This window comes from Papaver somniferum, chromosome 3 (genome assembly GCF_003573695.1).
Source record: "Papaver somniferum cultivar HN1 chromosome 3, ASM357369v1, whole genome shotgun sequence".
Taxonomy (NCBI): Eukaryota; Viridiplantae; Streptophyta; class Magnoliopsida; order Ranunculales; family Papaveraceae; genus Papaver; species Papaver somniferum.
In genome coordinates, this window is record NC_039360.1 from 222,139,123 (window position 1) to 222,283,301 (window position 144,179).

At 36.8% G+C, this 144,179-nt stretch overlaps 3 protein-coding genes and 3 pseudogenes across 8 annotated transcripts in view; 3 read left to right on the forward strand and 3 right to left on the reverse strand.

The window, feature by feature from the left end:
- The first annotated feature begins 56,312 nt into the window (after window positions 1-56,312).
- Window positions 56,313-58,616, forward strand: LOC113358753 (pyruvate decarboxylase 1-like). The gene is made up of 3 exons (XM_026602413.1): window positions 56,313-57,042; window positions 57,159-57,809; window positions 57,904-58,616. The coding sequence occupies exons 1-3, from the start codon at window positions 56,360-56,362 to the stop codon at window positions 58,379-58,381; spliced, it is 1,812 nt and encodes a 603-aa protein (XP_026458198.1). The 5' UTR covers window positions 56,313-56,359; the 3' UTR covers window positions 58,382-58,616.
- On the reverse strand, window positions 58,440-59,627 carry LOC113360699 (annotated as a pseudogene).
- Window positions 59,628-62,144: 2,517 nt separating this feature from the next.
- LOC113360700 lies at window positions 62,145-85,206 on the reverse strand (annotated as a pseudogene).
- A 1,035-nt stretch (window positions 85,207-86,241) lies between these two features.
- Window positions 86,242-86,934, forward strand: LOC113360701. Its single transcript, XM_026604175.1, has one exon. It carries the CDS (start codon window positions 86,242-86,244, stop codon window positions 86,932-86,934), a length of 693 nt encoding a protein of 230 aa, XP_026459960.1.
- A 5,486-nt stretch (window positions 86,935-92,420) lies between these two features.
- On the reverse strand, window positions 92,421-95,499 carry LOC113360702 (annotated as a pseudogene).
- A 45,450-nt stretch (window positions 95,500-140,949) lies between these two features.
- Window positions 140,950-144,179, forward strand: part of LOC113358754 — a 7,314-nt gene continuing 4,084 nt past the window's right edge. For 5 of the 6 annotated variants that reach the window (XM_026602416.1, XM_026602417.1, XM_026602414.1 and 2 more), the window contains exons 1-2: window positions 140,950-141,160; window positions 143,366-143,961. In XM_026602416.1, coding sequence (XP_026458201.1) covers window positions 143,421-143,961 — 541 coding nt within the window. In that variant the 5' untranslated portion in view covers window positions 140,950-141,160; window positions 143,366-143,420. Of the gene's footprint in view, window positions 141,161-142,142; window positions 142,519-143,365; window positions 143,962-144,179 lie in introns of those variants that run through there. The other variant, XM_026602415.1, reaches the window with a different exon arrangement.

The following is a 144,179-nucleotide window of genomic DNA, read 5'->3' on the forward strand; positions in this document are numbered from 1 at the left end:
CCATGTATCAACTCTATAAATACCCTTTTTCACCAAGAGAAAAGGGGTGGACCAATTCTTAGTAAACATAGGAGAGAGAGAAACAGGAAGAGTAAGTATGAATTCCCTTTCCCCTTCTAACTTCGTATTTCAGATAAAGTCATTTGACTATCTTTGTAACTCCAAACTACATAGTGAAACAACAACCCCCGTGGATGTAGGCCTTAGTGTTGAACCACGTAAATCACCGTCTCATTTACATTCAGCACTTTATATTATGTCTTTATGTTTATGCTTCGACTTATTATTTATTCTACCATGCGATTATCTATTTCATTACCATATGACTAGACAAGGACGAGCCCGATGGCTCTGAATCGATGAGTCATCGCCCCTTTGTAACTTTACGCATAATAGTTTCAGTTTTAGAATGAATGATTGTATGCGAACATTGTTTGTGAACACGTGGATGCCATCGTGATTTATGTGTTCATAATGATCTATGAATTTTTGGGAATGTTTTAGATAGAGTTGAACCGTTCGTTAGAAGGTTCATACATGAAGATCCATGGGGTACTATTACTAAGAGTACTATCACTCTCACTGTTAAAGATTTTGTTGATGAAAGATGGACCAGATGATAATAGAGAATTGCATAACTTTGATACACACCTGAGTATTAATGTTGGAAGATGGGAGAAGATATCGTATACTGTCATTGGAAAATCAACACCTTTACCCATGCTTGATGATGAACTTGTTGTTGATGAGATACTTGTTCAAGAAGACTAATTACACAAGAAGAACCGCACACAAGAAGAATCGCGAGTCTCCGATAGGATGAATTGGTGATTTAAACCATGGAACAAACTAGATATTTATATACAGAACAGGGATCAGGAAATAAGGAAACTTAAGTTGTTTCCGAAATAAGAAAACTTAAGTTGTTTCCTAAATAAAACTTGCTAGATTGCTAAATATCGGACCTTCCAACCCTGTCTTAAGACTCGGTTTGGTTTTAACCCGGCCAAGTAGGTGACCGATTTAACGGTTGGTTCTACATAACCGCTAGCCAAAGGAAAATTGGTTTCTATATAACAACACATTTTTAGTTCTTTTGTTCTCAAATTCCAGCAAGATCAGATTCTCAAATCATATAAGTTCACATATTGTATGTAAATACACGTGTACTAATTTTAAGAAAATCACAGGCGTTAGCGATTTGAATTAATTGAGAAATAGGTAGATCTAAAATAGATTTAGGCTTTACAATTTTATTTTATTTTTTCTAGGAAATAAGAGTTTCATTCATTAACGAGGGATTACAGTATTTTGGAGAAAGTAAGGGAAGTTGAATTCATCCCATTCTCCTGTAACATTCCCAATGCTACTATGTTTGGCAGCTAAGTCTGCAACACTATTAAGTTCTCTCTTGAGATGTTTAAATCTAAGAGTATGAATATCTTTTAAAAGAAATAGGTAGTCATCTAGAACATAGCAAGAAGTACAACTAGTTTGGCCTTTGTAGTTATTAAGATAAGACATAACATTTTTGGCATCACTAATTAAGACAAGATTCTAAAGGTTATTAGCTTTAATCCATGAAGCAAATTCTAGGATTGCCATGCTCTCAGCACCTTCAGCACTAGAAGCCCTTCCTGAGACTAGTTTGCATCCTTTGAAGTCACCTGTAGTGTTCATAGCCAGAATTCCCACACCAGAATTGTTAGTGTTTTTATCAAAAGAGGCATCACAATATATAAGAAGGCTATCTTGGTGAACATAATTAAGGAAATTATTATCAGGAGCTGAAACTGTAAAGCTAGCATTTGGAATTGAGGCAGAAGCAAGAGAATTAGCAGTTTCCTCAGTGATTCTTAGAGCAATACTAACAGTAAGTCTGAGATTTAAAGACTTGTTATCAAAAACTCTGGAGCATCTGTCTTTCCAGATGCACCAGGCAGTGGTCAAAACAGTAGCAGATTTCTCTTGTAAATTCTTTGCAGTAAGCCATTTTGTAATCCAATCCTTGATGCTGATATCACCATCCAAATCCTGCGAAACAAGTTGACTAACAACAGGTATAATGGACCAAACATTCTTGGAAAAAGTACATTGAAGAATCATATGTTATGGAGTTTCACTAGCTCCAGTGTTACACATTTTGCACCTATCATCATGATTACTGTTAAAACTAGCTAACTTGCTACCCGCGGGAAGAATTTTTTCAACAAACTTCCAAAGGAACAACTGAGTTTTAGGCAATAGATGAGCCTTCCAAAGAGCCTTGTGAGTATCCAAGTTAGGGTTGGGAGGAGAATTATGTGATAATTCATTAGCTAGGAGATTATACACTGATTTGACTATTAGAGCACCATCTTGTTATGTGGACAAATCAGGGTGTCACTGCCAGAAATAGGTATTCTCATCCTACAAATTTTTAGACTATTTTTTCTAGTGAAGGAAGCCTGAACCAAAGCAACATTACAGGTTTTGGTATCATGGTTTATGAAGTCTAAAACTTTGTAATTAGGATTTGGCATACCAAGACACAAAGGCATAAAAAGATTATCAATCCAATTATCAGAAAAAGCAGCAATGTTAGAACCATTTCTGAAATCCCAGAAAGCATGCTCTTTTAAGATATTTAAACCATGACAAATACTGGACCAAACCCAAGACTGACTCCAACGTTTTCTATAATGCAAAGGATGGCAATTTTTCAAATACTTACACCTTAGGATTTTAACCCACAGATCATTGGGAGAGTGGACTGAAAGCCAAGCAGTTTTAGCAAAAATGGCTAAATTCATCTTTTTCAGATTCCTAAAACCTAATCCCCCCTGTAACTTATGAGAACAATTTTTTTCCCATTTCCTGAAATAGTAACCTTTGTGACCATTTTTACCCCACCAGAAGTCCCTCAGGGACTGTTCCATTCTATTAATGATGGAATCTGGTAAAAGAAAAGAGTTCATGTGGTAATTTGAAGAGGACTTTAAAGTATGCTGAACAAGAATGGATCTACCAGCTTGGGCCAGATGTTTGCCTTTCCAGTTGGAAACTCTAGAGTTATGATGAGTACTTAAATGTGACATGCTCTCAGTTCTATTCCTAGTGATAAAGAGAGGAATACCAAGATACTTTTCATTAAGCTCAACTTTCTTAACATTCATAGCTCTAATAAGGGACACACAGTGACCAGGCTGAATATTTTTGATGAAAAAACAGGCAGATTTTTCAAAGTTTATCATTTGACCAGAAATACTACTAAAATCCTTAATCAAAGACATGAGATTGCTAGTTTCAGAGTGAGTTGCTTTGGTAAAAATCAAACATTCATCCGCAAAAAGCAGGTGACTTATACTAGGAGCCTCAATGGTGACTTTAAGACCATGTATAAGATTGTTATGTTCAGCGTGGATCAGATATCTTGAAAATTTATTAGGTCCAATCGTGATATCAAACCGTTATAAACTAACAAGAAACTAAATACACTTGAGTTAACAAGTAAAGCACCAGGGAAGAATAATATATCAAGTACTTCTACTGTCAAAACTTCTGAGCAGCAAAAGGTTAGCAAAATTGTCTCTGTTAAATACAATTTTAGGAAAAATCCTGGAAATACAAAAAACCCCAATCCAATCAATGAAAAACATAAGGGGACTTAGGAGACCAAGGGCCCAAGATAAGTTATGGTCTTTTGTAAAACAATTTAGTCCTGCACTAGTATGGATAGCTGAACCAAAAGTTTTTTGTAATGCTTCATTTTGCAAAAAGTTAAATATGCCATGTATGCAGAGTATGGTGATTCATAATTCTACTTCTTCAAATTCAAAAGGAAACATATGGTTATTTTGGAATAAAAATATTTCAACTCCTCAAGTTATCTCAATTTCAAGTCAAATGATCACAGTAAGTGTGGGGGATGTTCTAGTTTCTCGATTTCATGCACATGTTGGAGTTACACAAATAATTTTTTTTTGGTCTGAGATGGAAATGATTAGTGATCTGCATAAGCCATGGATTGTTCTTGGTGATTTTAATGCTATAACTTCTATAACAGAGAAAGTTGGTGGCAGAGTTCCAAATAAAAATGCTATGTTGGATTTTACAAATTTTCTGAATAATTGTGAACTTATTCAAGCTCCTAAGACAGGTTTAGAACATTCCTGGTATAATTGTCAACATGGAATAAATAGAATATTGTGCAATCTAGATAGAGTGGTGTTTAACCAAAAATGGCTACAAATTTATGGTGATTGGGGATACAAAGTAGGGTTAACAATGGTTTCAGATCATGCACCTTTATTTGGAGGTTGTGCTAGTGTTCCAAAGCCAAAAAATGCACCTAAAAAGTTTTAAAAGATGTGGATACAACATCCAAATTTTCTGCAAGTAGGTAATGATAGTTGGTTGAATGAAGTTAAGGGTGATCCTGCTTTTGTATTCATGAGAAAAATGAAAAATCTTAAACAAGTTTTGAATGACTGGAATTGGAATGTTTTTGGTCATGTTACTGTTAAAATACAAGAAGCTGAAGTTAAAGTCAAAGCTACAATGAAAAAATCAGATGATGATCCTTTTAATGAAGATGCTCTAAAGTCATTGGTGGAAGCTCAAAATGAATTATCAAGTAGAGAAGTTCAACAAAATACCTTACTGAAGCAACAATCAAGAATTAAATGGGTTAAAGAAGGATCAACCAATACAATTTTTTTCACACAAACATGAAGATAAAACAATCCATCAATCAAATAAGTGAATTAGAAGATTTAAATGGCAATATCATTGTTGATCAAGAAAAAATCTCATCTGAACTTGTAAGCTTTTTTGAGAAAAGATTCCAATTCAAGGAAGTGAACATAACGGAGAAAATACTTGATATTATTCCTCAGTTAATCACTTTTGAAGATCAACATATGCTTGACTCTACTCCCACAACTGAAGAAATAAAAGAAACAGTTTTTTCAATAGATTCAGACAGCTCTTCTGGTCCAGATGGCTATTCTGGAATCTTTTACAAAACTTGTTGGGACATCATTCATAAAGATCTTGTAGCTGCAATTCAATTTTGCTGGAACAGAAAATTTATACCTAAAGGTTTAAATTCCAGCTTTTTAATTCTTCTCTCGAAGTGTCAAGTTGCAAAACTGCTGCTCAATTCAGGCCCATTGGTTTAAGCAATGTCAGCTTCAAGATTATCACCAAGCTAATTACTTCAAGAATGAGTACTTTAATTGGACAGCTTGTATCTCCTCAACAAACTGCCTACATTAAAGGGAGAAACATACAAGAACAAGTTCTATTAGCATCTGATATGGTGAATGAAATGAAGAAAAAGAAGAGAGAAGGAAATGTAGGCTTAGAGCTAGATATTTCACAGGCATATGATGCAGTTAGCTGGGAATTTCTCACAAAAGTTTTACTTAAATATGGTTTTTCTCTTCTTGGTGTCAATGGTCACTAACTATTCTTAATTCTGCAAGAATTTCTGTAATGGTCAATGGTGGACCTTGTGGATTTTTTCCAGTTGGAAGGGGCTTAAGGCAAGGTGATCCACTTTCACCTTTAATATTATTCGTTCTAATGGAAGATGTGCTTAGCAGAAACATCTCACAATTGGTTCATAAAGAAAAATCATTCCTATGGTGGTCAAAAAAGGTATTCATCCAACTCACTTGTTCTTTGTTGATGATGTATTTATATTTTGTAATGGAGTTAAAAAAATTCTACAAAATCTTATGGAGATACTTGACCAATACCAATCTAGTTCAGGGCAATGTATCAATAGAGTAAAAAGTAAGTGTTTCATTGATGGTGTAAGCAATGAACAAAAGCAGATCATTGGTGGAAGCCTCAAAATGGATGTAGATAAATTTCCTGATAAATATCTTGGAGTAACGCTTGCTCCTGGTAGAGTTACAGTATCCATGGTATGGTCTATGGTATAAATGCTTCAAGACAAATTAGCTGTGCGGAAGGGAAAAATGTTATCTTTTCAAGACAGGTTGGTCTTAATCAAATCAGTTTTGAGTAGTGTTCCATTATATAAAATGGCAATTTACAAATGGCCAGTTTCAGTAACCAAAGTATGTGAAAGAATCATTAGGAATTTCTTATGGTCTGGAGATGGTGGTGTAAGAAAATTCAAGACATTGTCATGGAAAAAAATGTGCACTCCATTCAATGAATGAGGTCTAGGCATAAGAAGACTGGAGACAGTGAATAAGGCTTTAGTAATGAAAATGATGTGGAGGATTCTTAATTCAAAAGAGGAATGGGATATGTTCTTTATTGCAAAATATACTGATAAAAATGGCCAATGGAACACAAACTGGAAGCAATCCTCTGTTTGGCCTGGACTCAAATGGGATTGGTCTTCACTGCAGGAAGATGTTAGATGGTGCATTGGTGATGGTTCAAAAATATCAGTATGGGTTGATATCTGGCTAGGTGAGAAGCCACTGATAAATGACATTGGCTTTAATGATTTTGTTAAAAGTAATATTGACATGAAAATCAGTGATTTGCTTAATGGAAAAAATTGGAACATTCCTGGTGAACTGCTAAACTATTTTAACTATGTTACTCTTCCTGAAGTTAGTGGTGGTTTGGATACTATAGTGTGGAGTGGTGACTTAAAAGGTAAAATTTCAACATCTGCAGTTGTGGAAAAAATAAGATCAAAGGAACCTAAAGTAAGTTGGCCTGCTTATATATGGAAAACATTTCTAGACCCAGCTATTACAAGTAATATATGGAAGCTTCAACACCAAATTTATGTGGATGATGAAGTGATGATGAAAAATGGCTTTGAAATGGTTTTCAGGTGCTGCATATGCAAAACAGAGCAAGACTGCATGGATCATACATTTATGGAAATGTACATTCGGTTTGGAAGCATGGTCTTGGAATTGTTCAATTTTTGGTTTTAAGACTCTTCAATCTTTCAATGATATCTGCAAATTAGCTCAGCACAAAAGTCCTTTAATCAAGGAAATATGGATGGCAACTGCATGCACAATCATGAAGGAACTATGGTTTCAAAAAAAAAAGAAGCTCTTTGAAGAAAAATCTCCTCAATTCAATGAATTTAAAAGAAAAATATGGCAATTTGTGCATGAGGGTGGTTTCAGAATGAAGGGCACAAAATGGGGACAAAGTTATGATCAGAATATTATTGATCTTTTCTAACTGGGTGTTAGGCACATCAAATACTGTTACATCACAGAATGCTATTGGGAAGCTCCAGATTATGGTTTTGCGGTTTTCTGTTGTGATGGCTCTTCATTTGGTAATCCAGGTGCAGCTGGTTTTGGTATTATTGCCAGAAAATTTTCATGTGAAGTTATTGGAACAATGTCAGGGGGAGTAGGCATTGCAACAATTACATTGCAGAAATTCTTGCTGTAATTTGTGCACTTGAATGGGCCTTTATATTGAAAGTCCATAAGGTAATAATCAGATCAGATTCAAAAGCTGCTATTAGTGATTTCTGCAATGACTGCATTCCTTGGATGTTCAGAGCAAGATGGCTTAATGAAAAACAAAGTCTTCAATGCATTAAGTTTCAACACAGCTTTCGTGAAGTAAATTTTTCAGCGGATGACTTAGCCAAAAGAGGTGCAGGCTGAGAGCTGGTGAAAGAGTAATTCACAGTGGAAGGCCCAGCTTTTTGAAAAGAATTGAAATGCCCAATGTTGTCTATCATAGGCTTTGTTAGTAAGTTCCTTTTGATTTAATTGTTGATTTTAATTTCTGATGTAAAAATTACATTGTATTTTGGCTTTTCATTTAATAAAATGTGATTAAGCAAAAAAAAAGTTAACAAGTAAAGCAACAGTTGACGTAGTATTTTCGATTAGCAAACTAACTAATTGAGATTAGGGAGATATTTTATTTGTATCTTGTTTATATTGCTTCATTCAAGTTCAAAAAAATTACATGTTCTTAAGATTTCAATCGACCGGTAATAGAGGAAGAGAGCCTATGGGGTACAACGAGAAATTCAGGTAGGGAGAGAAATTATAGGAATAACTCGAATTCGGTCTGAAAGAGGGCCAACAGTTTGGAATCCGACAATTAATCGGAACAGCGTGCATATGGGTGTAATTCGTTTTATAGATATGAATTTGCACACAAAATTTGGCATATATCAGACGATGAGACAAGATATCTTTGGTACACAGATGTATGGGAATCTAATTTTATTTTTTAAATGTAGTCCAATGGTTCAGTTTCTAGTGGTGTAAGGTTTGAACACAGTTATCTGTTTTTACAATTGTCAAAGGTTCAACTCTATCTCTTTTTTCAACGAAAAAAATTAAAGAAAAAGGTAAATAATATCCTCGCGTTTTTAGGGCCACCCGAAAGGATTTAGGGGCCATCAATTTATACCTAGCCAAAGACTCTAGTTAAGGGGTACCCTATATGATATTAAAGTTACATAAATGCCCTTCTGGTAAAACTGTATAAAAACCAAATCAAAAAAAATTCTACTCATTTCAACTCTTCTTCTTCCAGTTTCATATTATCTTCCGATTATGGAAGAAAAAAAAACTTTCCCTCGTTCTTGTGTTCAACCGAAACATCGTCGCGAATCGTAAAATCAAAACATCGTCGATTCGTTTATAAAACAATGGATAAGGGAAATGAAACTCACAGACCTAGAACCAAAAACGTTGCTCGGGGTATCGATCCAAAGATTGGGATTTTAGCAAGAAATAAAGAAATTGTTGCTGCAAATGAAGAAGAACGCGAAGAACGCGAAGAAGAAGTACCCGTCGATGTGGTCGGTGGTTGCGATTCCGATAGTCAAACACTTCGTCAACTTCAAATGGCCCCAATTAGGTAAGAATCTATCATTTTTGGGGTTTATTTCGCTTTAATTCGACGAATCGAGAAAATTTTTTTCTAGGGTTTTCGGTTATTTATCCAGATTCGGGCGATATTCATGCTTATTTACTTCTGAATGTAGTCGTGTTCTTCATTTCTCAAGAACATCGACAGTATTCGGGAGAAATATTTGATGGTTATCGGCCGAATATTGTTGGCCATATCTTCCTGGATACAAACTGGTAATAATCGGTAGTTTAATGAATTTTTTGGCTCCCGAATATATTTAAGTAGACACACAGTATTCGGAAGTACACTCACTACCGAATATATATATTGAAAAAATCTCAAAATTTCTGATATAGGAAAAATCCCATTTTGGGGCCAGTATTTATTCGGAAGGCAATATAATGTTTTATACCTCCGATTGTGTAGGATAAAATTTTAGAGTTTCTGAACTCCAGTTGATGAATATTCGGTTGTAAACATGTTTAGTTATATTCCGATTGTTTTTCATTCGGGAAAATTATGTGTCTTCTTACTTCCGAATTTGTTCATTCGGGTTATAATTGTGTACTTTTTCTTCTGATTGTGTAGGATGAAAAATTTAGAGCTTCTGAACTCCAATTGATGCATATTCGGTTGTAAATATGTTTCGTTAGCTTTCGATTGTTTTGTATTCGGGAACAATATGTGTCTTCTTACGTCCGAATGTGTACATTCGGGATATATTTCCATACTTTGTGTTCCGATTGTATAGTTTGAAAATATTGTTCCTTTCTTTGTTGTTTAGACAAAGTCGAGAAAGGAGGAAGAAAGTGACAGCTAGTGCTAGGAGGGAAAGGAGTGCCAAAGATAATTCAAGTGCTCAACAAAGCTTACAAGAACAAAGCAGTCAACAAGGAGTGCAACCAACTGCTGAACAAAGTGTAGAACAAAAAGGCAGTGAACAAGGGGTGCAACCAAGTGTTGAACAAGCCGCTCAACAAAGTGCAGAACCAACTGCTCCACAAGTTACACCCCACCATGAAATTGAACCAGTTGATCCAGTGCCAAGAGTAGAAGAAGAAGGACAACCAAGTGGTACCCAAAAAGCCAAAAAAGGAAAAGGTGGTGTAAAGAAGGATATTGCTAAGAAAGCATCACATATTGTCCCTCAGCACTTGAAGAAGAAGGGTATTCCAGCAGGCACAATCCTTGGGCTACCGGCGGATGGAGGAAAATTGCTATTTGGATACAAAGACTCATGGCCAGAGAAATATACGAAACCGAGGTAATAAAATTACTATTTTTTATTAATGTATTGTCTATGTGTTATATCGTAATATTTGTATTAAGGATTTTTTTATGTAATTTAATAGGAACATCAAGATGTGGTCCGTCTACTCAAACCTACCACCGCACCAACAAAAATGCTTGCGTGGCCCTTATCCGGTGAATGTGAAAGGTTCAAGTCAATTGTTTCCAACTCGGGGTTAGCTAATGCCGCCGAGAATTCATTGTTGGAACATGATCGTGTGGTCATATCGGCGTTCGTGGAGAGAATGTATCCTGAGACCGATACTTTCCATATGCCGTTTGGGGAGATGATGATTACCCCGGATGATGTTGTGCAGATTCTTAACCTTCCCGACCAAGGCACAGCTGTGAAGTTTAACTACACAAAGCAGTTAAGTTGGGCACAACTTTATGCTCTAACTAAAAAGTGCTTAGGTTGGGATGAAGAGACAACAACAGCAGAGTTTAGGAGGCATGCAAGTTACAGAACAAGACAGATCAACATTACAGCTTTGATGAATATGTTCCGAGGAACCTTGGAGAATGAAAAGAATGGAACGTTAACTGATGAGCAAGTGAACCACGCTGCCACCACATATCTCCTTTGTGTATTGGGATGTGTCATATTCCCCAATACTTCTGGCAACCGGATCGACGCCAACCTTATACAACTTTTGGATCCTCTCCATGAAGTCGGTGACTATTCTTGGGGCACGACATGCCTAGCATTCTTGATGGAAAAGTTGAGAAAGGCTTCGAGGCTAGGAACCTGCCAAGTTGCCGGGAACGTGGCTCTATTGCAGGTTTTTTCTTTAACTCTATAACCCACTCTATAGTTATTCGGTAGATAATACATATGATGCATATTCATAACTCCAAACTATGCATATTCGGGAACATGTTACTTAGTTTTACTTCCGATTGTTTAGAATCGGAGTTTAGTCTTGGGGAGTTACTGCCGAATATATAGGCCAAAGTATTATAGGTTATTGAACTCCAAATGACGCATATTCGGTAGGAAATGATCCATCTCTTTTTCCGAATATTGGTTATTCGGTGGCTAGGTACTTATTTTGTTTTCCGATTATATATAATCGGAAATATTCTTTTGATATTAGAACCGAATATACAGGCCAGAAAAACTATAGGTTACTGAACTTCAAATGACGCATATTCGTTAGGAAATGATCCATATCTTTTCCGAATGTTGGTTATTCGGTGGATAGGTACTTAGTTTTATTTCCGATTATATATATAATCGGAAATAATGTTTGGAAATTACTACTGAATATACACAATCTATTTACTAAAACTTGCTTTCTTATGTATATATGCATGGATCTATGACCATTTCCCTATCATGAAGTTAGCCGGAGAGAACCCGGGGTGGTGCAAAGATACTCCTAGAGGAACAAAGTATATATTTGAAGACAACCGTTCTAGGACAAAAGAGAAGCAGTTGATTCGCATGAGGGAGATTTTGGACCAATTGAAGGCCTCAGACGTATTCTTTGATCCATAAAAGGAAGATCGATCCAGTGGGCATATAAATGTTCGGTCGTACTTGTCCCTTTATTTTGGACCATTGTGGCACCCCACATGATATGTGATGTATAACCCCTCTAGGTTGATGCGACAACACGGGTATATACAACGTCAACCTGTGGAGGAAATGGGGGATTACTACATATTGGAGTTGGAGTTGTGCTCTTCTAGTGGTGAAAATCTCACGATTGTTCACAGAGGCCCACCTACTGTTCTTGATAACTGGGATAAGAGGAATGACTTCATTATCGACACTGGTAGACGAACCACCCGAGGTGATGAAAATTCTCCAGACTATATGAGTTGGTATAACAACGTATCACATCCTTTGGTTATCCGTGAAATCAAATCCAACACTACAGCGGCGGGTTCAAGTTATAATTGTATCATCAAAGACAAACCAGCTGATTATGATAGACTGGTGCGTGTCCTTATATTTTTGTTCATTTTATATTATTCCTATAAATCTTAGGTAATTACCGTTTGATGTTATGTCATTACGTATAAAAAACAGGTGAATAGGTTCAAGCGTGTTTCCAAAATGTTAACTGCATGCCTGAAGAGCGGAGATCCCATGCCAGCTGAGAAGATCAAAGAGGCTAGAGACCTAGTTGATAATATGGATAACGAAGATTATGCTGCCCAGTTTGGGGAGAAAGTCACGAAGAGGCATCCGCCCAAGGTGGCAGTATCAAAGAAGGGTAAGATAACTCGAGCTTCATCGAGCGCTGAAGGTGCTCCAACTAAAGCTGCTCCAACTGAAGGTGCTCAAACCCATGGTCGTGCAGGACTGGGAGGTAGTCACGGTCGTAAAGTAAAGAAGAGCAGATAAATGACAATGATTTGTGTTGTACATTCGGGACTTTACAAGGGCCAATATAGAAGTTTAGACAACCTATATTCGGAAGTTTGGGTAACTGAGTTGACTTCCGATTATTGCAAGTTCAAAATTTGAAAAGTATCAGTTTTTCCCAAATTCTGATTTTTGGGCCATCGTACATTCGGGACTTTACAAAAAAAATTATCCTCCGAATATTACAAGTTCAAAACAAACCATGCCATGGCTCTAGGTGGTTCCAAGGGACAATATAGAAGGTTAGACAACCCATATTCGGAAGTTTGGGTAACTGAGTTGACTTCCGATTATTGCAAGTTCAAAATTTGAAAAGTATCAGTTTTTCCCAAATTCTGATTTTTGGGCCATCGTACATTCAGGACTTTACAAAAACAAAATAGCCTCCGAATATTACAAGTTCAAAACAAACCATGCCATGGCTCTAGGTGGTTCCAAGGGCCAATATAGAAGGTTAGACAACCCATATTCGGAAGTTTGGGTAACTGAGTTGACTTCCGATTATTGCAAGTTCAAAATTTGAAAAGTATCAGTTTTTCCCAAATTATGATTTTTGGGCCATCGTACATTCGGGAGTTTAGAAAAAAAAATTATCCTCCGAATATTACAAGTTCAAAACAAACCATGCCATGGCTCTAGGTGGTTCCAAGGGCCAATATAGAAGGTTAGACAACCCATATTCGGAAGTTTGGGTAACTGAGTTGACTTCCGATTATTGCAAGTTCAAAATTTGAAAAGTATCAGTTTTTCCCAAATTCTGATTTTTGGTCCATCGTACATTCGGGACTTTACAAAAAAAAATTAGCCTCCGAATATTACAAGTTCAAAACAAACCATGCCATGGCTCTAGGTGGTTCCAAGGGCCAGTATAGAAGGTTAGACAACCCATATTCGGAAGTTTGGGTAACTGAGTTGACTTCCGATTATTGCAAATTCAAAATTTGAAAAGTATCAGTTTTTCCCAAATTCTTATTTTTGGGCCATCGTACATTCGGAACTTTACAAAAAAAAATTAGCCCCCGAATATTACAAGTTCAAAACAAACCATGCCATGGATCTAGGTGGTTCCAAGGGGCAATATAGAAGGTTAGACAACCCATATTCGGAAGTTCGGGTAACTAAGTTGACTTCCGATTATTCCAAGTTCAAAATTTGAAAAGTATCAGTTTTTCCCAAATTCTGATTTTTGGGCCATCGAACATTCAGGACTTTACAAAAAAAATTAGCCTCCGAATAATATAGTCGTGTTTAGAAATACCAACCTAATCGGTAGATAAAAATTTAAGTTCGCTACTGAATGTCGTATTCGGAGGAAATAGGTGTATCGTTAGCAACCGATTGTAGTGCATCATTGATACGAAACCTCAACGGCCATATTTTCAGAAACCTCAACGGCCATATTTTCAAAAATTAGAGCCGTTGGAACTCTAATCTATATAAGGAGGGTAACCCCTCTCAGTTATTATTGAGTAAAAAATCAGAATGAAAAACCTTTTCAATGGCAAGTCTATCATCAATCGACAACATACTTCGAAGATGCAAGCGAACAACTACATCAATTGCAGCAATGGAAGAAGAAATACAAAAAAGGAACAAACAACCCAAAAAAATTAAACCATCGTTAGTGGCAACGAAGGAGGAGGAAGAGGAAATCAAGGCTAAGAAGCAAGGTCAAGAACAATTCCATCAAAGAGAAAGATTAAACCAAGTTGAGGAAGAGACCGAATGGATAAAAAATTATTACATTGTGAAAGATCTACCCAAAGAACAGCAGGACGATCGTATATTTTGGATTAACGTTTCATTGGGTCCTTTTGTTGGTAAGTACAAGAAGCCACGCCACAATTATGAACCATCCCATGTTTCTTCAAGGGTGCACCATGTTATAAAATTGTGCACCGAGTACAACCGTATTCTTGCTAGGCACAGAGACGACAGGTTTGCGGCACAAGATGCTTATTCCAAGTGGAGAGGAGAGTTGTTTCTACATTTCAAAGCCGCGTTGATTGTTGCATCTCGGACTGGGAAAATGAATAACATGTGATGTTTGAGTGCTGTAAATTCAAATTTTTAATATTAATCGGCGGTTTGATAAAATGGAATTCCCGAATATGATTAATCGGATTGAAGTGTTATAATACTGTTGTTCCGATTACATAGTTTCAAAAAAAATTATAGCCGTGCCTCGAAATACCCACCAAATCGGTAGATAGATATTTAAGAGTTCTACCGATTATAATATTCAGAATCAAAATGTGTATCATTACCAACCGATTATAATATTCGGAATCAAAACGTGTATCAAAGAGCCCGATTCCTACATTCGGGAGACAACATTGTATTTTTTGCGACCGATTAAATCATATATCTTCACAAAAAAGTTTCCATAAAACTTGTACAAATTACATGTTCGAAAAAAAAACGATCAAACATCGTCATCATCCGAGGGGATCAATTCGAGTAACTCAGCGGGAAAGTTGTTGTCCATAACGCGATCCCAATCAACCATGTTGGACTCATATTGTTTCACCCAATCTTGAAATGGTTCTTCGGGAAGTAATCGTGCCACTTACTCAACGGAGGTAACATACAATCTTTCTTTACTCTTAAACCGATAAAATGCATTTCATTCACAAATTCCATTACGATTCTTCTATCTTTAACCGACTCGTCGCAAGCCGTTCTTGTGGGTGCAACCGTCATGCTAAGTTTTATATAACTTCAATTGTTTCATCATGCGATTTATTGCCCATCTTGAAACTTTATGAACAACTCCCCTTAGAAGCAATTTTTCCTTAATATGTTCCATCGGGAACTGGTGTACACTAAATTGCATACATTTCCTAATCTTTACGAGATCACGATTGGTGAATTCATGGATTGCTTCTTGGATCGACACAACTCCATTTTGATTACCAATTAGTATTTTCTTTAGTCGACCATGAGACCCCTCCGCAATGCTTGTCGCCTCGTTCTTGAAGTTACGATATTCATATATCCATGCAAACACAAACCTCTCCTTAATCGTTAACCATTATTTTTTACAATACTCAACCGGTTTTGGGTAGTCCGTGTCATATTCATCCTCAAATTTCTTCAAGTTACATTCGTAAATTTCCTCGGTCATCAACCAAACGATTTTGTCCCATGCTTTCATGAACATTTTCCAAATAATTCCATCCTCCTTCCACTTTTCTTCAAATAACCTATCCTCTTCCTTACGTTCTTCCACGGTTATTTTACTAATGCGCTCATCCTCTTCCTTTGACCTCTTGGTACCCTTCCTTGGTCTTTTAGCTTGGAAATGATGATGGCAATTGGTTTTGAGATTGCATTGAATGTGCCACGTACATTGCAAGTTTTGGGCTTCCGGAAACACTACCGCTATTGCATGCATTAAGGCTTGATCGTTATCCGTTACAATAACCCTTGGAAAATTATCACCGTTATAAATGGACCTCAACGTCTCCAACATCCAAATGAAACTCACATTGTTCTCATGATCCATTAAACCCCATGCAATCGGAAACGTGTTTTTGTCCGAAGTATGGCAAGCAATGTTCAACAACGGCATGTTATACTTGTTTGTCTTATAAGTAGCATCTATCAACAAAATTTGATGAAAGCATTGATCCAATTGGATCATTTCGGGATGTGCCAAGAAAATACGAACCACTATACCATCCTTTTCTTCCCTTCTCAAGGTGTAGCCGTGTAACTCCGCTAACCACTCCGATTGTTGCATGACCGTTCTACCATCCCATTCATTCCTTTTGATCGTACCTAGGGCCGACTTAATTGTAGACAAAGAATACAAGTTGTCGGGGTCGTCCGCCTTTATTTTACTTAAGATCGCACTCGCTTTTTGGATCCGCATACACCTCACCGTCTGCATTTGATGTGGTTTTAACTTGGCAACCATTACATGTCCAATTAAATCCAACGGATCATCATGGTTGTGACAACCGCTATAAACTTTATACATTTTATACTCTTTACCTTTAATACAATCGAGCTTATAGAAGACAATATTAAATGGGCATCCTATCTTCTTGGTATTGCTTCGGTATTTCCTATTCGTCTTCCGTACGTACTTACTATTCTTTCCCTCGTGACTCTTTCGCGTCCCACCTCGCTCACAAATCATTTCAAATCGAGGGTCACTAACATGATTATTTTGAACTACCACGCACATGTTATCTTTTGCCTTGTTCATAAGCCATTCCTTTGCCTCCTTCTTACTTCCAAATGTCTAAACGTGCATAAAACAAAACAAATCTAATAAGCATAACCATTTAACATATAAATTTTGAAAAAAAGAAGAAGTAGTAATGAGTATACCAAATCGTTTGCATAGTATAGGGAAGTGTCGGGCCTCAAATAGAAATCATCAACAAACTCTTCAACGGCCTGCATATGAAAGCAACAAATTATTATACAATAATCGGAGGTTATTAAATAAGTCAAACTGCCGAATATACTATATTTGGAATCCTATCGGTTAGCCAAAACACCCGATTTATGCAAATGAATGTACACATTTTACTGAGTGCAAAAAATGATATAATCGGAAGCTAAAATATATAGTAAAACAGCCGAATATAAATAACCAGGAGATGACTTTAATCGATAAACATCCGATTTTCAAGTTTTCGGAAATTTTATTTTGAGGCCACTGTTATATTCGGCAGTCAAATAATGTTAAACTATTACCGATTGTAAAGGATAAGAATACTGAGTTTTGAAATTTTTTGAGGAATTCGTTTTTGGGGCCATTCGGGGGTAAATAACTCTACATAACTACCGAATGTAAAATTTTTTGGAAAACCAGTTTGGGGTTTTTTATCATATTCGGCAGTAAACTACTATCTTGGAACTACCGAATATACATATTTGGTACTCTGTGTGTTATATTCGTAAGTTTATTCGAGAAATTATCTACCGAATCTGGGTAGTTAATGGCATTCAATGCATGCAATAATCGGTTTTTCTTGTTTACAAAAGCACACAAACGCATGCAAATCGAGTATTTGAGTTTCTTAACACAATACCTGTGTTTTACATGCATCGTTAGCTTCAATATCAGGCGATTCTCCATTTTCTTCCATGAAAGGGTCGTCTAGGTTTTCCTCTCCACAAAAGTTTGGATCATTCAACATATACCCAAAATCGTCTTCTCTAAACGGTCGTGAACCCTCAACATTTTGTTCTTCGCCATGATTCTCATCTTCTTCTTCATATCCATCCATTTTTGTAGTGATAAAATGGGTTTTCCCTTTTTTCCTTCACCTTCTTCTCTATAACTCTAACAACTCAAAAATGAAAAAGAAATGGAAAAAATGAAACTGAAATCATTCTAATACTGCACCGACTACAATCGGAAGTCTGGGTAATATTTTGGCTTTCGATTGCAATCGGAGGATAAAAATGTTATCATATCCTCCGAATATATAAGGGTAATTTTGCCATTACGAATTACGCGAGATAAGGGCTGGCTACATTTTCCCTTTGGGTGATCTTTTTTGTTTTATTGTTGGCTCCTAAATCCTTTTGAGTGGCCCCTAAAAACACGAGGAATAATATCCTTTTATTTTGTTTTTACAAAATCAAAGGTTTGATTCTAGTTATCTGTTTTTACAAAAATTCAAAAAAAGAAAGGAAATAATGTTGATCGGTGTTGACTCGTCCACTCACTCTAATATGATATTGAGTTTTTCTGTGTACAAGAGACCTAGAGGAGAGTTGTACGGAGTAGTACCTTCATGCCTTAATTATTTGGATTTAGGATGAGCTTAAAAGAAGAAAAATTAACGGTCTTAAAAAATGGACTAATTCATACCGTCGATTTTTTTCGCATCACATTGTTAAACATGAATTAAATAAATCAACTTGTGGTGTAGGATAAGCATTTCAAGTTCATTAATTGTGTGGACACCTTTGTTTATAAAGGATACCAATCTGAATAAAGATCCTATTACTTAAAATAAAGAGAAATTAAGGGTGCGAAATTGTGGTTTGCATCATCCCACCATGTTGATACATCTACGATGCACTTTTACCATGGAATGTTGTTGGGAAAATGGGCTAAACTAGATGGATGAAAAGAACAAGAGAATGTTGTAGCACTGATTTGCGATAACTACCTTTTACTTTATCAACATTATTTATTGCCCGATCATCATTTATTCTTTCATCAAATCAACACGAGGATTATATCTTGGAATTGTTAAATGAAAAAGAAAATTGCTATTCCCTCCGTCTTTTTTTTATCGGTTCGTTTTAACTAAAACAAAATATTAAGGAGACCGGATGAAATGCCATGATTGTTCTTATTAAGTATTAGGTTATTACTAAAATTAAAACTAACATGTGTAATATATATAAAAGAAAATATCCGGTATTTTTATTATTTTTGGAAATTTTTAAAGGAAGATAAAAACAAACATATTCCCACTAATTTTGGTTATATTATTGAGAAGAACGAAAGCGTGATGCATTTTAACACATAAATACATTAGTTATGACTCATTATTTCTCTAATAAATTTGTTTTGAGTCTTTTTTAGGAAATAAACATTTTTGGAAAATTCGGCTCAAAAAGTTGATATAGACACCCGGAGGACATGATATTCGGACTCGTAGTTTTGGATAATGAGGTAACCTATTACTATGGGGCACTCCACTGGCTAAGGGGCATCCCTGATTTGCTATATACACCCCCACTGCTATGGGCACCCTTCTTCATCATCGTTTGGGATTGAAAATGGCGGAAAAATATGTGTGCAACATCGAATTCTTTTGGATGATTTTTGGGTCAGTTTAAGTTGGATTTTTGGTTTGAACTTGATTGGAAATACCCTATTACGCTAAACAGGGATGGTAATCCGGTTGGTTTTGAAGAAAAAGGAAGGTTACGTTCAAACAAGGACGTATATTCACTTGATATATTATTGGGTTTCTCATGCACTTGTTCTGTGAAGATTTCTGGAGTTATTTGGCGAGATTCTTGGCTTGAATTGGGTTGGTATCATCCTGTTTCAACAAAACAGGGATGCTAACGTGTTTTGTTTCGATAAAAAAGGGAAGTTACGTGGATTTCTCACTGGTTAGAAGAAACATAGGATGAAGAGATTTCAGAGATTCCGTGGAAGATATTGTTGGGGATGTGCAAGGGATTCAGATGAGGAGTTTTAGCTTACCTTTTACATAAGTCGTCCACGTGATTGGAGATGGGAGACTCTGTTATATTTGCTGCAGAGCGTGTGAAAATCATCAGCAGAGAAGAAAAGGGAATAAAATCTCGAGAAGTTATGGCAGCATTTTTGAGAGTTAATACGAAGATTTCCTTGAGGCTGGTGAGTATATAAACGATTCTAGGGGGCTATAGGAGGGAATGGAGAGTTAGGGGGCGAAATAGGGTGAGAAATCAGAGTTGCATAGCTTGTCTCTGCTGCTGTCATTGAAGGAGAGACGAAGAACATGAGACCCTTAAAAGCAGTCGTTGTGCTACAGTGACTGCGACAATTTCTTTCTATCGTTCACTGTAATAGTATTTGTAACAATTATAAGTGTTACAAAATCCGGTTTTATTGTTTTTCTCCCATTTCATTATTGTGAACACCCTTTGAGCAATAAAGATGAATTTTGAGCGTGTCTACAATATGAGGAGCTAAAACCCAAACAGTACTGAGACATCGGAGGAAGCAAGTTTTCATGATTGTGGTAAATTAATTAATTCTTTTATTGACTTTTTGCATAGATTTAATTTATTTATGATTTCTATTAATTACTTGTTATTTTGTCTGATGTCGCATGCTTAGTTTCAATCACTTTTGATGCGTCATGCTTACAACTTACAACTAATGTTTTATGAAATCTATTTTTGGCAAAGAATTAGAGTCGCAACTTCTTTTGTTTGAGCTATATTATCTAGAGTTAATGACTGAACCACAAGAATATGAAAAGTAGTGAAGTCCTACGTCTCAGTGCCTCTTCATCCCGTGACCATTTTTTTTTGTATATATATTTTCTTATTTTTAGTATGTTTTATATTTAAGCCTAAAATCAATCTCAACAAAGTCCGAGTGAACGACAATCTTATTTACCACTATCTAAAATTCGATCAATTTTTGGCGCCGCGGACTTGTTTATATATTTTTTCTTTAGGTTTATTTTTATTTTTATTATTTTTTGTTCTTTTTTACGCATTTTGGTATTTTCTGTTTGCTTTTAGATTTGGTGTGGAGTTAATAGAAAAAGAGAAAGTGCTGAAAAGAAAAGTGAAGCCAAAGAAGGAAAGAAAAGAGAGATCCAAAGGAGTAAAGAAGAAGATTTTTGTATATAGTTAATTTATTTTTTTTGTAGATTTTATTTTTTACATTTTATTATTATTTTATTTTTGGATTTTATTTCTTTTATTTTTAGAAACTGTAATTAGGGTTTTATTTTTGTAATCTTTTAATTTTGGACTTTTTGAACTTTATTTTTTTGGGACTTTTAGACATTATTATTTTTAAACCCTAAGGATTAATTTAAATAAAACTGCTGCAGGGAAGGACGACAGTCACGGTACTGTCTCGGACCCTCAGGTTCGTACACTGACATAGGAGTCGGTGGCCTGAGTCGAATTCAACGGTTCATCGCCCGTTTGGTACGGGAGGTAAGACTCTATCCACCCACGAATCCCCTGTCAGTGGGTTTTATTTTGTGTTGAGACTCTGGATGTCAAACTGGTATAACAATAGCCAATACAATGATTATCCAACTGAACAATATGGACATCACTCTTTTTATGACCATAATGTGAATAGTGGTTGGGAACGCCAAACTTTTGAAGGTTATGGCCCATACCATGGTGATCCCAATTACTATCCACATCCCCATCGGTCATACGAGCAAAATTCTTATAATTCCTTGACTCTAGATGAGGCACGTAAGATACTTGAGTCAACGCGTAAGTTAGTTGAGTCGACACATAAGTTAGCGGACCCAAATGACTTAGTTATGGACGAAAGAACTATAACAATGAGTGAAACTTCCTTAGAAGATAACCTCAGGAAGTTAGCTGAATCAACATGTGAGTTAAATGATTCAACACGTGATTTTTCTGATTCAACACGTAGGTTTGAATTAGAGACGGAATAAAGAATTGGACGGAATAAAGAATTGCTCGAATTACTCTAGATTGCCAATAGATTCTTTCCAATATCACCCGTGAAAATGAGGAAAATTTTTATAATCAAGATAACGAGATTAGAATTGGTAACACTACTTGTTTAGATGAGGTTCAATCATTTTCATGTTATTATAATGATGATTGTGATGAGGAGAGTATTGATGAAGAATATGAAATATATAGGCATAGTGATTAGGAATTTATTACTCCGTTTGAGCTTTGTAATGATAATGTTATTTCTAGTACAAATACAAATAATTTTAATAATTATTCACCTATTCAAAAGGACAAGGATTTGACTAGAAATACCCCCGTTTTATACAATGTAGTATTTCCTTTTTACGAAGCCAACGATGGTTTAGAGGAACGAGTTTATTTTGAGTCTAGTGATTTAGAAAAAACAATCTTCGGTAAAGAAAATGAACTCGTAGACATGAGAGAGGATGAACTTGACTTAGAAGAATCAATTGACCATTTTCAGGAATCTGATGACCTAGAAATTAGGGAAGTTGTTACTAGTCTTTCTAGAGACACTGAAAACTCTAAGTCTGGGGGTGATTATTATTCTCCATGTGTTTTAATGATAGGTGTATAAAACACCTTGATATTTATCTATTGTTTATGCTTTCTTCGCGAGTTTTCTTGTAAATTAGGTATCTTATGTGTGTTTTTGAGTTATTCAGGTACATTGGAGTCATTTGGAGCGAAAGAAGAAGAAATTACTCAATTGGAGCTAAAACGGCAAAGAGGTTGATCCACAGACTAGTGATCCATGGAGCCAGCTGAGGTTATGCAGCAAAGAAGGTGAAGAATGAGTTGTCAATTCCTCGCAACTGACAGTTGAGTAAGAAAATAATGTACTTGTCAGTTCTCTGGAATCGACAAGCCATTCATGAGCTGGTTATCCCATATCAAGATGGTGGGGTGCCCATAGCAGTTCAAATTTTATTACAAGCCTAAATCGAGAGATTTCCTTCTCTCAAGTCATTCATTTCACTCGGTTCCCAGAAAATGAGAAGTAAAGCAGCCGTTGCTGTTGTTGTGTCGAGAACAGCTGAGAGATCAGATCGAGACATTCAAGGAAAGAAAGTGGAAGAGATTGAATGGGTGTTGAGTGTAAATCGATTCTGGTTTTTGGCGATTTGATGGAGAAATTGATGACGGAATTCAAGAATTAGGATTTCTGCTCTAGTGGAATCTGATGATGTTGTGACCAGTCGAGATGGCGAGATTAGGGATGATGCAAATGCAGTTTTGAAGGTAGCTGTTGGTAATGAATCTGAGTAATGAGTCTGTGTTGTTGTTAAGCTCAAGATGAGCTGGTGCTTGAACTAGTCAGATGGGAACTGCAGGATTGAGAAAGGTATTACTAGAAATAGGGTTTGTTACTGTGATTTGATAAAATTACAGTGAGAGGGAAACTGAGATTCAAGGTCTGTGAACAATGGGTTTAGATTTTCTAATCGAGAAGCTGCAAAAATGGGTTTTGGTGGATGAATTAGGTGGTGATTTTGTTGTTGGCTGATGCTGATTATATGTTGTTGCTGCTATGGGATATTGAAGTTGAAGACTGGTGGAACTGATGCTATAGAGCTAATGGGTACTGTGGAAGCTGTGTAGTTATGGATGATTAGAATTTTCGCAGTGCAGGTGAGTTAATGTTTCCGCTCAGATGGCAGGCGAACAAGAAGCTGCTAATGCATATGGTGGTTCTGCACAGGTTCAGTCTTTATTTGGCTTAAGTCTGGTAGGTATTGCTGGTGAAGGTTATGATGTTGGATAGAGATAATGGGACTGCAGGAGTGAAACTATGGCTTGAGTGGTTGTATGATGGATGCAAGTGGTTTGAGCTATTGAAGCAACAGAAATGGCAGAGAAATAAGTGGATGTGCAGGTTGGATATATTTAGATGAATGTTTAGGACAGGGTATGTGCAAATGAGATTTGAAGCAGGCAGTGATGCTGGAGCTGTTGTTTGAGTTGAGTTGTATGCAGTTGAGAACCGGAAATGCAATAGATGGAAAGAGAGCTGATGATTGTTTACTGTGATGAATGAATTGGCAGAAAGAAATGCTGGCCATGGGCAGATAAATATGTATTGCAGTGGTGAAGATGTTGGAGGACAAGATGGTCGAGCTATGGGGAGCTGAATTGCAGGAAGCGAGAAATGATGCAGATGATCATAATGTGCTGATGTTGCACCTGCAATCTGAGATAAGGAATTGTGCTGGTGAAGAAGTGAACTGGAAACTGACTTACTGCAGATGCAACAACAAAGGAGGAGTTTTTTCGTGATCTGGTGGTGGTTGGAAGTGACTGATGATTTGAGCTGAATTCAGTGGTGCAATGTGCTAAAAGTGATGCCACAATTGTTGTGTTTGGAACTGAATTTGGAGTGAGCTTGAAGCAGTGGTGTATGACCGGTAGTGGGAGGAACTGGTTGAGTAAGAAAATACGCTAGAAGCCTAGAACTGACAGACCACAAAGGCCAAATATTTAATGGGCTTAGCTTTGTTTGAGGCTCGAATGGTAATGGGCTGGACAATTTTGACCGAGAGTTTTGGGAATGCAGAAAATGTAAATAAAAGAAAGAATTCTACTATTCGATCAAAAATCTTCGTCTACTACTTTTTGCCTACGGTTTAGAACATGATGGCTTTTCTATTCCTTCTTGTTATGAACTCCATGAATATGAGTAGTTAATCTTATTTTTGGTTATGGATTAGTTGGATTTTACAAAGCATGTTTCTTATTCAATAAATTAGTTTTGTCTCAATTTTATCGATTATGATTCACTAGAAATATCGCCATGTATGATTGATTGTTAGTTTTGTCAAGTTGCAAATTGGTAGAACTCGTAATCATATTTATTGCTAGTTTAGGGTTTATTATACGCAAACGTGATACACCTTGAATACAAGTAGCATAATTGTGATTATTGCTTGTAGTGATACATCCTAGTAGTCACAAGTGAGTCATAACCTTTGTTAAATCGGATTAGTGGTTTCACACGTTCGATTGCTTTGATTGCCTGATTTCATAGAACTTAATGCATCTAGGGAATTAAACTTGATTAGTGTTTTACACGTTAGGTTGTTCTCTAAGGTAGAATTCATACTTGCATCTTTTAATGTGTTTGTTGATGAAAATAGGAGATTTGCGGGATATACTTGCGATCAACGTATCTTAGGACCTTTGATAAAGTAGAGATTAAATATCAATTCTAGTTATTATGACAAGAGCATGTTAGTGAATGAAAACGAATCCTTAACCAATATCTTTATATCCTTTATTTGCTTGTTTATTTCTTTGTTTGATTTTATTTTATTTTAGTATATAAAAATAAGAAAACCCCTCATTGTTTTTTATAGGAAACCGAAACAATTTGACAACCTTAGTCCTCTCTGTGGGAACGATCCTTTCTTTCCCTTGCTATATTTTATATTTTGAGCAAGGAGAAAGTAATTTATTTTTAACGCCTACGACAACAATCAAATTTTGGCGTCGTTGCCGGGGAGGCAGCGGTGGTCACTTGTTTTTGGTATCTTATTTTTGTTTTTAGTTTTGTTTCTTCTTTTTGTTTTCTTATTTTCTGATTTTGAGATAGTTTTGAGAACTCATGTTTCAGGTACCAATTTCTATGGATGGAGCATATTGGAACAATGGGTACGGCTATCAACCTCAACAACATTATGACAACAATCACCCTTATGGGGAATACAATCAAAACCAATCGTTTGGTTATGGTCAATATTTCACGTACCCTTTGAGTTATTCTCATACATACCAACCTTCTTACGGTAGGTATGTAAGTGAGCAACCACTAGGAGGGGAGACTAGTTGTACTCCTATTAATATTTCCTCTAGTTTGGTAGATGAAATGCAACAATTTATGGTCAGCATGGAGTCAGTTTGTAGAAAACCAAGCATGGAACCAATTCCGTCGATCGAATATGCTAATAATATGTTTGGCCCAATTTCTGATCGTAGTTATGATCATTCACCCATTCAAAGGGAAGATAATTGACCTAGCAATATTGAAGTAAGTGATTCTACTTTTTCCTTGTCGAATGAGCTTTACCAAAAAATGGAGCACTATTTTCAAAATTTGGATGGATCACTCCAAGAGCTTCAAAAAGGTGTTTCCGTTTTAAGACAAGGCATTGAAGAATACAAAGAGGACATGCAAAATTCTGCGAAAGACCAATCTTTGGGAAGTGGTAGCCAATCTTATGTCAACTATGATAGTGACGATGACTATTAAAGTACAACGCTTGAATCAATTTATGGTGACATCCTCGAGGAATGTAAAATGGAGTCTTTTTGCGATCAAGGTGAAGATGAAAAGGAATATGATGACACTAGTGCAGCTTACTCAAGCATTGATCTTAATAATGATTAAGAACCTATTCAAAAGGTAAAGCTTGAGGATGATGCAATGCGTGTTCTTAAAAAGTTCCTTATGGAGAGACTTGAATCCGCAGTAGCATATGTGCCTTACAATAAAGAAGAGTGTGTTGAGAATGAAACTGATATGACCAATATTGTGGAAGACTCAATTGAGCTTGCAAAGGATTGTAATGATTATGTTTATGTCGAGACTTTGGTTAAGGCAGAAATGAACGAAAAATGGTTGCAAGGTTTGATAGAGGACCATGATATAAAAGAGGTGAATAACTCATTTGAGTTTTTCAAGGATGAAGAGGATTCCGTAATACAAGAGATTTTGCAAGGTTTGTCTAATCCTTTGCATATTGTTTCTTATCCTTTATCTCTTATTGGTTTGAATTTATGTGCTTCGAAAACATTGTTGAATGACTTTGTTTCTCGATATCCGCCATTGGAAATATTTGATTTTCATGCTATGCAGGTTTGTGATCAAGAAACCATGAAAATTCCCGAATTCTATATTTTATATCCAATTCCAAGTGTGTACAATAATAAGTGTGGGGGAAACTTTTATCGGTTAATAGCTTCGTTTCTGTTTTATATTACTAATATGTGTGCGAAGCTAATGTTCGCAAAACAGGTTCTATGGAAGGATCCTCAACTTTTCCGATTACTGGTGTATGGAGAATTCGTCTTGCAAGTCGGGATGACGACTTTAAACCAAGCGCTAAACGGGAGGCAACCCACTGGTTTTGTGTATCTATCTCTATCTTTTTATTTCTCAAGTCTTTTATCTTTATTTTCTTATTTTGGATATTTGCGTATCAAAACTCCAACTTTTAGAGATTTTTGAACAATTTAGAATAAACACTAGCCTTTCTAAGTAGATGGAATTTTTTTCTTGACGATGAGGTATATATATTGGCTGAGTTGGGATGAGACGCTAACTAAATAACTTGTTTAGTGGTTATCCTCTATTGTTCAGAAGTAGCTATGAGTTGGAGTACTCGTGTTTTTTTTTGTTACGCATATTATCTTCTTATTTTGTATATCATGTTATAAATTTCTCATCTTAAATTTTACTTTGGATGATTTAATTTACATTGAGGACAATGTAAAGTTTAAGTGTGGGGGAGTGTTCTCATATAGAGTTTTTAGCCTGTTAGTTTTCCCTTGTGTTTATAAAAAAAAGAGTAGAAAAACTAAAAAAAAAGATGATAAACTCCTAAGTCTAGAAACTTGTGCCTTACACTAATGGAAACATCGTGGTTGTAGGAGTTGAGGAACCCATTAGTAGAATCTATTCATATAAAAATAAATAAAATATAAAAACAAATAACATGATAGTTGTCACCATATCTCGGAGTCTTCACCATATCACGTTCTATTTTTATTTATTTTTCATATTTATCTATTGTTTCTCTAAGTGATTTGGTGGGGCACCAACATCGAATTGTTATCACTACTAGGATGAAATAGAGTGATTGAGTTACTATAAAAAAAAGAGACCATACCAATTTGACCAAACGGTGTAAAAAAAAAATAGACACTTGGATAGCAATATGTGTGTGTTCTCCCTGTCTCCGTCACCTAAGCAAGCGTGGAACGCAGGATCCACGGGAATTACCATGTAATCTGCTGACAAGAAGCATGCGCCTGGATCCAAAAGATCTAATCATGTTGTCAATTCGAAAAAAAAAAAGGTGAAAAAAGAAAAAAAGAAAAGAAAAAGAAAATATTATTACTATTGTGTTGAATAAAATCGATCACTGGTTCCCTTGTATATGCCAGTGAATTGATCTAGAATTAAGTTTTTCGACTGCTGGTTCTCTTGTATATGTCAGTCGTGTTGATATTAGTATTCAGACCAGTAGCTCAATCCAATAGGATTTTTAGGTTTGTTTTGGCAGTGACCTTCAGACAGATATGGGAAACACCGTTCACCTTAGTCAACAGTCCGCCACCATCTACTTTCTATATCCATCTTCTTAATCTTTTCATGTAATTGTGGATGATTAGATTCCGAGTATTGTGATTGTGTTCAACTTTCAGAATGAAGCTATATCACTAATTTATGAATTGGATTTGAAAGTGGGTACTTCCTCTTGTAATCATTGATAGTATGCCAAGTAATAAAAATATTTAGTGCCATTCTTCTTAAATTTTCACAGGTGGCTGGAGTTTGGAAGTATAGGTTTTGTAGGTACACCTCTTGTAAGCCTTCACGAGACTATAACTCGTCCACTAGGGACACCTAGGGGTTTAAAGGCTTGTTATACGTGCTAAGTGTGACCGTAGCCTCGTCGACACAAAGTTGTATGTATGTTTTTATAATTGTTTTGTTTGATTTGCTCGAGGACTAGCAAAGTCTAAGTATGGGGAAATTTGATAGGTGTCTAAAATACTTTGATGTTTATCTATTGTTTATGCTTTCTTCTCGAGTTTTCTTGTAAATTAGGTATCTTATGTGTGTTTTTGAGTTTTATTATTTATGCAAAATCTCGAATGGGTATGAAGCTTGGTGATTTTCGATCTCAAATAAATTTTTTGATGGCCTAAATGACAACTGATTTCCACTCAAGCTTAAGGAATAACTAAGTTTTTGGCAAGACAAAATCCAAAACTTGGATCTTGAAAATACGAACATAATCTATTGTATCAATTATGCGATAAAAGGAAATGGATTTTCTCTTTGATAAGTGATTTCTTCATTGGATTTTACTCCAAGAGCATTTTCTTTCGTCTGTTTACTCAACGGAACACCATTTTTGTTCTTTTCTTCAGAGACGTATTGTTTACCCACATAATGGGAGTTCACAATTTTTCAGAAGGGTTGCATTTAGTTATAGTGTAGGTTGTATTTGGTCACCGCTATTATCATTAGATCAAATCTAGTGGAAAATGGATCCAGTCTATTGTTAATTATTTAATATTGAATTACTGAAAATAAGTACAAGTTGGATGATAAACCCTTGACAAAAGGGAAATACAGAAGCAAAGAAAAAGTAAGGTCGCTCTTGTTGTTCTTTCGGGAATGACATTTTATGGGGGAGAGTTCTTAATTGAACTTGTGCTTAATTTCCAAATCTTTGTGGGGAGTGAGGCTGTGGAATATTGTAGGAGTTTTCTTGCATCTTTATAAACTCCTTGATGAACACACTAAGTTTCGACTATGTGAAAATATCGAAACAAAGTTGATATGTTCTCTTTCAGTCATGAAGTATCTTTATGATAATTTCATTATGATCCCACTAGTTTTCGTACCTTTGCCAATTTATATTGACAAAACGGAGGAGAATTAATGTGTAATTCACACTACAAATATATATGGTTTACAGATCATTATGTAAGGGGGAGTGGTTATCATGTGAGATGAAGTATTGACTAAGAGGGAGCGATACATATCACCATAGTATTGTTGTTAAAGTTGTGATACAATTGGACTTTGATGTTGTATAATAATACTATGACACTAGACAACAATGATTGAGAGCTATTTTTTTCTCATTGTTATATATACATATCTTCAACAACTATGATGCTGAGTTGAACACGTTCAGAATCACTGGAGTACTTGGAAGTGATGAATATTTCGAGTAATGTTGAAGAACCAAGGAAATCAAGCATTTAGATGAGAATCTACTAAGTTTATTTATTTTGTAATCCATATGTATTAATAGTTTTATCACTAAAATTGACAAATGGGGAGATTGTTAGAGCACTGCTTGGTCGAACTCGCAAGCGTTGCTATCTCAATCTTGTTTGTCAAGTTTAGTTTCCAAAACTATAAGTCTTGATTTCTAGTCTACTTATAGCTAAGTCTCGGATTAGGATCGTAAGTGTAGTTGAGCATTAGAGTTCACGGCGTTCATCGATTGAAGACGAAGAACTACTAAGGGGAACTTGTGGGACATCATCAACAAAAGGTATGTGGATACTTGAACTCATCTATCACTCAAAAGTCTATCTACTCTATCTCCTATTTGAGACAAAAGTCGTATAGCTGTAATAGACTTCGATTATACACATTTGATATTTCGAGCTGAGTTTAACTCGCATACATATTTCTCGAAATATGTGTTGGTAAGCTTTCGCTTTAACCAAGTTCATTTTATATTCTTGACGAAAGTCAAAATATGATCATGTGAAAATCGCCTTGTAACATCTTACATGATTTGTGTGACACAGTCATTTGATGTAAACTCAGAATGTTTCGTATTGATCATTCGATCACTTGAAAATTGCTTTGAAGCTAATAGTTTGTGTGAGACAGCTATTATCGTCTTCTAAAAATGTTTCAATTATTGAAATGGGAGTTTAGAAAAATTAACCATGATTAGATATAACAGAATATGCGTACTTGTATGCTAATTGTTACTAGTTATTCCAAGTCCGGGAACCCTAGTATGCATACCCGTATGCGTACTGGTTGGTTAATGAAAGTCCGGGAACTTAGTATGCATACTTGAGTAGGTTATGTTCTAAAATCGGTTTGTTCATGAAATGCAATCTTTTGCAAACCGTGGATATAATGTTCATGAATTGATTCGAGTCAATCAAAATCGATTTTGCTTCAATTGTATCTTGTATACTTCTATGAGAATATAAACAACTGAACAACTCTAGAACTAATTTCATTTGAGTCATTTGAACTAGTTATGGTTAATATGAATATGGTTGATATGAAAGTGTTCATATGGCTAACTTCGGTTAACTATTGTTGAGCCAACAAGGTGTACACGTTTAGGTACGGTTACTCATATATAAATGAAGTCACTTTTCATTTGTGTGTAACAAGCTAAGTTCGAGCTAACGGTTGAAAGATATTAGCTTGAGTCTAATCAGGTTTTCATCTAACAGTGAATATTGAATGCTTTGTTACCAAGGTAACATCGATTGCAATCCCTGATTTGAAGACTGTATAAGGGAGAACTCTAACAATTGGGAAACCTAATCCCCATATCTCCTGTGTGATACTAGTTAGAGCACTGCTCGATCGAACTAGAAAGCGTTGCTATCTCAAGCTTGTTTGTCAAGTTTAGTTTCCAAAACAATAAGTCTTGATTTCTAGTCTAATTATATGTAAGTCTCGGACTAGGATAACTAGTGTAGTTGAGCTCTAGACTCCACGGCGTTCATCATGCGAAGAAAAAGAACTACTCAAGGAACTTGTGGAACTTCATCGACAAAAATGTGTGTGGAGACTTGAACTTATTTATCACTCAAAAGTTTACCTATTCTATCACCTATCTTGAGACAAAAGTCGTATTGCTATATAGACTTCGATTATACACATTTGCTATTTCGAGCTGAGTTTATCTCGCTTATCTATTTATCGAAATATGTATTGGTAAGATTTCGCTTTGGCCAAGTTCATATTTTCTCTTGACGAAAGTCATGTTGATTATTTCAATAACTTGAAAATCATTTTGATGAAAAATAGTTTGTGAATAACAACTATATAACATCCTCTAAGAAAGTTTCAATGATTGAAATGAGAATTTAGAATATGTAACCATCTTTGGATATAAACATAGTGTGTTCTCACATTTGTGTAAAAGTCCAAAACCGGGAACCCAAAGTATGCGTATCCGTACGCGTACTGGCGGTTGTTGGAAATCCGGGTAAGTATGCGTACCTGTACGCATACTGGCGGAAAGTTCACGTCCGCGAATTTTTGCTGGAGTTTGAAAGTAAAAAACAAACTCAATCTGGTTACTTAAGTATGCGTACCCGTTTGCATACTAAGGTAGATTACTTTCTAAAATTGGTTTGTTCTTGAACTAAAACACTTATATAATAAGGAATGCAAACTTTGCAAACCGTAGCTATAATGTTCATGAATCGATTCGAGTGAATCAAGACCGATTTCGCTTCAATTGTGTCTTGTATACTTTTATAAGATCTAAGAAATTGAGCAACTCTCTAACTAGTTCATTTGAGTCATTTGAACTAGTTATGGTGAAGATGAATTAGGTTGATATGAAAGTGCTTATATGGCTAACTATTGGTTAATTATTGTTGAACCAACTAAGTGTACACGTTTAGGTACGTTTACTCAAACCTAAATGAAGTTATATTTCATTTGTGTATAACAAGCTAAGTTCGATCTAACGGTTGAAAGATATTAGCTTGAATCTAATTAGGTTTTCATCTAATGGTGAATACTGAATGCTTTGTTACCAAGATAACTTAGATTGCAAACCCTGATTTGGAGACTATATAAAGGAGAACTCTAGGTTAACGACTTGAAGACTTCATTGGGATTGTGAATCCAGGCCCAACTATTTTCTCTGTAGTTGCGTGATCTGATCTTGCTGTTTCTATCATGATTGAGTACAATCGTAAAATTAGCTTGAGATTTATATCTCTGATAGGCAAGATAGAGAAGTAGTCATAAACACCTTCGTCTCATCGTTTGTGATTCCACAATATCTTATTTCGTTAATCGATTAAGATTATTGTGAGGTGATTGATAATTCTAGGCTGTTCTTCGGGAATATAAGTCCGGGTGATCAATTGGTTCATGTTCACCTTGATTTATCAAAAGACGGAACAAAACTCGTAGGTATTTTTGTGGGAGACAGGTTTATCTATTCCGATAGACTTTTTTTGTGTGAGACATATTTGTTTATCAAGTCTTCTACTTTGGGTCGTAGTAACTCTTAGTTGTAGGTGAAATCATCTAAGGGAATCAAGTGCGTAGTATCCTGCTGGGATCAGAGACGTAAGTAATGCAACTGTACCTTGAATCAGTGTGAGATTCATTATGGTTCAACTACTGTCCATACCGAAGTTAGTTTGTAGTAGGCTAGTGACTGTAGAAGCTTAATACAGTATGGTGTTCAATCTGGACTATGTCCTGGGATTTTTCTGCATTTGCGGTTTCCTCGTTAACAAAACTCATGGTTTCTGTGTTATTTCTTTTCCGCATTATATTTTGTTATATAATTGAAATATCACAGGTTGTGCATTATACCGATCAATTGGTAAATCCAACCTTTGGTTGTTGATTGAAATTGATTGATCCTTGAACACTGGTCTTTGGTACCGTTCAAGTTATTTCTCTTGTATTCAATCAGGCTCACAGATTTCTATTTGTTTGAGTGCGGATTGAATCGAAAAATTGAGAAGTAACTCTTTGATATACTTTTTATTAAGAATAAGTCTGAATGTCTAGTTGATTCTCTTAAAAGTTATTGGATTTAGTCCATACAGATTGCTAAGAAAAATATTGGGTGAGGTTGTTAGACCCCCGCTTTTTCAATTGTATCAGAGAAGGAAAACACGTTAAAGACCTCATAAGTCTGTGTTTGTTGCAATCTGATTATGTTGGACGAGTATATCTCTAATAACGTACCATGTGAGAAATTACCAGATGATTTTCAAAGCTTGAATTCACCTGAGGGAACTGTCACATCTAAATCAATATCTAAACATTCTCTGAATGTAGAAACTATTGATTGGGATACACGCCTAGAAGAACAGTTGGATGAACTTTCTGATGAAGGTGATTCAGATTTTGATAGAGATGTTGATGAGGAAGTCTCAGAGTATTTTAAGTTTTTGGATTCGTTGAAACTAAAGAAGATTACAACATGTCACACCTCTTCTGAATCCTCTCTTTCGAGAAAACAAGAAATCGAAAAGGATTTACAGAGGTCTTTATGGTTGGAATCGCTCTTGCGAATCCATCCTCAAAAATTCCGAGGAAAACCTGAGTAGAAAGTCACTTGCATGTGATAATGTTTATCAAAAATACTTCTTGTTGGAAGAGAAATTAGCAGAAACTGAAACCTGTATTAACTCCCAGCAAGCAAGTTTTGATGACAGAGAAAGCGCTTATCTCGCTCGAGAAAAATGCCTTGGCTGATTTAGCTTCTGCTCTTGATAAAATCAAGATGTTGGAAGATGACTTGAAAAAGTTCAATACTAGTTCAAGAAAATTAACCACTATGCTAGGAGCAAGTAAAAATCATCGTGATACACGAGGATTGGGCTATAAGGGAATAGATGCTCCAAGTATTAACAAATAGGTAAAATTTGTCAAGGCTAGTGATTCTTCTCAACAAAAGGTTTCCACTGATGGCAAAAGTAAAATACCTTCACCGGCAGTTAAAGTTCGAAAGAGCAATGTATATCAACCTCCAAAGTCAGCACATATGGTTCGAGGTAAGAACATTCCTTATGTTTGCCACTATTGGAAATAAAGGTCACCTGGAAAGGAGATGTGTTTCCGTATAAAGAATGAGAAACTACATGATGTTCTCGTTTGGGCATCACAAGAAGTTGTGAAACCAAGATCATATGTTAAGACTAATCCCCTTAACGTTACAGGTGGTAACTGACCAACCTTTAGGCAAAGGAATCATTGCTGTGATAAACCTAGAGTTGCCTATAAACGTCATACGAAGCCTTTTCACGATCGTAATGGTTACCAAAAGGATAACTTCTTAAAGACGAAGACAAGATCTGATGTTCCCAATTGGAGAAATACTAACTTGCAAAAGAATAGTCAATCCAATTCTCTTTCGAGAAATATTGATGAGAGTAATGGGAACAAGGATCTGGTTGTTCCTAAACACACTCAGAAGTGGGTTCCAAAGAAAGTCAATGATTCTTTGAGTGTGAAAAGGAATGATCTCCCAGAAAATTCCATGACTATGGAGAAGGCAGTATCCATGATGTTGGAACTTAAAAAATTCTTTGGAAAGATGGATTTGGATGTGAAAGGTTTTAAAAGCCATCTCTTTCATGATAATCCAAAACTCACTTGTGGTGAGCAATGTCTCAACACAAATTGAGTGGTTTGTTAGTGCATCCTCACCAAGGAATTCCCTGCTTTGTATACGGTGAGGGAAGCACGAGAATTGGGGCAAACAGATTATGTTCGGTAAGGCTGTAGAATTCGATTGGATTCTTCTAAAAAGGTATGTCTATAAACTTGAGCAAGATTAGTTTTTTTATTTTTCTTAGAGTACTTATAATGATCCATGTACCTTGTTTATAGTTCATTTCTACATGAATTGATCTTTGTTTAAGGTTCTTAAATGTTTAGGTTTCAAAATAGTAGTTCGGGATGGTTGGACTTCATGGTACACATACCTGGTATGCATACCATCATTTAAAATCAAAATCCAGGGGTTTTAGTATGCATACCCATTTGCATACTGCTCCGGGACAGGAAAATTCATTTGCAAACCCGTATGCATACTGGCCCGTAGATGTCGTTTTTCGACAAACTTGTTCTGGCCATAACTTCTTCATAAGAACTCGTAATAACCTCATTCTTTTTGAATTCTCTTCCTCTTTAATTCTCTTCAAAATGGTGTTGAGAAATCCTAAAATTGGATGAGTTGAGCTTAGTCTCGTATCTTGTTTTTGAGTGTTTTGCTCCGTTTCGTCGCACTTGTTCTACTTCTGTTGGACTTGGGCACTTGGATTCTTGGAGTAATTCTCTTCTAAGCTCATTGTAGTTTTTAGAAGAATGATTTTGGTGAATCACAAAGAAGGAAGTTCAACAATGGGCAGTAGTACGCATTGCTATAGAATCTTGAATGTTCATAATCATCTTATGTTAACTATGATGCGGTATTTAATGACTTTGTATGTTCTTCTTTGTTAAGAAAATATTTTTATACGCCTTTGGTAAACACACTTGGTGAAAATCCGTGCAAAAAAGATTGATTCTACCTTCTAAGGGCAAAGATTGTTTTTGCAGTATTAATCTTTATGGTTTTACATATTGGAACTTGTTATGGGATATTTGTGTTTGCGTCCGTGAACTATGATTGTCCCATACATGGTTAAAAGTTAAGGCTTTCATATATCTTTATGCAAATATTGATAAAAGATTGAATGAACTTTTGACAAACAAAAGTTAAGCCTATTATGTCATTATGTAAATATTAATGGAAGAAATGATGAACTTTTGTTTATAAAGATTAAATCTATTATATGTCATCGTGAAAATAGTGATAAAAAATAGAATGAATCTTTGAATATTCCGCAGTATTGGTCTTTCCTTGATCCACATCTTTGTGTAAATACTGTGACTCCGTAAGCTTGCTTATGTGAGCATTTCCGATTAAATTAATCATGGGTTCTCTTGTGGTTAATTTAATTGAGTATTTTGGATACAAAATTCATGTTTCATGGGATTTGTTAATGTCCAAAGAAATCCTTCTTTTCTTGTAAAAGTAAGGTCGCCCTTGTTGTGACTTTTGGAATGACATTTTATGGGGGAGAGTTCTTAATTGAACTTGTGTTTAATTTCCAAATCTTTGTGGGGAGTGCGGTTGTGGAATATTATAGGGGTTATCTTGTATCTTTATAAACTCCTTGATGAATGCATTTACTTTCGGCTATATGATTGCATCTAAAAAGTTGATAGTTCTTTTCTTTTGGTCTTGAAGTATATCTATGGAAATTTCTTTAGGATCCCACTAATTTTCGTACCTTTGCCAATTTTATTGACAAAAAGAGGGAGAATTAATGTGTAGGTCACACTACAAATACATATGGTTTTCGAATCATAATGTAAGGGGGAGTGGCTTTCATGTAAGATGAAGTATTGACTAAGGGGGAGTGACACATATCACCATAGTATTGTTGTCGAAGTTGTGATACAATTGAACTTTGATGTTGTGTAATAATACTATGACACTGTATAACAATGATTTAGAGCTACTGTTTACTCATTATTATGGCTACGGATCTTCAACAACGATGATCCTGAATTGAATACCTTTGGAATCATTGGAGTACTTGGAAGTGACGAAGGTTTCGAGTAATGTTGAAGAACCAAGGAGATCAAGCATTTGGATGAGAAGCTACAAAGTTTATTTATTTTGTATTCCTATGTATTGATAGTTTTGTCACTAAAATTGACAAAAGGGGATATTTTTAGAGCACTACTCATTCGAACTCGCAAGCGTTGCTATCTCAAGCTTGTTTGTCAAGTTTAGTTGCCAAAACTATAAGTCTTGATTTCTAGTCCACTTATATCTAAGTCTCGGACTAGGATAGTAAGTGTAGTTGAGATCTAGACTCCACGGCGTTCATCATGCGAAGACGAAGAACTACTCAAGGAACTTGTGGAACTTCATCGACAAAAAGGTATGTGGAGACTTGAACTTATCTATCACTCAAAAGTATATCTATTATATCTCCTATCTTGAGACAAAAGTCGTATTGCTATATAGACTTCGATTATACACATTTGCTATTTAGAGCCGAGTTTATCTCGCTTATCTAATATATGTTGATAAGCTTTCGCTTTGGCCAAGTTCATCTTTACTTGTGACGAAAGTCATGTTGATTATTTCAATAACTTGAAAATCTCTTTGATGAAAAATAGTTTGTGAATAACAACTATATAACATCCTCTAAGAAAGTTTCAATGATTCAAATGAGAGTTTAGAATATGTAACCATCTTTGGATATCAACATAGTGTGTTCTCACATTTGTGTAAAAGTACAAAACCGGGAAACCAAAGCATGTGTACCCGTAAGCGTACTGTCGGTTGTTGGAAATCCTAGTAAGTATGTGTACCCGTACGCATACTGGCAGAAAATTCACGTCCGTGAATTTTTGCTGGAGTTTGAAGTAAAAACAAACTCAATCTGGTTACATAAGTACGCGTACCCGTTTGCCTACTTAGGTAGGTTACTTTATAAAATCGGTTTTTTCATGAACTAAAACATTTATATAATAAGGAATGAAATCTTTGCAAACCGTGGCTATAATGTTCATGAATCGATTCGAGTGAATCAAAACCTATTTTGCTTCAATTGTGTCTTGTATGCTTCTATAAGATCTGAGCAATTGAACAACTCTGTAACTAGTTCATTTGAGTCATTTGAACTAGTTATGGTGAAGATGAATTAGGTTGATATGAAAGTGCTCATATGGCTAACCATTGGTTAACTATTGTTGAACCAACTAAGTGTACACGTTTAGGTACGGTTACTCAAACCTAAATGAAGTTACATGTCATTTGTGTATAACAAGCTAAGTTCGATCTAATGGTTGAAAATTAGAGCTTGAATCTAATCATGTTTTCATCTAACGGTGAATACTGAATGCTTTAATACCAAGGTAACTTAGATTGCAAACCATGATTTGGAGACTATCGAAAGACTAATGAAGACTAGCAACTGGGAAACCTAATCCCCACACCTCATGTGTGATACTAGTTGCATTAACTAGAGTCGATTCTCTTTTAACCTTAGGTTTTTCACGAAACCCTGTAGATTAACGACTTGAAGACTTTATTGGGATTGTTAAGCCAGACCTGTAGCGCCCCCTAAGCTAGAAGCTGACTAATCCAAGAGATTAGCTAAATAAAGAGGCACTACAAATCTAATTCAAATATTTAAACATTCAATTAAGAAATGTGCTACAAAATTTATCACAAAACTAACCCCGCTCAGAATATATATATACATGAACTTCTCTCAAATGATACATATATAATAGTCAATTGGTTTACAAATACAATAAACAACATAATAAACATAGCGGAAGTTAACTAATTAACGGAGTCAACACTTGTGGCTTTCGCTGCGCAACTCTGATCTGTCTCTGAAAACTGAAAGTGGGAATAATTAACATTTAACCTCTAAGTAATCATAAACAAGATTAAGAAAAACAATAATGTTCTTCCCGGACATTAAATAGTGACCAAGTCACTGAGATACACAAACACGAATATGGACAAGATATTTCTTCAAGCAATATATACTATGGTTGTGCAATTCTGAACTCGCAAACCCACACCTAATCGTAAATATGGATGTCGACAATTCCGAACTCGCAAACTGCCGACCGATATAAGCATAAAATCTGAATTCATGTAGATATAAATGCGAAAGAGCATATCCTCACAGAAGTAAACAAACATGTATATGGACAAACTCCTTCTTCAAACAATGTATACTATGGTTGTGTAATTCCGAACTCGCAAATCCACACCTAATCGTAAATATGGATGTCGACAATTCCGAACTCGCAAACTGTCGACCGATATAAGCATAAAAGCTGAATTCATGTAGGTATAAATGTGAAGGAGCGTACCCTATATACCACAAGTGGAAATTCTCATTTCCCATAACAATTCATAATGACAAACAAACATTACAAGTCCTTTCCAAACCATGGAAAGATTAACAAAATCAACAGAAGTATAGTAATGCAATTTAAACAAAACATGGAATGCACACTAGACAATGCATGAGTTTGTTAAGAATAAACTTTTGTAAAAGAAACAAAAATGGTTACAAAAGAGTCAAATGTATTCCCACCTCTTTTGATGACAAGCCACGCCTACCTCGAGATCCACGATCCACCGGTTCATCCTTTGAATCGATCGTTGTTAAATATAAACTAATTGTTAATCACACAAGAAGTCTAAGAATCTAGCCAAAAGGCTCACACAAGAATCATACAAGTATTTCTAATGATTCTAGGCCCATTTAAGGTTCTACATCTTTTATTTATCTATCTTTAGCATAGCTAAGGTTTACTAATTGAATTAGGTTGTTTCTATAGTCCATTAGTTATGTCTTATGAGTATCTACAACTTTGTAGAAAGAATCAAAGGTTAAATCAGACCATAAGGGTCCAACATGTCTAATTAAGAAAGACTATTCCTAAGCCCAAGTCACTAAAACCCATTAACTAGGGTCCAGCCCATCTGAGTCAACTACAGTCAAACTAACGGTCACAGGTCAACTAACAATCTACGTCCAGTCAAGGTCAAGTCCCGGGTTAAATGGTCAAGTCAGCCGATCCAACTCGGTCAAGGTCAGGTGAACTGGTCAATTCAAGTCAAAAGAGAAACTCAGTGAGTTAACATCGATTCAACTCAGTCAGATACTGAGTCAGACAATAACAAACCCGAGTCAGACTGAATAAACTCAGTCAGACATGCCAAGATTTTTCCTCACACAGCTGAGGCTCTAACTCTAGAACTCTACTCAAGTGTAACTTCAATCTACAGATTACATCAATTAATTCATTCAAATTAAACTTCAAATTTCAATTACAATCAAAGATTAAGCCTACCTGCAGTTGCAGCTTAAAGCAAGCCTACAATGAAATCACCATTCCAACCTATCTTCATTTCACCAACTCATTAACTGAACTACAATAATCTCACTTGGCTACAGATTCAACTTTACACTCTGCACCACCACTTGCAATCATCCTCAAGACCAAACATTCAATACTTCATATTTAACAATACTTCCCATTCAAAAGATCTAGTTCTATGACTCCAATTCTGGATACATTTCCACAGAAAATTCCTCTAACTCATTCCTTATAGCAGCACCTACTACACACCCCTTTTAAACTTCATCCTCCCACAGACTAACACCAACACATGCATCTCAGAATAACCCAACAGCTCAAACCAACAACACACAACCACCTTCATACACATTAGTCCCAGCTCATATCAAGCATAAACCGAAATAACCCATTTCAGTTCATCACCATCACTCACAATTCAAATTCTATAACCATAACCATACACAACAACAACACCTCTTATTCTTCACCACCAGCACCATTAGCCCAATTCCATCATCTAGGCTTCAACTACAATCAAAAACCAACAACATCCACCAATTCAGTACATGTAATCTCCATTTCTACAAATTTTACACAGACAACACCACCATCCTTGGATACCACCTGCAATTAGCCTAACATTCATCTAAACTTAATTCAATCAAGAGAACCTCCCCTTCATATTATATCTTCAACGGAAAAAAAACATCAGTTCAATTCTATTACCTCCAAGTACAATTCAACTCTATCACCAGTTGAACAACTCCACTGCAAACTCAATCTGTCTTCCCCTATCATCTCCCAATACCTCAACAACAACAGTTCATCCACTATTTTCTCAAGGATCATATCATCATCACGCCTGAATTTCAGTTTCATTAATAACGACTTAATCTCAGCAATTTGAACAATCTAATATGAAATCTCAAAAGTAGAATAATTAGAAGCTTGCCCAAGCATTAACGTCCTCTGAATTGCTATTTCCCCAATTCATCTCCACTGAACCCTAGAATTATCATCTCAAATCTTGAAATCGATCACCACCGTAAATTTCTTCACTTGAAACTTGACTTCATCAGCAATTCTAACCTAATTCATTCAACCTACTCAATACGCATCCATAATAAGCAACTGCATCACTTAGAACATGATATTTGGTGAATATCTTCCACAATAATCTTGTAGAGATATGGTTCTTATTTATATTAGGAATCCAACAGATTTGTTACAAATTTTGAATATTTCCTAACAAACAAAGAAGAGTTGAAAACAACTTAAAAGACCTAATTTCTATCCTATAGACTAGAGTTGTTGAGAGTCTCTGGGAAGACTGGAGATTGGCAGTTGTGCTAACACCACCCCTCAAGTTGTGCTGTAGTTTACGGATGTGCAACTTGGACCGAAGAATTTGAAACCTTGAGAAGTCTGTTTCATGGCCCCTTAAATTCCCTTAACTGTTGTATGAGAAAATTGGTGTTTCTCTTCAAATTCATAGTGTGAGATAGGCAAAATACCTCTTCAAATGGTTGTGTAAGATATTCGAAATACCTCTCCATTTGGTAGTATTGATCTGTGTTGGTTAACAAATAAAATTGGTAATGGTATTAATTTGTTAGGGTATTGTTGTTGCAAGGTGTTTAAAATTGGTTGAAAGGTATTGAAATTTGTTTAGTTGAAGTTGAACTGTTTTACCACCATCATCTTTGTGATTTGTGACAAAATTATTATCTCCAAACAGATGATTATAACCTTCTTCAGCTTCATAAATAGTTTTCGCAACAACAGTCCCATGGGCGTTACTCCTCGTCGTCCCATTAAATCCATCAGCCAGGTAGTCTCGACAGGGCGGATCTCCCTGACTTGAGCACGATCAACATGAGCATTATTTGACAAATTGTCTTCATCATTCCCATGAGGGAAGAAATCCTTCCTCCACTTGTTACTAACTGGGGAAAGATCCATCACATCTCCATTAGCCTGGTTTGGTGGTGATGGTGTATTTTCTGTTTTCTTTTTATTTCTTTTTTTTTTTGCTTATTGAAGGGTGTGCTCCAGAGAGAGATGATGTAGAGTTCAAAACTCTTTGGATGTTTTTTTTTTTGAAACTAAAATCAGATGGTGAAGATCACAGCGGAAGAGTGAGGGATCGAACCCTCCTGATACCAACTTAGAACATGATATTTGGTGAATATCTTCCACAATAATCTTGTAGAGATATGGTTCTTATTTATATTAGGAATCCAACAGATTTGTTACAGATTTTGAATATTTCCTAACAAACAAAGAAGAGTTGAAAACAACTTAAAAGACCTAATTTCTAGCCTATAGACTAGAGTTGTTGAGAGTCTCTGGGAAGACTGGAGATTGGCAGTTGTGCTAACAGCATCATCTAAAACAACCATTCCTCTCGATCTGTGATTAACTCAAAAATAGCAGAAACCCTAGTCTTCAAATTCGTAATCCTATTAACACCAAAACATCAATTAAATGAGAACCCCTTTGTTCTTCATCTATCATCACTCGATTTACTATCAATTTCATTCAGTTCCCAACTCCAATCTAAAAACCCTAATTAACTGAGTAACAACATCATCTTCTTCCTTCCCGAACTCGATAAACATCAACACCACCACCAACCATCAATCCTTAACATAACCCCTATGATGGTCGATCTCAGAACCTCGATTTCTCTCAAACTCGCAGAGAAGAAGAAGAAGAAGAAAAGAGAAGAAGAAACACAGAGAAAGAAAGAATGAGAAGAAAGGAGAAGAAGAAAAGAGAATGACTTCTCTTCGATTCGGTCGAGGGAATAAGGCCCAAAGGAAACACTAGGACACACACTTGCTTTGATAAGGGGAGCACGACGTGTTTGTATTGCAGCAAAAGCATTTATCCGGAAATGACAACTTTGCCCTTCGCACTGATCCAGTGATAGCTTTTTCGTCTGATGTTCGAATGACATGTTCGAGTAGTCCATTTTGCGTAACTTTTCGAGATCTAACCGATGGTACTAATTTTGTAACTAGATCGTTGTTAGATTAATTCTTATTAATTAACGTTCGTGTTAAACTAATTATCGGCTAATACGTCTCTTGACTGGTCTAATAGCGTTGACTCCCTTGAGGGTCCTTACATTCTCCCCACCTTGTTTCATTTTCGTCCTCGAAAATCAAACTATTCTTCTGGCTTCAAAAACTCCCCACCTTATAGAATAACCGCATTTCTTATCTAAGCGCAATCAACATAAACAAAGCACAAACCTATATGGCTCTATAACTAAAATCTAAAATTTGTAGCTCTAAGTTCAATTACATTGAGTTAAGTTCTATCAAATACGGAAATCTAAGTTTCTTACACTAATTTCTATCTTATAAAATACTTGTCTCTAATTACAAGGGAGATTTCTACGAATTTATTTCTAAGTGAAATAATATCTATCGGTTTCCTAAAGAATAATACTAAGCTTCTATGATCGGTCATCTCTGAATGAAGTTTCCCTGTCAAGGTTGGCCAAGCCCAACAATGCATTCCTACGAACAGAGAAAACACAACCTTCACTATTCTCAAGTGCTGGATTAACTAATTATTAATTTATTAAGATTAATTAGTCTTTAACTTCTATCTTAACTGGTGTAATTCCTGATAAATTTACTTCGTAATTTATTTACATATTTCACAACATTTTAAGCAATGTAGTTATCTAAATTATTTATTATTCAATGCATATATTCCAAATTCGATTCCGCATCAATTTTATAATATCTGATATTATTTAATATGTTAGCATTGTTGTACTACCGTTATATTGATTATTCAAATATTACTATTATTATTTCCAATGTATCTATTTGTTTATTTCAATATGTGACTCGCTATAAATAAGTAATCGCTAACAATTTTTTCATAGTTATTTGGTATTAATGCTTTATTATTATTATAATATTTATTTCTTATTTCTTAGGCCGATAATAGTTAATCTTAATTAATCATAATGCCACGTTCAAGTTTTATTATTAATACTAAATATGATTTGATCTAACGTGATTTCCTTAAATTTATATTATGTCTAAGTAATCCTTAAGATCTACTATTAATAAATTACATTTTGCTATTATTATCCTAGCAGATAATTATTATCCAAATGATATTTAAAATAATTCTAAATTTTATTATAATTAGTATTAGACAGTATTATAATATACTTATTTTATCGAAAATTATTCTTTTAATTATATTATCATTTTCATTATTGTTTTATAAAATTTTCCCATTTGATTACTAGCGCAACTAAAATACGGCCGGAATAATTCTTTAATAATGGTACTTAGTTTAATCTTATTAAGCCTTAATCTTGTAAGTATAACTCCACTTTCATGGAAAGATTGATATAACAGATTTTATTTATTCAGATTGAATCCGTATACTATATCTTGTTAAATATTGGCGTTGCTAATTTAATATGATTCAAATTTGAGTATGTATAAAATTATAATATATATCACTAGTCTTTAGATTTTGGTATTAATAATAAGTATCTTATTCACAAGCAAATTTATTCTCCTTTAAGTTTAAGTTCAATTATTATAAATATCACTTCATGTGTAAAATTTAGCGATCTAGTGAATCATTTATTGGACTAAAGATAATCCGGGTATAAGGCCGTTAACAAATTTAGTCTTTATTGTATGCATCATATGACCTCGCGAAATTAACCCTACCTAATAACTCTTATATTATCCATCTGGTTCGAACGCATACAGATAATTCTAATTTATTATTAGTTAACTTTGCAAAACTTAATCGTACATAGGCACTAATAATTTCCATAACTATTTAATCCTAATCATTATTTTATCGCTATATATTTGTTATTGAGATTTTAAATTAATTTATGCTCAATATAATACTAGTCTAAATTCTAACAGTTTAAATTCGTCACACTAATTTTCCATTTCAATAGATGATTGAATCTATTTACGAAGAAGGATCCTATTCATATGCGAATTTATTTTCTTTTAATTCTAATATTACACTAAGTATCCGAATACTATTATTACTACTTCATGTGTATGTGTTTCATTTTAAAAGTTTACTAGATCATTTGTTAGACTAAAGATAATTTCGGTACATTTTTTTTCCACCCTTTTACGTCCCTAACAAGTGTCATATTAACCGTCTAGTTTAAACGCAAAACATATATTCTTAATTTGTCATTAGTTTAATTTACAAAATTTAACCGTAGATAAGCGTTATTATTAATCATAATTATTATTTTATCGTTATATATCTTTGATGAAATTTTGGTTAAATTAAGTTCAATATGACACTAATTGACAAATGTTAATATTACTTATTAAAATTATAACTACTATTGTCATCATCTATAAGTACGATTATAATATTTTTATTACTAACGGTGATGGTCAAACTATTATCCTAACTACTCTTAGAAATATTATTGAGTCTCAAAAATATTATTAACATTTATGTGATTATAAATTATTGACCCTACGTATAAGTCAAGGTGCTTAATAAGTTTATACGTGACTTCCAAGATTTATAAATAATACTAATCTCACAAAATTTTTTTTTATAGTATTAGATTGTCTACGTGTTCATACTATTTAGATCAATTATTCTCAAATCCATATCAACCAAATCTATTGGTGTACCCTACAATTTTTACTTCATTACAAACAAACAAATCAATCAATCAAATAATTCCTTTAATTATTGGTAGCTTTTAGTTATTAAGATTTATCTCACAACCCAATCCAATTCTAAACTAATCTAGTTCACTAACTGGCACTGGCTATTCATATAGTCACCCATATAAGATCTAATAGTGAGCTCTGATACCAACACTGTAGCGCCCCCTAAGCTAGCAGTTGAGTAATCCAAGAGATTAGCTAAATAAAGAGGCACTACGAATCTAATTCAAATATTTAAACATTCAATTAAGAAATCTGCTATAAAATTTATCCCAAAACTAACCCCGCTCAGAATATATATATACATGAACTTCTCTCAAATGATACATATATAATAGTCAATTGGTTTACAGATAGAATAAATAACATAACCCCTACGATGGTCGATCTCAGAACCTCGATTTCTCTCAAACTCGCAGAGAAGAAGAAGAAGAAGAAGAAACACAGAGAAAGAAAGAATGAGAAGAAAGGAGAAGAAGAAAAGAGAATGACTTCTCTTCGATTCGGTCGAGGGAATAAGGACCAAAGGAAACACTAGGACACACTTGCTTTGATAAGGGGAGCACGACGTGTTTGTGTTGTAGCAAAAACATTTATCCGAGAAATGACAACTTTTCCCTTCGCACTGATCCAGTGATAGCTTTTTCGTCTGATGTCCGAATGACACGTTCGAGTAGTCCATTTTGCGTAACTTTTCGAGATCTAACTGATGGTACTAATTTTGTAACTAGATCGTTGTTAGATTAATCCCTATTAATCAGCGTTCATGTTAAACTAATTATCGGCTAATGCGTCTCTTGACTGGTCTAATAGCGTTGACGCCCTTGAGGGTCCTTACAAGACCCAACTATTTTCTCTGCAGTTGCGTGATATGATCTTGTTGTTCCTATCGTGATTGAGTACAATCGTAAGATTGTATTGAGATTTATATCTCCGATAGGCAAGATAAAAAAGTACTCACAAACACCTTCGTCTCATCGTTTGTGATTCCACAATATCTTGTGTCGTTAATCGATTAAGATTATTGTGAGGTGATTGATAATTTTAGGTTGTTCTTCGGGAATATAAGTCCGGGTTATCAATTAGTTCCTGTTCACCTTGATTTATCAAAAGACGGAACAAAACTCGTAGGTATTTCTATGGGAGACAGATTTATCTATTCATGTAGAATTTTTTGTGTGAGAAAGATTTGTTTATCAAGTCTTCGACTTTGGGTCATAACAACTCTTAGTTGTGGGTGAGATCAGCTAAGGGAATCAAGTGCGTAGTATCCTGTTGGGATCAGAGATATAAGGAACGCAAGTGTACCTTGAATCAATGTGAGATTGATTAGGGTTCAACAACAGTCCAGACCGAAGTTAGTTTGTAGTAGGCTAGTGTCTGTAGTGGATTAATACAGTGTGGTGTTCAATCTGGACTAGGTCCCGAGGTTTTTCTGCATTTGCGGTTTCCTCTTTAACAACACTTCTGGTGTCTGTGTTATTTATTTTCCGCGTTATATTTTGTTATATAATTGAAATATCACAGGTTGTGCGTTGTATCGATCAATTAGTAAATACAACCTTTGGTTGTTGATTGAAATTGATTGATCCTTGAACATTGGTCTTTGGTACCGTTCAAGTTATTTCTCTTGTGTTAAATCAGGCTCGCAAATTTCTATTTGTTTGAGTGCGGATTGAATCAAGAAATTGAGATATAACTCTTTGATATACTTTTTATTAAGATTGAGTATGACTATCTAGTTGATTCTCTTAAAAGTATATTGGAATTTGTCCATACAGATTGCTAAGCGAAATATTGGGTCAGGTTGTTAGACCCCCGCCTTTTCAGAGTGGATCATTTTTCTTTAGGTAGAAGAAGCAAGTATGGATTCCACGAGTGCTACGGTTTTTTGTATAAGTGTGGCCTGTTAAAAAGCCACTTACATACTCAAGTGATTTGATTAGATAGGTATAATATTTTTAAGCAAAGTGCAAACAAAGTGACGGTGTGTGGTAAACCATTACTTTTTCTCTTAAAGCATATGGAAATGGTTCAAACTGTCCCAATTAATGCAAATGTTTATTGTTATTAACATCGTTTCTCATTAGCGATATCTCATGTTTAAAACCAGCAGAAAAAAATCCAAGAGTCTTCCGTTAGTCGATTAACTTTCATAATCCTTTGCCTTTGCTCATCATCACTAGTGCCTATCAGGCCAATTAATTTGATTCAACAAAACCTTAATCAAATCAAAATACAAGTTAAAATATCTGATTCCGATATTTATGGTACCCTTTCTACAATTTTCCCCTAACCAACCAAATCTAATCTCTTCCAACCAGAAATGTTAATGAGCCATTGTTTCATAATAGTACATACAAGATTGGAGGGGAAAGTGGAAGTGATAGTGGTGTGGCCAATGACAATAGAACTGGTAAGGATACTACATCTAATGATGATTCTGGCTCTGCAACATCCGAAGGATCCCAAACACGGGATATGGATTGGCAAGTGTATGAAGGTTGGGTGGTGTATCCTACTCATCCCCTGGTTAGGGAATTCGTAATATATAAAGATGTTGTTCTTGTGAGTGATCCATATATTGTGGCCGGTGGTGAGCGATTGGGATTCAACGCAGTTATCATGCCTCCACATGTAAGAAGAGAAATTAGGAGAATTGCGGGCTTGCCTGTCCCTGCACATGGGATGCATATATTTTGTTGGACCTTCTGAGTCTCGTGGTTGGGAAGAATTCGGAAAATGTTGCTGCTATTGTGAATGCAGAGATGGTGTTATAAACCCCCGGCCAGCAGCAGCGACAGCTCATCAGACAACACCCGACGTATCCCAACAACGAGCAGCGACAGCGGCTCAGCAAACTGCAAATGCTGCACCTCACACCAATATGGAGTTGCGAGTATGTAATCTTATTATTAAGCCCGAGTTTATCCACCACCTTCGACCACGTACCAGAGGGCAGAGAGTTGATGATACTCGCATGACTAGAAGTGAACAGTCTTATTAACCCCACGGTCAACAGTGGATGTTACTACCGATTGAGTATTTTCATTAAGGTGCACATGAATTGACAAATTTTAACTGTTTTCATTATACTTGGAATTTTGGGTAACACTTTTTTTGATAGTATTTGTAGGAGAGTTTCTCCAATTTTTTCAGCACATTCCTTTTCATTATCCTTGTTTGGTTTCCGTTGAGTATCATCACTGAGTATGATGGTACTCCAAACACCAAACAAGGTAGTTAATTCATAGACATATCGGTTATTATTTTGATTTTGTGCAGCTGTATTTTATTCGGATAATTCTATTTTATGGTTATCCATTACTTCATGTAGTTGGATAACCTTTATATGATATTTCTCCAGATGTACTATATGTTCGTTATTCATTTCAAATACCTTGTTGAATTATGTTGTCCGTGTACATATGTTCAATACATAATTTGGAAACCTTTATAATTTAAATTATAGTCTTAATCTCTTCTACCATTGTCCCCACCCACTCCCTGTTAGGTAACAAACATTGTAATGCGTTAATATATTAAATCGGTTTGCATACAGACACCTAATTTTTGGTATGTATCTAAGCTTAATATTCTTGAAACAAAATGTTAAATTAACACGGTTCATCCATCAATAAGTCTCTTGAGTGCGAACAACTGCCTAAAAAATAAATACTGTCATGCCTGACATGTGTTCCCTCATACCAAACATCATAGTTTTGGAATTATTCTTAATTAATGGACCGAACCCAAAAAAAAAAAAAACTTCTGTTGTTATTCGTGTTCTCCAGCTTCTCTTCGTGTTCTTTTTTGGAAAATAACATGATTAGACTTGTTTTTATGACTCGCCCAAGAGCCGTGCTGTCACGCGAGCGTCTGCGTGACAACGGAAATGAACCCGCGGGTCCCCGCCGTTGGATTTACATCACCATTTTTGATGCAGCTATCATATTTTTTTCTTCTTATAATTCATTTGTTAAACACCCCTGAATTATATAAGGAACTATATAGAACTCGCTTCACAAGGAAGTTTCGGCGAAAAAGGTTATCCAAATAGGTTTAATTGAGGTGATCCTTTTGTTTCCATATGGATGGAAAAGCTTGTGATCATAGCATTAATATTTCTGATAATGGGGTTTATCAATGATATTTTTCCGCGAAAAAGACTCTTAAGGTCAGTAATGGATCTTTGAGAATCTTCTCTGTGGATGTTGTGTCCATGGGATAGTGAAAGTGATTTTCAACAAGATGAATTCGATCAGAAGAAATCTATTATTTTGTTATTTATTAGTTGTCATTGGGACATAAATTTCATAAATCTCAAATCTATTAGTCTCAATAACATGATCTCTTATTCCTGTAAGACAAAGAGAGAATGGAGTAATTTATCCCTTTAACATCTCAATTAAATGAAGAGGCTTGGTTGTTTTCTTGATTGGGATTCAATTGATGAAACTTATCAAAGAAACTGTACAATATCAATTGATTAACTCTCATAACAAATAAATTTTAATAAAAGTATACGATAGGCGGATCTGAGTGATAATGTGAATCGGACGGTGGGGACCACGCGGGTTCATTATTGTTATTGTAGCGCAGATGGTTAGCGCAGCGCAAATGATAAGAGGTAGCGAGGGGTAAAATTGGAAATAAAAAATATACGATTAAGGGAAAAATTCAAAGATTAAGGAATCATCCCCATAAATCCTGAAATAATCAATCTCATACCTACTACCATCACCAATACTGACAATACCATTCTAAACAGATCACTTGATTACAATGAAATCAAAGCTATCATGTTTAGTATGGCAAAAGACAAAGCTCCAGGGGCAGATGGTTTCCCACCAAACTTTTTCCAAGCCAACTGGGACATTGTTGGGGATGACATAGTAAATATGGTGCAACATTTCTTCTTATCTGGTCACTTACTCGAAGAGATGAACTCTACTTTCATTTCCCTGATCCCTAAGATAGACAACCCAATCTCCCCAAGCCACTTCAAACCCATAAGTCTATGCAACACTACCTACAAAATCATATCCAAGTTGTTATCACAAAGAATGAAGCCTTATCTAAACAAAATCATTTCACCCTACCAATCAGCTTTCATACTTGGAAGACAGATCTCTGACAATATTGCAATAACACATGATCTCATCCATTCTATGAGATCCAAAAGAGGTGTCAAAGGTGAAAAGAGAAGCATGGGAATAAAGATTGATATGGCCAAAACTTTTGACAGAGTAGATTGGAACTTACTCAATATAATTATGTCAAAGATGGTATTTAATACTTCATGGTGCCAAAAATTAATGCAATGCATATCTACCACCACCTCAGCTGTTCTTATTAATGGTTCCCCTGACTCTTTTTTTACTCCTTCTAGAGGTCTTAGACAAGGAGACCCGCTGTCCCCTTATCTGTTTCTGTTCTGCATGGAAGCTCTCTCAAGAACTCTTATTCATGCTGAAGATCTTGGTATAATCACTGGCATCAAGATATACAAGGGAGCACCCTCTATTAATCACCTCCTGTTTGCTGATGATTGCATGGTGTTCTGCAAAGACAATAAAACTGAAGCACAAAACCTCAAGAATATTCTCAATATGTTTGGAGATACTTCTGGACAACTAATAACTTTCAACAAATCTGGAGTGTTTTTCAGCAAAAATACTGATCCATCACTTATTCCTGTTATCAGCAACATAATGGGAGTTCAAACTCTACAGCTGGATGATAAGTATTTGGGATCTCCTTAGTTAACTCATAGAAGCAAGATAAAGTCATTCAGACCTGGAGTTGACAAGATGAAATTGAGACTTTCAAGTTGGAAAAACACTCCACTAATTCCTGTTGGCAGGGAGATTCTCATCAAAACTGTCACCTCAACAGCCAGTATCTATCAAATGAATTTCTTCAGAATTCCTAAACAAACTTGTCAAGACTTAAACAAGCTTCAAAGAGATTTATTTTGGGGAAAAAATCTGGAAAATCCCACTGGTTACTACCCAAAAGCCTGGACAGCTATTTGCAAACCAAAGGAACTTGGGGGGTTTAGGTTTCATGAACATGGAACTTTTCAACAACTCCATGATTACCAAAATAGGCTGGATATTGTAGCAAGACAAGGACTCTCTATGGTATCAACTAATGGATGAAAAATATCTACTAGGAAGAAATGTCCTAAACATGGACACAAAAGCCAAAGATGGAGATTCTTGGATCTGGAAAGGTGTTCTTGAAGGAATACAAAATATACAACAATTTTTCTCTTGGAAAATAGGCAAGGGGAACAGAATAAGAGTATAGGAGTATTTATGGATTCCTAACTCAAGAGACAAGCTCTTAAAGACATTCCATTGTCCACAGCATCTTGAGATGCTTTCTCAACTCATGACACCACAAGGAGAATGGAATGCTGAGCTAGTCCATCAGATCTTGTTTTCAAATACTGCTCAAATAATATTATCTTTGGAAACTCATCCAAGGGAAGAAGACGGCATGGACTGGAACTTAAACAATACTGGAAAATTCTTTATGAAATCCATGTATAAGGCAAAAGATGGACAATTTATACAAGAATGGTACCACAACAAGAAACTGGGAAGCCATTTGGAGGGTGAATGTTGATCCAGTCATAAAAATCTTCATTTGGAAATGTGTACATGAAATACTCCCTGCAAATGCAAAGGCAGTAAGTATTCTACAGTATACTGATCCTATATGCCAAATTTGCAAAAGTGGGGAGGAAAATGTGACACACATGTTTTTAAACTGTCCTGCAACTACTGAAGTATGGCATGAAATTCTTGGAGAATCCCATGGAAAGTTTGATAATACAACAAACTTCATGGACTGGTTCAATTCCTGGTTCATTCCTACAAGTAATTCTGAAAGCTATAACACTTATGCTACCATCTGTTGGTACATTTGGAAAGCTAGATGTGATCTAGTTTTCGAGAACGTAAAGCCTAATGCAAAGAAAACATCTCTTAGCATTAAACACCATCTATGTGACTTTAACAGAGTCCACAGATTAACATCGCATGCTCTCAACACTTTCTCTTTGAATGGTGCAGAACCTGAAAATCAGGAAGAACCGACAGTTCCATATAATATGAACCTTCAGAATCCACAGGAATATGGTTTCATAGTCAAAATATGTATAATACAGGATACTGTAAGCCTGAAGTATTTTTCTGCACTAACTATCTTGGACTTTGCAGGAAACTACATTGATAGCAGAGGATACTCAGGCCAATTGGGAGAAAGGGGAGCAGAACTAGCTTACAATTGGGCACAAGAACAGCAACACATGAACATTGCAATACAAGCTGAGTCTAATGAAATCCTGTTAAGATTCCAATCTCTCTACAATCAAGTCATCAAGGAAAAATTCAACCGAAGCTACTATGAAGAAAGGCAAAACACCAATGAAGACACCCCGTTAAAAATTAGTCAAGTTACTTTTTTTTTGACTAGTCTTAATCTCATACATAGATTACAAAATTTGCAATCTCTAAATATTGCTATTGCTTGTAAAAATTATGAAAATAGTACTGCCACCAGTTTGGGCAACTGTACTACTACCACTCTATCCGCTTATTAGGCTTTGCCTAAGTTTTTCTATTAAAAAAAAAGAAGAATTTACGCTACACTGATTTAGGTAGCGTAAACCATTCGTCTATAACAATTAAGTCTTCATTTTTGGGCTTGGACATTAATACCAGCCCAGTTCAAAAAAATAAATAATTTAGCACACCTATGTTTATCGGTGCTTTAATTAATTCCCGACTCCAACTAATCATATTTGTCTCAAGTTAACTAAAGTTTAGCTCAAATTAGCCATGCCTATTGCTAAACGGCCCTAAACCATAAAAAAAAAACCAACATAGTTATTACTAGATTTGCACCCCTGTTATGCACCAGACATTTTTTTTCTTTTACCTTGATGTGCGCGGAGCTTCCCTCGCCGCCCCGTGGAGATATATTTTTGATTTGGTGTGGTGAGACAAATATATTAAAAAGGTGGAGAATATGTGCAGATTTTATTTGTTTTTTCCTTTTATTTTCGCTGAAAATATGTGTGAAACATGTTGATTTTTTTCCATTTTTTTTAAAAAAGTCCTAATATAGTAGGTACTCGATTTCCAAATTGAATTTGGACTTCCATAAAATTCGAAACACGTTAAGTTAGGTTTTCCTTTTGAGTTTGTAATTTTTAAACCAATCATACATTGCCAAGTGTGCTCACCAAGATATTGTCATGTCATGAATTCCAAACTGAATCTTTTTTTTTTTTATCTTTTCCCTATTCTTTTTAAACCAATCATACATCGCCAAGTGTCCTCACCAAAACGCTCGCTTCAAAAAAACTCAAAAAATGCCTATTTAGGCCAATAGGAAGCAAGGGTTTCCTCACCGTTCAATGTGGGAACTTTATTTGTCTAAACCTTTAAGTCTTTAGATTCTCACGGATGGAATTCAATGGTCTCCGTAAAAAAAACACAAAACACAAAAAAAAACACAAATAATAACTCAGATTTGTTGCGTTTTTGTGCACTATTATTGTGTCCAGCTAGTCGGAACAAGTTTTTGTTGGATATTTTCAATATTATTTGTCGTTATCCGGGGGGGGGGGGGGGGGGGTCCGGGGGTGCATAACCCCTCCCGGGTGTGTTCTGGTTTTGAATTTTGAAAACCTATTTCGGTTTCCAGAAATTTCTAACGACTCGTCTCTTTCCAAAGGATTTTCTTCCCTAGAGAAACCATTAATGGATGCCCGTTGAAAGCGTCTGTTGGAGATGAAACGACACCTCCAAAAGGCATGAATTCCTCTTTAAATAGCGAAGGCTTTCTCCCATATCAATCATCAAAAACTTTTTCTCTCTAAGCATCTTCAGAATCAATTACAGTGTGTTCTTGGTTGGGTCAAGGGAGTACAACCTTTGAATCCAACAACGTTGTTAGGGCTTCATTGTATCCTGACAGCAATATTTCGCTGATCGATTGTACTCGCCAACTTATTGGGAAGGGTCGAAATAATTGCTGAAAAAAATCGCAAGGCCTTGAAGTTCGAGTGATACAACATTATTTTCGTTCTTTGTTTTCGTCCTCTATTATCCTGATTTTCCAACAGTTTTATGGTCCTCTGATCAAGGGTTGTTCCCTGAATTGTTTTGGAAGACTCGTGCCTTATGGCTCCAAACTTCGTTCTGAGCCGGCATTTTCCAAAGTGTCAAGTAACTTCCTGTCTGGAGTCTTTGGAGAGATGGTGAGATCTTACTGTTCTGGATGGAATGACCGGTCACATGCTGCTTTGAAATATAGTTGCCCATGAGATTTGATCCTCCAAGTCAATTTTCACCACAAATTCTGACGTGGTAACAATTTTGGCAAATTGATCATCTATGATCTATCCCACGATTCCCACCCATAAGACTTGCTCTGCCAACATTTGATCCAATATTAAGTTATGAAACTTTGAAACTTTAAATTTGAAACAGTATTTTTCCTCTTCTTAATAATTGTCAAGTACAAATCTGAAACAGTACTATCCTACAGATATACGCGTTACCAGGGGTTGCCGAAACTGCAACTACCACTAACTAAACTATGTCCACAACTGGTTTAGAGCAGACAACAAGGACAACTTAATTAGTACTGCTTGCCACTTGCAAATGCAAAAGCAAACAAGAGTCCTTTTTTCGCAGAAGCCGCACTAAGTAAGATTAACCTTTTTGATTCCAAAAAATTAATAGTTAATACGAAAAAGTACTACTGAAATGAAAACCATTTATTAGCCCACAATACTTAAAAGAGTAGGAAAAAAAACATTTCTTGGGTCATTTACTTGTGTATTATGACATGGCAAACTCGGAATTATTGAATTACGAGGATCTAAGACCTGCGGGTGATTGACACATTATCCTCCACGTCTTAAAATTTCAGCATCACCATCCCCGATCCTGAGAAACAAGCGAGTTGTCAAGCATGGTCATAGTCACTTTTCATTTAATTCTATGTCTATCTTAAAACGATAAAGACAGGTTTATCGAGAATTCTCCCGACTAAAACAAATTGTGGTGGGCCCCAACCCACCCCATATTTTCTCCGGCTGGCTGTGTCGCGACAATACTCGGTACGTCTAGCATCGCCCATCTTAAAATTTGAGTGCAACACTGCAACTCCAGCTAAAAATGTACTGTACAACTCTAAAGACATTTTGGTATGCTTTTTACGACCACCTATATGTGTAAAATTTCAGCTCCCGCATAACGGTTTTCAAGCAAAACCAGGGTCTAAGATACTGTCTAGAAATTAGAGTTGAGCATCGAATAATTTATTACCAAAATAGAACATAAAATCAGAAAAGAGTGAATATTCAGTGCACCTTTCTATGTTGCACCCATATAAATACCCTTCATCAGCTCTCTTTTTTTCTTACACACACTCTTCTTTTTCTTCCTTTAAACCTAAGCTAAACATCTTGAAAACTCCGATACAAAAATGGATTTCAAAGTTGGTGCTCTTGAAGCTTGCAAACCAACAAATGGTGTTGTGGGTTGTCCACCAAACTCATCTCATGTCTCAACAGTGCAAAACACAACACCAATCGGTTCAGCAGAAGCAACGCTAGGGCGCCATTTGGCTAGACGTTTAGTACAAGTTGGTGTTAATGATGTTTTTGCTGTTCCCGGTGATTTCAACTTAACATTACTTGATGATCTTATTGCTGAACCAGGTCTTAAATTGGTTGGTTGCTGTAATGAACTTAATGCTGGGTATGCTGCTGATGGTTATGCTCGGTCTCGCGGTGTTGGTGCTTGTGCTGTTACTTTTACTGTTGGTGGTTTGAGTATTCTTAATGCTATTGCTGGTGCTTATAGTGAGAACTTGCCAATAATTTGTATTGTTGGTGGTCCTAATTCTAATGATTATGGCACTAGTAGAATTCTTCATCATACTATCGGAATACCGGATTTCAGTCAAGAACTTCGTTGTTTTCAGCCTGTTACTTGTTATCAGGTCCTTGTTAACAACTTGGAAGATGCACATGAACAAATTGATACTGCGATTTCAACAGCTTTGAAGGAAAGCAAACCTGTTTATATCAGCATCAGTTGTAATTTGTCTGCGGTTCCGCACCCTACTTTCAAGCGAGAGCCTGTTCCATTCTGCATTGCACCCAAGTAATCTCTAATCCAACTTGCGGGGCGGGGGGTTTTATGATTTTTCATTAAGCAATGATATGAGTTCTTGTTTCGTTTGGTAAATTCATATTTTGTGTTTTTGATTCACTTTGCAGGTTGAGTAATAGTATGGGCTTAGAAGCAGCAGTAGAAGCTGCAGCAGAGTTTTTGAACAAGGCAGTAAAACCAGTGATGGTGGCAGGACCAAAACTTAGGGTGGCCAAGGCTTGCAATGCATTTCTTGAATTGGCAGATGCTTGTGGTTATCCAGTTGCAGTGATGCCTTCGGCGAAAGGACTAATGAAAGAGACTCATCCACATTTCATTGGGACTTACTGGGGTGCAGTGAGCACAGCTTTCTGTGCTGAAATCGTTGAATCAGCTGATGCTTACATATTTGCAGGACCAATCTTTAATGACTACAGTTCTGTGGGTTACTCCCTACTTCTCAAGAAAGAAAAGGCGATCATTGTGCAACCTGACCGGGTTGTCATTGCTAATGGACCTGCATTTGGATGTATTTCAATGAAAGATTTCTTACCAGCCTTGGTGAAGAAACTTAAGCGAAACACGACTGCTTATGAGAATTACCACAGGATTTATGTCCCCCAAGGGGTTCCTTTACAGTGTGATCCAAAAGAGCCTTTGAGAGTCAACATCCTGTTCCAACACATTCAAGCGATGCTATCAGGTGACAGTGCTGTAATTGCTGAAACTGGTGATTCCTGGTTTAACTGTCAAAAATTGAAACTACCCGATGGTTGCGGGTGAGAAATTTACATATATAAACACTGTGTTCTACTTTTTTCATATCTTTAGATCTACATAGAGCATATATTTAAATGGGTGTTGTGGTTGCAGGTATGAGTTCCAAATGCAGTATGGATCAATTGGTTGGTCAGTTGGTGCAACACTTGGGTATGCACAGGCTGCGAAAGATAAACGAGTGATTGCTTGTATTGGTGATGGAAGTTTCCAGGTAACTGCACAAGATGTATCGACAATGTTAAGGTGTCAGCAGAACCCCATCATCTTCCTTATAAATAACGGCGGATACACCATAGAAGTTGAAATCCATGACGGACCTTACAATGTCATCAAGAACTGGAACTACACTGCACTGGTTGATGCTATCCATAATGGCGATGGCAAATGCTGGGCCACCAAGGTTCAATGCGAGGAAGAGCTGGTGGAAGCGATTCAAACTGCGACTGAAGTTAAGAAGGATTGCTTGTGTTTCATAGAGATTATAGTCCACAAGGATGATACAAGCAAAGAGTTGCTTGAATGGGGATCACGGGTTTCTTCTGCAAACAGCCGTCCACCAAATCCCCAGTAAACACATTCCCAGCCTAATGCTGACGACACATCTACCAGGGTACTAGGTGTGGATAGGATCATTCCTAGAGAAGCATTTACATGTTTAGATTTCAAGTTCAGGCAACCATCAAGTGACTGCCACAGCCACACTCTACAAGGGTGTTTAGAACTTGGCTTGGTGTTTACTGAGGTTGATTTTATTATCTTTAAGTTGGTTAAAAATGAGATTATTAATAAATTTGTTTTTGACTTAATTGTCGGTTTAATTCTTCTATATTTGTCACAAATGACCAATAAGAACCGTACTACCACACCAATACAGAAACAGTCAAGTGCTTCTGCTACACTTCTCATCAGATATTTGAACTTGGCAAGTGCTTCTGCTACACTTCTTGTGTCCCCTAGATTTTCCATGTCCAAAGTCCGTCCTTCCAAAACAACTGCTCCATGTCGGTTAAGATCTTGTGCCAGAGTCCTCTTATACTGTTCATATTCGGAATCAGTAAACTCCTTGGATCCATCACGAAAAATTCCATGATCCGGAAGATGTATGTAATCATCAGCTTCCATATCTAAAGTTGGATCAACACGTCTGAGCTTCCGACGAGCTTCACTGGCCAATATAGCATCCTGCTTCAAGAAGACAGCCAGCTCCCCATCTTCAGCAGCCTCAGACGCAACCGCAGCCGTATTTTTTGTTCTATGGAGAAACTCTGCTCTACAATATTTTGTCCAAAAATCCGTTTCAGTCATCTTGCTTGGGACAAATTCCAAAAATGCCTGGTGAACAGCTGGTTTTTCAGTGAAAATCTGCAGAATAATCTCTGGAGTCAGGCGGAAAGTGACTTTGTCTGTCCGGCCATCTGTCAATGGCCTGAGCATCGCACTTTTTAACCCCAATCGTTGTTTACACATCTTGCTGCCATCAAGAGCAAGCGATTTCTTTCTTGTGGCCCAGAATTCAGATTCAGACAAAACACCACCAATAACAAATTGCTTATGCAGCTTCTGCAACTCACTATTCTCAGCAAGCTCTATATCTTTCCAATGACTTTTCCAACAAATTCGCGGCATATATCACATTCTGCAAATTTATCGAACTCAAATGTGTAACTTTTATCACAGCCAGATGTAGGTTTCTGTATAAGCCTTAGTAGCGCTTGTTTCTGGCTAATTCTCTGATTTGTAATGGATCTGAACCCAACACTGAGTTTTGCAGATGACTTAAGATCATCAGGTGAGAAATCAAGTTTGTCCTCTGTCATAATTAGAAAGGTGAAAAACAGATATAGGCCTCTTTTTTTAGGTATATTATTTATATGTCCCTATTTTTGACACCCAATAAATATATCCTTATACAATAATAAATATGTCCCCATTTTTTAATAACCTTATCTATTTAAATTTAGATTCCCTTAATATCCTCACCCATATAATTTTTTTCTTTACTTCAAAATGCAACAAATTTCTTTCTCTACCACTTCACCACCACCACTAGCACCACCACCACAAACATTATACTACCATTCCACCACCACCATTCAGCCACCACCACCTACCAACCGCCACCGCCACTAATATTCTACTACCACTCCTTCACCACCACCATTACACCACCAGTCCTCCACCACCACTAGTTCGTCGTCGCCACCACCGCCGCCGCCGTCACCACCATTGGTTCAGATATTTTTGTATCAACAACAGTAGTTGATCCAAATAAAAATAGAACCAACAGTAGAAGTTGATCCAATTGAGGGGATCAACAATGGTAGTTGATCCCCTAAATTGGATCTACAATGAAAGTTGATTCATGCAAATGGAGTGAACTTGGCATGAATCGAACACGCATCATCTGACATGGAGTCAATCATGCTACCATTGCACCACAAGTTCAACATTAGAAGAAATTTACATGATTTAAACTACAAGCATGATTTAAAATACAAGCATGATTATACTTATCCAAGAAAATATTGTCAACGATAGGAGTTGAAAGGATCAACAACCGTAGTTGATCCCATAAAAAATTGGGTCAATAACAAGAGTTGATCCCATAAATGGATCAACAACCGTAAAAGGATCAACAAGAGTTGTTCCCGTAAAAACATATAAACAACACCAATTGATCATCATCTTAGCTTCATAAACAACAACAACTTCATCTTCTTCATTGCAGTAACCACCAACAGAACCATCAACCACCATTTATAATCCATAGTAGCAACCGCCACTGTCTTCTATGAAGTTTCAACACCAATTCGAACCACCACCACCGTCGCCACCAGAACAACCACCGCCGCTACCATTATCATCATTACTTCTCTCTTCATAATTCTATATTTCCCTGTAATTCCTACACATTCATCTATTCATTTTAATCACAAATAATCAAATATATTCCACAAAAGAATGGAAATGAGATGCTAATACACCAAATGGTCCTATGAGTAACAATGATTAAAAAATATTCTACGAGTATTAACTGTATGATTCATCATTCTCCACAATAAAAACCACCGCCACCACCATGATCTCCTACATTTTTGCTCACCCCGCTACAATTGTTAATCAAAATACAAAAATCTAAATAATCAAATTAAAATGGAAAAAAAGAGATAAATTAACTTATCTTTTACTATTTTTGATGATTAATGTGCAGATCCAATTATTAATGTCGATCTTCATCATCTCTTCCAAATTGATATAGTTTCTTTACGAATTAACATCACCGATTTAGGTTTTTCAAAACCAAATACAGCTGAATCGCTATAAATTTAATATTGATTCTAATGCTCTATCAATTTCCATTGATTTGTAGTTGAATCCTGTGAAAATCACTCTAAATCGGTAGTTTAGGATGTGGTGATGGTGGTGCTTCTCCCGGTGGATTTAGTAGAAGTATTGGAGGTGATGTTGGAACTGGTGGTGGGATTGACGGAGGTAGTACATTAATAGGTGATGGCGGAAGTAGAGGTGGTGATAGAGCGGAGGCGCGGTGATGGAGATGGTGGTGGTGCAGAGGAGGAAGAATTGAAAAAAAAATGATTTTGATTTTTAGGAGAACAACGAGTAGATCTGAATCATCTGATAATATAAGAATGGGGTATATTTGGAATTACAAACTAAGTTGTTTTCATTTCGATGAGCCAGGGACAAAATTATTGTGAAGAAGGATACTTTCGAAGGCCCGTCAGAACCAATGATATCAATTTCCACTTTTTTTTCAGGGTTACAACCATAGGCCCGTTTTTTTGAACTTTACAAATATGGGCCGGTTTTGACCGTCTTATTGAAAAACGGCTAACGGTGGTTATCCACCTTTTTGGCATCGTTAGGATACTATAGAAAGACTTTTAGTCCTCAAATCATTGAGTTTCACTGTTAACTCAGTGAGTGTCTCATTCCATCGAGTTTTATTTTCACTCGGTACAGGTTGTGTGTTGCCTGTAACATTTCTGTACATGTGGACTATATGTACACGTCACCACCATTTGTACATGTGACGTGGCACCTCTAAGAATTTTTGCAGATTATTTATACACGCCTGAAGTTGATCACGATTTTAACAAAAACCTTTTTTTTTTTTTTTTGATAAGCCAACTTTTGATAGATAAGATATCATCAAGTCTTCCAATCCAGAAGTCACAAAATAAAGTATACTGAAGTTTTAAGAACTAAAATACTAAAGCAACAACACTATTCTTATATAGAACAAAACTGAGTTCAACTAAACAAGGATCTGAAAAGCAAACAAGGTCACTATTAAACATCTTTGATCGCATTTACTCGTCTTCCTGGATGCACAACCTAGATGTCTTGTTGGTAACACAGACATCCAACTGTGCTGAACTCTCAACAATATCCTTCCTCTTTCTTGTAGAAATGTTGTGTGCAATCTCATCACAGTAAGTCTTGTTGTGCATCATTAACAATTTGATCTCCTTGACATTGTGCACAATAAATTTCTTGAAACCATTGGGTAGGAAGTGACGGGTCTTCTTGTATGAACCATAACCAATGTTGGGCATCAAATTAACACCCTTGAACTTTCGCCTCACACGAGAATCAACACCCTTAGGACATCTCTATCTTTCCCCGACACGGTGGTATCTGTCACTGTGTGGCCTCTAGAAATCCTTGACCCTCTTTCTGATAATCTTCTTGGTAAGCAAAAACCCATGGCTTCTGAATCGTTTTGAATTCTAACATCACCTTGAAATATCTATCGTTATCAAGTATTTAACTACCGTACAATATCTTGTTCACTGATATCTTGTCAAAACATATGCAAGTATTTAACTACCGTACTTTTCAAGATCAAAAATCCATGGAAACTCAAACGCAAATAAAAACCCAACTTCTAATCTCATTTAACTTCGGAAATTATACTTTAGTTTTATACATCTATCCGTTGTCTTAACTGATTGCAGAAATACATGCATTCATTGCTTCAAACATACTCACCACACTTCCTGCTCAAACCTAAGATACATCTAATCCATTTAATATCATTAAAAAGCCATTCACCACCCCAATAAAAACGGTTGCAGTATCATTCCCTGCTGTTTGAGGGTGAAAACGGTTTCTGCTGATTTTGGTAATTTCGGGTGTGTGGGTGAGAAATGAGTTTAAATCCTAAACAATGTATTGAAAGGGAGTACTTTAGATTCGAGAGATCAATCTGTACAAATCCTCCCTACACCAAGAAATGGCCATTCCAGACTTGCTTCGGTCACAAAGTGAAGGAGAAATGTTGGTTTTGGGGAGGGAAGCGAAGAGAGTGTTGAGACCAGAATAGTTGATTCTGGAAGAGTAGTTGTTTTACGACTTGTATCAGAAAGTGGGAAGCTAACAGATGGAAATCTATCAAATATTTTCTGAGTGTGGTATGCTCCTGACCTGAACTTGTTGTTCGATGGAAATAGGTAAGACCTATTTATACAAGTCGAAGTGAAACGTACTCTGGTCTCGTAAGAAATGGAAAACGGGTGAGTAAATGGGAGGAGGTGGTAACCGGTAACGCCTAGAATTTATTTTCCATAAAAGAAAGCGTTTTACCATTACTCCCTGTATTTACTAACCGCCTCATCCTTATGACACTGTCTTGTAACGGGCGTAGTGTACGCCGCACGCTGTAAACCGCCAAACCAATACCCAATGAGCATCCCCCAGTTTTTGACATGTGTTGATGTCTCGAGTGTTTTCGTGGAAAACATGTAGCATGTTGTTGTTGTTTGGCAAGTTGAGCTTGGGAGACTTACCGGCTCGGTGGTGACCTTCGATGGTCGAGATTTTGCATCTTGAGAGGAAGAGTAGCCGTTGATTATTGCAGCGCTTTGTTTGGTAGCCAGTGGCATGAAAGCATGGCCGGCATGGCTTTAATATGGCCTAGTTTAGGCGTGGCCAAAAGCTAGGATTTTGGCATTGTTTGGGCGCGACCAAAACTAGGGCTTGGCGTCGAGCCAAAAGGTTTCCATGCGTTAGCTGGTAACCTTGGACGGATAATATCTGCGTCTTAGATGTAAATGTAGCCGTCGATTGTTGCAAGCCTTCGTTTTGGAAGCCGTGAAGGGAAGGCCGGCATGGTATGGTTTAGGCGCATCAAGGTGGATGGCACGGCATGCCATTGGCACATGTGGCATGGTCGGCTTGCCTTGGCGCGGTTTAGGTATGGCCAAAACTAGGGTTTTGGCGTTGGGCCAAATGTTACCATGCGTTGGTTGGAGACCTTGGACGGCTAATATTTGCATCTAAGATGGAAGGATGGCCTTGATTGTCGCACGCCTTCGTTTTGGCAGCCGTGAGGGGAAGACCGGCATGGTATGGTTTAGTGGTAGGCTCGGAAACCTACAATAATATACTGCAAGTGCACAACGTCTAATTAGTAGACAATGGCAAGTACAGGTCGTTCCCACGAGGAGTGTAAAATACTCTACCAACTAATACCAAAAAAGCTAAGTAATCAAATATGATGCTTTTGAGAGTTTTCAGAAATTCGGAAAAAACGATAGCAAAATAATAAAAATGTAACCAAAGATGTGAAAGTGTTAAGGTTTCGGGAATCCGTTGTAGGAAAGTTATTTGTATTCAATCACAAAAATCTCTAATTTACTCATGTAAAATAGAAATCCTAGCTACTAGTACACGGAAGATATTTCATTAAGAATCGTTGACAAGAATTATCATTTTCAAAATGGTAGTTTGTTGTCACCTTAATGTAGAATTCTTAAGCACTTTATATACATGGCATAAATAGTCAAATAAAATTCATATTTCAATTATTCCAAAGGTTCAATGAGTTCTTCCACTAATCTAACTATGGACTATACATGGCATAGAACATGAAAAATATAGCTAGAAGGTGAAACATTGAAAGAGAATCACAAACATTATCATTAAGTTCAATTGGTAGAAACTTTATTCAAGAACATAAAATAAATCACCTACAACTTCATCCGTTCACCCTAACATGGATTAGCTAGACATGGTTTTCTCAAAAAACCATAAATGAATATAAATAAATCAAACTCTAGATAATAAAAACGAAGAATAAAAAACAAAACTTCAAAACCCTTCTCTAGTTGCGGCACTATGGCCAACCCCCCAATTTTCATTTTGATTAAACAACACATAAATATAACCCACAGATGAATTCACGTCGTCGCCATATCACCTCCCAATAGAAGTCTATCACATGTCATGAAATACAATCCGCCTAATAATATTATGCCGCATGTCATAAAATGACGAAACATTGTAAAGTATCAGCGAATCTCCACTTTCCGTAGTATATGAAACCACCAAGGAAATGAATTAATTTCATTTAAAAAGCATGATATTTTCTTGTATGTGCTGAGCCCACCTCAACTGTATTTGCACAAATGACGTCATTTGGTCTCAAATATTCCTTCAGATTCTTTATATATATATGTATATATATATATATATATATATATATATATATATATATATATATATATATATATATATATATATATATAACAAGAGAACTTATGTAAGGACAAGATATGTTAATCTTTTCTTTTTCTTCATTTGCACTTCATTTGCACGTGGTCATGGAGGTGATATTCTTCCATTCTTATGCTAACAATAATAAAGTCACTCTTGACCAATCTTAGGTGGCATTAGTGTGATGACGTCGACTCGCTTCACCATGCATTAATTGAAGATCAAACTAAAACTTGTCTGCCCATTGTGACCTCGGCTGTGAAATAATTCTATGCTGCTAATATATATGGAGATACCAGGCCAACATAATAAGTGCTGCTGATATATAGAAATACCATGCCGACATAATAAGTGCTGCTGATATATAGAAATACCAGGCCAGCATAATAAGTGTTGTTGATATATAGAAATACCAGGCCAACATATTTGATCATTGTGGTTGCTGATACATGGAAATACCAGGCCAACCCCATTTCATCATTGTGGTTGCTGATACATGGAAATACCAGGCCAACCACGTTTCAATATTGTGATTGCTGATATATGGAAATACTAGGCCAACCACTTTTCATCATTGTGGTTGCTGATGTATGGAATAACTAGGCCAACCACATTTTGCAATTTCCTTCGCAAACACCATTAAGTCTCACATTTTGCTGTTTATTCGCTGGATGATCGAATTCACTTGTACTTTCTACAAAAGCACTAAAATAGTATTATCAGCTACAGTATTGTATCCTAGCTAATATAAATATGAGTATAAAATGTAGCATTTACATGCTTATCAACACCCCCACACTTATATTTTGCTAGTCCTCGAGCAAAACAGAGATATTATGCAATAGATTTTTTTTAAATATTTTTAAATTTTCTAATTTTTTTTTTTTTAAAGAAAAATCCTAACAAAAGCGCCACTCCCCCACACTTAAACATTAGATTGTCCTCAATGTAATTGAGTCATCCAACGTAGAAATTAAGGTGGGAAATTCTAAAATACATATGCAAAATAAAAGATTGAGTGCAGGGAACAAATTTGATGGGTTGACTCCCATGAAGCGAAATGTGTTTGTTTCACGACTTTCCAGTAGCACGTTCTCAAATAATGTGGGGTTGGTACCCCAAGGTAAGCTGCGAATTATATATATAAAGCCTAAAGAATTGGGGACCAACCCAACTAATCCGGTCAGCTGAAGATATGTCCCTGTGAACACTATAAACCTCCAAAACGGTATGTAAATTCATTCTCAATCGAAAACTGTAAGTGATATTCAAATAATGCATATATGGGATAAGTAAATCATTCCCATACGCAACAAATTCATATTGTTTGACAGTTTTTATTGGCGGAACACGCTCTAAATCAGGTTCTAAATCAGCTGAAATAATTTCCGCGGAACAAGAGCTCAATGGAGCAATAATATCACGACTCATAGACCCATTATCATCTAAAACAGTTTCATTATTAATATCATCAAGACGAAAAAATTCATAACTTAACGGCTTAAGGGTCAAGGTCGGATATTTCTCGATTGATGGAACTAGTCGAGACTCGGAAAAAACTGTAGGTTCTAATTTGGGGTTCCATTTATTAGTGTCTAGCAACGGTGCAAAGTATAACAAGGCATTTACTTCACAAATAACACTATCATCATCAAAACCAAACCCAAAATGAGCTAAGCAAACCTCTAATGGATCTTCCAAGTGGCTCTTGCAAAAGATTGTCGAGTACATACTTGCTTTTCGCCCGCAACACTTCGGACTAAGGTACCAAAAAAAATAATCAAGCAAACTGCATAAAAAGACTAAAAGAAATTTAAAAGAAAAATAAAAATAAATTATGTACAAAAACTAAAAATAAACTATATACAATGATATCAAATGGAAGGGTGACCATTGATTGTCGCACGCCTTCGTTTTGGCATCCGTGAGGGAAAGGCCCGCATGGTATGGTTTAGGCGCGGCAAGTTGGCTGGCACGGCATGCCATTGGCACATGTGGCATGATCGGCATGCCTTGGCGCGGTTTAGGGGTGGCCAAAACTAGGGTTTTGGCGTTGGGACAAAGGTTACCATGCGTTGGTTGGTGACCTTGGACGTCTAAGATTTGTATCTAAGATGCAAGGGTGGTCGTTGATTATCGCACGCCTTAATTTTGGCAGCCGTGAGGGGAAGGCCGACATGGTATGGTTTAGGCGCGACAAGGTGGTTGGCATGACATGCCATTGACACATGTGGCATGGTCGGCATTCCTTGGCGCGGTTTAGGCGTGGCCAAAACTAGGGTTTTGGCGTTGGGCCAAAGGTTACCATGCGTTGGTAGTTGACCTTGGACTGTTAAGATTTGCATCTAAGATGGAATGTGGCCATTGATTGTCGCACGCCTTCGTTTTGGAAGCCGTGAGAGGAAGGCCCGCATGGGATGGTATAGGCACGGCATGGTGGCTGGCACGACATGCCGTTGGCACATGTGGCATGGTCGGCATGCCTTGGCGCGGTTTAGACGTGGCCAAAACTAGGGTTTTGGCATTGGTCCCAAGGTTACCATGCGTTGTTTTGTAACCTTGGACGGCTAATTTTTGCATCTAAGATGGAAGGGTGGCCGTTGATTGTCGCACGCCTTAGTTTTGGCAGCCGTAAAGGGAAGGACGGCATGGTATGGTTTAGGTGCGGCAAGGTGGCTGGCACGACATGCCATTGGCACATGTGGCATGGTCGGCATGCCTTGGCGCGGTTAAGGGGTGGCCAAAACTAGGGTTTTGGCATTGTGCCAAATGTTACCATGCGTTGACTAGCCACCTTGGACGGCTAAGATTTGCATCTAAGATGGAAGGGTGGCCGTTGATTGTCGCACGCCTTCGTTTTGGCACCGTAAATGGAAGGCCGGCATGGTATGGTTTAGGCGCGGCAAGCTGGTTGGCACGGCATGCCATTGGCACATGTGGCATGGTAGGCATGCCTTGGCGCGGTTTAGGCATGGCCAAAACTAGCGTTTTGGCGTTGGTCCAAAGGTTACCATGCGTTGGTTGGTGACCTTGGACGGCTAAGATTTGCATCTAAGATGGAAGGGTGGTCGTTGATTGTCGCACTTCTTCGTTTTGGCAGCCGTAAAGGGAAGGCCGACATGGTATGGTTTAGGCGCGGCAAGGTGGATGGCACGGCATGCCATTGGCACATGTGGCATGGTCGGCATGCCTTGGCGCGGTTTAGGCATGGCCAAAACTAGGGTTTTGGCGTTAGTCCAAAGGTTACCATGCGTTGGTTGGTGACCTTGGACGGCTAATATTTGCATCTAAGATGGAAGGGTGGTCGTTGATTGTCGCACTCCTTCGTTTTGGCAGCCGTATAGGGAAGGCCGGCATGGTATGGTTTTGGCGCGACAAGTTGGCTGGCACGGCATGCCATTGGCACATGTGGCATGGTCGGCATGTCTTGGCGCGGTTTAGGCGTGGCCAAAACTAGGGTTTTGGCGTTTGGCCAAAGGTTACCATGCGTTGGTTGGTGGCCCTGGACGGCTAAGATTTGCATCTAAGATGGAAGGGTGGCCGTTGATTGTCGCACGCCTTCGTTTTGGCAGCCGTAAAGGGAAGGCCGACATGGTATGGTTTAGGCGCGGCAAGGTGGCTGGCACGGCATGCCATTGGCACATGTGGCATGGTCGGCATGCCTTGGCGCGGTTTAGGCGTGGCCAAAACTAGGGTTTTGGCGTTGGGCCAAAGGTTACCATGCGTTGGATGACGACCTTGGACGTCTAAGATTTGCCTCTCAGATGGAAGGGTGGCCGTCGATTGTTACAACCCTTCGTTTTGGAAGCCAGTGGCCTGTAACGGGGCAGGTATGGCTTTGTCATGGAATCGTGGCTGGCATGGTTTGCCATTGGCACGGTGGCGCGGCTGGCATGGTTAGCATGCCTTGGCGAGGAGGTATGGCTGGCACGACATGCCATTGGGACATGTGGTACGGCTGGCATGGTTTGCATGCCTTGGCGCGGAGACGTGGCTGGCATGGTTTGACATTCGCACGGTGGCGCAGTTGGCATGGTTGGCATGCTTTGGGGAGGAGACGTGGATGGCATGGTTTGCCATTGTCACGGTGGTGCGGCTGGCATGGTTGGCATGCCTTGGCACGGAGACATGGCTGGCATGGTTTGCCATTGGCACGGTGGTGCAGCTGGCATGGTTTACATGCCTTGGCGCGAAGATGTGGTTGGCACGGCTTGCCATTGGCACGGTGGCGCGGCTGGCATGCTTTGGCGCGGAGACGTGGCTGGCATGGTTTGCCATTGGCACGGTGGTGCGGCTAACATGGTTGGCATGCCTTGGCGCGGAGATGTGGCTGGCACGGCTGGCATGGTTGGCATGCCTTGGCGCATAGACGTGGCTGGCATGGTTTGCCATTGGCACGGTGGTTCGGATGGCATGGTTGGCATGCCTTGGCGCGGAGACGTGGCTGGCATGGTTTGCCATTGGCACGGTGGTGTAAGAATTTAGGGTTTGGTGTACGAAGGTGATGTCGGTCAATACTAAAGGTTCTACCGTGGAACATGACACATATATATGTAAAAAAAAAAAGGTACCCTGGTAATTCTTACGTAGGCGTGTTGAATGATTCAATAAATATTCTAGTGGTCCTAGTGACGTCATGTCAGATGTAAGGTTTTACGATTTTAACCCTAAGCTAAAAACCACCATCAAAATTAAGTCCCCTGCTTAACTCGGAACATGAGCATTGTTGCGAGGTAAGCATAAGATGGTGATAGGCGAGGAAAAAATCGAAATGACAAGTCGTGAAAAGATGTTCAAGAAGACCCGACTAACTTTTTTCGATAGGTAAGGAGAGTTCGTGATTCTCGTGTTGGCGGCGTTGCATAAATTCTACTTGAGGTGTTGCTGGATAGACCGTGAAGTGGTGAGATGTATATTGTCGGCTTGGAATGGGAGCCGCAGGCGTTGGTCTGCTTGGAATGGGAGCCGCAGGAGTTGGTCGTCTTGGAATGGGAGCCGCAGGGGTTGGTCATCTTGGAATGGGAGCCGCAGGCGTTGGTCGGCTTGGATTGGAGGAAACTGGCTTCGGTCAGTGGAATGGTGGAAACTGTCTTCAGTCCGCAGAATGGTGTAAATTGGTTTCAGAACTTCGGCTACCAAACGATAGTGATGAGGATGGAACTTCGGTTATCAAATGGTAGTGATGGCGCCTGGAAACTTTGTCGAAATCAGGGTTTGGGATGCCTAAACCCTAATTAGCGCTCCTTACTAAAATCGTTGTAAAATTCTCGTACGAACTCGGATTTTGACGGTCCGCCCCTCCATATGACAGGAACAGAATTTCCTATCTCCTCGCGTGGGAATATTTAGGTTTTGAGCTCGTTTAGGAGGTGAAAACGGCCCGACAGTGAAACTCAGGAATAATTCAGGAGGGATGTTGCGGGCCCGGGGTAGCATAGTCGCGCCGAGTCATCTGTTACCGTTCATGGAGCAAGAAGGGATATTATTCTATGCAAAACTCTAGAAACTCCGTCCGTATGAAAAGAGGTATTGACCTTCTTCTGTTTTCTGTTGCTCGTTTTTATCCGCGCTTTCGTCTGCAGTGTCTCTCCAGTGGATTCCAAAATTTACCAAACTCCATTGCATTCTTGGGATGGATGGATGGAATATATGCTCGTTAATGATCATGTCAGGGTTAATATTGGAGATTGTGGTTGCGGTGTCGGTCCATCCTCGGCATTAGGTTGTTCAGTGTCTGGACCTTCTGATCGTGATGATGATGTCTTGTGAATGCTTGTATGTTCGAAAACTTCTGGCGCCCCCGGATGAAATAGGGAGACGTTCCGTTGCCGATGTGATGTTATCAAGTCTTCCAGGACTTTGTTCCAAGCGACATCCTTCGAACCATCTTCTGAATCTTGGACTATCGTGTGTAATGAGACGTGGTAAGAAGTCCCCAGTTATACTTCGGCTTGATCCGATGGCATCGATGAATATGTGAATGTATCTTTGTGGCGTGCTCTTGAAGTATTCGGTGTACATGTACGCTTCGTGTTGAGAAATTCCTACGGCTCGTGAAACTTCGACAGTGATGATGTTGAAATCAGAATTAACTTGGTTGAGGGGAATGAAAGCGTCTCATGCTGATAGTCCCCATGTGTATCATATTTTCATTGCATCGCTTTGAATCCACGTCCACGTGATTTGATACAAGCTTATCGTACTCTTCTGGATGTGACGCTGGGATGCTCAGGATATCGCATGGATGAAATATTCTGGATAGCGAAGATGTAGGAATGAGAGAGTTATGTTGTTTATCATGGATCCCTCTGTTTCTTCAAGAAAATGTTTCAGCCGCGTTTCTGGAGTTATCTCATGAGTCTTTGATGATCGTCGATGGACTGCGAAGAGAAGTCCCCAGTCACATTTTTCTTCAGTTTCTGAAGTTGTTTTCCTCTGAGCAGGCTTGGGATCCTCCGCGGCCTCGTAAAGTGTTGAAGGCGTCTTCTAGACAGAGAGGTGATGATATTATTGCGCTGCACCCTTGAAGAGTATATGACCTTGTTGCGGCTATGGCCTTTTAGTTGAGTGTGTCTTCTAAGCTTTGACAGTGAAGGGATTCCGTGTATATCCTCAGTCCTCAAGTATGGTTTACATGTTTCCATCTTTGTAGTGATTGTTGCTGTGGTGAAGCTCTGGTTGGTATCAACAAATGAGCGGCAACAATTCTTGGTAGCAGATGTAATCAGAAGAGACTACATTGTCGTGGTAACAAAGTAGGTTGGCTGGAATTGTATGGGCATCCGTGGAAGTAAAAGTATTGTCTTGAGTTTTACGGACATCAGTGGAAGTAAAAGGATTGGCTGGATGCGTAAGCGAGCAAACTGTCCATGACTACGAAGATTAGTTGGCAGTGATCATGATCCTTGACATGGGGAGCGTGGTGGTACGACCCTTTACAGGAGGAAGCGTCGTTGAAGCAGCTTCGGTTCTTGGAGATTATGTTGAAACTTAAGAAGCCGAACGTTGAAGCCTCCTCTTCGGATCCTTGATAAGCTTATGGAGAGAACGCTGAAACGGAGTGGCTGGTGGAGCGAGCGTTGAAGCGGAGCGGATGTCGGAGTGATCGTTGAAGAGGAGTCGCTGCTGGAGGATGTTGAAGTGGAGTGGATGCTTTAATCAGTATGCTGTCAAACTGGACACCCTTCAAGCGAACAATGTTTAGGAGTCCCCAGTTCCATCTATCAATCGTGTTTTCCAGGAGAGGTTGGGGTTCGGGAACGGCTTCTCTGGTTGGAAACACCTGCTTCCCTAATGCAGTGCGCTTGAGGGCTGCAAATATTCCTTGACGTTGCGCCTTGGGGAAATATAGAATCTCACATAAATGTTTCATCATGGACTTCACGATTTTGCGGGCGAAGTCTCCAGAAATCATGCATCTCCTGACAGGGAAAAGAGTCTTTGTGAACTCAGGGGGGTTGCTGATTTTTCTTTGCTTCGATTTTGGAGAAGTCGTTCCTGATATTTTCGTGTAATGAAATTAGATTGCTGATTCCCTTCTGATCGAATTTTATATAGTGGTAAGAAGGTTGTCGTTCACTCATACTTTGTTGAATTTATTCTAGGATTAAATATAAAAATACTAAAAATAAGAAATTATATACAAAATATGTTACGGGATGAAGAATTTACTGGAACTCGGGATTCCACTGCTTTTCATGTTCATGGGGTTCATAAATTAATCCTAGACATTTATAGCTCAAAACAAAAGAAACAATAACTCTATTCTTTGCCAAAGTAGATTTCATAAAACATTAGTTGTAAGTTGTGAACTTGACGCATCAAAAGTAATTAAAACCAAGCATGCGACATCAAACAAAACAACGAATAATTAATAGAAATCATAAAACAATTAAATTCTATGCAAATAATTATAAAAGAATTATTTTAATTACCACATGAACGAAACACAGCCTCCTCCGTCGTCCCAGTGATGGGTCTAGTTCCTCATTATTATAAAGAAAACCAAATAAAAGAAATAAAAGAAAATTGTGAAACTGGCTACCGGCTCACCGGCTCTCCCATAACTCCCCTGGTTTCCTGTTCTCGACATCAATATATAGATTTCAACAAAATCTAACCTTCCTCTTTTAATTCTCTTCCACATGTCATGTCCAATGGGAGTGTGCCACTTGTTTAAGAATACACAATATCATCTAATAAAGACTCGCCACATGTCCGACCACTTGCTTTTATTTTCATGGGAAAGAAAATATTATATGAGCACATACTGATCTTATGCTCAAAATCAATCTTATTTAGTTGCAAAAGATATTTAGTTTCCTTTCTTCCTCCAACATGTCGACATACCTCGTACATTAATTATTGAGTAGGATTTTTCATTTTACGTGATACCTCCTAAATCCTTCGAGAACTAATCACCAAGTCCTTCATCCTAAAATCCACGAGACCAAAATGCCCTAGCATGTTAATTTCTTAAACCAACTTCAGCCCATCATCTCCTTCACTAACTTAAATTGGGCCTATCCCATTTAGATCCAAAAGTATCCACGACCCATGTACTCCGTAGTCCATATTTTCTTCTTGGAATCCTAGGTTTAGCCGATTTTCTTGGAAGAGCCCATTTTATTCATTTACCTACAAAAACACAATAAATACCAAAATAAGCACCAACAATATATATTTTGGGTAGTAAATATGTAAGAATTAATCGCTCATCACACCCCCAAACTTATATTTTGCTAGTCCTCGAGCAAATTTATTCTAGAAAATAAAAACTCACTAGGTGGCCCTAGTGACCGAGTTATAATCTCGGGAGGGTTTATCAGAGGTATACCCACAAAGGCACTAAAGAATCTCCTTGGTTGGCATACAAACATTGACTACAGGAGGAAGTACCCTGATGTGAAATTCCAATTGTTGCACACGAGTTTGCACTCAGCATACTATAATTCATATATAAGTGACAGATCTCTACTCAGATAGTTTCTAGACATCATAACCGGAGTCAACCAATCACAAGAAGATGGTTTAAAGTGAACGCTGTTTCCCGTATCTATCTGAAGGCCTCTTCCAAGATGAACCTATCCTAATGGACTGAGATACCGGTCTGACTGATATTAACACAACTGGAAAATACAAGGGAACCAGTGGTCGATAAACCTAACTCTAGGTCAACACAACTGGCATATACAAGGGCACCAGTGGTCGACTTTATTGAATTTATTCCGGTTGGTTTGATGGCCTGGTCTCAAATTTCTTTTTTTTGGGTATCTCAGTCACTCTATTTCACCCTAGCAATGGTAACAAGTTGAATCACGTGCCCCACCAAATCACTTAAAAAAATAAAAACAAAAGGATTAGGATTCAACGAGATATGGCGAAACTACCATGTTTTTTTCTTAATTCTAACACCTGAGCTCTGTGCTTTTATGAATAGACTCTTTAGATGTTTCCATCTAATCATATTGGTTCCTCAACTCCTACAACAAAGATGTTCCCATCCACTTAGATTGGTTAGTGCCATCCTTAATAAACATAAATTTCTAGGCTTTGGAGTTTATTTATTGCAACTAAAAAGTTTCTCCCATACCCCCAAACTTAAATCTAACATTGTCCTCAATGTTCGAAAGATAAAATTAAAATCATGAACAAGGAGAAACTGTTACCACTCGAAGCAAAAGAATTAAGGAAATATATTACCGTGTTGCATGAGATTGGGTTACCTCCCAAGAAGTGCTAAGTTTAAAGTCTTCAGCCAGACATCGGAAGGAATTAATCACCTCATAGAATCATAAAGCAGTAGCCGGAATAACTGTGGGTCATATGGATCAAAAAGTGCTAACTACAAGAAGAGGAAACTAAAACGAACCAAGAAGACATCAAACATACCCTTGTTTAAGACAACTACATCTAGTTGTGGTTCAGGTTCAGGCTCTATAAAAGGGTCTAAATAAAAAGATTTTATCGGTTGGATTTCCTCAAAGGAATTCTGAAGATAAGGCTGAAGAGTCTGGAAATACTCAACTAAGAACTTAGAAGCGCATAACAAAATCCTGAATAATTGGGGATCCTCTAAGTCAATCAGATTTGACTCACACAGCTGACCACAATGAAAGAGGTGGTCTTCCTTAAGAAAATGTGTCGACCCTATTTTCCTAAAGTAATTAGGTTTAGTCTCAAAACTTAATAACCGACACATATGAAAATCATATGTTCCCACAATTGGAAGAAAATTTTTTGGTGGGAAAACAAAGTCAATCTTGGTATCATAGCCTGTGGTTAACCACATCAACCAGAGGATGGGTTTCTAACAACTGAGCTCTCTTATGGACACAACTAGGTTCAGGAAAAAGTGTATGAAGATAATCTTGTAAGATGGTTGAGGCACAAATGTCAAGTCCTACACGAGGGAAATTTCGAAGAGTTAAAGGTAAGGCACCAAGAAAGTGATAATCACCCTCAAACTTAGAGTTTTCAATGTCTCTAGGTAGACTAGTCACAATTTCCCTAATTTTTAAATCATTAAATTCTTGAAAATGGTCAATCGATTCTTCTAAGTTGTAATCAGGTGCATCCTCACTCATTTTTACGAGTTCACTTTCTTTTTCGAAGACTGTTGTTTCTAAATCGCTAGACTCAAAATAAACTCGTTCCTCTAAACCATCATCACAATCATATAAAGGATTATCAGAGAAAGTTTCTATTAAAGGCTCATTAACTAAGGTGTTAATCAAAGTTACTTCCTCCGATTCACTGATAGGCACATCTAATAATGGATTATCCAACACACTGCAGGCTAAAGGATCATGAACTACATCGTCTAAAGCGGTGGTATCCCTAGTCAAATCCTCATCCTTTTGAATAGGTGAATAATTATTAAAATTATTTGGATTTGTACTAGAAACAAAACTATCATTATAAAGCTCAATCGGAGTAACAAATTCCTGATCACTATGCCTACATATTTCATGTTCTTCATCAATAATATCCTCATCATAATCATCATTATAATAACATGAAAATGATCGAACCTCATCTAAACAAGTAGTGTTACCAATTCTAACCTCTCCATCTTGATTATTATAAAAATTATCCTTATTTTCACGGGTGATATAGGAAAGAATGTATTGGAAATCACGAGTAATTCGAGCTTCTCTTTCTTTCGTCTCTAATTCAAGCCTACGTGTTGACTCAGCAAACTCACGTGTTGACTCGGTTAACTTACATGTTGACTCAGCTAACTTCCTGAGGGTGTCTTCTAAAGAAGTTTCACTCATTTTTACCGTTCTTTCGTCCATAACTAAGTCATTTTTGTCCGTCAACTTATGTGTCGACTCAAGTAACTTACGCGTTGACTCAAGTATCTTACGTGCTTCATCTAGAGGAGAGGAATTATAAGAATCTTTCTCGAATGACCGGTGGGCATGTGGATAGTAATTGGGCTCACCATGGTATGACCCATAACCTTCAAAAGTTTGGTGTTCCCAACCACTATTCACACTATGGTCATAAAAAGAATAATGTTCATGTTGCTCAGTCGAATAATCATTGTATTGGCTATACCAGTTCGACATCCTAACTGCAAGGGAATTCTAAACAAACACAAAAAAGGCTTACTCGACCACAACAAGCCTATTTTATCTAGCAAACAAAAAGCATGATGTCTCCCTTAGATTGTTTCTAGACCAGCTTTTATTCTTTCGAAAAGGAATTCGTTACAATCTGAGCAAACCTCTCTGGAATCACTCCGAGTTAAAGTAAGTTGAATAGAGACGAGGGAAGATCAGTGGACCTTTGATACCCAAGGCCTCACCGGCGTTACAAGGCGGCGTATTCAACTCACAGAAACCATCATGAACTTCAAAGTATGCTCAAAAGAGTAACCAATATTTTCCGAACGACTTTCCTAATAAGCTCGTTACCCTATCGGTCTCGTTCTAGTCCAAATTTTAAGGCTTAGGTTCGCGTAGGTTACGTGTTCCGAAGGCGGGCAAGAAGGAAACGGTGATGAAATCCGAGTCCTTATCTTGATTTGGCCAGGCCTTTCCCTTTACTAGAAAATTAAATCCGATTTCAGGTCCTCAACATATATGCATACAAAATCATCCAGTAAACCCGCTGACAGGGGATTCGCGGGTGTTTTGAATTCTTACCTCCCGTTCCAGACGGGGGATGAACCGTTGAAGTCGACTCGGGCCACGACTCCTATGTCATGTACGAACCCGAGGGGCCGAGGCGATATCTAATCGCCGTCCTTCTCTGCAAACAGTTTATTTAAAACTACCCTCCCGTAGGGTTTTAATAATAAAGTCCAATGTTCAATGTCCAAAAGAAAAGAAGAAAAAAATGTCCAAAAAAAAATATTACAAAAATAAAAACCTTAATTACAGTTTCTAAAAAATAAAATTATTTACAAAATCTTCTTCTTCACTCCTTTTGGATTTCTCTTTTCTTCCCTTTTTGGGTTTTTTCCTTTCTTTTCAGCACTTTCTCTTTTCCTTTAGCTTAGCTCCAAATATGAAAGCAAACAAAAATACCAAAACGCATAAAAAAGAACAAATAAAATAAAACCTAAAAACAAATCTATAAACAAATCCGCGTTGGCGGCGCCAAAAATTGATCGAATTTTATATAGTGGTAAGAAGGTTGTCGTTCATTCGGACTTTGTTGAATTGATTCTAAGCTTAAATATAAAAATACTAAAAATAATAAATTATATACAAAATATGTTACGGGATGAAGAATTTACTGTGACTCGGGATTCCACTGCTTTTCATGTTCATGGGGTTCATAAATTAATCCTAGACATTTATAGCTCAACAAAAGAAACAATAACTCTATTCTTTGCCAAAGTAGATTTCATAAAACATTAGTTGTAAGTTGTGAGCATGACGCATCAAAAGTAATTAAAATCAAGCATGCGACATCAAACAAAATAACAAATAATTAATAGAAATCATAAAACAATTAAATTCTATGCAAATAGTTATAAAAGAATTATTTTAATTACCACATGAACGAAACACAGCCTCCTCCGTCGTCCCAGTGATGGGTCTAGTTCCTCATTATTATAAAGAAAACTAAATAGAAGAAATAAAAGAAAATTGTGAAACTGGCTACCGGCTCACGGCTCTCCCATAACTCCCCTGGTTTCCTGTTCTCGACATCAATATATAGATTTCAACAAAATCTAACCTTCCTCTTTTAATTCTCTTCCACATATCATGTCCAATGGGAGTGTGCCACTTGTCTAAGAATACACAATATCATCTAATAAAGACTCGCCACATGTCCGACCACTTGCTTTTATTTTCATGGGAAAGAAAATATTATATGAGCATATACTGGTCTTATGCTCAAAATCAATCTTCTTTAGTTGCAAAAGATATTTAGTTTCCTTTCTTCCTCCACCATGTCGACATACCTCGTACATTAATTATTGAGTAGGATTTTTCATTTTACGCGATACCTGCTAAATCCTTCGAGAACTAATCACCAAGTCCTTCATCCTAAAATCCACGAGCTCAAAATGCCCGAGCATGTTAATTTCTTAAACCAACTTCAGCCCATCATCTCCTTCACTAACTTAAATTGCGCCTATCCCATTTAGATCCAAAAGTATCCACGACCCATGTACTCCTTAGTCCATATTTTCTTTTTGGAATCCTAGGTTTAGCCGATTTTCTTGGAAGAGCCCACTTTATTCATTTACCTACAAAAAAACAATAAATACCAAAATAAGCACCAACAATATATATTTTGGGTAGTAAATATGTAAGAATTAATCGCTCATCACCTTCTACTGGGCGTTCAAGAGCAACGCTGGAAGGATGCAAGCTGCTGGCGCAGGGAAGATGCAAGCTGTTGTAAAGACGCAAGCTGTTAGCGCTGGAAAGGATATAAGATGCTGGCGCTGGAAAGATAAAAGCTGCTGTAAAGATGCAAGATGTTAGCGCTGGAAGGATGCAAGCTACTGGCGCTGGAAAGATGCAAGTTGTTAGCGCTGGATCGGCTTGGAATGGGCGCTGGCTTAACATGGACGCTGGCTTGGATTTGGTATGGCGCAGACTGTCGGCTGGGCATGGCGCGGACTGTTGGCTTGGCACGGAGATGGCTTGGCGTGGCGCGGACTTGTTCTTGCGGGCCCAGTTGACTATTTTCATACGTATCTCAAATAAAAAATCATTTCCTCATTCAAATTCTAAAAGTGTTATGCATATGAAAGGGGTTGGTTCTCCTTTTTATCTCGTATCTTTGTTCTCACGTCCTGGTGTTAGCAGTTGCGCGGTAGCAATAAAGTGGGAAAGCATATTCTAGCTATGTACTCCAGCGTTTCTCTTTCAATTTGTTTTCTTGTGTTGGTGCAAACCTTAGCCATAGGTATGCCTTCCATAAATCTGTATAAATATTGTTCTTCTGAACTAGTGTAAACCCTAGCCGTGGGTATGCCTTTCATAAACTTGTAGAAACACTTTTTCATAAACAATTACTCTTCGAATACCTTCGTAGTAACGTCGGCTACCTCATGAATAGTGACGATTAATCAATATTGTGCAAAGTAGGCTAGTACGGGTAGGTGACTGTTTTTTTTTTGAAAGGAAAACAAAACGCTTGGTTTATGGTTTTGATTTTCTGGATTTTTTGGTTGATAGACAAGTATTACCCTTGAGGGTTTTGGATTATTATTTGGAATGAACTGTTTTAGAATATTGATGTTTTTGGTTATGAATATAAGTGGCATAAGTACCCCAGAGAAGTCATGGAATTGTGAATATTGTGCGATAGTATAAAGCATGAAACACGGGAAAAATATGGCTATCGGTTTTTTATCTCCCCTGTGAAGATTTGAAGTAGTAGACCATGTATTTTTTCTATCAAGACTTACTCGGTTTTTTCGGATCTCCTGATGAAAAGGAATCTCCCGGGTGTAAGACCGAGTTTTTTGGGAAGCACCGCCGTGACTGTGGAAAGTCCCCAGTCATACCTTGTCGTGTCATGGCTGGTAACCGGGCCGTCTGGTAACTGAGCCGTCGATCCCTCAGTGGGTCATTTGGATTCTACCGTCATGACGTCAGGGTCGAAATATGAGATCGAGGATTGAAAGTTGACATTGTAACTGAAAGATCAATCTCCCACTGTGGTCGCCAATTGTTTGAGGGTGAAAACGGTTTCTGCTGATTTTGGTAATTTCGGGTGTGTGGGTGAAAAATGAGTTTAAAACCTAAACAATGTACTACAAGGGAGTACTTTGGATTCGAGGGATCAATCTTTACAAGTCTGGCCTAAACCAAGAAATGGACGTTCCAGACTTGCTTCGGTCACAAAGTGAAGGAGAAGGGTTGGTTTTGGGGAGGGAAGCGAAGAGAGTGTTGAGACCTGCATAGTTGATTCTGGAAGAGTAGTTGTTTTACTACTTGTATCAGAAGGTGGGAAGCTAACAGATGAAAAGCTAGCAAATATTTTCTTAGTGTTGTATGCTCCTGACCTGAACTTGTTGTTCGGTGGAAATAGGTAAGACCTATTTATACAAGTCGAAGTGAAATGTACTCTACTCTCGTAAGAAATGGAAAACAGATGAGTAAATGGGAGGAGGCGGTAACCGATAACGCCTGGAATTGATGTTCCATAAAAGAAAGCGTTTTACCATTACTCCCTGTATTTACTAACCGCCTCATCCTTATGACAATGTCTTGTGACGGGCGTAGTGTACGCCGCACGCTGTAAACCGCCAAACCAATACCCAATGAGCATCCCCCAGTTTGTGACATGTGTTGATGTCTCGAGTATTTTCGTGAAAAACATGTAGCATGTTGGTGTTGTTTGGAAAGTTGAGCTTGGGAGACTTGCCGGCTCGGTAGTGACCTTCGACGGTCGAGATTTTACATCTTGAGAGGAAGGGTAACCGTTGATTATTGCAACCCTTTGTTTGGTATCTAGTGGCATGAAAGCATGGCCGGCATGGATTTAATATGGCCTAGTTTAGGGATGGCCAAAATCTAGGGTTTTGGCATTGTTTGGGCGCGACCAAAACTAGGGCTTGGCGTCGAGCCAAAAGGTTGCCCTACGTTAGCTAGTAACCTTGGATGACTAATATATGCGTCTTAAATGGAAATTTGGCCGTTGTTTTTTGAAAGCTTTCGTTTTGGAAGCGTGAAGGGAAGGTCGGCATGGTATGATTTAGGCGCAGCAAGGTAGCTGGCACGGCATGCCATTGGCACATGTGGCATGGTCGGCATGCCTTGGCGCGGTTTACGGGTGGCCAAAACTAGGGTTTTGGCGTTGGGCCAAAGGTTACCATGCGTTGGTTGGTGACCTTGGACGTCTAAGATTTGTATCTAAGATGCAAGGGTGGCTGTTGATTGTCGCACGCCTTCATTTTGGCAGCCGTGAGGGGAAGGCCGATATGGTATGGTTTAGGCGCGACAAGGTGGTTGGCACGACATGCCATTGGCACATATGGCATGGTCGGCATTCCTTGGCGCGGTTTAGGCGTGGCCAAAACTAGGGTTTTGGCGTTATGCCAAAGGTTACCATGCATTGGTTGGTGACCTTAGACTGTTAAGATTTGCATCTAAGATGGAAGGGTGGCCATTGATTGTCGCACGCCTTCGTTTTGGCAGCCGCGAGAGGAAGGCCCAGATGGTATAGGCGTGGCATGGTGGCTGGCACGACATGCCATTGGCACATGTGGCATGGTCGGCATGCCTTGGCGCGGTTTAGACGTGGCCAAAACTAGGGTTTTGGCGTTGGGACCAAGGTTACCATGCGTTGGTTTGTAACCTTGGACGTCTAATTTTTGCATCTAAGATGGAAGGGTGGCCGTTGATTTTCGCACGCCTTAGTTTTGGCAGCCGTAAAGGGAAGGCCGACGTGGTATGGTTTAGGCGCGGCAAGGTGGATGGCACAGCATGCCATTGGCACATGTGGCATGGTCGGCATGCCTTGGCGCGTTTTAGGCGTGGCCAAAACTAGGGTTTTGGCATTATGCCAAATGTTACCATGCGTTGTCTAGCGACCTTGGACGGCTAAGATTTGCATCTAAGATGGAAGGGTGGCCGTTGATTGTCGCACGCCTTAGTTTTGGCAGCCGTAAAGGGAAGGCCGGCATGGTATGGTTTAGGCGCGGCAAGGTGGCTGGCACGGCATGCCATTGGCACATGTGGCATGGTCGGCATGCCTTGGCGCGGTTTAGGCATGGCCAAAACTAAGGTTTTTGCGTTGGTTCAAAGGTTACCATGCGTTGGTTGGTGACCTTGGACGGCTAAGATTTGCATCTAAGATGGAAGGGTGGTCGTTGATTGTCGCACTCCTTCGTTTTGGCAGCCGTAAAGGGAAGGCCGGCATGGTATGTTTTAGGCGCGACAAGGTGGCTGGCACGGCATGCCATTGGCACATGTGGCATGGTCGACATGCCTTGGCGCGGTTTAGGCATGGCCAAAACTATGGTTTTGGCGTTGGTCCAAATGTAACCATGCGTTGGTTGGTGACCTTGGACGGCTTAGATTTGCATCTAAGATGGAAGGGTGGTCGTTGATTGTCGCATTCCTTCGTTTTGGCAGCCGTAAAGGGAAGGTCGACATGGCATGGTTTAGGCGCGGCAAGGTGGCTGGCACGGCATGCCATTGGCACATGTGGCATGGTCGGCATGCCTTGGCGCGGTTTTGGCGTTGGAACACAGGTTACCATGCGTTGGATGGAGACCTTGGACGATTAAGATTTGCATCTAAGATGAAAGGGTGGCCATTGAATATCGCACAACTTCGTTTTGGCAGCCGTGAGGGGAAGGCCCGCACAGTATGGTTTAGGCGCGGCAAGGTGGCTGGCACGGCATGCCATTGGCACATGTGGCATGGTCGGCATGCCTTGGCACGGTTTAGGCGTGGTCAAAACTAGGGTTTTGGCATTGGGCCATAGATTACCATGCGTTGGCTGGCGACCTTGGACGGCTAAGATTTGCATCCAAGATGGAAGGATGGTCGTTGATTGTCGCACAACTTCGTTTTGGAAGCCGTGAGGGGAAGGCCCTCATGGTATGGTTTAGGCGCGGCAAGGTGGCTGGCATGGCATGCCATTGGCACATGTGGCATGGTCGGCATGCCATGGCGCGGTTTTGGCGTTGGTCCAAAGGTTACCATGCGTTGGTTGGAGACCTTGGACGATTAAGATTTGCATCTAAGATGGAAGGGTGGCCATTGAATATCACATAACTTTGTTTTGGAAGCCGTGAGGAGAAGGCCCGCATGGTATGGTTTAGGCGAGGCAAGTCGCTGGCACGGCATGCCATTGACACATGTGGCGTGTTCGACATGCTTTGGCGCGGTTTAGGCGTGGCCAAAACTAGGGTTTTGGCGTTGGGCCAAAGGTTACCATGCATTGGCTGGCGACCTTGGACGACTAAGATTTACATCCAAGATGGAAGAGTGGTCGTTGATTGTCGCACGCCTTCGTTTTTGGCAGCCGTAAAGGAAAGGCCGGTTTGGTATGGTTTAGGCGCGGCAAGGTGGCTGGCACGGCATGCCGTTGGCACTTGTCGCATGGTCGGCATGCCTTGGCGCGATTTAGGCGTGTCAAAAACTAGGGTTTTGGCGTTGGTCCAAAGGTTACTATTCGTTGGTTGGCGACCTCGGACGGCCAAGATTTGCATCTAAGATGGAAGGGTGGTCGTTGGTTGTCGCACGCCTTCGTTTTGGCAGCCGTAAAGGGAAGGCTGACATGGTATGGTTTAGGCGCGGCAAGGTGGCTGGCGCGGCATGCCATTGGCACATGTGGCATGGTCGGCATGCCTTGGCGCGGTTTAGGCGTGGACAAAACTAGGGTTTTGGCATTGGGCCAAAGGTTACCATGTGTTGTCTGGCGACCTTAGACGGTTAAGATCTGCATCTCATATGGAAGGGTGGCCTTTGATTGTTGCAACCCTTTATTTTTGCAGCCAGCGGCATGTAGCGGGGCCGGTATGGATTTGGCATGGAATCGTGGCTGGCATGGTTTGCCATTGGCACGGTGGCGCGGCTGGCATGGTTGGCATGCCTTGGCGCTGAGACGTGGATGGCATGGTTGGCATGCTTTGGCACAGAGACGTGGCTGGCATGGTTTGCCCTTGGCACGGTGGTGCGGCTGGCATGGTTGGCACGCCTTGGCGCGGAGACGTGGGTGGCATGGTTTTCCATTGGCACGGTGGTACGGCTGGCATGGTTGACATGCCTTGGTGCGAGATGTGGCTGGAACGGCTTGCCATTGGCACGGTGGCGCGGCTGGCATGCTTTGTCGCGGAGACGTGGATGGCATGGTTTTCCATTGGAACGGTGGTGCGGATGGAATGGTTGGCATTCCTTGGCGCGGAGATGTGTCTGGCAAGGCATGCCATTGGAAGATGCGGTTGGCATGGTTGGCATGCCTTGGCGCGGAGATGTGGCTGGCATGGTTTGCCATTGGCACGGTGGTGCGGCTGGCATGGTTGGCATGCCTTGGCACGGAGACGTGGCTGGCATGGTTTGCCATTGGCACGGTGGTGTAAGAATTTAGGGTTTGGTGTACGAAGGTGATGTCGGTCAATACTAAGGGTTCTACCGTGGAATATGACACATATATATGTAAAAAAAAGGTACCCTTACGTAGGCGTATTGAATGATTCAATAAATGTGCTAGTGGTCCTAGTGACGTCATGTCAGATGTAAGGTTTTACGATTTTAACCCTAAACTAAAAACCACCATCAACACCTGCATTAACAACCAATCACTACAACATATTATGCTTTACCTTCTTGGCATTCTGTCACAATCCATGACAACCAAACACACAGCACCAGAAAAATACCACTGCTCTGCATCAATAGCAACAACAATCCATGTTAAAAAACATGTACCTGCAATCATTTCATTCAATCACAACCATTCCATAATACAACATCACCAACTCTGTGGCTACATCTCCATTCTTCTCAGTTGTTCAAAACCCTAAAAAGAATTCCACCATTACTCTTTTCAGTTCAATCTCACCACTTCAGTTAGCACCGGCAACCACCTCAAACCATTCTACCAGTATCTGTTGCACAACCCTGTCATGGCAACAAACTATGTTTTTCCAACTGCTAATTCTTCTTTGCAGTAACAACAACCTTCAACACTGCCTATACAACTTGCAAGCATTGCAGTTCTCACTCTCCTGAGCCAACACACACACAATCCAGTTCGTCAACAATGAATTTCAGTGGTATCCAAGTTCAAGAACAAGCTAATAGAAAAACTTTCGATCATATTCATACATTAGAATCGATTAAATTGAAAGTACAGTAGGAGATTAAACTTATCTTCTGGATCGATTTTGTTGATGAATTGTGTTGAAGAATAAACCAAGATACTATGAAGAAGACAGAAGGGATCAACAATTGTTATTGATATAATAGTATGGATAAACTATGAGAATTGACAGAATGTGGTTGGATCAACTGGTACAGTTGGCATGAAGTGAATGGATAAACAAGCATTGTTGATCCATGGTACGGCTTTTAGAAGTTTACTTGGGTTGCAAGTATTACTGGATTTAAGAGTTTATTTACGTAAGAATTGTCTAGAAGTTTCTTGTTAGAGTTTGATTTTTTTTAGGAAAGTCTTTTTACTTGAGAGTCAAGTTTGTTAATCATATAAATAGGATGTTGAGCCATGATTCGAAACACATCAATTTAGAGAAGTTTGTTTGAGTTTATTTTTGTATTATTTCATTAAGTCTTTGATATCAGATTTTTAACATCTGGTATCAGAGCACTGGTATCAGATTCTAGGATTGTGGGTATGAGTTGTTGAGTTGAAGAAGATGACGAGTTTAAGTTCAATTAAGGTACCTGTGTTTGAGGGTAAAAACTTCGAGCACTGGAGGTTGCAGATGGAGAATATTTTCACATGCCAAGAGGTATGAGATATTGTGAAAGATGGTTATGTAGAACCAGTAGAAGGAGTGTAGTTGAAGTAGATGCGCAAACCCTATTAACTGGAAACAGAAAGAAGAATTCTAACACATACATTCTTCATCAAGGTATTCATGAATCTCTCATGGATAGAGTGATTTATATTAAGCAAGCTAAACCAGCATGGGATGGTTTGGTAAGCTACTACACAGGATCTGACAAAGTCAAGAAGGTTAGATTACAAACTCTGAAGAGAAAGTATGAATTGTTGCAGATGCAAACTACTGAAACAATATCATATTTTTTCTCAAAAACATTAAACCTTGTCAATGAGATGAAAGCTAATGGTGATACTATAGAAGATTCAGCCATTGTAGAGAAGATTTTAAGTAGCTTGCCTGAGAAATTTGAATCAAAGGTTATTGCCATAGAAGAATGCAACACAGTTGCAACTATGACTCTTAATGAGTTGTTGGGTTCATTACAAGCTTATGAAAAAAGATTACAAGAGAAAATAGTTGCTGCAAAACAAGTTGAAGAGGCACTTCAGATTCAAGTTCGCTGGAGAAACAATCAAGAAAAACCTAATGTTGGAGGTTTTCAAGGAGGATACGACAATGGAGGGAGATCAAATAATGGGAGTTATAGGAAGCCATTTGGTAGATCAAAAATACAGTGTTATAATTGTGGAGATTTTTGACATATTGCTACTGAGTGTCCAAAACCAAGAAATATGGTTGCTAATAATTACAAAGAAAATTTCAAAGCTAATATTGCAGAAAGTCAAGAAGAAGAAGAAGAAGAAAAGAAGGATGAAAACATGCTACTTGCATGTCACACAGTAGAAGAACAACCACAACTTAAATGGTATTTAGATATTGGTTGTAGCAATCATATGTGTGGAAGAAAAGATTTATTTGATAAGGTTGATGAGTCTGTTAGATCAACAGTTTAGTTTGGTAACAGTTTTATAATTCCAGTTATGGGAAAAGGAAGAATTGGAATTGTTCTTAAGAATGGTTCAAAAGAATACATCATGGATGTATTTTATGTTCCAGGTTTACATTAAAATTTGCTGAGTATGGGTCAGTTTTCTGAAAGAGGATATTCTATGAATATTTATAATGGTTTATGCTTCATCAGAGATAGAAGAAGAAGGTTGATAGCTAAAGTTCAGATGACCAAGAGCAGGTTATTTCCTTTGAATATTCAACATCAAAAAGAAAGTTGTTATAGTAGCAGTGTTCATGATGATTCTTGGTTATGGCATAAGAGGATGGGACATGTGAACTTTAACAGTTTGCAAACTTTAGCAAAGAAGGAGATAGTGTCAGGCTTACCCTTTATTGAGGTACCAGAATCAAGATGTGAAAATTGCATCTTTGGCAAGCAGCACAGAGATCCATTCCCAGTCAACAAAGCTAGAAGAGATGATCAACAATTGGGGATTGTTCATAGTGATTTGTGTAGTCCTATTGAAGTAACTTCACATGGAGGTAATAATTATTTTATAACTTTCATTGATGATTTTAGTAGAAAGGCATGGGTTTATTTGTTTAAACAAAAGAGTGATGCATTTCAAGGTTTTAGAAGTTTCAAAGCTTATGCTGAGAAACAAATTGGTAAGAGTATCAAGATCTTGAGAACTGATAGAGACAAAGAATATACTATTATTGACAAGTTTATGGAAGAACATGGCATTCAACATCAACTAACTGCAAGATATACACCACAACAGAATGGAGTTGTAGAGAGGAAGAATAGAACCATAATGGAGACGGCAAGAACTATAAGAAGAACAAAAGATTTACCAAAAAGTTTTTGGGGTTATGCAATTGACATAGATGTGTATTTACTCAATAGATGTCCTACAAATAGTTTGAACAAAATAACACCAGAAGAAGCTTGGAGAGGTGTAAGACCAAGTGTAAGACATCTGAGAGTTTTTGGGTGTATTGCATATGCACATGTACCCAAAGAACTAAGAAAGAAATTGGATGAAAAGAGTGAGAAGTTTATCCTTGTTGGTTTTAGTTCAGTAACCAAATGATATAAATTATACAACCCAGAAGCAGGAAAAGTGTTTACAAGTAGAGATGCGATCTTTAATGAAGATTCAAAATGGAACTGGAATAATGGATCAAAAACAAATGTTGATCCACATAACACTGGATCAACAATGAATGTTGATTCAAATAATAATGAATCAACAAGGAATGTTGATCCACCTACTGCTGTCAGAACAATTCCAATTATAGTTGAAGAAGAAGTACAAGCTCAAGACAATTTTGAAGAACAACACGAGGAAGCAAGAACTGAAAAAATAACACAAAAATAAAATACAAGACCAAGAAGAAAATATATCATACCTGCTAGGTTGAATGATTATGTTTTAACAAGAGATGATGAAGATGATGATGATGTAGTGAACTTTGCATTGTTTGGAGATTGTGATATTCCTGTAGCTTATGAAGAAGCTGCTAAAGAACAAGGTTGGATTCAAGCCATGAATGAAGAATTGGAGTCAATTGAGAAGAATAACACTTGGGAACTGACAACACTTCCACCAGGAAAGAAACCTATTGGTGTCAAGTGGGTTTACAAAACAAAATATAAGTCAAATGGTGAAAAAGAAATATTGAAAGCAAGATTAGTTGCTAAGGGATATAGACAGAGACAAGGAGTTGATTACTCAGAAGTGTTTGCACCAGTTGCAAGACTTGATACAGTAAGAATGATTATTGCTTTAGCTTCACAAAACAATTGGAAGATTTTTCAGATGGATGTGAAATCAGCATTCTAGAATGGAGTATTGGAAGAAGAAGTTTATGTTGAGCAACCAGCTGGATACATTATGGAGGGGAAGGAGAATGAAGTACACAAGCTAAACAAAGCTTTGTATGGTCTGAAACAAGCACCAAGATCTTGGTATAGAAGAATAGATTCTTATTTTCTCAAGAAAGGTTTTACAAGATGTCCACATGAGCATACTTTGTATTTGAAAGATGATGGTCTTGGCAGTCATATTATAGTGTGTTTATATGTGGATGATCTCATATTTACTGGAAATAATTCAGAGATGATCAAAGAATTCAGGGAGGATATGGTGAAGGAGTTTGAGATGACAGATCTTGGTTTTATGTCATATTTTCTTGGTATTAAAGGTCAACAAACTGAAAGAGGAATTTTTATTAATCAACAAAGGTATGCTGAAGGAATTTTGAAGCGTTTCAAGATGGATAATTGTAATCCGATTTTAACACCAGTAGAAGAAAGACTGAAGTTGACAAAAGATGGATCAGGAGAGCTTGTGAATTCAACAGATTTTAAAGGTATTGTTGGATGTTTAAGATATTTGACTGCTACAAGACCTGATATCATGTATGCAGTTGGGTTTGTTAGTAGGTTTATGGAAGATCCTAGACAATCACATTTACAAGCTGCAAAACGTATTCTGAAGTATGTAAAGGGAACAACAAGCATGGGAATCTTCTATATTGTTTCAGAAGATCCAAAACTGGTTGATTTTACTGATAATGATTAGGATGGAGATACAAAAGGAAGAAGAAGTACATCAGGTTATGGATTTCAGTTGGGAACTAGGTTTTTCTCTTGGTCATCTAAGAAGCAACAAGTTGTTGCACTATATACAACAGAGGCTGAGTATATAGCTGCTAGCAACTGTGCTACACAGGATGTATGGTTAAGAATGATGCTGAAGTCATTGTTTCAAGAACAAACAACACCAACAACAATAGTTTGTAATAATAAGTCGAAAATTTCACTAACTAAGAATCCAGTACTTCATGGAAGAAGTAAGCATATTGATATCAAATATCATTACATTGGAGAAGTTGTAAGCAATAAGGATATAGTTGTTGAGTTTGTTGAAAGTGAAGAGCAAGTGGCTGATATTTTCACCAAGTCTTTGAAGTCTAACACTTTCATTTACTTACGTGGAAAGCTTGGAATGATTAGCAAACAGTATCTTGGTTTAAGGGAGGATGTTGAAGAATAAACCAAGATACTATGAAGAAGACAGAAGGGATCAACAAGTGTTGTTGATACAATATTATGGATAAACTATGAGAGTTGACATAATGTGGTTGGATCAACTGGTACATCTGACATGAAGTGAATGGATAAACAAGCATTGTTGATCCATGGTACGGTTTTTAGAAGTTTACTTGGGTTGCAAGTATTACTGGTTTTAAGAGTTTATTTACGTAAGAATTGTCTAAAAGTTTATTGTTAAAGTTTGATTTTGTTTAGGAAAGTCTTTTTACTTGAGAGTCAAGTTTGTTAATCACATAAATAGATTGTTGAGTCATGAGTCGAAACACATCAATTTAGAGAAGTTTGTTTGAGTTTAGTTTTGTGTTATTTCATTAAGTCTTTGATATCATATTTTCTACAATTGTCGAATCAATTTGGTGATATTGATTCTTATGAATCTTCTTGAAGAACAGATGTCGTTGATGTCAATTTTAGGGTTATATGCATGTTGAATCTCGTTGAATCGGTCGCTAATCGATACTCAAAACTAACTCAAAATCTGCAATTCTAATTTTAACCAATTTCATCTCCAACTATCACTGCATTTCGTTTAACAATTCCTTGAGCATTACCAATTTCATATATTTAGAAATCTTTGAATACCCTCATCAATTTCGTTTTCATTTGACAGATTAAAATCATCATGATCAATATTTACCAGAAGCAGGTCAATTTCTTCTCAGCATCCGCAAACCAACTCCATCGTAATCTAATTCAAACTCAATTCAAATCCCTAACTTCTCTGTAATACCTGTAACTAGAACCAAATGCAAATTCAATGAGAACCCATCTTCTAATTTGTCACAAACCCTTCAAAAACCTCCTAGTGTCATCCAATAACGTTATCTGCATCTGGTTCATCACCTTACTTTTTTTTGGACGACAGCATCTTACTCTTGACCAAATCTCTGTCTTGACAAAAAAAAAATCACTCGATTAACCTTTAAGAAAATTAGCAATTGTGTTTGTTTCGGAACTCCATTTCTCGGCTGATTTATTTTCTGTCACAGTTACAGAGGAAGAACAATCGAAGAAGAATTAGACGACGATTATAACGAGGTTGGACTGAAACGTTTCGGACGTTGGATCTCATAGAGTTTTGCTAGATCCTGATATAGGGACAATATCGTCACACGTGGCTACTTTATACACCTAATAGCTAACACGTGTATAAATGGTAAATGGGTAATTGTGCGTCATTAATTCATCTCATCTGATGAGAAATTGACCGTGTTGACCGAAAAATTGACAAAAGTAACCGATTTGGATGGAAACATGGATGGAGGCCTAGATTTGCAAATTTCAAAAAAACAGGCCAATAATTATCTATCGGGTTGAAAATCGGGCCTATTTCTGTTTATAATCCTAATTAGAACTCCTTGAACACCAGGATCCCTAACACCATTGTTCTTATACCTAGCACGCATAACTACCTGATTGCACGCCATAGTTGAGCTTTTGCTTCAATATCTTCGATGAATCTTCAATTTGATAGAGTGTCAGAATGTTCAAGTAAATATTTTTGAAGAAATATCAGATAAATAGAAATATCGTTTGTTCAAGTAAATATTTTTGAAGAAATATCCGCTAATAGGAAGATACGCAACACTATGATCAATTGGTATGGGTATGCTTATTCTCGTCAACAACTTCTATTTTTATGTCGTCTTGTTTCGTTCCTCTGCTTTTAATTACTCAGTGTGGGACTAAATATAAATCCGACCATCGATAGTTGGTTTCCTAATTTAACTGGATTTCCTAATCCGTTTCTGGTGTCTTCGTGCACGCTCTATATAAGAAGCCTTTCGCCATGTACGACTACAATTTGGTTGGCATCTTCTCCAGTTCTTTGTTTCTGTATCTTTCTCTGCAATAATGCAGCAAACAAGGAAGAAGTGTGTATCCTAAATTCTGGATTGCCTGATAAAGCCATTATGGGTTTGAAAAACAATACCACCATTATGGGTTTGCTAGTACGGTTCTCATTGGATCAGAATTTACTGTTTTGTGTAGAGTGCGATTTTACCATCGTGATTTGTGACCAGTTTTAAGCGCAAATAATTTATCTCCCTCCCTTCAATATTTGTAATTTGTAAGAATTCAAAAAACAGGAAAAAGCAAAATTGTAATTTATCTCCCTTCAATATTTGTAATAGTCAGATGGTTTGCAGAAGCTGCTGATCCCTGGCTCTGCGGAAAAGAATCTGGTTGCGTCGATATCATTCTTTCTGTGAATGCAGGTTTTCTTGGACTAGGAAGAGTTGCGATTTCGCTTGTTAGCATTGAAAGTGTTGTTGACATATTTGGTCTATCACTTGGCAATTCTTGCACACATAATAGTCCCACTTGGATACATCTATAAATTTCTGCTACAAAAACTGATTCATGTAGTAGCGTAGGATCAATAAACAGTTCCAGTTGATCTTCATTCCACAACTGCCATGCCTAGAAACAGTAAAGATTATAGTACTTGCAAAGTTTCTTGGGAGGAAAAGAGAAGTTAAAGCTACTTACATATCCCAAAAGGCTCAATGACTGCTCGGAATGGTGAAAACTCGTGGCCTATCTTCCACTGACAACCTCCAGTAGCAATACGCCGAAACTAAAAACATCCGACTTTTCTGAAAATCGCCCTTCCACGAGATACTCAGGGGGCATATATCCGCTGCATAATTTGAAAGCATACAATTATAATTACGCATTATTCAAATTGCTGATACACTTATAAGATAAACAAGTTCTTGCACTCACAGTGTCCCAACAACCCTTCCAGTGCTTGCTTAGTGTTCATTACCTCCAAATATCCTTGCCATGCCAAAGTCTGAAATTTTCGGGTTCAGGTCTTCATCCAATAAAATGTTGCTAACTTTAAGGTCTCTATGAATGACTCTCAGTCTAGAATCTCTATGTAGATACAGAATTCCCCGGCTTATCCCCTCTATAATCTGAAATCTCTTTTTCCAGTCTAGGAGTGCACCTTTTGTTGCATCTGATTCACAAATAAAAACTCAATTTATAATGGAATATAGAGAAGTGCATCACAAACATCAGTAGCAAGAAGTTTTGCAAAAAGCATCAAACCGAAAAGGAAGGCGTCCAAGCTTTTATTTGGCATATACTCATAAACCAACATCTTTTCATCCCCTTCAAGGCAACAACATAATAGTCTAACTAGATTCCTGTGTTGGACTTTTGAGATGACAAGAACTTCATTCTTAAACTCCTCTAAACCCTGTATAGAACCCTTAGAAAGCCTTTTCACGGCTATTTCTTGTCCATCCAGTAACTTTGCCTGGAGAATAAAACAATGAATGCTTCATTTCTTGAAACTATAGTTAGAACACAAATAAAAGTCCGAGAAAACATAGTCACTGTACCTTGTATACTTGACCAAATCCACCTTGGCCAAGCATATTGGTTCTGCTGAAATTATTTGTCTTCAAATTTGAAAAACTTCAGATGATCTGGATTGTCTCCAAGCATATTGCCGCCTGGAGTTTCTCCGCGGACATTGTCTAAATTAGAAGCAACTTTCCCATCGGTCTTCTGTTTTCCTGACCATTTTCAAAAGAAGTTTGCGCATATAATGATGGCAAGTATTCCCACAAGGACTCTAATTACGACAACTGCCTTTAAATTCTTGCGCAAGAGTACATGACTTGGATTCTTCTTTGTGTTTACATCTGTATTGTTCTTTTCTGCAAGATCTACATTTTACAAGGAATTTATGTAAGAAAAGCCACAATGGAGCACCCTAGTTGTAAGAAACAAAAATCTACTGCTGTAATGCTTAAGGGTGAAACGAATATTGTTTATGAGCTGTTGTTACTTACCAAGATCGGAAAGAGCTAGGCGAAGTTTCATCAAAAACTTGTATATCCACTAAATCCTTCACAGCCCATGTCATGCACCCGATGCCACTATCATACAAGTACGCAATGCAAGAACAGTTCCTTAAGCATGTCCTGTTGCAGTCCTCGATCGTAAGAGACCCCAACCAAAAAGAGGAGGCGAAATCAGGCACTTTGACACTTCCAAGCTTCAAGAACCCATCATTTAAGTTGTTTTGGCACCTTAATGGAGTATTCCTCACACACCCACCTGACCAATTTCCCTTGTTCCATTCAATGTCAGACATAGGCTTAAACCCTGGTAGACAACTACAAATTGGTGAATTCAATGGATTACAGCGACCAAAGGGGCCGCATTTTCCATAAACCTCGCACTCATTCTCTTGTGAAGAAGACCACAACTGTGTCCATTCGTTACTTCCTTCAAACCAATTCAGTCCTAGTAACACTCCACGATGATCGATAACAAACCTGCGTATGGTAGTTTTATCAGCATAATTGAAACTCATGTACATACTGCCATCTTGATCATCTTTAGTCAAATAGAATCCATCATTGTAACCATTAGTCATGCCCGGTATACCAATAAACACAATATTGTTCCATGGACCACTACGCCGATGTCGATCTTTAGACCCATTACTCCAAAGAACAAGCTGAGGAATGCCATCTGCGGGCTCGAGCCCCGCAGAGAAAATTCCTTGTGAAGGATCAGACTCGTCTTTCCAGGATGCAAGTTCTTGTCTAGTGCTTGCACCAATTTGCATTAGTGGAAGCAAAGTATCAGTTGGGTGATCAAAACTCTGCCATAAAAACCTGGTACGATCATTTATCAAGCTAAGCACTAAATTCCCCGTATCCAGTAATTCAACAACTGTATTGTTGGCGTTGGCGGTATTAGAAATGTTTGTAGTCCAAAGAACAACTCCCCGTCCGTTAGAGATTACAAGATTCCCCTCATCTGCAATTCCTAAGGTTCCTGACGTATCCTTTATCGGGTTGTTCTTGTTTGCGACCCATACGTTGGTCTGTACTGGAAACTTGTTGTACCAAATTCCGACATAACGATTCGTAGAATTGGAAGGATTAAAGAAGCCTAGTTTGAAGATTTGGCCGGAGGAAATTAGAGTTTGAGAGCCGGTAATGACTTGGGTTGATGTAGTTGTGCTGTTATCTTTTGCAGAACAGTTGTGAATGAAAATAACAAACAAGAGAGAAACATGAACAAAAATAAATAGAAGGTACCGGTTGACGATTGTACGAGTAGTTATCATCATCATAATCAGTTAAATGCTCCGAGACTGATCAAATCAACGCATGTCTGTTCATTGGCGTGTGGTGCTTGAGATAATCCAGAAGCTGCTAGTTAATGAAATTGGAAGATGAAGTTTCCGCACATACTCGGCTTACACAGATAATCGTCAACAATCATTTTATAAAACACACTACTTGTTCAGTACATTTTTAAATTTATTGGTCAGATGCATGATTGTCAACTCTTCTATCTGTGCCGTCATGTTCTATGACAATGACATATTGGAATGCGCTAGCTGCAGCTCGTAATGCCAAAAAGTGGTTGTCGCTTCGGTCAGATTCAGGTAAACATTCGTGTATAGTGGCGAGTTGATGGAGAAAAATAAATGATTTAGTCACTTGGATTTGTGGCAAGCATAACCGTCTTGTTTAGGCTCATGGAAAATAAGGATTACAATCCCTATTTTCCAGTTGATAAAGTGATTTAGTTAGGTTTAAACTTGATTAATAGTTTTCTTTTTTCGTAAATTCTATAATAACCACTTTTAATTCTGCTGCCAACTCAAGTCACTTTGGTTCTAACTTAATGTAGTCACAATTTTTCTATTTTTACCAAACACGGAAGCTTAAGAGCAAAACAACTTTTCTCCTAGTCATTTACACTCTGACCAATTTCAGTTAGTTAGCTTTCAATTTTTCTCCTGGTCATCCAAATCCAATGCACGAAGCAAACATCACGTTCTCTGCTTTTAAACTCTTCTAAATGAGTCCTTTTGTGCACCACAACCCTTTAATGAGAAATGGAAAAAAAGTAATGCGTGTGATGTGCATTTGCTGGCGCCAAGAGTGATTTTGGGCCGGTGATCAATTTTTTCACTCTTGTGCACTAGGGGCGGTGGTAACTTCGGGTTTACGTGTATTACTTCAAAAGTGTCAAAACAATGAAATTAAGTAATTTATTCTCCAAAGATTACTCAATTATTTTCATTTTTTCTTTTTCAATTACTCAATTTCTGTATCGTTTTGTACTGATTGATGAATTTAGGATAATTGTAATGGAAATTTATCGTCGTATTTCCAAATACATTTTTGTTATGATCTTCGAAATTTAATTGGCCCCCCATTGAGCTTTTGTTTTGGATTCTCCATCGGGAGAGGTTGAAAAGACGAGGGCACCCAAATACATCATAATCTTTTAAATATCATCGTATAAGTCTTCTGCCGAATGTGATCGTCTATGAACAGAGTCGATACAATATAAAAAATTCGGTTCACAATTCGTGTGATCATCTATGGATACGAGATCGAGACAATACAACAACAAGGTCACTTATGTGATTGACTACGGATACAAGATCGAGACGATGCGACAACAAGTGTGCACTTGATAATAGGTTCGGCAATAACCGAAACTCTATAGGATCAGTATCAAGTGTTACAGAAATAACGTACAAGTGAAATTTACTTTAAATTATATAAACCAAATATAATTGCATAATAGTGAAGTAAATGGCACAACAAGATTTTGTCAACGATGAAGTTGCAAATGTAGAAAAACTCCGGGATCTAGTTCAGTTTTGAATACCCTCAAAATTAAGTCGTTATACAAAATCTAATACCAACTTCGTATAGTTGAGACCAAGCAGAGTACCCCTAACTACTTAGTTTCATCAGTATCTTTGCGCCTTCGACTTCTAGAGTCACGCATGTGAATAGCAAGTCGTTTGGATCGTATTCCAAACAGCAAAAGAAGAATTTGTTTGGTAACCACTCTAATCAATCTTGCTAGAAGATATTGTTGAGTTCTCTTATGTTTAATCTAATAAAATCCTTTGTATGGTTAGATCAATCTAAATATTGATTACCGAAATAATCAAATTCTAGATTTGCAGTTAATCAATATAGATCTCAAAGAGAAACTATAAAGCGATGCCAATCTCACGAAGATAATCAATCAAGTCTATCAATGATAAACCGATTCTAGTTGGATCCCAGACGATCAAGGTTTGTGCAATAAATCCACGAGATACGAAAACTAATAAGAATTATTCTCCGTCTTCAAATCTTCTATTGCCTTCAATAACCTGCACAACAACACTTGAATCCTCTTGTGATCAATCACGCACATATAGAAGTCTATTAACAATGGATTATCACAAGATGTCTTTAGATCCGAGGATGGTTATAAATATCTCGTCAATACTTTGATCTAGTTTGAGTGAAAATAGAAGATTCTCAAGAATAAACAAACCAGGCGCAGTAAAACTTTCAACAACTGTTAGTCAATCAAATCAATAATCGAAAACTAATAACAATGGAATTACTTAGTTTTCCCACCAACGGTACTCTTAGAGCTTCTTGATCCCACATAAGTCTTTAAACGAGCGGTCGTAAAAGATTTCACCTAATTAGGGTACTTTCCTCTCCAGATAGACGGCTCCACCAGAAACAACAAGAATGAAGTTTTCCTGGCTCTTAGGAAAGTTTGCAAGAAATGAAAATTCAAGTATTTAGACGAAGGTTGTTCGGACAATAAGGAAATTCCAAAACCGAAAATATCCTCAAGATATGTATTAAAGTACCTAAATTCGGTTTTCCTATTTCCAATGTTAACCAATATTTCTGAAAACTCTCGTAGAAAACTTCTATTATTAGTCTATCACGTTAAATAATAATATTTTCCAGAGGATATGCTTTAGTCTATCACATTATTTTTCACTTTTTTGGACTAGAGATCACCTTGAGCATCAAGGAATATCTTTGAACAATAAATGATAAGAATTATGTACATGTTCAAATATGTGGACATCTGAAAGCTTCTCATCTTGACAAACCCAAAACCCTAATTCACACATACCGTGAAGAAATATGTGAACCATTGATATTGGTTTTGTACATGGAACCGATTAAACCATCACTCCACCTGACTTGTTAATTTCTCACTTAGCTTTTGATGTAACAAATCTTTATGTGTAATAGAAACGTTTTCCTATGTTAAGTATGTTGTGACCGATTATAACATGATTCCCAATATAGGTTGTAATCAGTTAAATCTTGCTCCACAAAGTAGCTTGTGACCGGTTACACCTTTCTTCCCGAGTTAGCATGTGATCAGTTACACCTTGCTTCCCAAAGGTAGCTTATGATCGATTACAACTAACTTTCCTATTCATCTTTTGACCGGTTATACCTTGGTTCCCGAACTAACTTGTGGTCGGTTACAAATTGCATTCCAATATAGCTTGTGATCGGTTACACCTTGATTTATAATGCAGCTCATGACCGATTACAACTAGCTATATTATATAAGCTATGACCTGGTTATACCTCAAGTCTCAACAAAGTTAAGATAGGCTCTACCTTAGTCATCTTCCATTGTTCATTCAAAAGATATTCAATGAATATCAAGACCAATCATGATTTCTCTTTCGAGTATGAAAACAAGTTCATACATATACTTCCTTAAACTAATGTAAAGATACATATTTTTCTAGGATGAAATCATTCTTATATAATACACACATAATCAAATAACTATAACAATAGATTATGTCGATGTCTTATTACGAAGTTCCAAAAGATAAGCGTTTATACTTCATAATATGTTTTCCTTGATACTTTGATCATACTGTTATAACCAAGTCTTATCACTAGAGTATTATATACAATACATACAACTTCACATGTTATGTTTTCAATATAGCACGACTTGAAAGATAGTTAGGAATGGAAACAAGATCAAGTCAATATTACTAATCTCAAGTGGAAGAATGATGTCGTAGTTGTAGTCGTTACTTCTTCTCATTCTTCGGGTCTTCGGAGTAATACTTGTACGTCTCAACATTCCTAGACATTCTAGTCTAACCTAAACGAAGTTTACTCTAGTATTTAATCAAGCGACTCTAGATGAGTTTTGATACTAAAATATGACAACCAAACTTGACATACCACGCTTGGTGGGTTAAACCGAGCTATGCTCTAACAATCTCCCCCTTTGTCAATTTTAGCGACAAAACTCTTATTACATGTGGATCTAAACAAATTACAATAACTCATTCTTCATACGCTTGATTCCAAGTTTCAACAACACAATAACCTGCATACATTCGGTAAATAAATGCCGATGTTGACATTTGAATAACAAAAGCATTTACTCCCCCTAAAGGTAAAATAGGTAAATATTCAATCCGAACATCTTTGTTATTCCCCTTTTGTCGTCAGAATATTACACAACATGATGATATGTTTCTCCTCCTTAGTCTATGCTTTACTCTTTCGTTATATATAACGTTTAAGCACAATTGTCCTTTCCTAGTGAGTAAAAATCACTTGTTTACTCCATATATTTCTCCCTCTTTTTGTCACGAAAATGACAAAGGTTCGAGCAAATAAAGGACAAACCAAAAAGATCTTACAAATCTATAAGACTTGTACAACATATAAGAGTTAAGCACGAAGGTTTCACATGCCATTTTAAATAACCGATATTAAAACCGAAATTACAAAAGTAGTTTAGTTTCAATATGTTATCAAAGAAACAATTGCCTGAAGCAATTTTCCCTTTAGTCCAACAAATTGACTAAGATACTTAATTTTATTGTTGAACCGATTGCTATGCACAATCTCTTATTTCGACAAGACCAAAATAAAGATCAGAATTAACTATATTTCTCTTATCAGGCTCTAATTATTCCAGAAAATAACTTAGACCTTTCAATTTATACAAGACAAACACTAGGTTAGTTAACTAGTTTTTCTTGTCAAGGCATTTGATTAGACTTGAATAACTGAATCCTCCAATTGATAAGTCTAACTAAGATCAGATAGTTTCTCTTATCCGGAATCAAATGGACTAAACAAATGAGCCCGTAATTTTTTTAAGTAATAGACACATTTTTGTGTCTAATTTGTCCTCAATGTCCGTATTGTTGGAACTCTATTTTTGTACTAATATTGTGTTTTTATGTATTTTTAGGAAATAAACATTTTTGGAAAATTCGGCTCGAAAAGTTGATTTTGGCACCCGGAGGACAAGTGTTATTCGGACTCTCGCTTTTGGATAAGGGGTAACCTAATTACTAAGGGGCACCCCCAGGTCACCCCCAAGGAAGCTGCTATTCGCACCCCTACTCTGGATAGGGGGATACCAGTTTCTTCCCCATTTGAATCGATTTTGGCGGGAAATTTCTAAACAGTTCTGGCAGAATTTCGATCGTCAAAATGAAGGGGTTATGGGCCGATTCAATGGCTGAAATTTGGTATAGAGATGTGATATAGGTTAAGGAACATAGTATGGGTGACATGATCGATCAAATTTGGCTGGAATTTTCGGTATGATTCACACACCCAAAACAGAGCACGTGGACTGCAACACGAGCAAAATTGAAGTTCTTGTGTGCATGGGGGAGTTCTGCTGGCGTTGGAAGAGTGTTGAGGCGTGAATAAGTCGAATTGGAGCGTGCTGGACCAGAGAAAACGCGTGAAAAGCTAAAACAGGAAAGAAAATATCCGAAAATATTTTCTTTCACTGCCGAGGATTTGTGGAGTTATGGAGGAGATTCAATGCATGCTTCGGGTTTAAATAGAGTCATTGAAGGTCAGAGAAAGGTTGTCGAGAGTCTGGGGAGCTGAGGAGAGCCAGAGAAGAAGAAATTCGAGTTTTCCCAAACTCGGTTTCTGCTGCTGATGATGATGATGAACATGAAGAACACGAAGAACGGACCTGCAACAGCAGTCGTTTTTCTACAGTGATAACGACTCACACATGTGGGTCGTAGATCAGGCAATCTTATTTTCCACAGCGTTTGCGACACAGCCGCAGCAGTCTTATTTTGTCACTGAGGGTCTTAGGTCTCTGGTTTTATTGTATTTCTCATATTCTCATCATTTGTAAACCATTTTTGAGCCATAATAAATTATATTGAGAGCATTTTTACTATGATGAGCTAAATCCCTCGTAACCAAGGCAATGGAGGAAGCTATTCACGCAACATAAATGGGTAACTATTTCATTTAATTATATAATTCACCTAATCGCTGCTTTTGCAGAGTTTTAAATTATTTGAATGATTGTCTTAATTATTTGTTATTCAGTTTGATAGGTTATGCTTGGTTTAATCTCTTGATAATCTATGCTTAAGGTTTACAAATAATGTTTGAGAATCTGTATGATTGATAGTGAATTAAAGATAAAAGAGGACTTAAGAATTGAATACAGTTTTGAAATATTTATCATTCAATTTTACATAATAGTGGAATCTAGTGTCTTGGTTACCTATCGCCCACTTTGTTAATATTTTTGTAAATAATTTTATCAAATCTTTAAATTTAATCTTCACAAGTCCGAGAGTTTGAACCTCATTACTACTACAACCCCATTAAATCTTTAATCATTTTGGCGCCGTTGCCGGGGAATAGTGGTTGGGAACGCCATCCTTTGGAAGGATATGGGTCATACCCTGGTGAGCCCAATTACTATCCACACATGCATCAGGCTTACGAGCAAGAAGATTATAGTACGAGTTCTTCGTCTCTAGAGGATACAATCAAACTATTGAAAAGTAGTCCTTTTTATGATCCCTCTGTTCCTATTCCTCCTTTAGAAGAGTCCCTCAGGAAGTTAGCTGAGTCGACGCGTAAGTTAGCTGAGATGAATAGTATAATTATAGACGAAAGAACTACAATAATGAGTGAACCTTCTTTAGAAGACCACCTCAAGCGGATAGCTGAGACGAACGAAAGAATTGCTCGAAATTACTTGAATTGCCAAAATAGTGTTTCCAATTTTACCCTTGATGTAAACAGTGAATATTTGCCTAATCTAGAGGACGAGGTTAGAATAAAAGACACTACTTATTTAGATAAGGTTCAATCATCTTCGTACTATGATGATGAGGATAGCAGTAATGAAGAATCTGAAATATGTAGGCATAGTGATCAGGAGTCTAGTAATCCAATTGAGCTGTATAGTGATTATATTATTTCTAGTTCAAATCCAAATAATTTTTATGATTATTCACCTATTCAAAAGGACGAGGATTTGATTAGGGGTACCACCGTTTTAGACGATGTAGTTTTTCCTTTTGATTACGAAGCCGATAGTGGTTTAGAGGAACGGGTTCATTTCGAAAATACTGTTTTAGAGTCTAGCGACTTAGAAACAATAGTCTTGGAAGAAGAAGATAGACCCGTAGAGATGATTAAAGATGCACTACCTGATAATAACTTAGAAGAATCTCTTGAATATTTTAAGGACTCTGAAGATACGGAAATTCAAGAAATAATTAGAGGTCTATCTAGAGACACTGAAAACTCTAAGTTTGGGGGTGATTATCACTTTCCTAGTGCCTTACCTTTAACTCTCAGAAAGTCCCCACACTTAGGACTTGATATCTATGCCTCGACCATTTTGCAAGATTACCTTCATACTCGTTTTCCCGAACCTAATGATGTCCAGGAAGAAGTTCAGTCGTTAGAAACCCATCCTCTGGTTGATGTGGTTTGCCCAGGATATGATACCCAGATTGACTTTGTTTTCCCACCAAATAGTTTTCTTCCAAATGTGGGAACGTTTATATTTCAAATGTGTCGAATATTAAGTTGTGAGACTAAACCTAAATGCTTTAGGAAATTAGAATCGACACATTTGCTTAAGAATGACCACTACTCTCATTTTGGTCAATATTGTAAGTCAAATCTTATTGACTTAGAGGATCCTCAGTTATTTAGGTTATTATTGTGCGCTTCTAAGATCATATCTGAGTTTTTCCAGACTCTATGACCTAATGATTCGGATTCCACCTATGAAGAAACGCAACCTATGAAAATATTTTATTTAGATCCTTTCTTAGAACCTGAACCACAATTAGATATAAATATCTTAATCAGGAAACTAGATAAGGGCATGTTATCCTTGTTCACTTTCTTGGGTTATTGTAGTTTCCTTTGGTCAGATCTTTTTGGTTTTGAAGACCCACAGTTATTTCGGCTGTTACTTTTTGATTCTATGAGGTGACTAATTCCTTCCGATGTCTGGCTGAAGACTTTAAACTTAGCACTTCTTGGGAGGTAACCCAATCTCATGCAACACGGTAATATCTTTCCTTATCTCTTTTGCTTCAAATGGTAACAGTTTCTCCTTGTTCATGCTTTTAATTTCATATTTAGAACATTGAGGACAATGTTAGATTTAAGTTTCGGGGTATGGGAGAAACTTTTTAGTTGCAGTATGAATAAATAAACTCCAGAGCCTAGAAATTTATGCGTATTTAGGATGGCACTAACCAATCTAAGTGGATGGAAGCATTTTGGTTGTAGGAGTTGAGGAACCAATCTGAATAGATGGAAACATCTAAAGAGTCTATTCATAAAAGCACAGAGCTCAGGTGTTAGAAATAACATGATAGTTTCACCATATCTCGTTGAGTCCTTTTCACTTCTATTTTTATTTTATTTTGTTTTTAAACCATGTTTCTCTAAGTGATAGGTGGGGCCCACGATTCAAGTTGTTACCAATGCTAGGATGAATTAGAGTGATTGAGTTACAAAAAAAAAAAAAAATTGAAAAAAAAAAAGTTGAAAAAAAAAAGTTGAAAAAAAAAAATTTGAGACCAGACCATTCGACCAAAAGGAAAACTCAATAAAGTCGACTACTGGTACCCTTGTATATGCCATGTGATTAGTTTGACTCCGAATATGATGTCCATCGTGCAACTATCTGAGTAGAGCTCTGTCACTTATATATGAATTTTAGTATGCTTGAGTGCAAACTCGTGTACATCAATTGGAATTTCGCATCAGGGTACTTCCTCTTGTAGTCAATAAGTATGCCAACCAAGGAGATTCTTTAGTGCCTTCCAAGGTTCGTTGTAGATAGCTAGGGTCTGGAGTAATGGTTTTGTGGGCACACCTCTGGTAAACCCTCCCGAGATTAACTCGGTTTTATTTATTTTATTTATTTTATTAGTTTTGCTCGAGGACTAGCAAATAATAAGTTTGGGGGTATTTGATAGACACATTTTTGTGTCTAATTTGTCCTCAATGTCCGTATTGTTGGAACTATATTTTTGTACTAATATTGTGTTTTTATGTATTTTTAGGAAATAAACATTTTTGGAAAATTCGGCTCGAAAAGTTGATTTTGGCACACGGAGGACAAGTGTTATTCGGATTCTCACTTTTGGATAAGGGGTAACCTAATTACTAAGGGGCACCCCCAGGTCACCCCTAAGGCAGCTGCTATTCGCACCCCTACTCTGGATAGGGGGATACCAGTTTCTTCCCCATTTGAATCGATTTTGGCGGGAAATTTCTAAACAGTTCTGGCAGAATTTCGATCGTCAAAATGAAGGGGTTATGGGTCGATTCAATGGCTGAAATTTGGTATAGAGATGTGATATAGGTTAAGGAACATAGTATGGGTGACATGATCGATCAAATTTGGCTGGAATTTTCGGTATGATTCACACACCCAAAACAGAGCACGTGGACTGTAACACGAGCAAAATTGAAGTTCTTGTGTGCATGGGGGAGTTCTGCTGGCGTTGGAAGAGTGTTGAGGCGTGAATAAGTCGAATTGCAGCGTGCTGGACCAGAGAAAACGCGTGAAAAGCTAAAACAGGAAAGAAAATATCCGAAAATATTTTCTTTCACTGCCGAGGATTTGTGGAGTTATGGAGGAGATTCGATGCATGCTTCGGGTTTAAATAGAGTCCTTGGAGGTCAGAGAAAGGTTGTCGAGAGTCTGGGGGGCTGAGGAGAGCCAGAGAAGAATAAATTCGAGTTTTCCCAAACTCGGTTTCTGCTGCTGCTGCTGCTGATGAACATGAAGAATACTAAGAACGGACATGCAACAGCAGTCGTTTTTCTACAGTGATAACGACTCACACATGTGGGTCGTACATCAGGCAGTCTTATTTTCCACAGCGTTTGCGACACAGCCGCAGCAGTCTTATTTTGTCACTGAGGGTCGTAGGTCTCTGGTTTTATTGTATTTCTCATATTCTCATCATTTGTAAACCATTTTTGAGCCATAATAAATTATATTGAGAGCATTTTTACTATGATGAGCTAAATCCCTCGTAACCAAGGCAATGGAGGAAGCTATTCACGCAACATAAATGGGTAACTATTTCATTTAATTATATAATTCACCTAATCGCTGCTTTTGCAGAGTTTTAAATTATTTGAATGATTGTCTTAATTATTTGTTATTCAGTTTGATAGGTTATGCTTGGTTTAATCTCTTGATAATCTATGCTTAAGGTTTACAAATAATGTTTGAGAATCTGTATGATTGATAGTGAACTAAAGATAAAAGAGGACTTAAGAATTGAATAGAGTTTTGAAAGATTTATCATTCAATTTTGCATAATAGTGGAATCTAGTGTCTTGGTTACCTCTCGCCCACTTTGTTAATATTTTTGTATATAATTTTATCAAATCTTTAAATTTAATCTTCACAAGTCCGAGAGTTTGAACCTCATTACTACTACAACCCCATTAAATCTTTAATCATTAAGCCAAAAGCAATAGATGCAAACCAAAGTAAATTGACTTGTAATTATTTTACTTAACTGGAAGCAATTAAGACAAATATAATCATTATAGCACAGCAATTGTACCGAATTTCGTTAAGCAAAACACTTGATATCCAACAATAAAGAAGATACCAAATCAAAAGCCAAATAAATTGACAAAGTTTTCTTAACCGGAAACAATTGAATCATAAAAATCAATCCATATACAGTAATGGAACATATCAATATCCTACCGAAAATTTTGTTAAGCAAAAGCAAAATATATGCAATAAAATCAGGCTTTTCTTAAGCAGGAAAAACGATCAATTAACAAATAAAATCGTTACCTCTAATTCCGCAGCCACTTCTCCCCAAAAAGATATATCATTAAGCGCAAGTTGAAATAAGAACTCTCCCCCTGTATGTTGTCATTCTCTCGCAAGAACAAAAGAGAAACAACAAAAGCAACCTTTACCATAGAAAGGTTGAATCGGCTAATGCGTGCCATTAGAAAATGTTGAAACCCGAAACACATATGTTATGTTAAACATAAATTGATTATCAGCATATTGTGAATTTTCACATATGAGTTTCAAACAGAACACCTTATGATCCTTCGATATAGCCTACCAACATGGGATAGAACTTAATCCCGATAAATCAAAAATCCACACAAATCATAAGGGAATTCACCATATGAAATCGAATATTAAGGTAAAAAAAAACCGAAATCAGACATCTCATAACCTCGAAGGCACATAGCAAAAATATAGACATTCACACACAAGCTATGCAATCTGAAACTATCAGATAAAGAAACAAAGATTATAAAAATAATAATTTTTATTCATTCATAACAAATCTTGATAGTTTTTATTCAAAATAGACCTTATCCTCCCTCCGTCCAAGATTAATTGAGCTATTTGTAGTTTGCACAATTTTTAAGGCAAGGAGGAAAGGGGTATGTTTAAGTATTTTTTTACAATTTTGCACTCATATATAATAACTAGTAAAACTTAGAAATGATTTACATCCTAAACTATACCACGGTTTTTCGTAAACTTTATACCATTATAAAGCATTTTAAAACACCTACGTAGCGAGTATAAACATGCATATCAAAGTATACATATTTCTTATAGTAACAATAATCAATTAAAAGGGTATTTTAGAAATAACCTCTTGATTAGTGAAATAGCTCAATTATTTATTGAGCAAAGTCTAAAACCAAATAGCTCAATTAATTTTGGACGGATGGAGTATAATATATCGAAATAAATTCAACACATTGATGTCTATTATTCTTGGATTAAGTATTACAACATATGACTTAATCCTTAGTGGTGATCTGATTGTTCACTTAGGTTTCTTCAGTGTTCAAACTCTTGAAGCTCGTCTCGAGAGAGTACTTGTCAGCAACCACCTCTTGTTTTTCAAGATTCCTAACTTGTTATTTCATGTGTGCAAGATCATTTATAGTCTCCTAAATTATATCCTTTAACCAATATTGATTAGGAACAGTTGTTATGAGATTGGTTCTTAGTTCTTCAAAACCATTGATAAAGTTTACCATACTATCAGTATGTATCCACTTTGAAAAAGTGGGGTCTAACAACCACACCCAATATTTCGTTTGGCAATCTGAATAGACAAACTCCAATATACTTTCAAGAGAATCAACTAGACAGTCATACTCAATCTAGAGAAAAGAATATCAAAGAGTTTTATATCTCAATCTCTAAATTCAATATGCAATCAGCAAATAAGAATTAGCGAGCCCGATTGAATATAAGAGAAATAACTTGAACGGTGCTAAAGACCAATGTTCAAGGATCAATCAATTTCAATCAACAACCAAAGGTTGGATTTCCTAATTGATCGATTCAATGCATAACCTGTGATATTTCAATTATATAAAAAAATATAATGCGGAAAAGAAATAACACACACATACCAGAAGTTTTGTTAACGAGGAAACCGCAAATGCATAAAAACCCCGGGACCTAGTCTAGCTTTGAACACCACACTGTATTAAGACGCTACATACACTAGCATACTACCAATGAACTTTGGACTGAAATGTAGTTGATCCCTAACCAATCTCACACTGATCAAGGTACAGTTGTGCTCCTTACGTCTTTGAACCCCAGAAGGATTCTACGCACTTGATTCCCTTAGCTGATCTCACCCACAACCAATATTTGCTACAATCCAAAGTCGAAGACTTGATAAACAAATCTATCTCACACAGAAAAGTCTATTAGAATAGATAAATCTGTCTCCCACAGAAATACCTACGAGTTTTGTTCCGTCTTTTGATAAATCAAGGTGAACATGAACCAATTGATGTACCGGACTTATAATCCTGAAGAACATCCTAGAAATATCAATCACCTCACAATAATCTTAATCGATTAACGAAACAAGATATAGTGGAATCACAAACGATGAGACGAAGATGTTTGTGACTACTTTTAATCTTACCTATTGGAGATAAATCTCAAGCAAATCTTATCAAAGATAATACTCAATCACGATAGTAAAAGTAAGATCAGAACACGCAACTACAGAGAAAATAGTTGGGTCTAGCTTCACAATCCTAATGAAGTCTTGAAGTCGTTAACCTACAGGGTTTCGTGAAAAACCTAAGGTTAAAGGAGAATCGACTCTAGTTTATAGACACATTTTTGTGTCTGAATTGTCCTCAATTTTCTGTATTGTTGGTACTCGATTTCGTACTTATTATGGTGTTTTATGTGTGTGTAGGTATTTTTGGGAAATAAACATTTTTGGAAAAATCGGCTCAAAATGTTGTCTAAAGCACCCGGAGGAATTTTTATTAGCACCTCAGTTTGGATAAGGGGCACCCCCGGGACACCCCTCAAAGCAGATACTATTCGCACCCCTACTCTGGATAGGGGCAACCCATCTTCTTCCACGTTCAAAAGTAAGAATACGGGGGAAAGAAAAAAAGTGTTCTGCGAGTTTAACTGGATCGGATATGGGAGAATTTTAATCGGAGTATTGCACGAGAATGAGTTGAGATTGCTTGGTAACACCCAAACAGGGTTAGTAATTGACTTGGAATCGAAGAAAAAGGCTGTCATGAGGAGTTTTGATGAAACGGGGAAAGAATATATCCGAAAGATATTTCTGGTATTCTGTTGAGATATTTTTGGTGGTAGCGTGTGGTTGGATAGAGTTTAATTCATTATAGAGTCGTGTATCAAAGTACTTGGAACATGTCAACACCAGCAGAGCGCGTGAGGAGATAAAAAAGAAAGAAAAAAAATGCTCGTATCTTGCATGAGAATAATCAAAAATATTTTGCATTTACTCTATAGATTTGGAGTTGCTATGGGTATAAATAAGTTGTTGAGGAATAAGAGAAGGGGTATCGAGAGTTGGGGGAAAGAATAGAGTGCTGCAGAGAAGAAATAAGACCTCGCAGGAAAGTTTTCTGCTGCTGCAGAGACTCAAGAACTCGAAGAACATAAGCCTGCAGAAGAAAGTCGCTAAATCTGCTGCAATACAGAACTGCCATTCTTGCTACAATAGAATCTCATTGTAACAGTTGCTTTGCAACACTTATAAACGTTGCAGTTTTCTATTTTTTATTATTCTTCTCTCTTTTCACCATTGTAAACACACTTTTGAGCTATGAATATATATTTTGAGCGTGTTTTCACCTTGTGGAGCTAAACCCCATCACTGGGATGACGGAGGAAGCTAATTCTCATCTATGTGGTAACATTATTTAATTTTTTTTGTGACTTTTGCATTAATATAATTTGAATTATGATTTTAAATTAATTAGTTGTCATTTAGTTTGATGAGTTATGCTTAGCTTTGGTGTTTTGATAACTCATGCTTACCATTTACAATTAATATTTTATAAAATCTACCTTGGCAAGGATTTAAAGTCAATAGTTATTATTTATGGAGCTATAATTGTCAAAGAATTAATAATTGAACCATAAGAACATGAGTTTGGTGGAATCCTAAGTCCTAGTAACTCTTAAACTTGTTAACTTCTTTTGCATTTTTTTACTAGTTTTAATATTTTCTTTTATTAAGTCTAAAATCAATATCTTCCCAAGTCCGAGAAACAAATTCCCTACTTATCACTATAAAAACTACATCACTAGTCGCAACTAGTATAACACAGGAGGTGTGGGGGTTAGGTTTCCCATTTGCTATAGTTCTCCTTTATGTAGTTTTCAAATCAGGGTTTGTAATCTAAGTTACCTTTGTAACAAAGCATTCAATATTCACCGTTAGATGAAATCCTGATTAGATTCAAGATAATATCTTTCAACCGTTAGATCGAACTTAGCTTGTTATACACAAATGAAATGCACCCTTATTTAGGTTTATGTAACCGTACCTAAACATGTACACCATGTTGGATCAATTGTAGTTAAGCGAAGTTATCTATATGAACACTCTCATATCAACCTTATTCTTCTTATACATAACTAGTTCAAATGACTCAAATGAAACTAGTTAAAGAGTTGTTCAATTGTTGTATTCTCATAGCAGTATACAAGAACACAATTGAAGCAAAATCGGTTTGATTCACTCGAATCAATTCATGAACATTATAGCCACGGTTTGCAAAGAATGAATTCCTTATTATATAAATGTATTTGTTCATGACACAACCGATTTTAGAACTTTAACCACTCAAGTACGCAAACGGGTACGTATACTTGAATAGCCGGACCAAGTTTGGTTTTTGCCAGTATGCGAACGGGTACGCATACCTCCAAACCCAGCAGAAATTTCCGGTCATAAACCTACGCCAGTATGCGTACGGATACGTGCACTTAGGTTCCCGGACTTCTCAAACCAACAGGTACGCATACAGGTATGCATACCATGGTTCACGGACATGGATCACATATATGCAAGAGTGCACAACATGTTTATAATCCAATGTTGGTTAAGTGTTCTAAACTCTTATTTAATCATTGAAACTTTCTTAGAGGATGACAATAGCCGTTTTTACACACTGTTAGCATCAAAGAAATTTTTAAGTTATTTAAATAATCATAACGAAACATTCCAAATCTACACCAAATGATTGTATCACACAAACCGTGTAAGATGTTACTCGGCGATTTTCACATGATCATCTTTTGTGTCAAGAATGTAAGATGAACTTGGTTGAAGAGAAAGCTTACAAACACATATTTCGAGAAATATGTAAGCAAGTTAAACTCAGCTCGAAATATCAAATGTGCATAATCGAAAACCATATAGTAATACGACTTATGTCTCAATATAAGAGATAGAGTATAAATAGACTTTCCAAGTGATATATGAGTTTTAGTATCCACATACCTTTTGTTGATGAAGTTCCACAAGATCGCCTTAGTAGTTCTTCGTCTTCAATTGATGAACGTCGTGAAGCCTAATGCTCAACTACACCATCTATCCTAGTCCGAGACATCACTATAAGTAGACTAGAAATCAAGACTTATAGTTTTGATCACTAACATTGATAAACAAACTTGAGATAGCAACGCTTGCGAGTTTGACCGAGCAGTGCTCTAACAGTCTCTTCCTTTGTCAATTTTAGTGACAAAACTATCAATACATATGGATTACAAAATAAATAAACTTTGTAGCTTCTCATCCAAATACTTGATCTCCTTGGTTCTTCAACATTACTGGAAATCGTCGTCACTTCCAAGTACTCCAATGATTCCAAATGTGTTCAATTTCGCATCATCGTTGTTGAAGATCCCTAGTTATAACAATGAGAAAACAATTGCTGTCAATCATTGTTATACAGTGGCATAGTATATATCATTATACAACATCAAAGTCCTATTGTATCACAACTTTAACAACAATACTATGGTGATATATATCACTCCCATTTGTCAATATAAATTGGCAAAGGTACAAAAACTAGTGGGATCCTCATGAAATTTTCATATAGATACTTCATGACCAAAAGAGAACAACATACCAACTTGTTTCGATGATTTCACATAGTCAAAACTTAGTGTATTCATCAAGGAGTTTATAAAGATACAAGATAACTCCTGCAATATTCCACAACCCCACTCCCCACAAAGATTTGGCAATGAAGTACAAGTTTAGATAAGAACTCTCCCCCATAAAATGTCATTCCCGAAAGAACAACAAGATCGACCTTACTTTCACAAGAAAGGAAGGATTTCTTTGGACAATAACAAATCACATGAAACATGAATTTGTATTGAAAAAACACAATTGAATTAACCACTGGGAAAATGATCAATTCAATTGGTCATGCTCAACATAAGAAAACTTACGGAGCAACACAGTACATACACAAAGATGTGGATCAGGGAAAGACCAACACTGCGGATAATCAAAGATTCATTCTATTTTTCATCACGATTTGCACAATGACATATAATAGACTTAATCTTTGTAAACAAAAGTTCATCCTTTCTTCTATAAATATTTGCATAATGACATAAAAGGCTTAACTTTTGTAGTCAAAAGTTCATTCTATCTTTTATAAATACTTTCATACCGACATATAATCGAGTTAACTTTTGAACAAATATAGGACAGTCAAGGTTCACTGACGTAAACAACATATCCCATAACAATTTGCAATATATAAAACCATAAAGATTAATACTGCAAAAATCATCTTCCAAATAAACTTTAGAATTTAAACAAATAAATCTAAAAACATTGCAAGATGAAAACTTTGGCAATAGCTATGTGTACTCACAATAATGGCTATTCCAAACCCTAGTTATCCTTTTTAAGATACGAGAATAAATTCTCATAAGAAGTTTCCTAGATATTAATACCTCTAAAAAATTCTTTATCGTCCCCGAACTCCTTGTTGTCAATAGCCATAAGAAAATAAGGTTCATGAAGAAAGGAATTAATTCCAGCAAACCTTTTAGACTGATGTCGAACCAGGGCCTGAATTTCGAGAGTCCTAAAAACAAAAGCCTTTATTTCCTGAATCTCCTTTCTTGTTTCCTTCAACTCTTCAAGAATCCTAGAGAACTTCTGTTGATTAGATGGAACAACTCTTGGTTTTCTTACATTCCTCCTTTTCTTTTCAAAGTTGAAGATACAGGAGATTTATCTTTTTCCTTCATGATTGATGGTATAAGAATCATATTAACATCTTTGCCACCAGAAGACATAATGCTTGGAATCTCCATACACGTATGAGATTGTGGGAGGAATCTTGTGATAAAAAGAGTTTTTCAGAGAAGGAAAAGGGAATGTAGGGTTACGGAACTTTTAAACACACAAGTTCACGTACACACAACTCTCAACCCTATAGAGGGTAGAAGTATCGAGAATAACCCTCTTTTTATTGATTAAACAGGGAGGTCCCTTCCAATATCAATTAGATATGAAAAGAGGAATGAATTCCAGACTTGCAAAGCACGGCAAAACTAAAATAGAAAATCAAAACAATCTAAAAACAATTCTCTTTTTCTAAAGCCTGAGGTGTGCAAAATCTTGTCTTTTTTTATCAGGCACATGAGACAAGATGCACCAACCAACGCAATCAAGTTGTGCTGGGGTGAACAATAATCTGTCCACCATAAATATTTCGAAAGGAATTCATAGAACCCTGTTTCACAGAATGTTTAGACCATAATTTTTTCTCTAGTGGTCTAGTTTTTTCTTTGGAAACTAACTTCTTCGAAAAAGAGATGAGTTTACATACATCTGATGATTTTTGAACAAGTTTGAGCTTGTTAGCTAATCGATTTGCTCTTCGTTGAAGTTTTTTGACGTATCTTATTTTGTGTTTGTACTTGAAACACTTTGAGAGTTCATGACCTCTGAGAGAACAATAAGAGCACGTCGACATAGAAGATGTTCCAGACGCCCGAGATGTGTAAGCAGCTAGACACATAGTGGAACCTGAAAAATCAGAAAGATAGTTTCCAGCAGAAAAAAATAAATCCATTTTTTCTTCCAGACCAGTTGAGAATTCTTCTGAAAGAATATAAAGATTGATGTATGTAGTACAAATATCAAAATCAATATTTTCACAAAGAAGTGCAACATTTGACTTTTTGTCTTCATTAGAATCATAGTTGTCAGACATTTCATCAGGAGTTGCAGCTAGACCTTTGTTCCCAGTGTATTTTTTACTATTTGGACACCTACACATTTGTAAAATAACCAAAACCTTTGAAAATGAGGGGGTATTATAACCACACCCAATATTTCGATTAGCAATCTGTATGGACTAACTCCAATATACTTTCTGAAGAATCAACTAGACAGTCAGAATCAATCTAGAGAAAAGTATATCGAGGAGTTAATATCTCTCTCACTTGATTTGATCTTTACTCAAGCAAATAGAAATTTGCGTGTCTTTATCAAATACAAGGATAATAACTTGGATGGTACTAAATACCAATATCCAAGTGTCAATCAATTTAAATCAACAACCAAAGGTTTGATATTCTAATTGATTGATCTTAACGCACAACCTGTGATATTTCAATTATATAACGAAATGTAATGCGGAATAGAAATAACACAGACACCAGAATTTTGTTAACGAGGAAACCGCAAATGCAGAAAAACCCCAGGAACTAGTCCAGATTGAACACCACACTGTATTAAGCTGCTACAGACACTAGCCTACTACAAACTAACTTCGATCTGGACTGTAGTTGAACCCTAATCAATCTCACATTGATTCAAGGTACAGTTGTGCTCCTTACGTCTCTGATCCCAGCAGGATACTACGCACTTGATTCCCTTAGATGATCTCACCCACAAACAAGAGTTGCTACGACCCAAAGTCGAAGACTTGATAGACAAATCTGTCTCACACAGAAAAGTCTATGATAGGTAAATCTGTCTCCCACAGATAGACCTGAGAGTTTTTGTTCCGTCTTTTGATAAATCAAGGTGAACAGGAACCAATTGATAATCCAGACTTATATTCCCGAAGAACAGCCTAATATCATCAATCACCTCACAACAATCTTAATCGTAAGGTAGCAAAACAAGATGTTGTTGAATCACAAACGATGAGACAAAGATGCTTGTGATTTATTTTTATCTTGCCCTATCGTAGATATAATCTCAAGTCAATTATTCAATTGAACTCTTACGGTAGAAAATGACAAGATCAAATCGCTCAACTACAAGAGAAGTAGTTTCGTCTGGCTTCACAATCCCAATGAAGTCCTTCAGTCGTTAACCTATAGGGTCTCGGGAAGAAATCTAAGGTTATAGGAGAATCGACACTAGAAAACTAACTACTATCACACAGAAGGTGTGGGGATTAGTTTTTCCAGTTTCTAGATGTCTCCTTTATATAGTTTTCAAATCAGGGTTTGCAATCTAAGTTACCTTGGTAACAAAGCATTCAATATTCACCGTTAGATGAAAAACCTGATTTCTCCAAGCTAATATCTTTCAACCGTTAGATCGAAACTTAGCTTGTCATACACAAATGAAATGTGTTTCATTTAGGTTTGAGTAACCGTACCTAAACGTGTACACTTGGTTGATTCACAAATAGTTAACCGAGGTTAGCCATATGAGTACTTTCATATCATCCATATTCATCTTTCTCATAACTAGTTCAAATGACTCATAAGAACTAGTTGATAGAGTTGTTAAATTGCTTAGGTCTTTATTCATAGACACAATTGAAACAAAATCGGCTTGATTCACTTGAATCAATTCATGAACAATATAGTCACGGTTTGCAAAGATTGCATTCCTTATTGATTTATTGTTTTAAGTTCATGAACTTCCAATTTGAGAAATAACCAGCTTGAGTACGCGTACGGGTATGTGTACCTTAGATAACTGGATTTGAGTTTGGAAACTCAGCAGAAATTTTCGGTTCGAAACCTTCCGTGAGTACGCGTACCTAAGGTGACTGGTTTTCCAGTTTGTAAACTACAAACTCCAGCAGAAATTTTCGGTTAGAAAACTTCCGTTGTACGCGTACCCAACCTGTCTCCTTTACCAATGTCGCATGCACAAGTGCACACAATTGGTTTCCGACACATGGATTTATACACTAATGTGTGAACATACTGTATATGCTTATATCCATAGTTAGTTACATAATCTCAACTTTACATTTCAATCATTGAAACATTCTTCTATAATGTTATAACAATTGTTATTCACGATTATCGTTATCTAAGCTATTTTCAAGATTGAAATGTCATCATGACTTTCGTCACGGATAAAGATGAAAAGTGGTTAAAGTGAAATCTTACCAATACGTATTTCGAGAAAAGATAGGTGAGTAAACTCGGCTCGAAATAACAAATTTGTATGTATGAAATCTATCATACTTATACGACTTTGTCTCAAGAGTAGGAGATAGAGAGATAGACTTTTGAGTGATAGATAAGTTCAAGTCTCCACATACCTTTTATTCGGATGAAGTTCCACTGGTTCCTCGAGTAGTTCTTCGTCTTCGTAAGATAATCGCCATGGAGTCTGGAGCTCAACTACACTATCTGTCCTAAACCGAGACTTAGCTATAAGTAGTCTAAAAATCAAGACATACAGTTTTGACAACTAAACTTGATAAACATGCTTGAGATAGCAACGCATGCGATTTCGACCGAGCAGTGCTCTAACAACCTTTACACTTAAAGCACTGTGGCATATCCTCGTCATCAGTTTCATCAATATCCCTGTTTTTAGGAGGAACACGATTATGAGGTTTAACTGATGACCTAGGTTTATCTCTGGAGAACCGTTTACTTATCTTCAAAAGAGGATATCTAAACTGTCTTGTGATCAGGGAGACTGACTTGTCAAGATCTTCATCTGATGAATCAGGCTCAGAAAGATCATCTTCAGAGATGCAAAAACTCTTACTTTTGTCAAGTAATTTAGTGTTCTTTTGTGCTTTGAAAGCAATATCCTTTCCGGATTTGGATGCATGCTCATGATCAAATATATTTAACTTCCCAACCAGAGTATTTCTAGAAACAGTTGTTGTCTTCAACGATGGCATGCTTCTTAGAATCGTATCTGGATGGCAATGATCTGAGAATTTTCATCACAATGTCCTTTTCAGAAACAGTCTTACCTAATGCAAAAGATGCATTAAAAATTTCAGACACTTTGTGATTAAACTCATCAAATGAATCTTCATATGCCATACGAAGGTTTTCCCAATCAGAATTTAGGTTTTGAAGCCCAACATCCTTTTCACAGGTATTCCCTTCAAATACGGTTTCTAAGATATCCCAAGCATCTTTAGACGTTGTGCAAGTAGTCATATGATGCTTGTTAGAGGACTGCTCAGTCGAACTTGCATGCGTTGCTATCTCAAGCATGCTTGTCAATGTTAGTGATCAAAACTATAAGCCTTGATTTCTAGTCTACTTATAGCTAAGTCTCGGACTAGGATAGAAAGTGTACTTGAGCTCAAGATTCCATGGCGATCATCATACAAAGACGAATAAATACTCAAGGAACTGGTGGAACTTCATCGACTAAAAGGTATGTGGAGACTTGAACTTATCTATCACTTAAAAGTTTATCTACTCTATCTCCTATCTTGAGACAAAAGTCGTTTTGCTATATAGACTTTGATTATACACATTTGCTATTTTTATCCAAGTTTATCTCGCTTATCTATTTCTCGAAATATGTGTTGGTAAGCTTTCGCTTTTTCCAAGTTCATCTTTACTAGTGACGAAAGTAATATTAAGTTTCAATTACTTGAAAATTGTTTTGACGAAAAATAGTGTGTGAACAACAACTATATAAGGTCCTCTAAGAATGTTTCAATGGTTGAAATGAGAGTTTAGATTATATAACCATGGTTGGATATAAGCATTTCGTGGTAACTCATACATGTATAATTCCTTATTCCTTGAACCAAAGTATGTGTACTTTGCTGCTCAGGAAAACCAGAACTAGAGTCCGCGTACATGGTCCGCGTACTGTCGGAAGTTCTCATCCCGAGAATTTCTGCTGGAATTTGTGAACTGAAAACAAACTTATTTTGGGTACTTAAGTCTACATACCAGTCCACGTACTTAAGTTGGTTATTTTATAAAAACGATTATTCGTGAAGTTAAACTTATATAAACTAAGGAATGCAAGTTTGCAAACCGTGGCTATAAAGTTCATTAATCGATTCGAGTGTATCAAATCGTTCTTGCTTCTATTGTTTCTTGTATACTTATATAAGATCTAAGAAATTTAACAACTCTCTAACTAGTTCATTTGAGTCATTTAAACTAGTTATGGTAAAGAACATTATGGTTGATATGAAAGTGCTCATATGGCTAACCATTTGGTTAACTACTGTTGAACCAACTAGATGAAAATGTTTGGGTACGGTTACACAAAGCTAGATAAACGTGCATTTCATTTTTGTGTAACAATCTAAGTTTCGATCTAACGGTTGAAAGATATTAGCTTGAATCTAATGGGGTTTTCATCTAACGGTGAATATTGAATGCTTTGTTCCTAATCTAACATTGATTGCAAACCCTGATTTGAAAGACTATATAAGGGAGAACTCTAATAACTGGGAAACCTAATCCCCACACCTCCTGTGTGATACTAGTTGTATTATATAGAGTCGATTCTCCTTTAACCTTAGGTTTCTACCGAGATCCTGTAGGTTAAAGACTTGAAGACTTCAATAGGATTTTGAAGCCAGGCCGATACTACTTTTCTTGTAGTTGTGTGATCTGATATTGTTGTTTCTATCGTACTAAGTACAATCGTAAGATTGGCTTGAGATTGATTTCTCCGATAGGAAAGATACAAAAGAAGTCACAAACATATTCGTCTCATCGTTTGTGATTCTGCAATATCTTCTTTCGCTAGTCGATTAAGATTGTTGTGAGATGATTGATAATACTGAGTTGTTTTTCGGGATTATAAGTCCGGTTAATCAATTGGTTCCTGTTCACCTTGATTTATCAAAAGACGGAACAAAAACTCATAGGTATTTCTGTGGGAGAGAAATTTATCAATTACCGTAAACTTTTCTGTGTGATATATATTTGTTTATTAAAGTCTTCGACTTTGGGTCGTAGCAACTCTTAGTTATGGGTGAGATTAGCTAAGGGAATCAAGTGCGTAGTACCCTGCTGGGATCAGAGACGTAAGGAGCGCAACTGTACCTTGGATCAGTGTGAGATTGATTGGGGTTCAACTACAGTCCAGACCGAAGTTAGTTTATAGTAGGCTAGTGTCTGTAGCGGCTTAATACAGCGTGTGTTCAATCTGGACTAGGTCCCGGGGTTTTTATGCATTTGCGGTTTCCTCGTTAACAAAACTTCTGGTGTTTGTGTTATTTCTTTTCCGTATTGTATTTTTTTATATAATTGAAATATCACAGGTTGTTCGTTAAATCGATCAATTAGGAAATCCGACCTTTGGTTGTTGATTGAAACTTTAACATTGGTCTTTGGTACCGTTCAAGTGATTTCTCTTGTATTCAATTAGACTCGCAGATTTCTATTTGCTTGAGTAAGTATTGAATCGAGAAAGAGAGATATAACTCTTTGATATACTTTTATTAAGATTGAGTCTGACTGTCTAGTTGATTCTCTTAAAAGTATATTGGAGTTAGTCCAAACAGATTCCTAATCGAAATATTGGGTGTGGTTGTTAGACCCCCGCTTTTCCAATTGGTATCAGAGCAGGCAAACATGTTTAAAGACCTTACAAGTATGTGTTTGTAGCGATTTGACTCTATGGACGATAAGCATATCCCAGATAACGCAACATCAGCTCAGAGTCATCCTTGTGAACTTCAAAGTCCTGAAGCTCCTAAGAAAAACTCTCTTTCTAGTCCTTTGACTGAATCTGCATTTAACTGGGAAAAATCTCTTGATGAATAGTTGGATGATCTTTCAGACGACAGTGATTCAGAAGGAGGACAAAGTATTGAATAGGAAGTCTCTCAATATATCAATCTTTTTGACCATGCTTTGAAAGAAAAGAAGTCAACTACTTGCTTGAGTAAATACATAGCACCTCTCTATCAAGAAAACAGGAAACTGAGAAAACTCTTTAAATGGTATGATTGTGGATATAAACTTTTGCAATCAATCATTAAAGATCGAGAAGAAGAAGTACGCTCAAAAAGGTCCGAGTGTGATAAACTTCTTCAAACCTCTTTGCGTTGAAAGAAAGACTTGCGGAATCTGAAGCAAGATATGGCTCTCAACAAAAATGTTTTAATGACAGAGAACTCAGTCTCCTCGCCAAATAAAAATCATTGGAGAATGATCTCGTTGCTGCTCTTAATAAGGTAAAATCACTGGAAGAAAATCTGAAAAGATTTAATTCTATCTCTACAAAATTATCTTCTATGCTTGGAGCTTGTAAAGAACATCGTGATATACGTGGTCTGGGATATAAGGGAATAGACACTCCAAGTACTAGTAAGATTAATTTTGTTCATGCTAATGAAAACTCTTCACGTGAAAAAACTTTTCAAGCAGCCGACAGTCCTAGAAACAAGGATTTTGCTTCCTTGAAATCTAGTCACACAATAACAGTGAAGACTAAGTCCTTTAACTGCTATTATTGTGTAAATAGAGGACATCCTGAACGAAGATGTCGTTTTTCGATTAAGGAATGAAAAACTTCATAACATTCTTGCATGGATGTCTAAAGAAGTTATTAAAATTGTTTCTCATCTTGCTGGAGTAAAAGGCATTGTCGGGAATCAAGAGAAATATTGTGATAAGACATCTCTTGATTGTGATTTTGAGACTAAAAATGCCTACAATAGTAGAAGAAAGAACGGCAAAAGGACAACTGACTTCTTAAATAACTCTGAGAAGAGAAAAATACATAGGAGAAATAAAGAACAGCTAAATTATTTTTCTCCTTCTAAAGAAGACAGTGAACCCAAGGTGTCTTCTCGAGAATTCATTCACATCAATAATCGAGTCTCGGAGCTCAAAATCAGCATAAACAGACTCGAGCGGAGCATCAAAAAGATAAGGAAAGCAGCAAGTCCAGGTATTCCTTGTTCTTCTCTGGTTAATATTTTTCTACTAATCCTAATGATTTTTCTAAAAATCTTCAAGAAGGAAAGAGAGAAGAAGTCAATATTCTTGATGAGCAAAAAGCTCATCAAAACAACATGACTACTTAATATGTAGCATCCTTCTTGAAATATGGAAGGATGCTTATAATTCTCAAGAAACCTGTATGTCTTGAGAAAGTAGTTGTTGTTATATTTCTTTTCATTTACGAAACGATGATCATTAAACTGTTGAGCCTTGCTCCATTACTTCACATGATGTAAGTTGATCATTCACTCTTGAGAATGATTTCTTATTGATTGCCTTTCAACGATTCTCTTATGTTCTCTTGAACTAAGAAAGTCATCCCTTGTTTAGAATGATTCATGAGTGTCAAGATCCCTTCTAAACTTTGCTCCATCATACCTTTGGTCTCGTACCAAGGTTGTAACCATAAGTGCACGATCTTCGGACCCACACAGAACGTATACGATCATCCCTAGGGTTTCCTAAGAAACAGTCATATATATATATATATATACATGTATCATGCTCAGCCTTGGTACATATACGTTCTGTAACGTCAAAAGGTTCATCTGATTTCTGTGTATACAATGGATGGATGCAACAAGGAAGACAATGATGAGAAAGGCAAGCCTATCGAGTTTCACGAGAACCATGTTTTCATTACCTGCTATCATGTTGTTGATCATGAAAACAAACTACCAGTTCAGATGTCAACACAGCTGGTCAGAAATATTCTTCGAGATTTTGAGGTCGTACGTGAACAACTCGGAATTGCAACAAGGAATCTCGATTTTCTGAAAAACGAAATGAAGAAAGCAACTGATGATCTATTCCTTGTTCAATCTCTAGTTGCTGGCCGCGATTAATTTTTTGTTAAATCATGTTCTGTAAGAGTTATTTTGTCTAGAAAATCTTCTTATGAGAATTTTATTATTGTGTTTTTAGGAAGAATAACTAGAGTTTGGAATAGCCATTATTGTGATTACACATAGTTATGTCCAACATTTTCATCTTTATTGTTTTTTAGATTTATTTATTTAAATTCTAAAAAGTTTTTTGGAAGATGATATTTGCAGTATTAATCTTTATGGTTTTATATATTGCAAACTTATTATGGTGTATGTGTGTTTGCGTCCGTGAACTATGATTGTCCCATACCTTGTCAAAAGATAAGTCTTTCGTATGTCGATATGCATGTATTGATAAAAGAATGAATGAACTTTTGACATTACAAAAGTTTTAAGACTATTATATGTCATATGCAAATATTGATGGAAGATAGGATGAACTTTTATTTACAAGGATTATGTCTATTGTATGTCATTGTGCAAAGAGTGATGGAAAATAGAATGAATCCTTGTCTATTCCGCAGTATTGATCTTCCCTGATCCATTTTTATGTATATACTATGCGGCTATGTAAGTTCTCTTATGTTGAGAATTTCCGATTAAATTAATCATGGGTTCTTGTGGTTAATTTAATTGAGTATTTTTGGATTCAAATTCATATTCGTATGTGATTTGTTATGTCCAAATAAATCCTTCTTTTCTTGTGAAAGTAAGGTCGCTCTTGTTGTTATTTCGGGAATGACATTTTATGGGGGAGAGTTCTTGATTGAACTTGTGCTTAATTGCCAAATCTTTGTGGGGAGTGCGGCTGTGGAATATTATAGGGGTTATCTTGTATCTTTATAAACTCCTTGATGAATGCATTTAGCTTCGGCTATATGATGGCATCTAAAAAGTTGATATGTGCTTTCTTTTGGTCATGAAATGTCTCTATGGAGATTTCATTAAGATCCCACTAGTTTTCGTACCTTTGCCAATTTTATTGACAAAAATGGGGAGAATTAATGTGTAGTTCATACTAGAAATACATATGGTTTTCGGATCATTATGTAAGGGGGAGTGGTTTCCATGTGAGATGGAGTATTGACTGAGGGGGAGTGATACATATCACCATAGTATTGTTGTCGAAGTTGTGATGCAATTGACCTTTGATGTTGTGTAATAATACTATGACACTATATAACAATGATTGAGAATTTTTGTTTTCTCATTGTTATAGCTACGGATTTTCAACAACGATGATATTAAACTTACAACATTTGGGATCATTGGAGTACTTGGAAGTGACGAAGATTTCGAGTAATTTTGAAGAACCAAGAAGATCAGGCATGTGGAAGAGAAGCTACAAAAGTTTATTTATCTATTTTTGTATTCCATATGTATTGATAGTTTTGTCAGTAAAATTGACAAAGAACGAGATTATTAGAGCACTGCTCGGTCGAACTCGCATGCCTTCCTATCTCAAGCATATTTATCAATGTTAGTGATCAAAACTATAAATCTTGATTTCTAGTCTACTTATAGCTCGGACTAGGATAGAAAGTGTAGTTGAGCTCAAGATTCCATAGCGATCATCATACAAAGACGAAGAACTACTCAAGGAACTGGTGGAACTTTATCGACTAAAAGGTATGTGGATACTTGAACTTATCTTTCACTCAAAAGTATATCTAATCTATCTCCTATATTGAGACAAAAGTCGTTTTGCTATATAGACTTTGATTATACACATTTGCTATTTCGAGCCGAGTTTATCTCGCTTATCTATTTCTCGAAATATGTGTTGGTAAGCTTTCGGTTTGGCCAAGTTCATCTTTACTAGTGACGAAAGTCATATTAAGTTTCAATTACTTGAAAATTGCTTTGACGGAAAATAGTGTGTGAACAACAACTATATAACGTCCTTTAAGAATGTTTCGATGATTGAAATGAGAGTTTAGATTATATAACCATGGTTGGATATAAGCATTTCGTGGTAACTCATACATGTATAATTCCTTATTCCTTGAACCAAAGTATGTGTACTTTGCTGCTCAGGAAAACCAGAACTAGAGTCCGCGTACCGTCGGAGGTTCTCATCCCGAGAATTTCTGCTAGAGTTTTTGAACTGAAAACAAACTTATTTCGGATACTTAAGTACGCGTACTTAAGTTGGTTATTATCTAAAAACGATTATTCGTGAACTTAAACTTATATAAACTAAGGAATACAAGTTTGCAAACCGTGGCTATAAAGTTCATGAATCGATTTGAGTGAATACAATCGTCTTTGCTTCGATTGTGTCTTGTGTACTTCTATAAGATCTAAGTAATTGAACAACTCTCTAACTAGTTCATTTAAGTCATTTGAACTAGTTACGGTAAAGAAGAATATGGTTGATATTAAAGTGCTCATATGGCTAACCATTTGGTTAATTACTATTGAACCAACTAGATGTACATGTTTGGGTATGGTTACACAAACCTAGATAAACGTGCATTTCATTTGTGTATAACAAGCTAAGTTTCGATCTAACGGTTGAAAGATATTAGCTTGAATCTAATCAGGTTTTCATCTAACGGTGAATATTGAATGCTTTGTTACTAAAATAACATTGCAAACCCTGATTTGAAAGACTATATAAGGGACAAATCTAGCAACTGGGAAACCTAATCTCCACACCTCATGTATGATACTAGTTTTATTAGCTAGAGTCGATTCTCTTTTAACCTTAGCTCTTCTACCGAGACCTTGTAGGTTAACGACTTGAAGTCTTCGTTGGGATTGTGAATCCAGACCGATACTACTTTTCTTGTAGTTGTGTGATATGATCTTGTTGTTTCTATCGTACTAAGTACAATCGTAAAGATTGGATTGAGATTGATTTCTCCGATAGGCAAGATATAAAAGAATTAACAAACATCTTCGTATCATCGTTTGTGATTCCGCAATATCTTCTTTCGTTAGTCGATTAAGATTATTGTGAGGTGATTGATAATACTGAGCTGTTCTTCGGGAATATAAGTCTGATTTATCAATTGGTTCATGTTTACCTTGATTTATGAAAAGACGGAACAAAAACTCGTAGGTATTTCTTTGGGAGAAAGGTTTATCTATTACCGTAGACTTTTTTGTGTGATACAGATTTGTTAATTAAAGTCTTCGACTTTGGGTCGTAGCAACTCTTAGTTTTGGGTGAGATCAGCTAAGGGAATCAAGTTCGTAGTATCTTGCTGGGATCTGTGTGAGATCCTAGAGACGTAGTATCCTGCTGGGATCAGTGTGAGATTGATTGGGGTTCAACTACAGTCCAGACCGAAGTTAGTTTGTAGTAGGCTAGTGTCTGTAGAGGCTTAATACAGTATGTGTTCAATCTAGACTAGGTCCCTGGGTTTTTCTGCATTTGCGGTTTCCTCGTTAACAAAACTTTTGGTGTCTGTGTTATATCTTTTCCATATTATATTTTGTTATATAATTGAAGTATCACAGGCCGTGCATTAAATCGATCAATTGGGAAATCCAACCTTTGGTTGTTGATTGAAATTGATTGATACTTGAACATTGGTCTTTGGTACTGATGCGTGTTATAAGTGCAATCAAATTAATAATCTTATTACCACACAATTAACTGGTAATATAATGGAATAAAGGATTGTTCCCACGAAGAGCAGTGAGTTTTAGTTATCAAAGTGTCACAGAGGGGGGTTTTTGTTTTAGATTGTGAACAAAATAAATAATCAAAGCAAAAAAAATTGTATTGTAATCAATATAGAGAGATATGATCGAGGAATCCTTCTTCGTATGTAAACCGTCAATGAGTTATTATAGTTTCATACTCGTCGTTAGTCATAGATTATCACCAACCATAGAATAACAGCTAGATCAGTGATATCCCCTAAATTCCTTATATCACTGGATACGGAAGTTCTTTCCTACCAGATTCTATTCAACGAACCACCAAGTATTAGATCACTCAAGGTGTAATCCAATTGAATGTTTTACCTTTTGTGAATTTATAGGTTGATCCTACTAGTTAGACTCTTAGATCAAGTTCTAATTTTTAGTGTTTTTTATACGCACAATCTCTCCACAGAATCCTTCTGTAAGGTTTTGTGTTCTCTACTTGTGTACAAGTTATTCGACGATTACTTATCTCCTAACATAATACTAGCAATAGATTGAATCAACAAATCAATTTAGTTGGCCACCTAAACAATCTATCAATCAATCATAAATATTCAAATAGTATAAACAATCGAAATCATATGAAGAACTTCAAAGTAGATTAATATGATAACTCAAATATTGTTTACAACTTAGAATTGATCCTCAATCAATAGGTGTTTAGCTACTCATGGATGTAGAAACATCCATGATATACATATGAGATAAGTAAAGAGATAACGTTATGATTGATAATCGCTCCGTATGATGTTTCTTATCTCCAAACCCTAAAAATTTCGTGACCTAATGATATGATATGATTTCAGATAACCTAATACCTTTTTATAGGTTTACATTGCTTGGCCTCCATCCCAAAAATATAACCTAACGACTCCAAACGTGCCCTTAGGCCTTCCAAAGTGTAAATACACATTTCCTATTTGCTAAGTGCGTGAACCCAGTACGCAAACTTCAAAATCCAGCAGAAATTTCGGAATTAAGTCTGCGAACCCAGTCCGCGAACCTAGTTCGCAGACTTCACTGTCCTCGGTATTTGATAAAAACTGTTTTGGCCACAACTTCTTCATCCAAACTCGGAATGACCTCATTTTTTTTGAATTATTTTTATATTTCAATTATATTCAATATGATGATGAGAAATCCTTAATTTGAATGAGTTAAGATAGGTATTTTTCCCTTCTCTTGGTTATGTGTGTTTTGCTCCTTTTCGTCACATTTCTTCCACTTCTCTTGGGCTTGGGCACTTGGATACTTGGGATACTTATCTTATTAGATCTTTTCAGAACTTTGTAGATCCTTTTTGGATGATTCACCTAATTGAGACAAATACGAGAAAACAAGAGTAGTAATACCAAAATATGCAAGAATAATAGCTCAAGCAAGTATGGAATGGACACTAAAATCATATGAATTATGCATTTATCAAATTCCGCCACAATTAGCTTTTGCTATTCCTCGAGAAAACTAAATAAAACTAATCCTAAATACAACAACTCCATGTAGTGAGGATACGGTTACTCTTAGCATGAATAACATGCTTTTAAACCCCTAGGTGTCCCTAGTGGACGAGTTATAGTCTCGTGAGGGCTTACAAGAGGTATACCGAAAAAACCTACTCTAATATCTCACCTTGGAAGAACCACTAAGGATAGACACAAAGTATAAATCCAAATAATTAGCTTGCATATGTTCTTTAGCTGCAAACATCCCACATATATTCCAGTCCGCACACATAAGCAATTACTTACGTATGTCATTCAACCTGATTGCAAAATTTTACTAAGATAGTCATTGTACTTGTTGCAACGTTTGTCATAACACTGGCATACTGAAATCACATGGATAGATAAGATAATGGAAATAGAATAGTGAAGGGTGCAAATGTTGTCTTAAGTGAAAGATGTTACCCACAATACTTGTATGAATGTCGTCAAAGGATATTTTTTATAGCGCAATAGTTGAGAGAAGCACCCATTTAACTTGACCACATGATTAGATAATCTAAGCGCATGTTTCCTTTTCAGCAAGTATGCGATAGTTGCCTTGGATCCTGTGTTCCACGCTTGCTTAGGCGACGGAGACAGGGACAACATTTCACGCATACTGCCACCCAAGTTTCAAGAACCTCATCAATAGTCTTTTTGACTTTCTATACAATGATGATAGGTTTTTATTTTCATAGACTACATGATTAGATACTCTAAGATCATGTTCATTTTCAGCAAATACATGATAGTTGTTTTGGATCCTGTGTTCCACGCTTGCTTAGGCGACGGAGATAGGGACAACGTTTCACATGTATTGCTATCCAAGTGTCGATAAATGAAGAGGAGCCTTATTTACATATTTGTTTTTTGTTTTTTTACTTCTCCTCACTCTTTATGAGTCTAAGAAAATTTTCTTATGGGGCTTTTAAATAAACTCAACCAATGATTACCTTGCTACAACATCCATGGCAGTATCAGGATCCCACCAAATCACTTTAGAGAAACATATAACTGCAAAAATAAAAAGAAAGTGATTCAGTAATAAATGCGAGGATGAATATTTCAAATGACTACCATAGCTTAGTTTCACATTCAATTATGAACGTATATATTTAAGGATTGTGAAACTCAATCTATAGCCGTAAGAACTGTTTCAACCTTAAAAAGGTGTAGAGTGTCATCCTAAATAGCTCAAAATTAACTCCAAAATATGAAGTCTCAAGGATGCAAGAAATCAAATAGTATTATTTGTTATGTGCAAATGCAAATAGTATGATACTAACTGCTCCCCCACACTTAAACTCGACATTGTCCTCAATGTTCAAAACCGAAAATTCTGAAATTTGACATAACAGAAAATTAAACTCGAAATCTGTACCTATGGGTAGGGAACTAAGCAAAAAATCCTAAATGAAATTTGTTCGTCTACGTCTTTTCTATAAAGTGTCAAAAGGGGACAACATTCTGATAAAATTTCTGACTTTGATGGCCTCCGGACTGACTAACATGCAATCTGAAAAAGTTCTGGAAAAATTCTGAAACTCAAATGTCCAGGCCTATTGCTCCAACTTAACAAACTCCGAATTCAGATTTTATTTTTGAAAAAGAAATCTGAGTCTGTCCTATTTAAAATTTGGGGTCAACCACTCAAATCGGACTTCTTATGAAGTCTAGAGAGCTATTTTCGTGACAAGTGCGCAGTCAGAATTTTCTGACGAGAATTCGTCAAAACTTTCATTATAGATATAGGACTTGTAAAATATAAGATGGGAATGCAAGATATGATATGCAAAACTAAGAAAATTAAAAAAAAAGGGATAAAAATACAAAACCAATGGGTTGCCTCCCATTTAGCGCTTAGTTTAATGTTCTCAGCCCGACTTGGCATTCCGTCAATTATTCCTCCAGAGGGAGATAATCATGAAATTCTTGCACATCCATATCCACATAAGCAATGCTTTCATAATATGGATTCAATCTATTGCCGTTCACATTTAAATTTGTTCCATCTCTAAGACTAGAAATTTCAACTGCGCCATGAGAATAAACATTAGTAACAACATACGGTCCAATCCATCTGGACCTTAGATTACCAGGAAATAGTTTAAGACGAGAATAAAATAAAGGAACTTTTTGACCCACAACAAAACTCTTTCGAGAAATCATCTTGTAATGGAAAAGTTTCGTCTTTTCCTTGTAAATACGAAAACTCTCATAAGCATCATTACGTATCTCCTCTAGTTTGTTAAGTTGTAACTTCCTTTGTTTCCCCGCATTGTCATAATCCATGTTGCACATCTTTATCGCCCAATAAGCCTTGTGTTCAAATTCCACCGGAAGATGAAAAGCTTTGCCATAAACCAACCGATATGGAGACATACCAATCGGTGTTTTGTACGTATTTCTATATGCCCAAAGTGCACTATTAAGCATATAACTCCAATATTTCCGTGAAGTGTTCACGTTTTTCTCAAGAATGGATTTACTCTCACGGTTTGAGATTTCGGCTTGCCCACTAGTTTGTGGGTGATACGGTGTACCGACCTTGTATGTTATGTTGTACTTCTTGAGTAGAGCATGGAATGTTCTCTGAAAATGTGAACCTCCGTCACTGATAACCACTCTTGGTGTACCATGTATAGAAAAAATATATTCCTTCACAAACTCACAAACAACTTGAGAATCATTAGTACGGGTGGCTTTAGCTTCCACCCATTTCGAAAAAAGATCCACAACAAGAAGTATATAAAATTTTCCATTAGAATTGACAAAAGGACCCATAAAATCAATTCCCCACACATCAAATACTTCAACAACAAGAATTAGTGTGAGTAGCATTTGATTTCGAGCACCTAGATTGCCAGTTCGTTGACATCTATCACAAGATTTGCAAAAAATATATGCATCCTCAAATAGGGTAGGCTAATAAAATCCATTTTCAAGTACTTTGAAAGCGGTACGTTTAGAACCAAAGTGACCACCACATCCATAAGTATTACAAAAAGTAAGAATAGATTGAAATTCAGAATTAGGTATGCACCTGCGGATGATTTGATCAGAACCGTATTTCCACAAGTAGGGCTCATCCCACACATACTGCTTGGCTATTTTATTAAGCTTAAGCTTTTGAAAATTATACATTGTACTAGGTACTTGTCTTGTAACCAAGTAGTTCACTATATCCGCGTACCAAGGTGTTGAATCTTCAATTGAGAAAAGTTGTTCGTCTGGAAAACGATCTTGCAAAGGAAATTCTTCTTGGGAAACAACAAGTCTACTTAGTGATCCGCAACAGTAATTTCAACACCTCTTTTATCCTTTATTTCATAATCAAATTCTTGCAATAGTAGTATCCACCGTATAAGTCTTGGCTTAGCTTCTTTCTTCTTTAGTAGGTACCTAAGGGCTGCGTGATCGGAATACACAATCACTTTTGTACCCACCAAATAGGATCTAAATTTTTCTAGTGCAAACACTATAGCCAAAAATTCTTTCTCGGTGGTAGAATAGTTAATTTGTGCATTGTTTAGGGTCCTAGATTCATAATAAATAACATGAGACAGCTTGTCTACTCTTTGACCCAAAACGGCTCCAACTGCATAGTCACTTGCATCACACATTAATTCAAATGGCAAACTCCAATCCGGTGACTTAATAATTGGTGCAGTTGTCAAAAATTATTTCAATTTATCAAAGGAATCCTTGCACTTCTTGTTGAAGTCAAAAATAACCTCTTTTTGCAGTAATTTGCATACCGACATTGAGATTTCGGAGAAATCCTTGATAAACCTGTAAAAACCTACATGACCAAGAAAAGAACGAATCCCCCTCACAGAAGTGGCATATTGTAAGTTTCTTGTTAAGTCTATCTTTGCTTTGTCAACTTCAAGCCCTCGAGAAGACACAATGTGACCGAGCACTATGCCATGGTTTACCATAAAATGACATTTCTCCCAATTTAAAACAAGATTAGTGTTTATGCATATTTTAAGCACTAGTTCAAGATTTTGTAAACAAAAATCAAATGAATCACCATAAACACTAAAATCATCCATAAATACCTCAATGATGCGTTCCACATAGTCAGAAAATTTACTGACCATACACCTCTGAAAAGTGGCAGGCGCATTGCAAAACCAAACGACATCCGTATATAGGAAAACGTACCAAAAGGACAAGTGAAAGTAGTCTTATCTTGATCGTATGGTGCAATAACAATCTGATTGTACCCCGAATAACCGTCCAAAAAGAAATAATGTGAGTATCCCTCTAACCTTTCTAACATCTGATCAATGAAAGGCAAAGGAAAGTGATCCTTTCGGGTTGCGTCATTATGAGTTGTTCACTTATTTGGTGGTGTGAACAGCTAGACAACAACTTCTTGTACCTTTCCCAATAATCGTAAAGAGTTTCACCAACAATTTGCTCAATTCCACTTATTGCTTTACGAATAGTTGCTGCTTTGGAAGCGGGAAAGTAATTTTATAAAAACATTTTCTGCATATCATTCCATGATGTAATACTTCCTTGTAGAATGTTGTAAAACCATTCTTCCGCGGAATCTGTCAAAGAAAATGGAAAAGCTGTAAGTAAAAATTTATCTTTGTCAGTTCCAGTTGGTTTCAAACTTGTCAACCTATCTTGAATTAATAGCAAGTGTTTATTCGGATCATCTCCAGGTAACCCTTTAAACTTCGTTAACCAATGTATCAACTGAGATTTAAGTTCAGTAAAATCATCTAAGTTGATGCAAAGATTTTGTTGATCAAACGATGGAGATGTTAGATCTTTGAGCGTCCTCCTTGGAGGAGGAGGTGGTGGAGGATCTACCTCGTCGTCTGTATTAACTATCTCTTCTGTAGAGGGTTCTTGTTGCAAGTGATGACGTGCCTGTAGTACTGTTCCCTTGCGAGTTTGAATACCGCACCTCTGGTATTCCCAGACTTTCGGTGCCAGAGATTAAGTACCTGAAAACAAAAATCTAGAAAACGAAATTAAAAACGAAAAAGAAATTCTAAAAACAAGATTAAAACTAATAAAAATAACAACTAAAGCTACCGACTGCTCCCCGGCAGCGGAGACAAAATTTGATGCGTGTCATAAGTGCTATCAAATTAATAATCTTATTCCCACACAATTAACTGGTAATATAATGGAAATAAGGATCGTTCCCACGAAGAGCAGTGAGTTTTAGTTGTCAAAGTGTCACAGAGGGGTGGGGTGTGTGTATGTGTGTGTGTGTGTGTGTGGGGGGGGGGGGGGGGGGGGGGTTTGTTTTAGATTGTGAACAAATAAATAATCAAAGAAAATAAAATTGTATTGTAATCAATATAGAGAGATATGATCGAGGAATCCTTCTTCGTATATAAACCGTCAATGAGTTATTATAGTTTGCCTACTCGTCGTTAATCATAGATTATCACCAACCGTAGAATAACAGCTAGATCAGTGATATCCCCTAAATTCCTTATATCACTAGATATGGATGTTCTCGCCTACCAGATTCTATTCAACGAACCACCAAGTAGTAGATCACTCAAGGTGCAATCCAATTGAATGCTTTACCTTTTGTGAATTTATAGGTTGATCCTACTAGATAGACTCTTAGATCAAGGTCCACTTTTTAGTGTTGTATATACACATAATCGCTCCACAAAATCCCTCTGTAAGGTTTTGTGTTCTCTACTCGTGTACAAGTTATTCGACGATTACTTATATCCTAATTTAATACTAGCAATAGATTGAATCAACAAATCAATTTAGTTGGCCACCTAAACAATCTATCAATCAATCATAAATATTCAAATAGTATAAACAATCGATAATCATATGAAGAACTTCAAATTAGATTAATATAATAACTCAAATCTTGTTTACAACTTAGAATTCATCCTCAATTAATAGGTGTTTAGCTACTCATGGATGTAAAAAAATCCATGATATACATATGAGGAAAGTAAAGAGATAACGTTACAATTGATAATCGCTCCGTATGATGTTTCTTCTCTCCAAACACTAACAATTTCGTTACCTAATGATATGATATGATTTCACATAACCTAATACCTTTTTATAGGTTTACATTGCTTGGCCTTCACGTATTTAGTTTGGTTTAGGAACCCGACACAAAAATATGACCTAACGACTCCAAACGTGCCCTTAGGCCTTCCAAAGTGTAAATACACGTTTTCTATTTGCTAAGTGCGCGAACCCAGTCTGCAAACTTCAAAATCCAGCAGAAATTTTCGGAATTAAGTCTGCGAACCCAGTCCGTGAACCTAGTTCGCGGACTTCACACTCCTCGGTATTTGATAAAAACTGTTTTGGCCACAGCTTCTTCATACGAACTCGGAATGACCTCATTCTTTTTGAATTATTTTTATCTTTAAATTATATTCAATATGATGATGAGAAATACTTAATTTGAATGAGTTAAGATCGGTCTTTGGCCCTTCTCTTGATTATGTGTGTTTTGCTCCTTTTCGTCGCATTTCTTCCACTTCTCTTGGACTTGGGCACTTGGATACTTGGAATACTTCTCTTCTTAGCTATTTTCAGCACTTTGTAGATCCTTTTTGTATGATTAATCTAATTGACACAAATAAGATAAAACAAGAGTAATAATACCAAAATATGCAAGAATAATAGCTCAAGCAAGTGCGGAATGGACACTAAAATCATATGAATTATGCACTTATCAGGTACCGTTGAAGTGATTTCTCATGTATTCAATTAGACTCGCAGATTTCTATTTGCTTGAGTAAGTATTGAATCGAGAAAGAGAGATATAACTCTTTGATATATTTTTATTAAGATTGAGTCTGACTGTCTAGTTGATTCTCTTAAAAGTATATTGGAGTTAGTCCATACAGATTGCTAATCGAAATATTGGGTGTGGTTTTTATACCCCCTCTTTTTCAATGCTGGAGCTCTGGGGTAATGGCATGAATGATAGCATTTAATCCAATAGAATTATGCTTTGGCGCAAGAATCTCGGCAGCATCATATCTACTAATATCCTTTGGAACTGTTACATCGCCTTCTGTAACTTCCGGAGGATTATAGCCACTAACCACATAAACCCATGATTCACGCGCTTGAAGAAAGGCACGCTTATCAATATTCCACCATAAGTAATTTGAGCCGTTGAAGACTGGTGGTATGTTCATAGAGATAACACTTCTGTCCATATTCAGATCGCTATAAACACCGGATTATTAGGTCTTAAATGTGTTTGCCTGCTCTGATACCAATTGAAAAAAGGGGTCTAACAACTACACCCAATATTTCGTTGGCTATCTGAATAGACAAACTCCAATATACTTTCAAGAGAATTAAATAGACAGTCAGACTCAATCTAGAGAAAAGTATATCAAAGAGTTTTATATCTCAATCCCTCAATTCAATATGCAATCAGCAAATAGGAATTAGCGATCCTGATTGAATATAAGAGAAATAACTTGAACGTTACTAAAGACCAATGTTCAAGGATCAATCAATTTCAATCAACAACCAAAGGTTGGATTTCCCAATTGATCGATTCAACGCACAACCTGTGATATTTCAATTATATAACAAAATATAATGCGGAAAAGAAATAACACAGACACCAGAAGTTTTGTTAACGAGGAAACCGCAAATGCAGAAAACCCCGGGACCTAGTCCATCTTTGAACTTCATACTATATTAAGACGCTACATACACTAGCCTACTACCAATGAACTTTTGACTGGAATGGAGTTGAGCCATATTCAATCTCACACTGATCAAGGTACAGCTGCGCTTCTTACGTCTCCGAACCCCTGCAGGATTCTACGCACTTGATTCCCTTATCTGATCTCACCCACAACCAAGAGTTGCTACGACCCAAAGTCGAAGACTTGATAAACAAATCTGTCTCAAATAGAAAAGTCTGTTGGAATAGATAAATCTGTCTCCCACAGAAATTCCTACGAGTTTTGTCCCGTCTTTTGATAAATCAGGGTGAACACGAACCAATTAATATACCAGACTTATATTCCCGAAGAACATACTAGAAATGTCAATCACCTCACAATAATCTTAATCGATTAACGAAACAAGATATTGTGGAATCACAGACGATGAGACGAAGACGTTTGTGACTATTTTAAATCTTACCTATCGGAGATAAATCTCATGCAAATCTTATCAAATATAATACTCAATCACGATAGTAAAAGTAAGATCGAAACACGCAACTACAGAGAAAATAGTTGGGTCTGGATTCACAATCCCAATGAAGTCTTGAAGTCGTTAACCTACAGGGTTTTGTGAAAAACCTAAGGTTAAAGGAGAATCGACTCTAGTCGTAACTAATATCACACAAGAGGTGTGGGGATTAGGTTTCCCAGTTGCTATAGTTCTCCTTTATATAGTTTTAAAATATGGATTTGCAATCTAAGTTACCTTGGTAACAAAGCATTCAATATTCACCGCTATATGAAATCCTGATTATATTTAAGCTAATATCTTTCAACCGTTATATCCAACTTATCTTGTTATACACAAATGAAATGTACCCTCATTTAGGTTTATGTAACCGTACCTAAACGTGTACACCATGTTAGCTCAACCGTAGTTAACGGAAGTTAGTTATATGAACACTCTCATATCAACCTTATTCATCTTAACCATAACGAGTTCAAATGACTCAAATGAAACTAGTTAAAGAGTTGTTCAATTGCTATATTCTCATAGAAGTATACAAGAAACATAATTGAAGCAAAATCGGTTTGATTCACTTGAATCAGTTCATGAACATTATAGCCACGGTTTGCAAAGAATGCATTCCTTATTATATAAATGTATTTGTTCATGACACAACTGATTTTAGAACTTTAACCACTCAAGTATGCAAACGGGTACGCATACTTGAATAGCCGGACCAAGTTAGGTTTTCGCAAGTATGCAAATGGGTACGCGTACCTCCAAACCCAGCAAACATTTCCGGCCATAAACCTACGCCAGTATGCGTACGGGTACACACACTTAAGTTATCGGACTTCTCAAACCAACAGGAACACATACGGGTATGCATACTATGGTTCCTGGACATGGATATCATATATGCAAGAGTCCACAATATGTTTATAATCCAATGTAGGTTAAGTGTTCTAAACTCTTACTTCAATCATTGAAACTTTCTTGGAGGATGACAATAGCCGTTTTCACACACTATTAGCATCAAAGCAATTTTCAAGTTATTGAAATAATCATGACGAAACATTCCAAGTCTACACCAAATGATTGTGTCACACAAACCATGTAAGATGTTACTCGGCGATTTTCACATGATCATCTTTTGACTTTCGTCAAGAATATAAGATGAACTTGGTTGAAGAGAAAGCTTACCAACACATATTTCGAGAAATATGTAAGTGAGTTAAACTCAGCTCGAAATCTCAAATGTGCATAATCGAAAGCCATATAGTAATACGACTTATGTCTCAATATAAGAGATAGAGTAGAAATAGACTTTCCAAGTGATAGATGAGTTTTAGTCTCCACATACCTTTTGTTGATGAAGTTCCACAAGCTCGCCTTAGTAGTTCTTCGTCTTCAATTGATGAACTCCGTGAAGTCTAATGCTCAACTACACAATCTATCCTAGTCAGAGACATCACTATAAGTATATTAGAAATAAAGACTTATAGTTTTGATCACTAACATTGACAAACAAACTTGAGATGGAAACGCTTGCGAGTTCGACCGAGCAGTGCTCTAACACACTTGGTTTCTTTCGGATCTTGAAAGTTGAAAGCCAAAAGACACGACTCATCTTGTGATCCAGTAGAGCTATCAGATTCGTAATCGGACTTGATTTTTGATATGATCTTCTTATTCTTTTCTGTATTTATTCCCAGAAAATTCTTAACCTTAAAAGCTTACTCCTTATTAACCTTTCTGATACTGCGAGTTATTGGAGGCATACTCAAGGATTTTGTAAGGACCCTTAAGCTCGTCAACGCTATTAAACTAGTCAAGAGACCAATTAGCCGATAATAACTCGATTAGTTTAACACGAATGTTGATTAATATAAATTAATCTAACAAATATTTAGACACGAATCTATAATCTTTAGATATGTATCGAAAAGTTATGCGAGTTTGACTACTCGAACGTGTAATTCAGATACCGAACGAAGAAGATATCATCAGATTTGTTTAAAGGGAAAAATAGTTATTTTGCAACTCAGCCGACCTGGGCTCCCCATATCATATGTATGGTACCTGTATCATTTGTCCTCGGCCTTATCTTCACAAAAACTAGAAGATAATTCTCATTTATTTTCTTTTCCTTCTCTCTTCTTCTATATATTCTCTGCTTTGTTCTTCACCTGTGGTGATTTCATGTGAGAGTTCTGAGGTTATGAGACCGTTTTATTGAAGATAAACTTAGGGTTAAACTATAAGAATTGTCTGGTGGTGGTGGTGTTATTAATTGATCTCGGGAGAAGAAGAAAACTGGTGATGTTGTAAATCAAAGATTAGGGTTTTGATATTAATTTGAGGTAAGAGGAAAATTGATGGGTTAATCGGGTTGTTTGTGGATGAGTATTAAGAGGGTCGATGTTAATTGCAACTATAGAGTTGTTCTGACGATTGAATTGAAGAACTAGGGTTCTGTCATGATTGAATCAATTCTAGTTTTAGAAGAGGGGTTTGATTTGGAAGATACAGATTGAGTTAGATATGGGTTTTGTGTTAATTTATCAGTGGTAGCTGTTGTTGATGAAGAATCAGAGAATTAGGGTTCCTCTGTAAAAACAAATATGGTGATGAAGGTTGTTGGGTTTTTTTAGTTTGAGATGAATGTTCAATTCAGGCAAAGGAAGGAAGAATTCGACCTCAGTTACCTGAGCAGCACTGATTTGAGGTAATTGTCTTCATCTGTTAATTTGGAAGAGTTATTATTTCTGTTCTTGAGACTCAAGATGAATTATTATGGATGCATGGGTATAGTGGTGTTGTTAATTGTTTGTATTTAATTGAGCTGGAGTTGGTGGTATTCAAGTGAACTGAATTACAACAGTTCATGTAGTGACTTTTCAGAATTGTGTTAGATGAATGGGGTATATGGAGAAGATGAAATTGTTTAGCCGGTGATGTTATATTGAGGAATGGTTTTGATAGAATTGTTGAGCTTTATGAATTGAAATGTTTATGTTTGTTTGTAATGAGGATTATAGGAAGGTAAAGATGTCAGAACCTTTAGTCTGTTTTTTTTTTTTGGCTCAGTCCTGAAGTGTTAGTTGTATGACTGAACAGATTCAGTCTGACTTAGATTTCCTTTCTGTCTGACTGAGTCGACTCACCTGAATCAGTTTAGCTGACTGAGTTGACTCCAAATTCCCAGTCTAGACTCGAGTTGACTCAGTTGACCGATTTAGACTTTAAACTTGACCATTTGACCAGGATCTTGACTTGACTTGGACGTTGACTGTTAGTTGACCAGTGACCGTTAGTTTGACCATTAGTTGACCAGAAGGATCGTGCCTTAGTTTAAGGAGATAGTTTGTTGGGCTTGGGCTTATAGTTAGTTGCTATTTTGATGTGTCAGACCTTTGTGGTCTGAGTTAACCTTTGGATTCTTCTATAAAGTTGTATATAGTCATAAGACTTAGTTAATGGACTTTGAAATCAACCTAAATGAATTAGTAAATCGTAGATATGTTAAAGATAGAGAATGAAAAGGTGTAAAGTCGTAGATGGGCTTAGAACCATTAGATAGACTTGTATGATTATTGTGTGAGCCGTTTTGGCTAGATTCTTAGAGTTCTTGTGTGATTAACAGTTGGTCTATATTAACAACGATCGATTCAAAGGATGAACCGGTGGATCGTGGATCTCGAGGTAGGCGTGCTTGTCATCAAAAGTGGTGGGAATCTATATTTAACTCTTTTGTGATTATTGTTGTTTTCTTTACAAAAGTTTGTTCTTAACAAATTCATGCATTATCTGATTATGTATTCGATGCATCGTTTTATTTTAAATTCCAAAAGCACTGTTGATTTCTTTTAATCTTTCCATTGTTTGGAAAGGAATTGTAATTCTTTGTTTGTCTTTATGAATTGTTGGGGAAATAAGAATTTCCATTTGACTGTTTGGAAATAAGAATTTCCATATGTGGTATATAGGGTACTGTTCCTTCATTTATTGGTGCGGGACGAATCACCATATTATTATCTAGGTGCGTGACGAGTCACCATATTATTATCTAGGTACGGGACGAGTCACCATTTTACACATTGTTTAGAAGGAGTTAGTTCCATATACATGATTGTTTACCTTTGTGATTTGGTTGTGTTTAGTGTTAGAGAAAACATGAATTGTTTTCAAATCATTTCAGTGATTACTTAAAAGTTAATTGTTATTCCTGCGGGGCACCCCTTTTAGGGATGATGTGCTCACCCGTTCCCACTTTCAGTTTCAGAGACAAATCAGAGTTGCGCAGCGAAAGCTTCGAGGAGTTGAGTCCGTTAGTTGGTTAACTTCTAATATGTTATTATGTTGTATATTCCATTTGTAAACCAAATGACTATTTTATATGTATCATTTGGGAGGATTTATTGTATATTATGTATATATTACAGAGCGGTGTTAGTTTTGGTTTAAGTTTCGTAGCAGGTTTCTTAATTGAATGTTTAAGTATTTGAATTAGATTCGTAGTGTCTCTTTATTTAGTTAATCTCTTGGATTAGTCAGCTGCTAGCTTTGGGGGCGCTACAGATTTAAATAAGAATTAATCAAGGTTTCTCAATACAAGCAAGAGAGAATTTTTCTTAAGAAGAAACAACTTTCAGAAACTTCCATAAATGTACAAAGAATATATTTTGTTTCCTTTCTCCGAAAATCTCATGCTGAAAGATTTATTAAAATTCGAAAATTTTAAATAAATCCTAATTATGGAAAACTAATGCTAAACATGAACAAAAATTATTCTAGATAAAATGGATTCGCAGTTACCCAAAAATTGTCATGGAATTTATTTGATAAAACTACAATACATGTGCTCTCGTTTTATGTGCTTCCTCATCCTAAAAATTATGAGCACAAGCCTGGATGAGGGTGCACAGACTCCATATAACTAAGTTGTATCGGAGTAAGCCTTATCATGCTTACAACGAGTATCAGAACCATAGTTCAATGATTGTTTGATGTATCAATGAGATTGATAGATAGGAAATCAAAAAAAATTAAAGTTCTGTAAATGGAAATATTGTTCACGATCAGTGATGAGTATGGGTAACTCATCTTCAAAATTGTAATAATCTATTTTCTTTTGTAGAATGACTTATCTCGGTCATTAGAGTGTAAGACTCTAAAATGTGTATTTTACATTAAACGGGATCACCTGGACAAACACATAACTAAAGTGTTACATGATTATGTGTTTAGGCAACTATTCTTAGCACGAGTTCTTAATCTTGATTGAGTAATGAGCTCAGGTTCACTAATTCTATGTGCTTTTGTTAGTCAACATGTGAGACTATTTATGGTCAATACCCTGACCAATTGCGTCATAGCATTGATAGTCTGAAGAACATGTATTCACAAGACGAAATCTTCCTTTTCTTATTAGAAAGATAATCAATCCCTTAAGCTACTTGACAAGTTGATCACCAAAAACCCATGAGTGTAAATTTGGAGAAACTACATTATAAAAATTGTTTTAAAATTATTTTTTGAGTCAAGTAATGGTGATCAGTAAGTGTCAATAGGTGATCTTAAGGAGTAAATGCATATTAACTTCGGAGGTGACATTTCCATCCAAAGGGATATATGTGATTGATTTGGCAAGAGGAACTTTAGTGCAAATTAAGAATATGTAAAGGATCTATTTAAAAGTTTCCATTTGATGGTAATTATGTTTATCTGGTGGGCTGAAATATAATTTACTAATTAAAATTTAAGCCCTTGATCCTAACACTAGTATCTAAAGGAAGGCTATAAATTAACAATGCAAAGAAAGAATAGGGTAAGACTTTTGGTTTTCTCTTTGATACTTTGTATAAGAGAAAAAGAGACCCTATACGGTCTTTCTTATTGGTAGAAAAGATAACCATTACGTCTGACCTATTTCTTTTAGATACCTAGAGTTGATAGACAAAGGTGACAATAAGAAGGCTAAAGGTATTTTATAATTTCTTCGGGAGTCTAGTGGATCTAGAGAAATTGCTTCTGGAGTCGAGTGGATTTGCTATTACAGGTATAATTTCTCTTTCTGATTTTATCTTTTCTGAAATTACTTTAATAATTATTGGCTTCATGTGCGAGATCCAAAATGGATACGAATTTAATTCTGTTTTGGTATTCAAAAACCAACATTAAGTTTGAACCTGTTTGAATCTTATTCCTGCTTTGATAAAGTGTTGGGACTGCATGCTCATAGAGCATTTCCTTAGCCTATCCATTTTCTGGAAATGAGATTTCAACCAGGGGTGAGCATTAGGGATCCAATCAGGTCTATCCGTTTATTTTTTGGTGGATGTCTGGTCCGTATGCTAGTAAATCGGAAGTGAGTATAGTTTGTGGGATCTAATAGATTTTGGACAAAGTGCGGGTGTTATCTTAAAAATCCGTTGAACACCGGCGTCCATTACATTAACAGTATATATGGAGTTTTTGTAAAGTATGAGGCTAGCATAATACTTACATATGATCACTATATTTATCGTATCTCTTCATGAACATTTACTTTCATCGAATTTTTTAAGAGCATTTACTTTCATCGAATTTTTAAGGCTTAAGCTTGAGAGGCAAAAAGAAAACACATACAGCTGTATTTAGCGTTTTTAATAACGATTTATTGTGTTAATTATTGTGATTGAATTGTAGATTTATAGATTCATAGATTTACTGTTGTCCGAGATTCGTTATTTATTAGAATTTAAACCATTTTCGTTAGTTTTTTATCTCTATTTAAAACGTTAATTATTAAAAATAATAAATCTATTCGATCATCCACATTTTTTCGGTTCATCCACACATTTAATAGGTGCAAAAGAATAAATAAATCCATTGGCCGAGTTGGATATCGGTCTAATCTGGACCATGCTTACCCTCTCGGACATAACGCCTCCACAAACCCCTAATCCCCGGGTTAATTTATAATAATAAATTAAAAAGCACAATTCATGAAATGTTAAGTATTTCCATGATTGCTAAAGACAGATGCCGACATTAACAGAGCGTGTACACATGACTGATCCAACGATCAAGATCTCTTATAATATTTTTGTTTCTTTATGAAATGGTACTAGCCTCACTAATGCTGGTGCCTGCGTTTAGCAATTCTGAGTATTTCTGGTCCAGAGACTTTATCACGTGTTTTAACTAAACTAAGTCCATCTTAACCACTAAACTCGATTAACAAAAAAAAGTCCCCAAATTGTAGAACTGAAAGAAACTCAGAAGTTAATAGATCAACACAGAGTTCAGAAAGAGAGACAGAGATTAGAAACCTTCGATGCACAGACGAAAACCCTAGATTCTTATTCCTTGTTCATTCAATCCCAGAGACAAATCTTTGATTCTCTCCTTCTACATTCACTGTTTTAATTTAAGGTAATAACATCTATAAAACTTTCAATCTTCTTTCAGCTCCTTTCATTACTTACTAAATTTCAAGTTTGTTAATTTAATTTTATTGATTATGATTTGTTGGTTTTGAAGGAATTTTAGGTTTGTAACATCAATTCTCAGTAACCAGAAAAAAGGGTTTCTTGAATTTTAACGTATCTTTATTCAGAACCCTTCAAGATTGTTCCTTTTTCAGAATGTACATCTGTTTGATTAATTTATGTAATCAGCTAAATTTTTTGAAAATAGACAAAACCCATTACTTGTTCTTGGCGCTAGGTTTTCTGAATGCTAGTTTTGTTTTCCATGTGAATCCCAATAGGCTTAACAATAGTAGTTAGAAAAAACATAGTGTGCCAGCAGCAAGGGGGGGCACTTGCCGTTTGACCTATACTGGCTCCGTTGGTACCATTAATTAGTCTCAAGGCAAATGCATATCATCTGTTTGTTCTGTGTAGCTTTTGGGCTTAAATGGCATTATAGATTAGGAAGCTTATGAATGTTCTGTGTTTTTGTTAGTTTCCTTAAAAGCATCAGTTTTATATAGATGCTGATTCTAATCCGACTGCTTAATTGCTCATCTGGGTTATATCGATCATTGCCTGAATGTATGTGCAATGCATATATTTTTCCGTGCATATTACAATGCAGATGTAATATCTGTAGAGAATTGTAGCTCTCTCGCCTTTTTTTGGGAAATATGTTATCTGTTGGTTAACGGGCATTCCCATTATGATTTGCTTCGAGTAGTCTCGGCTGTAGTTATGCAATGTTCTTTTGGATTTGTCTTTGTTTTGTTTCCTTATTTTGGCTTACCGACTTCGTTTTGCAGTCCTTTTGAATCCCAACTGAATACAAGAAACGTACAAAGTTCTGGTTAAATACGAATGAAAGAAACTGAACAAGCTGGGGATCCTCAAACTTTTGAAACTCCAGAAAAGCAAAAACTGAGACGGGGATCTAGAAAGCGCGGCAGTAATTCACAGGTTGTAAGTTCTCGAATTACCCGTTCACGTCTTGCTGCTGACTGGACGACAGAAGAACTGATCACTCTTGTGACAGAAGCTGTTGCTATTGACGCAGCTTTCTCTAGAGCTTTGCCTTCTATTCAGAAATGGAAAATGATATCTGATAAATGCACGGCTCTGGGTGTTGGTAGATCATCAGACCAATGCCACAGAAAGTGGGAGTCGTTACTTGTTGACTACAAAAAAATCAAGGACTGGGAATCTAAGCGTGGCCTTGCTTCATACTGGTCTTTGGAGAAGGAGAGGAAAATGGAACATGAACTTCCGATTTCCTTTGATGCTGAACTGTTTAAGTGCCTCGATGAGAGTTTAAAGTTACAAGGGTATCAGTCGGAGTCAGACCATGGAGGCAGTGAATCAGAGGCAGAAGTTGAAAAGCTAAATGATATTACTATTTCAGGTACGAGTTTAGTGTTTTGGGAAATTAATTCGATAGCTTTAAATATTTTTTTATTTGTCTATCATAAAAATATATCAGTTTGTTAATTTGTCTGCACTACCAATTAGATAAGTTAATCTATCTATATAATGTTCCCGATTTTCTGATTGCCCACTATTCAGAGAATAATGTAGGAATTGTTTCCGATTTGTGCATGCTTCATATGCTTAGTGCAAAAC

Bases quoted from the DNA above. Each gene is read 5' to 3' on its own strand.
- LOC113358753 (XM_026602413.1), top strand. From the start codon at position 56,360: ATGGATTTCAAAGTTGGTGCTCTTGAAGCTTGCAAACCAACAAATGGT. The intron at 57,043-57,158 runs GTAATCTCTAAT...TTCACTTTGCAG, and splicing joins CCATTCTGCATTGCACCCAA to GTTGAGTAATAGTATGGGCT. The intron at 57,810-57,903 runs GTGAGAAATTTA...TTGTGGTTGCAG, and splicing joins AAACTACCCGATGGTTGCGG to GTATGAGTTCCAAATGCAGT.
- LOC113360701 (XM_026604175.1), top strand. From the start codon at position 86,242: ATGAGATATTGTGAAAGATGGTTATGTAGAACCAGTAGAAGGAGTGTA.